Source organism: Mchenga conophoros, linkage group LG15 (assembly GCF_057382185.1).
Source record: "Mchenga conophoros isolate Kocher_MC1m ecotype Shallow Benthic linkage group LG15, M_conophoros_male_GT1.1, whole genome shotgun sequence".
Taxonomy (NCBI): Eukaryota; Metazoa; Chordata; class Actinopteri; order Cichliformes; family Cichlidae; genus Mchenga; species Mchenga conophoros.
Genome location: NC_140540.1, coordinates 79,364 through 223,542, shown reverse-complemented (window position 1 = coordinate 223,542; position 144,179 = coordinate 79,364). Strand labels below are relative to the sequence as shown.

The 144,179-nt window shown below is 42.1% G+C and overlaps 3 protein-coding genes, 1 non-coding gene and 1 pseudogene across 9 annotated transcripts; 4 read left to right on the top strand and 1 right to left on the bottom strand.

Moving 5' to 3' along the window:
- Positions 1 to 72,037: 72,037 nt before the first annotated feature.
- Positions 72,038 to 89,264, top strand: brox (BRO1 domain and CAAX motif containing). Of its 4 annotated transcripts, none has more exons than XM_085248272.1 (13): positions 72,038 to 72,171; positions 76,625 to 76,744; positions 78,034 to 78,140; positions 80,307 to 80,403; positions 81,459 to 81,554; positions 81,936 to 82,008; positions 82,621 to 82,726; positions 82,965 to 83,054; positions 83,798 to 83,883; positions 83,993 to 84,074; positions 85,260 to 85,410; positions 87,426 to 87,585; positions 87,674 to 89,264. In XM_085248272.1, exons 2-13 carry the CDS (start codon positions 76,644 to 76,646, stop codon positions 87,755 to 87,757), a joined length of 1,233 nt encoding a protein of 410 aa, XP_085104398.1. In that variant the 5' UTR covers positions 72,038 to 72,171; positions 76,625 to 76,643; the 3' UTR covers positions 87,758 to 89,264. The 4 variants fall into 4 exon arrangements, with proteins under 4 accessions (XP_085104398.1, XP_085104397.1, XP_085104399.1 ...); XM_085248271.1 differs by lacking the exon at positions 72,038 to 72,171 and adding an exon at positions 76,016 to 76,147; XM_085248273.1 differs by lacking the exon at positions 72,038 to 72,171 and adding an exon at positions 76,240 to 76,387.
- Positions 72,165 to 75,245, top strand: LOC146557404 (alpha-1,6-mannosyl-glycoprotein 2-beta-N-acetylglucosaminyltransferase). Its single transcript, XM_085248270.1, has one exon. It carries the CDS (start codon positions 72,225 to 72,227, stop codon positions 73,479 to 73,481), a length of 1,257 nt encoding a protein of 418 aa, XP_085104396.1. The 5' UTR covers positions 72,165 to 72,224; the 3' UTR covers positions 73,482 to 75,245.
- Positions 89,265 to 92,510: 3,246 nt separating the features above from the next.
- On the top strand, positions 92,511 to 94,221 carry LOC146557402 (uncharacterized). 2 transcript variants are annotated; one of them, XM_085248276.1, is made up of 6 exons: positions 92,511 to 92,646; positions 92,726 to 92,838; positions 93,030 to 93,191; positions 93,281 to 93,335; positions 93,449 to 93,543; positions 93,638 to 94,221. In XM_085248276.1, the coding sequence occupies exons 2-6, from the start codon at positions 92,824 to 92,826 to the stop codon at positions 93,845 to 93,847; spliced, it is 537 nt and encodes a 178-aa protein (XP_085104402.1). In that variant the 5' UTR covers positions 92,511 to 92,646; positions 92,726 to 92,823; the 3' UTR covers positions 93,848 to 94,221. The 2 variants fall into 2 exon arrangements, with proteins under 2 accessions (XP_085104402.1, XP_085104401.1); XM_085248275.1 differs by lacking the exon at positions 92,511 to 92,646 and having other exon boundaries at positions 92,653 to 92,838.
- A 3,542-nt stretch (positions 94,222 to 97,763) lies between these two features.
- Positions 97,764 to 97,845, bottom strand: trnas-gcu (transfer RNA serine (anticodon GCU)). Its single transcript has one exon. It is a non-coding gene; the product is annotated as a tRNA-Ser (tRNA).
- Positions 97,846 to 99,057: 1,212 nt separating this feature from the next.
- On the top strand, positions 99,058 to 114,939 carry LOC146557400 (meprin A subunit alpha-like; annotated as a pseudogene). Its single transcript, XR_014888665.1, has 11 exons — positions 99,058 to 99,111; positions 99,201 to 99,225; positions 99,295 to 99,339; positions 99,450 to 99,507; positions 99,841 to 99,916; positions 106,627 to 106,709; positions 106,987 to 107,208; positions 107,328 to 107,471; positions 107,560 to 107,775; positions 114,517 to 114,690; positions 114,770 to 114,939. The product of XR_014888665.1 is annotated as a meprin A subunit alpha-like (transcript).
- The last annotated feature ends 29,240 nt before the right edge of the window (positions 114,940 to 144,179 follow it).

Sequence of the window (144,179 nt, the reverse complement as noted above, 5' to 3'; positions counted from 1 at the left end):
GGCTTGGACTGGCGATCCAAATATGTTAGTGACATTCTGCTCACTTGAGCAAAATGTCTGTCTCCATATTCACAGCCAGATATTTATGCTAAAAGTATGAAAATGACATTTTTATTTTAAATTCTATAAACGGAAACTGGATGACACGTATGCCATTGTTCCTATTCTTCAGGGTTCAAGCTCTGTGTTATCTCCTTGTTGAGCTCTTCCTGTTCTTCCGCTGTTTTTAGATTCTTGGAGAGTGCAAACATCAATCTCTCTCCCAACCTGACCCAGCTTTCATTCTAAGAAGCATATCCAGTGAGAAAACATTGGTCTCTGGCTATGACTGCAAAATAAAACAGCAGTTGTTAATAGGTGTGGTGTGAAACTCACAAAGACACATTCACGATGATGTCTACAGCGTGTAAATACATGACATAAAGGATAAATTTTGGTTTGTGTTATGATCTGCGCTCATTTACTTGAGTACAGGTAAAGGATGAGCTGGTCTTCTTCTAGTGTGGCTTCCTGCTCGATGACTGAGCTCACCTGTTTCAGACTAATCAGCTGTATTTCTATTTTCACATTTGTGCTTTCCTAAAAAAGAAGCACACTAAACAAACCTCTTATTTACTCTCTCCTGCAACATTGGAGTTATACGATCTTACATCAGAACAAACATTACGGTGGTGTTTGGGGTTTCATGGCAGTTAAATATGTCTTATCGTCATCATCTTCAAACTGCTCATGATTATTATGTCAGTATTTGGTATGATAATGTTGTGGAATCTCCGTCACTTTGCGTCAGTGTAAATACAAGACGCCATGGATTGTGACTGTTCTGTTACAGTAATCCCCAAATATAGTCATGTAGTCAATATAGTCGAGTCTATCCAGTCTTTTAAATTGTGTCTTAAAACTTATTATTTTAGTCTGGCTTTTGATTAAAACTAGCATGTTATTTCGTGGCTAGTTATGTTCTTTTTTACCCATATTGTTCATATTGTTTACTGCCCTCCTTTTAGCTGTTTCTTATTTATTCTGTCGAGTGACTGAGATGCACTTTGGTCAACTTAGTTGTATTATTATGTGCTATAGAAATAAATTTTAATTTGATTTGATCAAGTACTTCACAGGTTTTGAAAGCATGCAGGCATTAAGATCGTTAGTATGTGGATAACTTGCGGCCCTAAAGGTTTATGTATAATATCCTGAGGCTAACCAGATATTGTCTTTGAAAAGTAAGGACAGTTTTGATCAGTCTCAAAGTACTTTCCACAGTTTCACAGTGATGCAGTTTGTAATCAGTTGGCACTGCCACGTTTTTACTTGTATGGCCTAAAAAGTTCCATGTGTGTTGTGTTCTGCTCGTGAAGTCCTGGAAAGTCATCGGTGTTTGAGTTGGCAACCACATCAGTCCCCTTTTCATAACACTAGTAGAAACGCAGAGCGCAGAAAGTGTAGTGGGTAGATACGCTGCGTCATCTGTGATTCGCTGTTTTGGTCTGACCAGAAGCTCAGTGTGCGTCACTGAACGCTGGTTTAATCTACAGGCTGACTGTGTGTCTGCGAGTGAAAAGACTAGAAATTCATTAGTAAGTGTCTCAGTCGTATGCTTTGACGTCACAATAAGCATCATCAGTTTTAGGGACACATTTCTTTTTTACTCACAGAAAGAAACTTCCTCATAAAAGGACATAATCTCAAGTCCAGTGTCTTACTTTGACAGTTAATGATTAATTTTGTTCTCAAAATATATAGAAAAAAAGCACATTTTGTCTCAGAGGATTCTGCTTACCAGAAAGTTTAGCCAAGGCATGTGGCGTCCCGTCCTTGGAAGATTTCCTGGGAAACTAGTCTACTGGCAAACAACATGATGCAGTTCAATATAGTGTCAAACTCAATAAACACAATAAATGTACGTTGGAAAAATGAACAGAAATGAGTCCAAGTGGACTTCCGGCTAATGGCGGCTTGGAGTGAGTAGTGTTTTGGTGAGCTCCTGCACAGTTGACCTTTTTTTTATAAATTACTGGGCACTTTTTTTCTGACTCGGCCCCAAACGATATCTAACTCGTTTTGAAATAGTACACTTTTTCATTTTGGTCACTAAAATGCCACCAAAGCCGACTAAAGGAGGAAGCTCGATTTGGCCTCACTTCCGGACTGCTTCTCCTTTTTTTTTTTTTTTTTTTTTTTTTTCTTTTGGCCTGTCCCGTTTGGCTCTTTTGCCATCAGAATTGTTGTCTAAAGGCAAAGAAAGATGCCCAACAGATTTACTTTACCAAACTGACCATCCCAGCCTTGCCGTAATGGTCCATTTGATTCACCTTTTATTGTTTATTTTATTTTCACTTACTGAATACGGGACAGACTTGACTGGGGGAAAGAAGGGGAGAAAGAAAGAGGGAAAGAGAAACAGCTGAGAAGAGGGACGGGGGAGAAGGGCAAAAGACAAAAACCAACAGAACGGGCAGAGAAAAAAAAATGCATATATCAATCACCTGGATCACCTGCTGAGAAAGAAAAAAGAAAGCAAGCAGAAGAGAACAAGAGTAATAGAATAAACAACATCACAATGATATATGGGAATATGACAGTAAATACTAAATGTTAAACATTATTGTGCAACACATAAGATCAACAGAACACAGTGTGCTTTGAGGTAGGAGCCAAAAAGGGTGTAGTTTGTGGGTGTGATCACCCGTGTGTACACCTGTGAGCATGGACGCGCTTGTTTTTTGTTTTTTTAAAAGGTTCCTTCATGTAATAATCTGCTAGAGGGTGTGGGGGGGCCACAGCCCCGTCCTCCAGGGCTTGAAGCAGGTGTGGAGGAGATCAAAACTCCAGACATCCAGAGGCCCCCAGAACACAAGAGACCAAGGAAGACCAACAGAGGGGCAGCTGCGCCACTGTCCCAGAAAGAGCTGAGGAGAGTCCCAGATGAGGGCTCACTCAGCAGCCGCGGAGCAGAAGCCAGGGGGAGTTGCAGTGACGCGCCCGTGAGCTCCGCCGGCAGCCAGCTGCGCCTGAGTGACCGAGCCCCAGGCCGAGAGGCCGGGGGCACCCCACCTCCGAAGTGGCCCGAGCGAGCCCCAGGCTCCAGGCCCCGATAAGCGGCCGCCAAGGAGTGAGCCGGTGTGTACCTGGACGCCCATCCCCGGACACAAAGAACCACCAACGCACCGATGTCTGAGGGGGTCCGCCACTGGCAGGGGAAGTGGTGGTAGGGGGAGATAGGCCTCCAAACCTTGGAGGGCCTGAGATGTCCCCAGAGAGGTGGCGTCTGACACCCAACCTGACATATAGACACAGAAATACAGGCACACACAGATACAAACATCCATTCCCACCCTCATGCTCTCATATGCACTCACTCCACACTCAACCAACGTGGAGACAGACATAAAGAGACGTTGTACACACGATCACACTCCCCAAGCGTACTCTACTAACCGGGTCTAGGTGCCCCCGCTCCTGGAGGGGGGAACTGCACCCAGACCCAGGTGGTGTTTCCCTTTTCCCTGCGGTGGGGGGAGGCAGACCGCCCCGACTCCGCAGCAGCAGGAAGGCTTCTCCTGATGAGCCCACCCATCCTGAGTCGGGGACTGCGGCCCAGGCTGTCATGGTCCTGGGTCTCTTGACCCAGCGTTTTAAGTTTGAGTTTATTTTGTTCATTAGGTTATCTACAGTGGGGCAAAAAAGTATTTAGTCAGCCACCGATTGTGCAAGTTCCCCCACTTAAAAAAATGACAGAGGTCAGTAATTTGCACCAGAGGTACACTTCAACTGTGAGAGACAGAATGTGAAAAAAAATCCATGAATCCACATGGTAGGATTTGTAAAGAATTTATTCCTAAATTAGGGTGGAAAATAAGTATTTGGTCACCTCAAACAAGGAAAATCTCTGGCTCACACAGACCTGTAACGTCTTCTGTAAGAAGCTTTTCTGTCCCCCACTCGTTACCTGTATGAATGGCACCTGTTTGAACTCATCATCTGTATAAAAGACACCTGTCCACAGCCTCAAACAGTCAGACTCCAAACTCCGCCATGGCCAAGACCAAAGAGCTTTCGAAGGACACCAGGAAAAGTATTGTAGACCTGCACCAGACTGGGAAGAGTGAATCTACAATAGGCAAGCAGCTTGGTGTGCAAAAATCAACTGTGGGAGCAATCATCAGAAAATGGAAGACATACAAGACCACTGATAATCTCCCTCGATCTGGGGCTCCACGCAAGATCTCATCCCGTGGGATCAAAATGATCATGAGAACGGGGAGCAAAGATCCCAGAACCACACGGGGGGACCTGGTGAATGACCTGCAGAGAGCTGGGACCAAAGTAACAAAGGTCACCATCAGTAACACACTACAACGGCAGGGAATCAAATCCCGCAGTGCCAGACGTGTTCCGCTGCTGAAGCCAGTGCATGTCCAGGCCCGTCTGAAGTTTGCCAGAGAGCACATGGATGATACAGCAGAGGATTGGGAGAATGTCATGTGGTCAGATGAAACCAAAGTAGAACTTTTTGGTATAAACTCAACTCGTCGTGTTTGGAGGAAGAAGAATACTGAGTTGCATCCCAAGAACACCATACCTACTGTGAAGCATGGGGGTGGAAACATCATGTTATGGGGCTGTTTTTCTGCCAAGGGGACAGGACGACTGATCCGTGTTAAGGACAGAATGAATGGGGCCATGTATCGTGAGATTTTGAGCCAAAACCTCCTTCCATCAGTGAGAACTTTGAAGATGAAACGAGGCTGGGTCTTCCAACATGACAATGATCCAAAACACACCGCCCGGGCAACAAAGGAGTGGCTCCGTAAGAAGCATTTGAAAGTCCTGGAGTGGCCTAGCCAGTCTCCAGACCTCAACCCCATAGAAAATCTGTGGCGGGAGTTGAAAGTCCGTGTTGCTCGGCGACAGCCCCAAAACATCACTGCTCTCGAGAAGATCTGCATGGAGGAATGGGCCAAAATACCAGCTACTGTGTGTGCAAACCTGGTAAAGACCTATAGTAAACGTTTGACCTCTGTTATTGCCAACAAAGGTTATGTTACAAAGTACTGAGTTGTATTTTTGTTATTGACCAAATACTTATTTTCCACCCTGATTTACGAATAAATTCTTTACAAATCCTACCATGTGGATTCATGGATTTTTTTTTTCACATTCTGTCTCTCACAGTTAAAGTGTACCTCTGGTGCAAATTACTGACCTCTGTCATCATTTTAGGTGGGGGAACTTGCACAATCGGTGGCTGACTAAATACTTTTTTGCCCCACTGTAAGTTCATTTGGTTATTAGACTCCTTGTGTTTTCTTCCCCTGTATTTAAGCTTCCCTTCACCCTTCGTGTTTCATGCTGCGTGTCTTATGTTATCAAGTTTGTATTATTATGCCTAAGTGTTTCTAGTTATTATTTTCCCCTCGTGTTTCCAACCATGTTAAATCTCCCCTGCTCTTCATGCGTTTCATGTCTGTGTCTTACGTTGTCAAGTTCGGGTTGTCATGTCTGTCTCATTATGTTTCCTGTTTTATTGTGAAGAGGTCTGGTGTTCTGTGTTCATCATGTTCAGTTTTACTCTCCCACTGTGACGTCATTATGTTCATGTGTGCCAGCTGTTTCCTCATGTGTCTCCACTTCCCCTAATCACCTCCTGTGTATTTAAGTCCTCTGTTTTCAGTGTGTGATTGTCAGGTCGTCTGTTGTTCACGCCATGTTCTCCATGCCATGTTTCTAGGTTTCATGTCCAGGTTTTTCCATGTTGTTTGTTTAGTTCTCCCAGTTTAGGTTAATGTTAGTTTTATTTCTGTTTGCCTTGCCCTTTATTTGTACCTTTTCTGCCAGCCTCATTAAACGGCTCGCTTTTTGTTGATACTCAAGTTTTGATCCAAGTTCCTTGGTGTCTGCATTTTGGGTCCACTCTTCACAATACATACAGTCTGCTCTCGCCAGACTGTGACACAGGCCGCCACCAGTAGCGATGTCGGCACGCTCAAAGCGGAGCTGCTTTCGGCTCTCCGCGAGGACTTTGCTGCTACACTTAAAACTGAGTTTCAAGCTATCCTTGGTGAAAGCCTTTCCTTGTCCGAGTTTGAACAAATTTTGGAGTGATTTCTTTTCTGTACTTTCGGGGGGTTTTGGAATTCAGATCCAAAAAGAGCCTCTAATTGCCATTTTTGGAGTTCCAAAGACTCCTCTTAATATAACTCCCCAGCAAAATGAGATCTTGGCCTTTTGCTCCCTTCTTGCTAGACGCTGTATTTTACTTCTTTGGAAATCTCCCACGCCTCCATCTGCATTGCAATGGCTTAATACTGTCTGGACATTCTTGAGGGTGGAGAAGATCTCACTCACAGTGAAAGGTAGTTCTGCCAAATTTATCCACAAGTGGACACCCTTTGTGAAATATCTCAAATCTTTTCCTTAGTACAATGCAATTTACCCACCCTATGACTAGATTGAAAATAATTTGAAATTTACTTTTTTCTTTTTGTTTGTTTTTTGCTTTTTAAGGTAGGCATAGAATTTAAGCACCCCCTCCCCCTTTATTCTTTTATTTTATTTTATTTTTAATGTTGTTTCCTCAATTTTCTGTTCTTCTGTTGGTACGATGTTTTTTGTATTTTAATTTCTCTTTTGTTTAACAAGAAAAAGTTAAAATGATTGGGAAAGAAATGTTTGAGAAAATATGTCATGTACGATGCATTCAATACAATGTATATAAGTTTCTAGAATCTCTTGATAAACAAATAAAAAAAAAAGAAAAAAAAAGAAATGAGCCCAAGTATGTCAAACTATATGTTATGGCCCATCTAGGCGCGGCCAGACCACAACATAAAGGGTGATCCATCCCCTTCCAACCCCAAGCAGCACGTCACACAATGAATACTTTGTGACAGTGATTTATTTACAATGAGTGAATTTAAACAAAGGAAGGGAGCGAATTATAACTTCGGGGTGAACCCAAGGCCAAAACAACAAACAAAAAGTAGCCTCAGGAATAAATACAACTTACCTAGTCAAAAGAACTAAACCAAACGACAATTACTTTCCTCCCTATCTAACAAAAACAGGAGAAAACTAATCAAACAAAAAGGCGGTCCACCCCTACATTAAACCAACATAGTGAAACACACGGTCTGCCGGTTGGGTTGGGCCGAGGATGAATGACCTGGCAGTCCCTGGCGGTGTCTTCTTATGCGCTGCCTCCCGGTCGTTAGCCAATCGGTATGATCCATCCACCCTGGGTGCACCAATCATGGAGGAGCACCTGCACACTCAAATTTACATATTAAAATTACGACAACAGTCGTAACAAATCACTCATATTTATAGTCATAGTCACCACCAAATGGCACAATACAAGGTAATAAAAGACAAAATATAAAAATTTCATTAAAAAAGGATAAAAGGAGGAAAACCATGAAGTGAAAATTACAGGTCTGCACTCTCCCAAGGTTGTGTCAAACCTCCCCATTTACCAGTAACAGTATCAAAGAGACAGAGGTCAGGTCCAACATCAGCAGACAGAGCATTCTCCTGCATCACATCCAGTGACATTCATCAGAATCTAATAAGTGCAGTTTCAGAAGGGTGAACTCTACAAAAGCCAGATTGAAAATGATCCAGAATGCTGTATTCATCTAGAACAGCTATAAGCTGCTTAGCAACAACCTTTTCTAAAATTTTAGCAATGAATGGTGGTTTTGAAATTGGTCTGTAGCTACTAAGAAGAGAAGCCTTGTTTTTTTTAAACATGTTATTATTAAATGTATTATTTACTACCTGCTATGGAACGTTCTCTGAAGATTACCTTGATGTTACACAGGGGTTCCTCACACCTACTGATGATCAGTTAATCAGGTGTATTTGAATACGGTGATAACAGTGCCGGTGCTTAAACGGTGCTCGAACTGGTGCTTAAAGAATGGAAAACACCTAAAATCTCTCATGTTTAGCTGTTTTTTTGTAAAAAGATAACAATTTTAGACTTTTCTGCAGCTATAGGGCATATATGGTTTCACTCTATCAAACAAGAAGACAGCCGCATGTAGCTATGGTGATGTTTGCTAGTTCACCTTACATGCATTAATGTAATAACGTGGTTAGCCTACTCAACGTAAATGACACACGAACAAAATTAAGCTACTCACGCAGAGAAGAACGGCTGCTGCTGCATCATCATCCATCATCATTTCTGCTACACTGGCAGGGCTATGGGCCAGGACTCTCCTCTTCGGGTTTTCGGGGGATGTTGCTAACTTTTACTGTTACTGGACTCGATGAAGGACTTCATCGAGTCCAGTAAAACTCTCTTTTCAGGGGTGTCAAACTTAAATGAGCCCAAAACCACCCAAGAAATGAGGGCAAATAATTTAAAAACAAACAAATAAATTAAACACAACATTAAACCTATATAGGTCCACTAGCACATCTTATACCACTAACTTTTCTTGAAAAATGAAAACAAATAATTATTTATCATTTCTCAATGGGGCAAGTTTCTTAAATGATTTCTCCCAGGTCCAATGATTTCTAAAACAATGGAAGCGCTCACAGTGCGACTGTTGCCCAAACCAGTTGTAACCGATGGTGATGAAATCTCAGAGTGAAGCTTCCACACAGTTTTCCAGAACTGTTCCCTCCCTGATGAATAACGAACACCTAAATTAACAGGAACATTGTTTTGTGCATAATTACACACTGTCATTCAGTTAAGATAACAAAATGTGTTAAAGTCAGTTTACCCTCAAGAGGCCAACCTTTTAACGAATGACTATAACTAATATAATGTTCATCCTGTGGTGTGCCGATAGTTCCCTGGAGTTGGAGGGAAAAACGATTGTCACCACACTCTTTGTTATTTGTGTTTCTTTGGCACTTTAAGTGGAGAATTGCAACCTCTGGAGTATTTTTTAGCGCCTGTCAACCATTGGCTCTCCTAAGTGGCCTTAATCCTTCATCGGAATACATGTGTCAGTGCTTGTTAAATAAAAAGCGACAAGTATTTTCAGTGTTTGATAAGGTACACAATTTTCACGCTCATACAAACATACAATGCTTTGATAGGACTTTAATTAGCTGCTGATTTGAAAGGAAAATGTGTCATTGCCCACTCATCCGCTTTGGCAACACTGTTGTTTGTGTCACCATGGAGGTCACCACAGCAGCAGCAATGATGGTATAATAAAATCACTTACAATGCAGGTCATAAATCTTAGTTACGATGGTAGCTTGCTGGTGTGCCAATTTTATTTTGGTCTATGTATGGAACTTGTCCTGCACTACAAAGGTCATTTAATTCTTCTCAAGGCTACAGGCCATGAGAATAAAAAACTGTTTTCCTCTCTCATTTAAACAGGGTCCTGCAGGGAGGCCATAATCGCTCCACACTGCAATAAGGCAAACTGCAGTCATAACTGCAAAGTAAAGAAGGCTCAAAGAAGGCTGATCAGTGTAATAATCTTCAGTAAGTGCTGTGTGCTGTGATGAGAAGGTTTTGGTTATTTGGCATGTTGAGTCTTATTGTGAAACCTCCCACAACACCACAGCTTTGGAAAATATTCTGCATGGACCTGCATGGATGAAAAAGTGGATCAGCATTGATTCTGTCTGCAGCTATCCATGAACACAAAACCAAGTCAGCAGCCAGTTTTAAAATGTACAACTCAAGCCAGAGGTTAGTAGCATCACACAGTCTTTAATACAAATGGAAGCCTTTGATTTGAATAACTCTTTTCAGCATCCTGTGTTAAATTTATGTTATATACATTTATATATAATCATAAATGGACAAATTAAAAGAATAGAATTCTTCCCAGTTAAAACCTTTGAATAAATATCATGCTTATTTAGTACCTCTAAATGTATGTGACACAAAACCAAAGCCAAGCATCTTTGAAAAATCCATTATTTACTCGATTTGCACAACAGGTGAAAAAAAAAATAGACCACCAATCCATAGACTGTATATGAATAGAATAGAATAGAATAGAATTCAACTTTATTCAACTTTATTGTCATTGCACATGCACAGGTACAGGGCAACGAAATGCAGTTTGCATCCATCCAGAAGTGCTTTAGTGATATAGATATATTACAATATATATTAGCAATAATATAGATATGTGAGTATATTACAGAAATGGGTCTATTATGGTATGTTATAATGTACACGGTATGAAGTATGTTGTGAATATTCTATAACTATAAGTATGTACAGGCTGTAGTGAGTACAAGCTATGTACAGGATATAAATATGAAAAACTATACAGAATATGAAATAAATAACTTTACAGAAATCTGAGATATACAGCTATACAGAAATGGGAACTATGCAAGTTGTAAACAGTTGTAGGGTTAAAAATTATCGAATGTACAGAATGATTATTTACACAGAGCTATACAGTAGTGCAGTTAAGATAAGTGAGATATGACTTCCGGTTGAGCTTTGATGGAGTAGGACGCGAGTCTGGGAGCTCCCGCCGATTTCGATTAAATTGTTATTTATTCGCGCATTTTGGCCATATTTCCAGTCCTGTTTTGGTTTGTGGATTGTCTTGTTGAGAAGTTTTACTCGGGCCGGCGTAAAATGGCAGCAAAAAATGTTAAAACCCGCAGCACTATTCAAACACAACTGAAGCCTAGTTTGCAAACCGCGACCACACCCTCGAGTGAGCCGTCGTCTCCTGCAAAGCCCCCCACATGTCAAGCTAATCCTGATATGGAAGCTCTCAAGGTCGAGTTGCTGGCTTCGCTGAGGAAAGATATCGCCGACATCTTTAAGTACTTAGGGATTAACGTGACTTGCTCTCTAGCTGGCCTTAAATCAGCAAATTTGTCTCCTCTTATATCAAGGATCACATCTGATATTCAAAGATGGGGTAATCTCCCCCTTTCTTTAACCGGTAAGATTAACGTTGTTAAAATGAACATCTTACCAAAATTTTTATTTTTATTTCAGTCAATTCCCTTATTTTTGCCGAAACATTTTTTTGTTTCACTGGACAAGATTATTGGTTCTTTCATTTGGGGAGGGAAGCCACCTAGGGTCTCTAAAACTTTGCTGCAGCGATGCAGATTTAGTGGAGGACTTGCATTACCTAATTTTTTAGCCTACTACTGGGCCGCTCACATCCATAAACTTTGCTACTGGCTAAAATCTTCTGGTTCCTCCTGGTGTAAATTGGAGTTATCATCATGTAAGGGCTCTTCTTTACCGGCTTTGCTCTATTCCTCTTTACCCGTAAGATCCTCTCTGTACACTGATAATCAGGTGGTTCTTAACACACTCAAAATCTGGTTTCAGTTTAGACGTCACTTTAATTTTGTAATGCCGTCTTCCTCGGGTCCTCTAAGCGACAACCATTTGTTTCCCCCTTCACTTTTGGACTCGACATTCTCAGTGTGGTGTGACAAGGGTATAAAACAGTTCAAACATTTATATGTGGATGGTGTTTTCGATAGTTTTCCCAACTTGTCTTCTCGTTATAATCTCCCTATTACCCATTTGTTTCGCTATTTTCAAATTCGAAATTTTGTTGCCAAGTGTTTCCCAAATTTCCCCTCTTTACCTCCAGAACAGCAGTGGGAAACTACGTTATCATTTATTCCTCATCACAGAGGAACCATTTTGAAACTCTATGATGCTATTCTGTCTTTTAGTAACCACTCTAATGTTAAGCTTAAGTGTACATGGGAAGGAGAACTGGGAATTCGAATACATGAGGAGTCTTGGGAACAGGCTATAGCGAGGGTACGATCTTCCACCTCCTGTGCTCGTCTTGGACTTATTCAATTTAAGGTCATACACAGGGTGCATTTCTCTAAGTCTAGACTTTCTGAATTGTATCCAGAAGTGGAAAATAAATGTGATAAATGCCACGGTTCTCCTTGTCACCTTAGCCACATGTTTTTTCTGTGTCCTGAGCTACAAGGTTTCTGGACAGGGTATTTTGCTATTATGTCAACTGTTCTTGGGGTAACTCTTCATCCTTGTCCTCTGATTGCTGTATTTGGGATTCCTGTTCGCTCACTTACACTTGATTCCACACAAAAGGATATTATAGCCTTCACATCCCTATTAGCGAGACGTCTAATATTGTTGCAATGGAAGTCTGTTAAGTATCCTACTGTTTCCCGGTGGCTTAAAGATGTCATGTTTTTTTTAAAACTTGAAAAAATTAAATATACGTTGAGAGGTTGCACAGCCAAATTTTTTCACAAGTGGCAACCCTTTATCTCTTATTTTGCTAGTCTAGAGGTATTGCCTGTTTAAATCTACTTTTGTTACTGCTATATTCCTCTATGTTTGATGGTTGTGTTGATCTGTGTGGGACTGGGGGGGGGGGGGGGGGGGGGCGTTGTGTTTTTTTTTCATATATATATATTTAAATATATATATATATATATATATATATATATATATATATATATATATTTGTGTTCGTTTACTTAGGAAAATGAAGAAAGGTTGATTGTATTTCGGTAACTGCAAGTACTGTTGTTTTCTTTTTTCAATAAAAATATTTTCAAAAAAAAAAAAAAAGATAAGTGAGATATAATTCCTACAGAGGCTATATAAAGTGCTAGTGGTTGTGAGTGGTGGTTCAGTCCATGTTATGTTACCCCCATATGAAAGATGGGGGTAGCAACCATAATGTCAGCTTTTGTCCACATTCTGAAAGTTTAATGTTTTGGCCACTGGCAGAGGGTGGAGAGATGTTCAGCATGTTTCACTTCATACCTTAGTTACAAGGAGTGGTTCACTCTAAAAACTAAAACTGACATTTACTTAAAAGTTTCGAGGCAACACTTTTACACTTAAAAATATTGAGTAGATTTGAAACCAGTCAAATCAAACGAGCGAGTAGCCGGACAGCCGTCGCGGCCCTGACCCTGGTGTTCCCAGCCCGTGCTTATCTTGTGTATTTGTGAGAGTGTGAAATTGTGAAAGCTGCTCCTAGTGAATTAGCTGCGTGCTTAGGCACTCTTGGGTTGAAGCGGAAGGGGTGAGCTGCCTTTTCTTTTGGAATCGTTTTCTCCTGTTTTCCGGGTAGGGAGCGAGGGATAGCTCTGTCATTTGTTTGTTCTGTTTTTCTTTCCTAGGGTTTAGTTAGTTTTCTCTGGTGGGACTTAGTTGGTTTTGTTTATTATTTTGGCCTGGGCTCACCCTGGAGCTATGCTTCTTTTCCTTAAATAAAAACACCTTTTTACTCACAACTGGTTTGGATGTTTGGCTTGGGAACCAGGGCGGGGATTTGTCTCTCTGTCCTCCAACCTTATGTGCGTCCCTACCCGCCTAGACTGGGGGCGTAACATAAATGGGGGCTCGTCCCTTTTCGTTCGTGTGATTGGTTCGTTTCCTTTTTGAGTTTGCGGTGGGGGGGAAACGTCGTGGTGGGTGTCGGACGGCGGAGAGTTTCGTTTGTCTGTGCGTTAGGCGTGAGTTTTGTGGCTCTGTTGCGCGGATGTGGTTGATTGTCTGCAGAGTTGTGTTTTCCTTTTTTGCTTTGCTCGTGATGTCGTTTGACATGGATGATTTTGCGCAACATCCCTCCATTGAAAAGTTGGAGCGGTGCACCAAAGCAGATTTGTTGGTAGTGGCTAACTTATTCAGGGTGGATGTTCCGTTGCATGCTAAGAAGGCGGAAATTAAACAATGTTTGGTGGAGAGACTGGTGGACAGGGGAGTGTTTGGGGGGCAGAAAACCTCGCCGAGTGGGTCTGGGAGTTTGGAGACGGCAGTGGGGGCGGAGGCTGCTGGGGCCGTCCTGAAACCTTCCACGGGGCGGATGACGTCGGGGGCGGAAGCTCCTGTCGCCGTTCAATCTCCTGTATTTGACCCGAGTGGCCAGGTTGGGGCGGGTTTGGTGACGGAGGATCTCAGGCTTGCCCTTCGCTTGAAGGAGGTGGAGCTGGCGACCAAGGCTAAGGAAGTCGAGCTCATGCATCTCCGCATTCGAGCTATGGAGCTTGATCGTTCTCGAGCGAGTGACGCTGCTCCCATTCCTGTAAGTACACTCTCCGACACTCCCACCATAGACCAGTTTAACGCTAGCAAACAGATTGTTTTGGTACCTCCTTTTAGGGAGGGAGAGGTTCACTCATATTTCACTGCTTTTGAGCGCATCGCAACCACTTTAAAATGGCCAAAGGATGTATGGAGTCTGTTGCTGCAATGCAAATTAATAGGAAGAGCGCAGGAGGTCTGTGCGAGTCTTTCTATTGCTGACAGCTTGGATTATGAGGTTGTCAAATCCACTATTTTGCGGGCTTATGAACTAGTCCCGGAGGCGTATCGACAGAAGTTTCGTGCCTGTCGCAAGTTTGACAGTCAAACGTTTGTGGAATTTGCACGTGAGAAAACTGTCTTATTTGACAAGTGGTTGGCTGCCAGTCACGCGGAGGACTTTACTCAGCTAAAGGAGTTGATCCTGCTGGAAGAGTTCAAGACATGTCTCCCTGAAAACATTGTGGTGTACCTGAATGAGCAGAAGGTGGGGTTACTGTCTAAAGCCGCGGTCCTTGCCGACGAGTTTGTGTTAACTCATCGTGCTGCGCTTTCGACAGAGCGCCGTGAGTACACTTCCTCAACTCGTCCTGTCAGAAGTTATAGGCTTTCCCCTAAACGCCAGATACGTTCTGCTGCTATTCCTGTGTCAGATCGCAAATGTTTTTATTGTCATGAGATTGGGCACCTCGTTGCTGCTTGTCCATCACTACAGCGCAGGGAGCAGGCCAACACGGTGAGGAAGCCGAAAAGTGTGGGTTTCGTTCGTTCTATGTCAGCTTCCACTTCACCTAGCAATGAAGTGGGAAGTGAAGGCTTTGATGAGAGCTACCGTCCTTTTGTGTCGGAGGGGTTTGTTTCGTTGAATGAAAAAGAGGAGGATCGGGTGCCGATCATGATTCTGCGTGACACTGGGGCCGCGCAGACTCTTATCTTGAAGGGTATTCTACCTTTTTCTGATGACTCTTTTTGTGGTTCGGATGCTCTTGTCTGGGGTGTAAAAATGGATGTACTGCGTGTGCCACTGCACAATGTGTTTCTTCAATCGCCGCTCGTTTCGGGTTCGGTACCGGTTGGCGTGCGCGACCAGTTGCCAGTGCCCGGAGTTGCGATGATTCTGGGGAATGATTTGGCTAACGGGAAAGTGTTTTCTATCCCGAGAGTGGTTGAGATACCGGTGCCTGATACTTTGTTATCTAACCCTGTCGCTGAGGAGCATTCCTCCTCTGTTTTTCCTGCTTGCGCGGTAACTCGTGCGCATAGGCGCAAGTACGGTGACGTGGATTTATCTGATTCTTTTCTCTGTGCTGGTGGTGGGCCGAAGTCTGAATCTGAAACCCGTGTTCCACTGACGGGCGACTCTGAGGCGATGCTGTCTGTTAGCCCATCAGTGACACCTCAACTGTCTTTGGAAATCAACAAAAAGGAATTGGTTTTGGCACAGCAGAGTGACCCGACTCTTGTGAGTTGTTTTTCCGCTGCCAACTCTAGCGACCAGTACCCTCGTGTTTATAGTGTCGAGGATGATGTGTTGATGCGTACTTGGTCTCCGCCTACAGCTGGTGATTTGGGTTGGAATGTGTTTAAACAGGTTCTGGTGCCTCAACAGTACCGACCCAAAGTTCTTAGTCTTGCCCATGACAGTTTTTCTGGACATTTAGGTATTAGGAAAACCTATCACCGCATTCTGCGTCATTTCTTTTGGCCAGGATTGAAGAATGACGTTGCCAAGTATTGTCGTTCTTGTCACACCTGTCAGATTAGTGGTAAGCCTAACCAAGTCATTCCACCCGCTCCCTTACACCCTATTCCAGTTTTAGGGGAACCTTTTGAACACATCCTCATCGACTGCGTTGGTCCACTCCCTAAAACAAAATCGGGTCACCAGTACCTCTTGACTCTGATGTGTGTTGCTACCCGTTTTCCCGAGGCAATTCCATTGCGCACCCTTAAGGTGAAACCAGTTGTTAAGGCATTGGTGAACTTCTTCTCTATTTTTGGGTTACCAAAAGCTGTTCAAACTGACCAAGGCTCTAATTTCATGTCTAAGATTTTTGCTCAAGTTGTGCAGTCACTTGGCATTAAACATCGGAAATCTAGTGCCTATCATCCGGAGTCGCAAGGTGCACTCGAGCGGTTTCATCAGACATTGAAATCGATGATGCGGAAATTTTGCCTTGAGTCTCAAAAGGAGTGGGATGAGGGGTTGCCGCTGCTTCTTTTAGCAGTGAGAGAAAGTGTGCAGGAGTCGTTAGGATTTAGCCCTGCTGAGCTGGTGTTCAGTCACACAGTGCGTGGCCCGTTGCGATTGCTTAAGGAGAACTTCCTGTCCGACACTGTTGCTCCTAAGGAAAATGTGTTGGACTATGTGAGCTCTTTCAGAGAGCGTTTGCATAAAGCATGCGCAATTGCACGTGATGCTCTCATTGCAACACAAGGTAGGATGAAGAGGAAGTTTGATGTGAAGGCTGTGCAGCGAAAATTTGAGGTTGGTGATAAAGTTTTAACACTTTTACCAGTCCCTGGATCTTCCCTTCAGGCCAAGTTTAGTGGTCCGTATACGGTGCAGGCGAAATTGAGTGACACGGATTATGTCATCGACACCCCAGAACGAAGGAAAAAGTGTCGTGTATGTCATATTAATATGATGAAGCCCTACTTTGCTGGCGGTGTGTCGACAGTTGCGACTGTGGTGCCAGTTTCTGAAACTCGGTATGACCCTGTGGATGACGATTTGGTTTTCGGTGGTGCTGTGGGCTGCGCACGACTTAGGAATTCTGAGATCCTACGTGATTTAAGGTCACATCTAACTGGGGTAGACGATGATGTCCGAAATGACGTGTGTTGGTTGATTGAAAATCATCCTAATCTTTTCTCGGACACTCCATCCTGTACCACCGTGTTGGAGCATGATATCGATGTGGGGGACCATCCTCCAATCAAACAGCATGCCTACCGGGTGAATCCCACTAAGCGTGCCCTTTTCCTGACAGAAGTCTCTTATCTGTTGGAAAATTTTCTTGCTGTCCCTAGCTCTAGTGCGTGGAGTTCCCCGTGTCTCCTAGTGCCTAAAGCGGACAAGACCCCACGGTTTTGTACAGATTTTCGGAAGGTGAACAGCGTCACCAAACCTGACTCCTATCCTCTTCCCAGGATGGAGGACTGTGTTGACAGGGTCGGTTCTGCGACGTTTGTTACTAAGCTGGATTTGTTAAAGGGCTACTGGCAGGTTCCCCTAACATTACGTGCGGCCGAAATCTCTGCTTTTGTTACTCCTGACCATTTTCTCCAGTACACTGTCATGCCTTTCGGGTTGCGCAATGCTCCCGCCACTTTCCAACGGCTCATGAATATCGTGCTGGGCGGCGTCTGCAAGTGTGAAGTGTACTTAGACGATATTGTCGTCTATTCAGACACCTGGTCAGAACACATGGAGATACTCGCTGATGTGTTCCATCGCTTGGAAAAGGCATCCCTCACCCTCAACCTTGCCAAGTGTGACTTTGGTAAAGCCATGGTGACGTATTTAGGGAAACAAGTGGGTCAGGGGCAAGTGCGCCCTATCTTGGCCAAAATCCAGGCCATACTGGACTTTCCTGCCCCTCAGACTAGGCGTGAGCTTCGCCGTTTCCTCGGCATGGTGGGCTACTACCGAGGTTTCTGTCAAAACTTCGCGGAAGTGAGTCACGTGATGGAGCGTTTGGGAATGGCCGCGCCATAGAGAGTCTCTGACCCCCGTCGACCCTACATTAGTTTTAAAACAAGGTAAACGCTCCCAAATAATATATTTCCTCACTGCGGTGACTTGCTAGATCAGTGTCCTCGAACTTATTGAGAGACATGGCCACAGGAACTAAGAAGAAGAGCGTGCAAACCCGAATCTCCACGGTGGCAGCGGGGGAAAGTAATGCTAGCAGTGCCAAGGTTAGCCCTGCTAGCCAAGAAGAAGGGCCAAAGATGGATATAAGCGGCCTGTTTGCCGAAATGACTAAGCTTGGAACTATCCTAACTAGTGTTGCGGCTGATGTATCTCACATTAAGTCAGATATGGTGGAACTTAAAAACGCTACAAGTGCAATCCAAATACGGATGACCGAAAGTGGTGGCAGCATAAATGATTATGTGATGAAGATACTCGCGGATGGCCTAGGTCTACGAGGGGAGGAATATGAGCTGGAAAGATGCCACAGAAGTACGAGACCACGCCTGGGACCTGGTCAGCCACCTCGAATCGTGCTGGTGAGATTTCTCCGTTACACTGCACGACAAAAAGTTATCATGACCGCTAAACAGAAGAAAGGAATACTGTGGGAGAACTGTCGTTTGTCATTTTATGAAGATATGACCGTGGAGCGAGCGGCGCAGAGGAAGCTTTTCTCCCCAGTAATGAAGAAGCTATGGCAGCATCAGATAAAGCACACTCTGGCACATCCAGCAAAACTTCGATTAACATGGAAAGGCCAGCAGAAGAGCTTTGACAGCGTTGAGGAGGCAGAGAAATTCGTGCGTGAGAACTTTCAGGAAGTGGTGGAGTAAGGGGTTAATAAGCTAAATTACGTGCATGGGAGCGCATCGTTAATAATTTCATAAGACGGGGGCGGGCTCCCTGGGGTGTCGACGGGACAGAAGGAGGACAGCAGTTCACTGTCCACGGGACCATCACGGACCAGAGACAGTTTTGCCCACGGGGCTTTTGCGCTGTCATGTTCCTTTTTTGGACGGCGCTATTTCTTTTTTTTATGTTCGTTGTTTTTTGTTTTTTATTTTTTTGGTAGAGATTCTATAGGTGAGGTACTGTTCTTGTTTAAACTTATGTTCTGGTTCAAGCAGGGTTATCAGCACAGGTTAAATGGTTATGGGTTGGAAGATATAAGGCTTATAGATACCTTAACATGGCATAGTCATGGGGAATGTGGACGTTAATATTGTGTCATGGAATATAAATGGCTGTGGCACACCAGTCAAAAGAAAAAAAGTGCTTAGCTACCTCAAGTCTCATAATGCTGATATTGCATACATCCAGGAGACGCATTTTGCGAATGAAAATGAAGCATTGAAATTAAAAAGGGATTGGGTTGGGAAAGTATTTCATAACTCAAGATCAAGCAAGAGTCGTGGTGTCATGATACTCATTAATAAAAGACTAAACTTTGTGTTATTGAAGGAAAGCCGGGATGAAGACGGGCGAGTGTTGGCTCTGCAGGCTCTGCAGGCTCTCATTAATGGAGTTCAGGTTGTTCTGTGCAATATTTACGCCCCAAATAGGGATGAACCTAATTTTATGGATGAGGTTAACAAGATGCTAGGGAACATGAAGGGCCAGATCTTGTTAGGTGGAGACTTTAATAATGTGATGGATGAATATATTGATAGAAGTGCCATTAATGCAACTTCAAGTACTAGAACTGGGACAGCGATAGATGCTTTAAAAGAAGATCTCAGTGTGGTAGATATTTGGAGGCTTGTTCACCCTATGGAAAGAGAATACACCTTTTACTCTCATTCGCATAAGACATATTCCCGAATAGATTATTTTTTGATTTCTAAATCATGTGTCAATTTAGTAGTAAACTGTGACATTGGTGTGATTGCTTTAACAGATCACGCACCAGTAGAATTGCACATAAATCTAAATGTCGAAAAGAACAGAACAGGTAGGTGGAGACTAAACTCAAGCATATTGCAGGACGAAAAATTTGTATCAACCCTAAAAGAGGATATAAGATATTTTTTAGAGGTGAATGTTGGATCTACGGACAGGCTGGCTATTGTATGGGATGCTTTGAAGGCATTTATTCGTGGAAAGTGCATAGGCTATAGTTCTAAGAAAAATAGAGAAGATAAGGAAAAGATAAAAACTTTGGAGGAAAATATAAGTAAATTGGAAAAACAATTAGCAGGAAAATTTGATGATAATAAATTTAAAGAGATTTGCCAGCTTAAATATGATCTTCATAAAATTTATAACAAAAAAGCAGAGTATGCCCTCTTTCGTCTTAAAACTAATTTCTATGAGAATGGTGAAAAGACAGGCAGGCTATTAGCCAGACAACTTAAGCAAATGGACAATCAGAATGTTATTACGGCAGTTAAAAAGGATGATAAATTAGTTACATCTTCTTCAGAGATTAACACAATTTTTCAAATATTTTATCAAGATTTATACACGTCCGATAACAAAGTAAGTATGGATCTGCTGAGTACATACTTTGATAAAATGAAAATACCAAAAATCTCACAAGAGGGTAGGGACAAATTGGAAACTCCACTAACTGAGGTAGAAGTAAAAGAAGCTATCTGTGCAATGAAAGCTGGGAAGTCACCAGGAATAGATGGATTCCCAGCAGAATTTTACCATAAATTTATAGATTTGATATGTCCTTTTCTAACTGAAGTATTACATGAAGCCTTTGAATTTGGACGACTCCCTGCAAGTTTTAATCAGGCAGTAATATCACTAATTCCAAAAGGCGACAAGGATTTAACTGATCCAGGTAATTACAGACCAATAAGTTTAATCAATGTGGATTGCAAAATTCTATCCAAAGTTTTAGCAACAAGGTTGGAGGTTGTGATACCACAAATTATTCATCAAGATCAAGTAGGGTTTATCAAGAATAGATCTGCTTCTGATAATATGAGGAGATTACTACACCTGCTGTGGCTGAATAGAAATAACACAAATCCTGTATTGGCTATATCTTTAGATGCACAGAAAGCTTTTGATAGGGTGGAGTGGAACTTTCTGTTCACAGCCCTGGAAAAGTTTGGAATAGGTGACAATTTTTGCAGATGGATTAGAACCATGTATTCTGGTCCAGAAGCAGCTGTATTTACAAATGGGGTACTTTCTCCTTTTTTTAGTATTTCCAGATCAACACGTCAAGGATGCAATTTAAGCCCATTGCTATTTATAATATTTTTAGAGCCATTAGCTATTCAAATCAGAGAAAATGCAGAGATTAAAGGTGTATTTGGGGGAGGCAGAGAACACAAATTATTCCTGTATGCAGATGATGTGCTGATATTAAACCAAGACCCAACTAATTCTATCACAAAACTATTAGAGGTGATTAATACATACTCAATGTTTTCGGGGTACAAAATTAATTGGCATAAATCAGAGGCGATGCCAGTTTCCCAGGCTTGCAGTCATAACTTTATATCGGGCTTTAACTTTAAGTGGGTGGACAAGGGAATGAAATATCTTGGAATTGAATTGGACCCCAATATTGAGGATATTATGGCTAACAGTATGGGAAAATTATTAAACAAGATCAATAAAAACTTGGGTAAATGGAGTAAACTAAATTTGACATTGTGGGGAAAAGTGAACACAGTTAAAATGGTTGTGGCACCGCTCATCAACTATTATACAGGAATGCTGCCTATGTGTATCCCGCGACGGATGTTGCAAAGCTACAATAATATGATAAAAGATTTTCTTTGGAAGGGTGGTAAACCCCGTATTAACATAAATCGACTGTCCCAATCTAAGAAAGAAGGGGGACTAGCCCTGCCCAATATAGAGTATTATAGTATCTCTTTTGAAATGGCTAGATTAGGCAAACATTGGGCAGGGAAAAATAATGTAGACTGGATTTTAATAGAACAAGAGCTTGCATCTCCATTCACACCAATTTATATTTTATCACAAAAAGTGAATAATCACAGTAAGACGCAAAACCCTATTTTGAAATTTTCGAAAATGGTATGGTTGGAGGTGCATAAGAAATACAAACTTGTGCCATATGTACAGAAGTATGCCCCCTTGTGGTATAATCCTAAAATTAAAATTGGTAAGCAGACTGTTTACTGGACACAATGGCTGAGAAGAGGTATCAGAACTGTTAGTGACCTATTTGAAGGGGGTGTTTTCATGTCGTATGAGGATATTAAAAAAAAGTTTTGTTTAGAGGATAACAGTCATTTCTGGAAGTATTTGCAAATAAGAAACTGTTTAAAAGGAGGAGTTACAATAACATGTGAAAGTAACTCGATAGAGAATTTCATGCTACTACCCCCATTTCTGTGCACAGCTGCGAAATGGTTTAATATTTGCCCATGGATTAAAAACAATATAAATAAGAGCCTGAAAAAAGTATGGGAAAGGGATCTAGGGCGTACAATGGATGAAGATACATGGGATTCTATATTGTCGAACAATGGATTATACATTAGGGAAGCCAGGGGAAAATTTATTCAATACAAAATTCTTAACAGATACTATTATACTCCTTCAAGGCTGTATAGAATGGGGATTGGTAGAGATGACTTGTGTTGGAAATGCCAAAAAGCCAAAGGTACTCTGATACATGCCCTCTGGGAATGCCCGCTGGTTTTTCCAGTTTGGAACACTGTACTGAATTATTTGCAGGGGTGGACACTTTGTAACCTACCCAGATCACCTAAATTATGTTTACTAGGAGACAAAGGAGAGGTGCCGCAATTAAGTAAACACCAGTTTAGAGTGTTAAGTACTGCATTGGTAACATGTGCCCGTGTCATTTTGGAACACTGGAAGGACTCTCATATTCCAACGCTTAAAATGTGGAAAGACAGAATGATTGGGAATGTTGCATGCGAAAAGATGCTGGGAAAAATACATCATGTGACAGAAGCTGCGCTGGAACAGTGGGACAATTTTTGCACCTACATGTCTACCTGACTTGGACATTTGAGTTTAATACAACATATGTTAAAACCTCACTTGTTTTGTTTTGTTTTGTTTCGTTGTGGTTTTTTTTTTGTTTTTTTTTGTTTTTTAATTTATTTATTTTGTTTGTTTGTTTTTGTTTGTTTGCTTCTTGCTTTTGGTTGTTGCATCTCTGTATTTGCTGTTATAAAATGCAAAATCTAATAAATACTTGAATTATAAAAAAAAAAAAAACTTCGCGGAAGTGGTCGCACCCCTCACTAGCCTCACTAGTGTGTTGAAATCTTTTGTGTGGACCTCTGCGTGTCAGAGTGCGTTCCTGGCTGTTAAGACTCTCCTGTGCAGTGCGCCAGTGCTGGCCGCCCCTGATTTTGCACGCCCTTTTAAGTTGGAAGTGGACGCCAGTGCAAACGGGGCAGGTGCCGTATTGCTGCAGGAAGACCATCATGGTGTGGATCACCCAATCGGCTATTTCTCAAAGAAGTTCAATGTCCATCAGCGAGGGTACAGCACGACTGAGAAAGAGGCCCTCTCTCTGCTGTTCGCATTGCAGCATTTCGAGGTGTATGTTGGTGGCAGTCCCTCGCCTGTGATTGTTTATACCGACCAGGATTCCCTTGGTATTCCTCATGCGGATGCAGAACTCGAACCAAAGGCTAATGAGGTGGTCTCTCCTGGTGCAGGACTTCAATTTGGAAATCCGTCATAAAAAGGGCACCGAGAATGTGCTAGCCGACGCCTTATCCTGTGTTTTCCTTTAAAAGTAACTGTTCAAAACATCTATCAAGGAGATGTCTTTGATTTTGGGAAGGGGGGTGTTACGGCTGTGGCCATGTGTGGCCTGTTTTCTGTCTGTGTTTTCTGTACTGTGCTTAAGACTTTTCCAGGTCTCTCCCCTAATGAGGAGTCGTGAGCGACTGATTGGACCATGGAGCGGTTGACTACCTTCAAAAGGCCGCTCTGACAGCTCCGAGAGGGGGAGAGAGAGAGTGGAACGAGCGAGTAGCCGGACAGCCGTCGCGGCCCTGACCCTGGTGTTCCCAGCCCGTGCTTATCTTGTGTATTTGTGAGAGTGTGAAATTGTGAAAGCCGCTCCTAGTGAATTAGCTGCGTGCTTAGGCACTCTTGGGTTGAAGCGGAAGGGGTGAGCTGCCTTTTCTTTTGGAATCGTTTTCTCCTGTTTTCCGGGTAGGGAGCGAGGGATAGCTCTGTCATTTGTTTGTTCTGTTTTTCTTTCCTAGGGTTTAGTTAGTTTTCTCTGGTGGGACTTAGTTGGTTTTGTTTATTATTTTGGCCTGGGCTCACCCTGGAGCTATGCTTCTTTTCCTTAAATAAAAACACCTTTTTACTCACAACTGGTTTGGATGTTTGGCTTGGGAACCAGGGCGAGGATTTGTCTCTCTCTCCTCCAACCTTATGTGCGTCCCTACCCGCCTAGACTGGGGGTGTAACAATATACTTGATCAATTGAATAACTAAAGCTTAAACATATTAATTTGAAATGAATAATTGTAGTCATTACACAAACATGAAAAAATTGAGTAAATAACACTGACATGCTTGGTCAATGTAACTGAAATATAGATGGTCAGTTAATCCAAAATTTTGTCCCATTTACTTAATATTGTAAACTGAACGTAATCAAAATTTTACTTAGTATTAAATATGGTAAATGGCCTGTATTTGTATAGCACTTTACTTAGTACCTAAGGACCTCAAAGTGCTTTACACATCCAGTCATTCACCCATTCACACACTGGTGACGGCAGCTACAGCCACCCTGGGGCGCACTGACAGAGGCAAGGCTACCAGACACTGGCGCCACCGGGCCCTCTGACCACCACCAGTAGGCAACGGGTGAAGTGTCTTGCCCAAGGACACAATGATCAAGGCTGTCAGAGCCGGGGCTTGAACCAGCAACCTTCTGATTACAAAACGAACTGCCAACTCTTGAGCCACGATCGCTCCCTAACATTCAAACATGAATGTTATTGTATTTCACTGGTAGTCTAAGTCTAAAAAAACCAAACTAACTAATATGTAGTTGTGTGTTTCATAATACATGTATGAAAAATGACCACATGTTAACATTTTTCCAAATGAAAAATGTATTTTCATAAACATGACAATAACTCGAAATAAACAGGCACTACAAAGACAAGAGCATTTTCCCTTTTAGCTCAAAGCCTTACATACTTGAAGGATAAATGGCAAACCAGGAGAGCAAACACAAAAACTCAGAGTATTTAAAAAACAAAATGAACAATACAATGAAAAAGGCTCATGGTACTCAATTACTCTACATTATCGTGTTTTACTTACACTTTTCAGTTGTAGTTGCTGACAATAAATAATATTGATTTGGATAATTAGTGATTTTAGTACAAGATGCTGATGAGTATAGGTACCTGTTTCTCGAATATTTTGATTCAATTTTAAACAAAAATACCAAGTACATGCGAAGAAGGTATTCTGTGAACCACATACTGAATGTTTTGTCTGAGATAAATGTAAATAAATACCTTAATTTAACACAAACACATAAGTTAACATTTTAGACATTTATTTCATTTATCAAACTCAAATAATTATTAAAAGGATATACATAGACTTTATCAGGCTCATCTAACTTATATTTATAGTGATATTTACTAAGCCTCTGAATTACTTTTTAGAGTGTACATTACTGTTGCTATCCTATCAGCTGGCCATTATCTCCTGACCTCTGGCATCAACAAGGCATTTTTGCCCAGAGAAATGCTACTTACGGGATATTCTCTCCCCTGGGCCATTCTCTGCAAACCCTAGAGATGGCTGTGTGGGAAAATCTCAGTAGATCAGCAGTTTCTGAAACACGAAGACCAGCCCGTCTAGGCTCAACAACCATGTTCAAATCACCTTTCGTCCCCATTATAATGCTCGGTTTGAACTTCAGCAGGTTGTCCTGACCATAGCTACATGACTAAATAAAAAAGCCACATTTACATGCGCTCAGGATGATTCAACTCAACAGGTCCTCACAAGTTCATGTAAACAACCTAACTCAAATAAGACTGGACCGAGGCCAGCACGGGTCACTGTGTGCATGTGAACGCATCCCTTATGGAAATACATTAAAAATAACTTCCAGTAGATAAATTCTAATTATCTTTCATTTTTTCCAGCCGGTACTCTTTTCCCCCAGATCCATTTGTAATGATTAATTGGTTTTTTCTAAATACTGAACATTCAGTGCTAGCGTGGCATTAACAACAGCTGTGGCTCTCACATGAGGTCCAGAGATTTTAAAAAAAAGAGAGAGGGAAAAAGCAATTACGCATTATGCTGCAGTAAACACCCTTCTGAAAAATCCAGCCTGTTGTTTCAACTTAATTCTCTCTTAATTCTTTCCAATTATCAGTAGGATATTTTGTTTTCTGTTTCCCTGGGAGACGGCGAACTGCTCAGACTGAGGGAAAGTAAAATTCTTTGTGATTCAACATTACTCAGTTTTAAACCTGTGCACATTGAAAACATATGGGCGGTCTAACATGGGATTGTAGTATTCTAGCCAGTGGAAATAATCAGAGGAGCAGATTTATAACAGCAAAACAGACACAATGCATGTGAAAAAGACCTCATTGACCTGTAATCCGGGATCATGCAACAAGCAAAGGACCATTCAGAGATTGTTTTGTTTGATTTAGAGGCCCCTGCAGCAGGGTGCCTCGTACAACAACATTAGAAGACTCTGGCTTTGCGGGGTTGTGGGCGGGTGGGTGCATGGGGGCCAGCCCTGGAGCAGGGTGCCGCCGGTGCATCGAGCCACCTGGGGGGCTCTTCAACTGGTGGGGAGGATTGTCACATCTTGCAGGAACTTTCCTCTCCTCAGGGGCTCACTCTGCAGGAGGGGGAGATACAGGAGAGGTGGAGGAAGATCTCAGCCTGGGTGTTTATTGTCTTATGTAGTCTGGAAGAAGAGTGGATGGTGGGGTGGGTGCAGTTTTCCCTGTGGTGGGGTTGGGTGGACTGTCCCAGGCTCTGTGGGGCCGGGAGGCGCTGCTGCGCTGGGCCCCGGTCTGGATGGGCCTGGGCCCCCTTTCCCTGGCGGGTCGCGGAGTATGGGGGTGCCTACTGGGGTCAGCGGGGGAGCTGGCCCCAGGGAGGGGTCACATGCCCCTCCATTCCTTCCCTCCCCATCTCCAGCTGCCTCCTTCTTCCCGCTCCACCACAACCACCCACACATGCAGGACCTTGGAGTAGGGGTATGTCACCAGGGTGCAGAGGAGGCTAAACCCCCCCCCCCCCCCCCTGTCCCCTTCTGGCTGCCTCTGCCTCAATTTTATCCCACAACTTAGACATTCACATTACTCACACTCTCATTACACATACATATAGGATCTTGGGGGTGGGCACGCTGGGGGCTTCTGGATGTCTGGAGTTTTGATCTCCTCCATACCTGCTTCATGCCCTGGAGGACGGGGCTGTGGCCCCCCCACACCCTCTAGCAGATCATTACATGAAGGAACCTTTAAAAAAAAAAAACAAGCGCGTCCATGCTCACAGGTGTACACACGGGTGATCACACCCACAAACTACACCCTTTTTGGCTCCTACCTCAAAGCACACTGTGTTCTGTTGATCTTATGTGCTGCACAATAATGTTTAATATTTAGTATTTACTGTCATATTCCCATATATCATTGTGATGTTGTTTATTCTATTACTCTTGTTCTCTTCTGCTTGTTTTCCTTTTTCTTTCTCAGCAGGTGATCCAGGTGATCGATATATGCATTTTTTTTTTCTGCTCATTCTGTTGGTTTTTGTCTTTTGCCCTTCTCCCCCGTCCCTCTTCTCAGCTGTTTCTCTTTCCCTCTTTCTTTCTCCCCTTCTTTCCCCCAGTCAAGTCTGTCCCGTATTCAGTAAGTGAAAATAAAATAAACAATAAAAGGTGAATCAAATGGACCATTACGGCAAGGCTGGGATGGTCAATTTGGTAAAGTAAATCCGTTGGGCATCTTTCTTTGCCTTTAGACAATAATTCTGATGCAAAAGAACCAAACGGGACAGGCAAAGAAAAAAAGAAAAAAAAAAAAAAAGAAGACTCTGGCTTTGAATATGCTGGATGATTCAGGGCAGGGGGGAGCATTCTTAAGGCCATCCTTAGGGTTCAAAGACAGGGTGATGATGTTTAGCTTTCAAATACCTCCCTTTGTTTAGTTTTCATTGCTGCAAAGACAGATCACACATTTAAGCAGATTCTTAAACTTGTCAGAGGGAGGCTGCTTTTTGTTATTCATTTCAGAATATCTATATCTCAATAAGACTGCTGATAAAGCATAATTACATAAATCACATCCAACCCCGGAGCCAACAATTTTCATTTCTGGCCTGGGGTCACTGCATTCACTGGAGTTATTCATGGGGCGATAATTAATCCCCGACCAAGGCCTGTAATCACACTGAGCATTCCTTCATTTTGGCATGGCCTGCATGACCAGAAATGAGTCTCCAGAGCTCATCCAGCCCACAGAGAGCCATGGTCTAGTTCATAGTTAGTAACCTCCCTATTTTCCCTGAACATCTATCATGAGTGAGGTTGTTTGTTTCAACAGTACAGAGACAGGATCAACATACTGTACGTGGTATACAGCTTCCCTGCTTCCCAGTCAGTGTTTTGGGGTTTCATTTTCATGTTTAAGAAAAAGAGTGGTTTATGTTTTGCACAGACTCAGGTGACAAAAAGAAAAAAAAATGTAAAAGATTTTAGTTTGAATTCAAATGTACTGTACATGAACACCACTTCAAAATGTATCAATTAAGCATGGCCAGTGTTTCAAATAATGAGGGTAGCTATCCTATGAACAAAAAGCACTCAGTTTGAACTGAGTATCACACAAAACTGCTGTCCAAGAATGCTGGAAGCATAATGGGTCTCCTGGACGAGAGGACAAAGCAGTTTTCAGAAATATATTTTAAAAATGTGCGTGGCACACAATGTGTGTGGGTGAATTGTGTTGCTTACATTGTTGAGATATACATTGCTGTGCTTGAGAGTCACCAACTATCAGAACCAAATTCCTTGTATGTGTCTGTGTATATACATGGCCAATAAACGCGATTCTGATTCTGATTAGGAACTTTTAGAAGGCCAGTATCCTGAGATCAGCGAGCATGGGATGGAACATAGAGGTGCAAAAGGTCAGAGAGATATGAAGGTGCCAAACCATTTAAAGACTTAGGTGAGCAACAGGACATCAAAATCAGCCTGTCCTGTCAAGGCAACCAGTGAAGACATTTCAGTACTGGGGTAATGTGCTCAAATTTCCCAGTTTTGGTTAGTATGCAAGCAGCTGCATTTTGTACCATCTGTAAATCTCTAAAATTCTTCTTTGGTAACCCAGAAAGAAGAGCATTAAAATTATCAACGTGTGAAGACACAAATGGATGAAAAAGAACCTCTGCAGTCTTTCCATGTTGGTTTCATCTAGCCAAAAATGTTTTGTGGTGTCACTGCAGCCATGTTCTTTCTGAGAAAAAGACACTTTCTCCTCTTGCAGCACTGTTCTGTCTTTCTCTAATGGTACTGTCACGAACTTTAACACATGCTGCGGCCTGTAGAGTCTGAATTTTAGCTGTTTCTTTGCTTGTCTTTTCAGTTTCTCTTATCTTCTCTCATTGCATGGTCTGATCTTAGGGTGAATTTGCTGGAACCACCACTCCACACCTGAATGCTCCATATCCGCAAATGACCAAAATTTCTGCTTTCATAGAGCTGGTCATGCTTGATTATCACTTAATGCATTTGCTTATTGCTACTAACCCTCTTAATTTGTGTGGAAGCAGGAAGCAGGAAATAAGGTTGTGTTGTAGTTTTGTTGAACTTCTACCTCTAGCGTTTAGGGTTACGGATCACGGTAAAGAACATGTTTTCCTGTGAAAAAAGCCACTTAGACACATGGCATGATTTGTCAGCTCGTTGAATGGTGTGCTTGTACAGAGTGACAGTTTAATGATTGTCTGGAGAAATTGATGTATCAGATTATGTTCTTGTCTTTCTATAGAAGATAAATTGCAATTAAAATGGGTTTAATTATGTATATGTGCTGACATCATATTTTGGATCTTGAATAACTTTTCTTCCGGGCTAAACCATTGATTTTTGTACATGAACGTGAAGCCATTATTCATTCTATGAAAATGATTTATTGAAGGTAAAGGGAGCAACACTGCACCCTGTTGGATTTTTCTAACCAGCAACATCTTGTCAGTTGTATGGTTTTGTCACCACGTTGGTCTGGATGAAAATGTCTAAATTGATGGATTGCTATGAATGTTTATACAGGAAATCATGGTCCCCTGAGGACTCTTACTCTAGACCACTATGACATATTTGTGGCTTTTAGTGCGATGTCTTGACGACTGTTGCATGGATTACCACAATAAATATTGATTCAGACAAAATGTGTTTTTTCTTTAGTTCTTATTGGATAATGTTAGCATCATGTGTTAGCTGCAAAGCTCTCTAGCATGCTTAGACCATTGTATTTTGGTTTTATAGTCAAATATTCTTCCTCCCTCTCCCTCAGACCACCCAAGTGAAAGCCTTCCGCCAGAAATTCTGTCCATAAAATTTATGAACAGAATCGGTGACAAAGGGCAGCCCTGGCGGAGCCCATTACCCACCAGGAATGAGTCCGACTTATTGCCGGCTATGCGGACCAAGCTCTTGCAACAAACTCCCATGCACCCTCAAGTATCCTTGAGAGGATAAAGAGCTGATCCAGTGTTCCACGACCAGGACGAAAACCGCATTGTTCCTCCTGTATCCAAGCTTCGACTAATGGGCAGACTCTCCTCTCTAGCACCCTGGCATAGACTTTCCCAGGGAGGCTGAGGAGTTTGACTCCCCTGTAGTTTGAACACACCCTCCGGTCCCCTTTCTTAACCTCCTAAGATCCGAACTCTCCCACGGCATGCATTTTTGATTTCTCTTTGATATTTGGGCATATTAGGGCACAATGAATGTAAAAACAAAGAATTACCAGATTTTTTTTTTACCTGATTTTTGTTTCTAAGAAAAATGAGAGCCACATATGAGAATATTAATTTAAAATTTCAGTAGAACAGTAGCAGTATAATGTCCTCGTAAGTGGATCTCAGGCCCTTGTAGAGCAAAATTGAGTATTTTGGTCTAAATAACCCAAAATGTGATGTCCACATATGTGGACGCCAGGTCCTAGGAGGTTAAAGATGGGGACGACCACCCGGTCTGCCAGTCCAGGGTTCTACCCCTGATCTCCACGCAACATTGTAGAGACGTGTCAACCAAGACAGCCCTACAACATCCAGAGCCTTCAGGAACTCGGGGCGGACCTCGTCCAACCCAGGGCTCTGCCACCAAGGAGTTGTTTAACTGCCTCAGTGACCTCGCCCCCAGAGATTGGCGGGTCATCCCCTTCATCCCCAGACTCTGCTTCCACCACGGAAGATTGGGATATTCCGCCAGTGGGATTGAGGAGGTCCTCGAAGTATTCCTTCCACCGCCCGACAGTTTTCTCAGTCGAAGTCAGCAGCACTCCACCCGCACACACACAGTGCAGGTAGAACACTGCTTTTCCCTGCTGAGTCGCCTGACGGTTTGCCAGAATCTCTTCGAGGCAATCCGAAAGTCTTTTTCCATGGCCTCTCCGAACTTCCTTCACACCCGAGTTTTTGCTTCAGCCATGGCCCGTCGGTACCTATCAGCTATCTCCGGTTTGGTCTTATTAAAAAAAACAAAAAAAAAAACATTTAAGCAATCATAAATCATAAATTGCCAAACTACATGACTAGTGCAGCCTAGCCAATTCTGTAAGTGAAACTCAAACAAGTTAAGGCCTCAGTCACACAGGTCTAAGGACTATGCTCAATCTTTATGCCAAGTAGTCAAAAAATATCCTCTTGTGCTTTGGTTTCTAGCAGATTCCCACGGTTGCTCATAGTTTGCATGAAAGTAACCAACTTGTCAGCAAAGACTCTGCACTTTACACCTTCAAAGTAAAAGTTGTTGCCAACAAAATGCCAATAGGATGCAGTGTTTTACTTTGAAGGTGAACTGTTCCCACATAAATGGTTTATAGTTTCACTGCCACCTGTGATGAAAGCAATCCAAAGGAGGTTCTTGGTGCACCAGTGTATACTTCTTTGTGACCAGTTTCACACTAGTGAGTGCCAGCAAACTCCTGCAACCAGTTTCCAGCTGGTTGAAGATTAAACAATTTTGCCTCGTGAAAGCTGTTTGCCAGCTGGTCACCAAGTGATCTCTACGTTTGTGAGTGGAGTTTAAAGTACGAAGCTAAGAGGATTAACTTCTTCAGTCTGCTTTTAATTTCAAATGACTTAATTGTTCCATTGGCCATTTAACTTTTCCAAATAAATCAATAATACTTTTTCCTTAGATAAGATGAAAAATATACCTGCTGATCAAGAAAATAACATAAAAGAATAGGCAAAGCTTTTTTAGAAAAGCAAAATGTGTTTGGCAAAACAGTGCATTTAGATCATAATTCAGACAGGTTTTGGTTTTTTTAATGAAGAAGACGTTTTGGCAGTTTGCTGGTCTGGAGCATCCAGTTGAGTGTTAACTCAACTCCAAGGAGGGAAAACAACAGCAATGATCTTAGAGAAAACAGTTGCTTCTGGGAAGTGTTATGAGCCAGTCTTCTGTAGAGTGGATGTCTGAGCAAAGTCACCCCTAGCTCAGACTCTGCAGTGCTCAGAGAACTGCAACAGTTAGTGTACAGATAACATACATACAGCAGACAGTACATTTAGAAAAAGACCAAACAAGTATGGCTGGTTTGTAAGGGTTTACAGGAAGTCTGTTCTCTCTAAAAGAACACAGCAGTATGGCTTAGGTTTGCAAGGTGCACCTAATAAAATATAAGACTTTTAGAACAATGTCCTTTGGAGAAATAAGAGTGAAGAATGTCGTTAGGCCATAAAACAGTGCAGTACATTTGGGAAAAAACAAAAACATACAGCATATCAACAATAAATACCAATTGTCAAGCACAGTGGTGGAGGGGTAAAGCTTGGCACACATGTGGTCATGCACAGGACAATGATCCCAAGAACAGCAGCAAATCTACAGAATGGTATAAAAAGAAAAGACAAAATATGCTATTGTCATGGTCCGGAGTCTGTGGACTCCGTGTTTGTGTTTTAAGTTTATTAATATTCTGTGGTTTTGTTTATTTTGGGTTGTTTGTGATTATTCCCAGTGTTTAATGTTCTTTGTGCTCTCCTGTCCCACGTTTCAGGTCTCTACGTTCTGTCTTCCCAGTCTGTGTTAAGTTTATGTGTCTAGAGTTCAGTCTGTGTGTTTCCTGTTTTACTTTGAAGGTCTATGTCTCTTGTCAGTGTTTCTAGTTTAACTTCCCTTGTCTTGTCCTGCCTAATTACTCCAGCTTTTCTCCTGCTTGTTGCTGGTTTGGCTGTGTTGTCTTCCCACATCTCCCTGCGTCTCTGTTTAAAGGTTTCAGGTCTTTTTTTGTTAGTTTTTCCAGTATGGGTTATCTGAGGTTCTGCACACGCCATCTCCACTGCGGTTTGTACCTTCACCGTTTCAATAAAGCTCACTCACTTCACAGCAGTGTCTGCATCTTGGGTCCTTTATTAAATTCACAGCAATACTGACCCAGCCAAGGTCCAGATCGGACCTTAAGAGAGCCGTGCATGAACCAGTGTCCACAAACTTCAATGAAGTGAGACAGTGCTGCAAAGAGGAGTGGGGCAAAATTCCTCAACAACAATGTGAAATAGTCATATAAAAGATGGTTACAAGATTGTAACTTCAGGTTATTGCTGATTTCATTACATTCTACTAAATCAGGGGAAGTTCTCCAGAGGCCTGGTAATGAACTAATCATGTGGTTCAGGTGTGGTGACCCAGAGTGAGATCTAAAACCTGCAGGACACCGGCTCTCGAGGACTAACGTTCCCTACCCCTGTACTAAATAGGGATGGACTTTCTGTGATATACTGTGGATTTTCCACATGCATGGCATGATGCAATATGCCATAAGGTGTTCTTCATAATTCAACTAAAAATGGTAAATGGCCTGTATTTGTATAGCGCTTTACTAGTTCCTAAGGACCCCAAAGCGCTTCACACATCCAGTCATCCACCCATTCACACACTGGTGATGGCAGCTACATTAAAAGTCTGTTTGCTTTTTTATGTCTCACCCACACAGTCTATTGACCAGTCAGTGTCACTTCTGGTAACAAACCAAGATGGCAACACCCATAAACTTAAAGTTGAAGCTTCAAAACAAGACTTCACCAACAAATGATTCATGTCACGGAACCGAGGTCAGTCTGTTTTTCTTCCTCATAGAGAAACATAATTAAGACAGATGCTTATTGAATGTCATTCAAGGCAATTTGCTGACTCAACTCGTACCGTTCTTTGCCTTTTCTAGTTAAGTGCATGTGTAGTGATAGTAATAAATGCTAAGAATCGTTGCTCAGTAAATATAAATGTGAGTATAAACATTTTTTCTCTATTTGTTTGACTCTCTAACTAATCTTGGTTGGTATTGAGTACACGAATAATAATGTCAGCCCAAACTACAACAATAAAGCCCAGTGTTATAAGAAGTAGACTTCACAGTTACATGTTAATGGAAGCTGGAAACTATGGTAACTGTGACTAAAAACAAACAGCCCCATTTCCCCCTTGTTTCCATTAATGTTGATCACCGTCACTGAAGTACTCTGAACTTCCATCACTGCTTACAAAGACTTCCCAGTTTCTCCTTCACCCCCATCAATCATACTCTCCGGTGACTTTTCGCACTGGTTTACAGCTTAACATCTATCTCCCTTACAGCTCTCTGTGTAGCACTTATTGCTTCAGCCCATGGAAATCAACAAAAGCTATCTTGACACTGAGCCCATATCCACTTGGTGTGATCCAAAAAGCCCGAAACCAGATGTCGAGCTTCCATTTCATGGCGTCCTTTCTCATGAGCTGTGCCAACAAATACAAATCTTCAAAACCCAAATGTTTAATTTGCTGCTGATGCAACAATTGAGTGATAGCTGCACATTTAAACTCCTTCATTGACACACATTCCAAAGGCTCGATTTGTTTCATGAAAATTCTGAGCGGCTTAGCAGAGTTTGGTTAGAGTCTTACTTAGTTTTGAACAAGCGTGTTTAGCAGGGTGGATCAAGAGCATGCTTTGTGAATAGATGAATAAAACCCACAAGTTTGTTTGTTACACCATGTTGTTCAGTTCTGCTGTCAAGGGAGCAGACAGGAGTCACAGAGAGTCTGTGTGTTTTAATGTAATCTTCCCTCGGACGAGTGAAGCTTCACTTTCTGGCAGTGACTGACGTTTAACTGCACATCTAATCCTGAGAGATGTTAATAGAAGATGAAGAGGTGCAATTTCAATAGCATATTTCAGTGTTTCTACATAAGTGTTTCAAATTGCAGAAAGAGTTCATGGGCCACACTGTCCCATATTTATAAAACATAATGTTTTTATTAGTTTATTTTCCAAAGCCATTCAGATTGCACTGTACAGATTACACAGATTTTTTTTCTCAGTAGCAAGAATTTGGTCATCGTGTCAGTCTTTAATCCTAGAACTTAAAGTTGTTCAGTTAAAAAAAAAAATTCAGATTAGGAGTGGTTACATTATGCGCAATTTGAAGGGAAGATATTTGGCTTTGCCTTTGACTCTTGATCCTTCATGTGCCAGCGCAGCAGTGAGTTTTGCAAAAATATTCTTGGCAACAGATGAATCAATATCACTTCCTATTGCAAAATGGGAAGCGGATTTATCAGTTAACTTAGACCTAAACTTCTGGTCTCAGATTTGCTTAAAAACCTTTCATCTAATTAGAAATCCCAGTCTTCAATTAATTCAATACAAAATATTACATAGAGTGCACTATACAGGTCATCGGATGTTCAAGATGGGCTTTACGTCTACCAACAACTGCTCACACTGCCAAACCAATTCACCGGACAATTATATCCACGCTCTTTGGTTCTGTCCACCAGTTCAGAAGTTTTGGCGCGAGATATGTGAAGACTTATCGAAGTGTCTGAAATGTAACATTCCAACTTCCCCCTTAGTGTGTTTGTTGGGCAGCTTAGATAATGTCACTTCAGAAAAGAATATCGCCCATATGGTTTTCACTGCCCTATGCATAGCCAAGAAAACAGTCCTCATGAACTGGAAAAATAAAAATTATCTTAATTCTAACCAATATAGAAATTATCTGTTAGATTACATTAGTCTTGATACAGCCTCTGCCACCACATCAGATCAATTGCTCTGGGCTCCTTTGATCAGCTCCATCACCTAGTGCGGGTGGGGGGTCATAGTTTGGTCCCGCCTTCACTGTTGTGATTGGTGTGGGGGTAGGGACAGGCTTAGGGCGTCGGGGGGTTCCCCGGAGGCATCTTTTGTGTGGGCGGGTGGGTGCATGGGGGCCCAGCCCTGGAGCAGGGTGCCGCCGGTGCATCGAGCCACCTGGGGGGCTCTTCAACTGGTGGGGGAGATTGTCACACCTTGCAGGAGCTTTCCTCTCCTCAGGAGCTCTCTCTGCAGGAGGGGGAGATACAGGAGAGGTGGAGGAAGATCTCAGCCTGGGTGTTTATTGTCTTATGTAGTCTGGAAGATGAGTGGATGGTGGGGTGGGTGCAGTTTTCTCTGTGGTGGGGTTGGGTGGACTGTCCCGGGCTCTGTGGGGCCGGGGGGCGCTGCTGCACTGGGCCCCGGTCTGGATGGGTCTGGGCCCCCTTTCCCTGGCGGGTCGCGGAGTATGGGGGTGCCTACTGGGGTCATCGGGGGAGCTGGCCCTAGGGAGGGGTCACTTGCCCCTCCCTTCCTTCCCTCCCCATCTCCAGCTGCCTCCCTCTTCCCGCTCCACCACAACCACCCACACATGCAGGGCCTTGGAGTAGGGGTATGTCACCAGGGTGCAGAGGAGGCTACCCCCCCCCCTCTGTCCTCTTCTGGCTGCCTCTGCCTCAATTTTATCCCACAACTTAGACATTCACATTACTCACACTCTCATTACACATACATATAGGATCTTGGGGATGGGCACGCTACACGGACTCCAAAAGACCATCAGGGTGTACACCTCACCCCTGGCGTCGTTGCCCACCTCTCAATTTTAAATACACGTAGATATTGAGGGCTAGCAGGAGGGACCATGCGCTTACCTGCTGCTCTCTGGCAGGTAGCTCCATGTCCTCCTGGGTTTTAATTAGAGATGGCACGATACCACTTTTTTATGTCCGATACCGATACCGATATCATAAATTTGGATATCTGCCGATACCGATATGAATCCGATATAGTGTTTTTTAACCAACAAAACTGTTTTTTAAATATCTTGCTGCATTTTGCAAGTCTGCAAGTTCATACTCAAGTTTAAAACAACAACTACACTAAAGCTATTCTGTTATACCTGTATACAAAAAAAATATTTCATAGTTCAGCAATACTGATCAATCTAATAAACTTAAACCTACACCATCCTCCCTATTCTGGTATTTTAAAGAGTACTTAGTGTAAATATTAAGCAACCTAACTAATAGGGTTCCAACTCCCAGCAACAACAAAAATAAATAAATAAAAAATAGGGAACCACCCCTCACGCTCCACCTCATGATGCTTAATCGACGTAATCAACCTTAATTTGATGCAGTGCGAAAAAAAATGCACAGAAATCAATTATTTTTCAAGAAATATTAAATAGATTCAACATCTTTCTTCAACAAAATTGCAGACTGCACAGATGGTACCTTCCCAAAGTAAAGAGTACTATAGCTTACTAGGGTATATATATTAGACTTAATAGTCACTATATACAGTAATTGACTTCTATTCATTTTACATCAAATTAAAACTTTGGGTGTCAGATAATTATTTATTAAAAGCTCGACATTTTAAATGAGAATAAGAAAGAAAAGTATGTCTTTGTGCCCCTTTTCCCTGTTAATGCCCTATCGGCCCCCCTGGCTAAACTTTGCTAGATCCGCCCCTGCACAGTTACCAGCCGTCAGCTACGTAGAAAAAGATCCTCGAGTAGAAAGTAAGATTAAATAAATTCTAACAACAGCTGATCAAGCTTAAACGTTCTGCTGTCCCCCGTCCCTCTTCTCAGCTGTTTCTCTTTCCCTCTTTCTTTCTCCCCTTCTTTCCTCCTGTCAAGTCTGTCCCGTATTCAACAAGTGAAAATAAAATAAACAATAAAAGGTGAATCAAATGGACCATTACGGCAAGGCTGGGATGGTCAATTTGGTAAAGTAAATCCGTTGGGCATCTTTCTTTGCCTTTAGACAATAATTCTGATGGCAAAAGAACCAAACGGGACAGGCAAAAAAAAAAGAGAAAAAAAAATATATTCTTGGCAGTGTCATGTTTTGGCTGTGTGCAGGCAAGAGAAGGACCCAAACGCAAAACTCACCGAGACAAAAGTGAACTCAAAACACTGCTTTATTGCAGGCTCGGAAAGGAAACAAAGAACAAAACCAAACTGGGGAAAACTACAAATAACTCATACATGAAAACACATGGCAAACCCCACAGCTATGAGGGAGACTACAACACTGACAAAGAGAAACACAGGGCTTAAATACACAGAGGGATAACGAGGGAATGAGACACAGAAGGAGAGCACAGCTGGGAGTAATCAGGCTGGACGAGACAAGGGAAGCAAAACTAGAATCACTGACATGAGACACGGACCTTCAAAGTAAAACAGGAAACACACTGACTGAACTCTAGACATGCAAACTTAACAGAACATAGGGACCTGAAACATGGGACAGAAAGGCACAGTAGACACAACGTGGACATAACAACGCCACAAGGAAAGAGTAAAACAAAACACAGAACCTCTTAGAAAATAAAATAGGAAACATAATGAAACGCAGACATGACTACATGAACTTGACAACATAACAGACATGAAACACATGAAGGGCAAGGGAGACTTAACAGGGGTTGGAAGACACAAGGGGAATCTAACAACAAAGAACTAGAAAAACTCATGAGCTTAATCATATAAACATCCAAATAAACTAAACTGAAAACACTGGGTCATAAGACCCAGGATCGTGACAGGCAGTAGTATTAGGAATCTGCAGGTTCAATAAAATTTGTGTTTTTTCTGACTTGGACTGGTTTGGAAATAACCCCCAAATACACTCAGTTAAACTGTTGGAGGAAGGTATGCAGTTACTTGTAATGCGTTACTGTAATCCGATTACTTTTTTCAAGTAACGAGTAAAGTAAGGGATTACTATTGCAAAAATGGTAATTAGATCACTGTTGCTTTCCCGTAAGCACGCTGCGTTACTGCGTTACTCAAACCATGATTTTTTTTTGCGAGAGTGTCTCATGACAGTGACGTCTGTGAGTGCGGCGTTTGTGACAACAGCTGTGTGCAGATCAACAATGGATAATATATCGAGTGCGGGAGAGTATGAGCGTGTAGCGTTTAAAGCGTGGAAGTACTGACCTTACTTTGAGTTTGATTCCATAAAAAGTGACAAAAACATTAGTGTCCATTGTAAATCATGTTTTTAAAAAGTTTTTAAAAGTAACTAAGTAATTAATTACTTTTGAAAATAAGTAATCAGTAAAGTAATGGGATTACTTTTTTGGGAAGTAATCAGTAATTAATTACTAATTACTTTTTTCAAGTAACTTGACCAACACTGAAGATATGTGAGGATGTTTTCAAAGCAGAAAATGACTGCGCTACAGAGGAATAAATATCAGTGCTGAAAGACTTAACTGGAAACATCTTACCTACAACACATAATACTATTTTTGCTAAAATATGAGATCAATTCTAAGCATGTAAGCCTACACACAAACACAAATATGAATACACATTTTCTCATTTCCTGGCATGAGAGATATGCTGGGGTGTCAGGCGAACTCATGTTTGCATGAGTAGCACACCCTCATCTGCTTTCACTTATTCTCATCAGCTGCATGTCTTGACCCTGGCACCCAACACAGCTTGCAACATGGCTAGAGGAGATATCCACACTTAGATCCAAATCTTTGCAGAATGAGTAGAACTGGATTGTGTTTAATCATCTCTTTCTTAGTCATTTTGTGCCACATTCATCCTTTGACCTGTGTCGTTTCACAGCCTTTATTTAGCTTTCAGTTTACACTAGCAATCCATGAAACATCCAATAGTGTATATCTTATGCTTCATATCATTAACAGCACAATAATTGTTTCATTCAGACTGAAAATACATATAATTGTCAGAGTTCTGGCAAGGACCTTGTTAGGGTGTTTAGTCTTACTGCTGCAGTTGCTGTGTTTGAATGGGAAGTGTTAATGTATCATATCATATCGTCTTGATGCATTCTCAATCATCCAGGTAAGTAAATCTCCAAAGGTTGATTGTCCTTTGGAGAGTTACCTTTGAATCAACCTTTGGAGATTAACGTATCATCGTTTTTCTTCCTTTGAGATGTGATGTAAATATTTGTTGCTTGAAACGGATGGAAAATTGTCAGGCCTGCTCTGCAGCTCTAGTTTTGGCTCGGCGGCAGAAGCGTGACTTATGAATGTGACAACAACAGTTGCTTTAAAGTGCTTTATATTGTAAGGTAAAGACTCTACAACCAGTGTTCCCTCTAATTTTTCATGTGTCTGAGTGAACGCACAAACTCCCTGAGCGGTCCCTTGGACCACTGTGAGCAACATCAGACGTGTGCACTGTGGTCACGCCAGTATCGAATCCATCCAAGTTACATGGTTTATTAAAATAATTAAATTACAGCATTTACATTTATGTTAGACTACTTTAAATTAACTGCTTTAGCCCACTTACAATGAAATTTTTAAAAAAAAATCTTGTTCATGACCTGTGTAGCATATTAACACTATTGGAAGGAAAAATAACTTGAACTCCAATTTTGAAAACACAAATTTTTTATTTTTTTTTAAATAAAGCTCTGACTTGTATTATGAGTCTGTGGTCTGGGAGAGAGTCTGTAACTCTGTCTGCAAAATACAGTAAATAATGACCAATGCTGGGCAATTAATTATATAGTTACTTCTTCAAAAAAGTAACTGTAACAAGTAACAAACAACAAAGTTTTTTGCAGCTGTTTACCTAAAATGCTGCCAAGTCATTTTTTAAAACAAACATTACAAAATATTTACAGAACAATCAGCTGTTCTGCATCAAATCTGATGCCACACAAATTTTTTGTGCCACTACAAAAAATAATTTCTGTCCACTATGAGATAAATGCAAGGCTCGTGATGACGCAGCATACGTGCCCTTACAATGAAACAGTGCCTCCTTGTGGTGACAACTTAAATACTCTCTCTCTCTGTTAAACCATAATACTGTTAAACACACTGTACAACATGAGTACACACAATGAATATCTTAACACCCCCTCTTGTACTCAGGTTGCTGGAATCGAAAGAAAAGTTGTACAATAAACAGTTGTACAATCTCTACCACACTTCCTTTTTTCTTTTTCTCTCTTTTTTCCTTTTAAGCACCAAACATAACGTTTGCAAACTTTGCTTAGAAACAGGTTTGGTCATGACATCTGCAACCATTGCTTCAGTAGTGCACTATAACAGACACATTTTCCCTTCATTTACAATGGACCTTGCAAAATGATATTTAATGTCCACATGTTTGCACCTCTGTTGGCTCACAGGGTTTTTAGCCAGGGCAATTGTTCCCTGGTTGTCCTCGTACACTATTGTTTGAGTGTATTTGTAGTCATCTATACCTTTCAAAAGCTGTTCTAAATATATACACTCTCGCATTGTGGAAGCCAGAGCCATATACTCTGCTTCACAGGTAGAGAGCGCCACAGTGGGCTGTTTCTTGGTCTTCCATGAAACTAAAGAACTGTTGTTACATAGATGTACACAGTAACCACTAGTGCTGCGTCTGTCGGCGGTGTCACCTGCCCAGTCAGCATCACTGTAGACTACTACTACTAGACCCAAATTTTTATCTGTGTTTCTCCTGAAACACAACTTCTTATCTTTGGACCCTTTGAGATATCTCAACGCATGTTTCACAGTTCCCCACTGTTCTTCTGTAGGCTCTTCCAGACTACATAAGACAATAAACACCCAGGCTGAGATCTTCCTCCACCTCTCCTGTATCTCCCCCTCCTGCAGAGAGAGCTCCTGAGGAGAGGAAAGCTCCTGCAAGATGTGACAATCTCCCCCACCAGTTGAAGAGCCCCCCAGGTGGCTCGATGCACCGGCGGCACCCTGCTCCAGGGCTGGGCCCCCATGCACCCACCCGCCCACAACCCTGGCAACACACCAACCAGGACCCAAAGCCCCGAGGTCCGGTCAGGGTCCCAGCCCAGAGACGGAGCGCCCCCAGAACCTCACGCCCATTCCGGACCCACCCAGGGGCAGCCAGGCTACCAGGTCAGTAACCCACGTCCGTCAGCACAGACCCTCCCCTAGCCCCGCTGCACGCAGCCGCGAGGAAACAGTCACCTGAGAGCCAACAGAGCCCCTAACCGGACATGACCGCTACCCCGGGTTGAGCCCCCTAAGGAAGATGCCTCCGGGGAACCCCCCGACGCCCTAAGCCTGTCCCTACCCCCACACCAATCACAACAGTGAAGGCGGGACCAAACTATGACCCCCCACCCCCACTAGGTGATGGAGCTGATCAAAGGGGCCCAGAGCAATTGATCTGATGTGGTGGCAGAGGCTGTATCAAGACTAATGTAATCTAATAGATAATTTCTATATTGGTTAGAATTAAGATTATTTTTATTTTTCCAGTTCATGAGGACTGTTTTCTTGGCTATGCATAGGGCAGTGAAGACCATATGGGCGATATTCTTTTCTGAAGTGACATTATCTAAGCTGCCCAACAAACACACTAAGGGGGAAGTTGGAATGTTACATTTCAGACACTTCGATAAGTCTTCACATATCTCGCGCCAAAACTTCTGAACTGGTGGACAGAACCAAAGAGCGTGGATATAATTGTCCGGTGAATTGGTTTGGCAGTGTGAGCAGTTGTTGGTAGACGTAAAGCCCATCTTGAACATCCGATGACCTGTATAGTGCACTCTATGTAATATTTTGTATTGAATTAATTGAAGACTGGGATTTCTAATTAGATGAAAGGTTTTTAAGCAAATCTGAGACCAGAAGTTTAGGTCTAAGTTAACTGATAAATCCGCTTCCCATTTTGCAATAGGAAGTGATATTGATTCATCTGTTTTAGAAAGCATTCTGTATATTTTGGATAGTAATTTGGGGGTTTTAAGAGTAAGAAATTGAACCACACTTGGTGGTGTTTGTAGTTCAACTTGACCCGGTTTAAATTTCTTTTTTACTATGGATTTAATTTGTTGATATTCTAAAAATCTTTTCTTGTTGATCCCATATTGTGCAACTAGTCTGTCAAATGAAATAAATTCTGTTCCTTCTAGTATATGTTCTAAATATTTGATTCCTTTATCACTCCAATCTGAAAAGTTTATCATATTATTGTTTTGTAATATGTCAGGGTTGTTCCAGATAGGTGTACGTTTGCATGGGATTAATGAAGACGCTGTCAATTTTAGAAACTCCCACCATGCTGTCAGAGAAGAGCTGATGTTGATGCTTTTAAAGCATTCATGTCGTTGGATGTTTGAGCTGATAAATGGTAGGTCTGAGATCTCTAGATTATTGCAGAGTGCTTGTTCTACATCTAGCCAAGGTTCATCTAAGAGGGTGTGTTTTCGCCATCCTGAGATAAACTGAAGCCTGTTGGCTAAGAAGTAGTGCTGAAAGTTAGGCAGTTCTAGTCCTCCTTTATCCTTGGTCTTTTGTAGTGTTTTTAAGCTTATACGTGGGTTTACAGTTCTATGTTTCTTGTGACATTGTTACACATCCATCAGACTGAGTGAAATCAATACCCAGAAAATGCTTAAGTCTGCCCAAGTCTTTCATCTTAAATTTGACTGAAAGCATTTCTTTCACATCCTTCATTACCTTTTCATTGCCAGCAGCAATTATCAGGTCGTCCACCCAGATGATCATAATCACCATGCCATGTTTAGTCTCTTTGGTATAAACACAGTGGTCTGCTGGGTTTTGCCTGAAACTGTTCGCTGTTAGGTATTCATGCAAGATCCTATTCCAGTTGCGACCAGATTGTTTTAACCCATACAAGGATTTTTGTAATCTACAGACCTTCTCCCTCTTCATAACCTTCTGGCTGATCAATGTAGATTTCATAATCAATGGGACCGTGTAAATACGCTGTCTTCACATCCATTTGATGGAGTAACAGGTTCTCCTGCGCTACTTTCTGTAACAAAACTCGTATGCTGGTTAAGTTGGCTGTTGGTGAGAATGTCTCTCCATAATCTATCCCCAACTGTTGGCTGTAACCCTTGGCTACGAACCTTGCCTTGTACAGGGAGTGCAGAATTATTAGGCAAGTTGTATTTTTGAGGAATAATTTTATTATTGAACAACAACCATGTTCTCAATGAACCCAAAAAACTCATTAATATCAAAGCTGAATGTTTTTGGAAGTAGTTTTTAGTTTGTTTTTAGTTTTAGCTATTTTAGGGGGATATCTGTGTGTGCAGGTGACTATTACTGTGCATAATTATTAGGCAACTTAACAAAAAACAAATATATACCCATTTCAATTATTTATTTTTACCAGTGAAACCAATATAACATCTCCACATTCACAAATATACATTTCTGACATTCAAAAACAAATCAGCGACCAATATAGCCACCTTTCTTTGCAAGGACACTCAAAAGCCTGCCATCCATGGATTCTGTCAGTGTTTTGATCTGTTCACCATCAACATTGCGTGCAGCAGCAACCACAGCCTCCCAGACACTGTTCAGAGAGGTGTACTGTTTTCCCTCCTTGTAAATCTCACATTTGATGATGGACCACAGGTTCTCAATGGGGTTCAGATCAGGTGAACAAGGAGGCCATGTCATTAGTTTTTCTTCTTTTATACCCTTTCTTGCAGCCACGCTGTGGAGTGCTTGGACGCGTGTGATGGAGCATTGTCCTGCATGAAAATCATGTTTTTCTTGAAGGATGCAGACTTCTTCCTGTACCACTGCTTGAAGAAGGTGTCTTCCAGAAACTGGCAGTAGGACTGGGAGTTGAGCTTGACTCCATCCTCAACCCGAAAAGGCCCCACAAGCTCATCTTTGATGATACCAGCCCAAACCAGTACTCCACCTCCACCTTGCTGGCGTCTGAGTGGGACTGGAGCTCTCTGCCCTTTACCAATCCAGCCACGGGCCCATCCATCTGGCCCATCAAGACTCACTCTCATTTCATCAGTCCATAAAACCTTAGAAAAACCAGTCTTGAGATATTTCTTGGCCCAGTCTTGACGTTTCAGCTTGTGTGTCTTGTTCAGTGGTGGTCGTCTTTCAGCCTTTCTTACCTTGGCCATGTCTCTGAGTATTGCACACCTTGTGCTTTTGGGCACTCCAGTGATGTTGCAGCTCTGAAATATGGCCAAACTGGTGGCAAGTGGCATCTTGGCAGCTGCACGCTTGACTTTTCTCAGTTCATGGGCAGTTATTTTGCGCCTTGGTTTTTCCACACGCTTCTTGCGACCCTGTTGACTATTTTGAATGAAACGCTTGATTGTTCGATGATCACGCTTCAGAAGCTTTGCAATTTTGAGACTGCTGCATCCCTCTGCAAGATATCTCACTATTTTTGACTTTTCTGAGCCTGTCAAGTCCTTCTTTTGACCCATTTTGCCAAAGGAAAGGAAGTTGCCTAATAATTATGCACACCTGATATAGGGTGTTGATGTCATTAGACCACACCCCTTCTCATTACAGAGATGCACATCACCTAATATGCTTAATTGGTAGTAGGCTTTCGAGCCTATACAGCTTGGAGTAAGACAACATGCATGAAGAGGATGATGTGGACAAAATACTCATTTGCCTAATAATTCTGCACCCCCTGTATTTGTTGTTTCCCCTCAATGTCACTCTTAACGGAATAACCCCCCCCCTCCACTGTTTTCTTTCCCTTTGGCAAAGTGGTTAGGGTGAAAGTGTCATTTTCCCATAACAAGTGAATTTCTTCATCCATGGCTTTGATCCAGTTCTTTGAGTTAGCTGATTCTATGGCTTCCTTAAATGTGTTTGGGACACCACACACTGCTCTGTAGCAGTAGTCTATGGTAGTGTGGATCCCATTGCTGCCACTGTTGGCAGCTACAAAGCCATTTAATTATTGGTTTTCTTCTCTCCCTAATAGGATACCTTTTGTTGACAGATCCATCACTTGCCACACTTGACCCTTTTCGTTCACGCTCATCAGGTATACCACTTTGTGGACTTTTGTCCGTCACAATGGGTTCTGAAACCTCTTCATTGTCTTTGTCACCTTTCTCTGAAGGTCTGTTAGCCATAGCCTGTCTTACTCTGCTACAGTCATCATTTAGTTCTCCCTCATCTGTCTGTGTTTGTCTTTCTACATTTACTTTGCTCACAAACTTAACAAGTCTATGTTTCTGAACTTTCTCAGTTTCAGGGTGGTAAACTAAGTAGGCGGGACTGTTCTTATCATAACCTATAAAGAAACCTTGGTCACATTTTGAATCAAGTTTCCCCTTGTCCTGTTTGTATGCATAGCACACAGACCCAAATTTCTGCATCTTTGACAAGTCTGGCTTTTTACCTGTCAGCATTTGGTAGGGTGTTTTCCCTGTTTGCTTATTAAAGCATCTGTTCCGTGTTACAGCAGCAGTTTGAATGGCATAGTTCCATAGGCATTTCGGTAGCTGATTCTCAATTAGCACGCACTTGCTCATCTCGAAAAGAGTACGCCATCCCCTCTCGGCTGTACCGTTCTGATGGGGTGAGTACGGGGCTGATGTCTCATGCTTAATGCCATTTTTTCTTAACAGGGTTTGGAAATCTCTGCATGTGAACTCTGTGCCATTGTCTGATCTAATGCATTTTACATTGCCATATGGTGCAACATCCGCTAGAAATTTCTCTGTTGCCTGCACTGTATCAATTTTCGTCTTCAGGAAATATACAAACACTGAGTTTGAATAATCATCAGTGAATGACTGTACATATTTGTACCCATCAATAGATTCAGTGGCTATCGGACCCGTTAAATCTGTGTGTACCATTTGTAAAGGAGCCTTTGCTCTTGTATCAGGATCTCTGTTTCGGGTTTGTGCAAACTTTCCCTGGATACACACTTCACATTCCTGGTCAGGTCTATCGCTTCTCCCCTTAATCTGCATACCATTAACCACACCTTGCAATCTTACTACATCTTCATAGTTGCAATGACCTAATATCTCATGCCATGCCTGTATGTTATGACAGGTGTTACACTTATCATTACCCTCAACTTCAGTCTGCAAATAGTACAACTTGCCATACACATGAATGTTAAAGTTGGGGTGGCTGTAGCTCAGGTGGCAGAGCAGGTCAGCCACTAATCAGAAGGTCAGTGGTTCGATCCCAGGCTGGATCCTCCTGGCTGCATGCCAAATATCCTTGGGCAAGATACTAACCCTGTGTTTGCCTACTGGTGGTGGTCAGAGGGCCCGGTGGCGCCAGTGTCCGGCAGCCTCCCCTCTGTCAGTGCGCCCCAGGGCAGCTGTGGCTACAATGTAGCTGCCATCACCAGTGTGTGAATGGGTGAATGACTGAATGTAGTGTGAAGCGCTTTGGGGTCCTTAGGGACTAGAAAAGCGCTATACAAATGCAGGCCATTTACCATTTACCATTTAGTACCGTCTTTGTGGGTCAACATGTCCTGCCCTTGTTTAAAGGTGACTGTTGCTCCTAATGCATTGGCTGACTTTACGGAGAATATGTTCTGGGGGTATGATGGAATAAACAGCGCATCTTTCAGCGTTGCTTTGCGTCGCTGGCCTGTATTGTTAATCAGGAACACCTCTGCGTCCCCCTCTCTGTTGGGCGATGCCTCTGCCCTGGGTACCGTCTGCCAGTTCCACGCTGTGTGACTCCGGTCTGAACGCGTTGTCGAAGCTTTTGAACTTGGCGATGTTGTTAATGATGTGTGAGGTAGCCCCATTGTCCACCAATAGGCCTTTCTCCTCAATGCTGTATGCTGACTGCTGGACTTTGATGTCTATGCCCTTAATCCTGAAGGCATAATCTGGCGTTTCTGCTTTGGATCCGTTACCAGTCTCATCTGCGACCTTCCGCGCGCCATCTTGTTTGTCTTTATGTCTACAGGTGGTATCACTGTGTGTGTTGCTTTTGCAATGACACCACGTCCTCCGTCTACATACTTTTGGCCTTTTAGTCCACACTTGAAACACATAATGTCCACATTGCTCTTGTGTCTGCATTGTGCGCTGGATCTCATGTGCTCACGCCCGGTTCTTCCTCCTGTTTTCATTACGTTGTCACTGCACTCCGAAGCGCTTGACTTCTTCAGTGTCTTCAAAACTCCGTAGCTTTGTTTTGAACTCAGCAAATGTCATATCGTCTTTATCGTGGGTAACGTGTATTGCAAATGGTTTAAATCTTTCAGGTAGTCCTTTTAAAACCATAGCAATCAATAATCTATCACCTAAAGTTTCACCTGCATTGCAGTCCTGTAATGGCGGCCTCTGCTCTGATGACATAGTCTGTGACAGTCTCTTTCCTCTTTTTCTGAGGCGATGTCAGCGTGGTGTACAGGCTTCCCCTTTCCAGCGTAGTAGTCCCTCAATATTTCTAATGCTCTTCTCCCATTATCAGGGGCATCTCTCATAATCAGTGAGAGGCTTTTATCGTCCAAAAATTGGGATTACCTCGGCGTAAGCATCAGCGTTCTTCTTACCGTCTGCCGCTACTTCAGCCTCACTGTTCGGTTCCTTCAGAACAGTGTCTTTTAACCCCAACAAGTGCAAATATCCTAGCATCTTAGTTGGGTGTCCAGGTACACACCGGCTCACTCCTTGGTGGCTGCTTATCGGGGCCTGGAGCCTGGGGCTCGCTCGGGCCACTTCGGGGGTGGGGTGATGAATGATAAGACGATGTCAGAGGAATTGGTGCGCAATTAATCGTCACTCACCAATCAGTGCTTCTGCTCTCTACACACCGTTCGCGCGATCGCAAACTGACAGTGAAAGCAAAAAAACAAGCAGAAATTCAAACGCAATTTTAATATGTCACATATTGTGTCACGGCCAGGCGGATCAGCTGCACGCTGATCAGCCCTCTCTGTTTCTCTTCTCTCTCACCGGGGCGGAACTCACTGTGGGTTCACGCCTCGGCCCACGCGTTAGTGAAGTCAAGCTACAGCAAGTTTAGTTAAGAGTGTTTTCCTCTGTGCGTCGTTCTTAACCCTGTCTCCCTGTCTACAGAGCTTCCTGGATTTTTCCCCGTGTGATTCCCGTGTGGCAGTGTCGGAGTGTGAGCCTGTGATCGTGTGAGTGGATATTCTGAAGAACGCATGCTTTCCCTTGGACTTCCCTGGAGACCCCTTCTCCCCCCACTCAGCTGTATATAACACCCCCCCGCACATTCTTGTATATACACCTGGTGACTTGTAAATAAACCCTTCTTGTGAGCATCAGAACCGGAGTCCTGCGCTTGAGTCCTCCTCCAAACCGTAACATATTGACAGTGGCTCATCGATGCCAATGGCATAATTACTCAGCTACATTTTCGAAAGAATGCAAAAGCATTGACATATATTTTTCCTTCCTATGATAGCCCGACGGGCAGGGCTGAGATAGATTTTGGTAGCCCGACTGGAAAAATCGCTAGCCCCGGGACGTCGGGCTAGCGATTTTGCGAGCCCTGTAAAGGAGAACATCAAAAGCCTGATACCGGCAGGCCTGACAACAGGCGTTCTCTAGCATATCGAGACTATCTCTCCACACCATAACATATTCCATATGTACGGGGTACGACCCCCCTTGGTTGTGGCACCCGTACATATGGAGAGATAGTCGATAGTCTCTCACTAAGAGAACCAAGGTTACACTGTAACCATACGATGTATCACTCCTGTAACACCTGTAACATTTAGCAGTCGCCTCATTGTTCTGACATACAACAAAATTATTGACTTGACTACTTTAACTCCGAAATGACAACACAGGCACGGCTTCTTCAAGACGGGCGCTTCGCTGCATTTATTGAACGCCATGAAAACTACAAACATAAAACACAAAGGCTTTAAGCGCTTCAGTCTATCAAAAGTAACACTTGTGCTTTAACAACAAAAATTACCTCGTGGCCGCCTGCCACTTCGGAGGTCTTAGAAGAATAGCTTTACAGTCTTGTGCATTCTAAATTAAAACATAAAATAATTAGAACACCATACATTACAAATTTTCACAATATTACAATACAGTTATGGCAAATGACAAATACCTTGTACCGCTGGTAGACTAACCAGGCCTTTGCAGATAGCTCGCTGAACTCCTTAGCGTGATTATTAAACGTGGGCTCACAGCCTATACTATCACGCCCAAACCTCGCGATAATAGCGGTGTAACAAAACTTGTTCTTTGTGACAAGATAAACACACCCTTACAATATTGACCGCAGAAACGTACAAGCAAGAACATTTTAACTGCTGGAACCATCTATTAAACTTCTTTATACATAAGCCATTTCTGTGACACTTACAACTACACACTAACTACACAAGATTTGCACTAAACGTTGCAAATCTCTCACATCTCAAAACACCGCCGCCACTCCTAAAACTTCCTCTCGTTTCTTAACAACTAAATGCCATGTTTTGATTGGTCGACATGGTACATTTTTCTACCAATGGGAAGGGGTGGGGGGTGTTCAGAGAGTTTAGAGTACCTTTGAGGGTTTTCCTTATAAAACGCAGTTTTTACCATTTCTTCCCGCAGTAAATATGAAGAGCAATAGTATTCAGGAGGAAAACCAAACATTGCATATTTTTTGATCATAACTCAACACAATTTAAAAACTGCTATAAAGTCCACACTTTTTCCATCAATTGTTCCGTCTGTCCTGCTCCAATGGTTGGAGATGTGAGATGTGTACGTTGTCATTAACGTGACTTCACTCCTCATCAGCCATGCCGCTTTGCTAGCTAAAACACCATTGTCGGCACATAAGGACGCTGTCATAGCCTGTCAACGATGTTGATTAGCTGCGTATACACAAATGTGAATCGCATCATTGGCTGGACTATGCGATAAGGTGGCATCGTTCTAATCCCAAATGGGAGCAGCCAGTCACTTACTGACTAACACTGCAAAACAGAATTGTTAAAGTTTTACTTTCATTTCATTTCAGGTTAGATTTTTTGTGTGTGTGCGCAACGCAGATTTTTTCTGCGCCGAGACTGTGCCAACAGTGCACAATTGTGCACGCGCACAGCTTAGAGGGAACATTGCCTACAACAATACAGAGAAAAACCTAGACAATCAGACGGCCCCCTATGAGCAAGCAAACACTTGGTGACAGTGGGAAGGAAAAACTCCCTTTAAACAAGAAGAAACCTCCAGTAGGACCAGGCTCAGGGAGGTGTAGCCATGTGCTGCAACCGGTTGCAGATGAGTAACTTTTTTATGGCCACACCCTTGCATGAAAATGTTGACAACTGTGTAACCACAGACACTTCTGCAGATGTCGTTCCTTGTTTTGGGTGCATTTGAATGAGGTTTTCAGACCTTCAGCAGTGTTGTTTCACCTTGTTTTTACCACTGAACAAGAGGCACCAGATGAACTTCACTTGTATCCAGTAATCAGGAAAAACTTTACACAAAAACAACTGTGAAAATATCTCCAAATGTTTGGCTTTGTGTTGTATTATGTCCTTAAATTATTCAAGCAAAGATGTTTTGAGAAAAACTGTTTTTCCATATTCACTCAGTGTACTGACATTACAGAAGCATTACTGTCTAAAGGAATGCCCCAGCATGGCTCCTAAGTATAAACATGTTATTTTGTTGTGGTAGAGCAGGTCATTGGTAATGTCTTTGTCAGTAAAAAGGCTGTAAAACTCACAATGATTCAGACCTCTAGCTAGGAATAATTTAAGGCAGCCGCTTTTATGATGTGATCCACACTGAAAACTAACAATGCAGTGCTTCCTGGTTCGAAACACAGTATCTCTTTTATTTTCAGTTTTTGTAAAGTCATCAAATGGCACCTTTTTTGGTTTGTTTAACATCTACACTGCGACCACAAGCCCACAAAGACACTTATTTAACTTTGTACTGAGCAGTAATACAGGATCCTTCTAAGTTTGGAAATTCATGCATGCACATATTTTCTGTGTGTTAGGAATTAGTTCATGGTTTCTCTCCGACCTAAACCAGTTGCCTTTAAGCCCAGCAGGAATGAGAGGCACTGTTGTGGTTTTGAGCACAATGAGGTCATTTATTTTATCATCAAGCCTTCGTGCAAAGAATGTTTTCATGATTGTAACAATGGGAGATTTCAATCAATGAGAATCTGAAAACATGTTACAGCCGTTTTTTATTCCCCTGGTTGTTATGTCAACTCCCAGTGTATCTGCAGAACTGTCTTCAGTCTCTACTTTTATGCAGTTTCTACGGTAACAAAATCCTCTTAAACACCAAAACCAGGTGTTTATAATTAAGTCAACCACAAAAACTTGGAAAAATGTGGAAGTGACTCATCATAAAATCCATTTTAACTTAAAAAAAAAAAAGCCAAAAATGTGATTAAGTAATTGAACTATTAAGAGTAAACCATAAACTAAGGTTTGGAAGTATTTAGTAGCAGATTTGAAGATCACAAAATGGTTTAAACCAGGGGTGCCCAATCCCAGTCCTCGAGAGCTACCGTCCTGCAGCTTTTAGATGCATCCTTGTTCCCACACACCCGAATCAAATGAATGGCTTGTTATCAGGCCTTTGCCAAACATGATGGCATGCTGAAGAGGTAATCAAACCATTTGATTCAGCTGTGTTGGAGTAGGGATGCATCTAAAAGCTGCAGGATAGTAGCTCTCGAGGACTGGGATTGGGCAGCCCTGGTTTAAACCATTAGTTTTATCAGTGGCCTGGGGTGATTTACAAAAAGTCTAACAGAGCTGCTAAAACTGTTAAGCTGACAGATCAGCAGTTTTATACCAGGCTGTCCTTATAGCAGTGTGACAAAAAGTCACCAGAAATTAATTTTCTGTGCAATTTTTTCGTGTGGATGGGCACAATGATCAACAATAAAGACAAATCAAGAATCTTGAACAAAGTTTTAAAAGAAGTGGCAAAACTGATCCATCCATCCATCCATCCACCTTCTTCCACTTATCCAGGGCCAGGCCACCTCCACCAGTTTGTCCAGGGGAGCACCAAGGCGTTCCCAGGCCAGCTGAGTGATATAATCTATCCAGCGGGCCTCCTCCCAGTGGGACATGCCCAGAACACTTCACCAGGAGGCGCCCAGGAGGCATCCTTTCAGATACCTGAACCACCTCAACTGGCTCCTTTCAATGTGGAGGAGCAGCAGCTCTACTCTGAGCCCCTACCAGATGCCTGAACTTCTCACCCTATCTCTAAGAGAGAGGTCAGCCACCCTTCAGAGGAAGCCAATTTGGGTTCTTTTTTGACCTCCTGAATGACTTGTTGATGTGTTCTTGGAGTAGTCCAGTCACTCCTGGGAAGGGTCTCCACTCTTCCAATTATTCTCCATTCTTGGATAATGGCTCTCACTATGGTTCTCTGGTGTTCCAAAGTCTTAGAAATGGCTTTGTAACACTATCCAGACTGCTAGATGTCCATGACTTAGTTTCATCTGTTCCATCATCTGATCCTGAGTTTCCTCAGATCATGGCTTTATGTGTTGCTTTTAAGTTCTTTCACTTTGACAGATTCTGTTTAAGTGATTTCTTGACTCAACAGTTCTGCCAGTATTTATGTTGTGTGGCTGGTGAATTTCAATTTTACTTATTTAGCATTAAATCACAACAACATTTGCATCAACACACTTTACATTGTAAGGTAAAGCCTGTACAATAATACAAAGAAAACACAGAAACCCCTATCAATCATATGACCACCTTTGACCAAGAGCTTTGGTGACAGTAGGAAGAAAAAACCTTTTTAACAGGAAGAAACCTCTGACAGAACCAGGCTCAGGGAGGGGCATCCATCCCCTGTGACTGGTTGGGGTGAGGAGAGAAATTGTACTTAGGTTTCCATGTAGATTTGGACAGCCCCCCCCCCCCCCCCCCTTAATAAATGATCTCATCATTTAGAAACTCCATTCTGTATTTACTTTATGTATGTTTTTGTAAACGTAATTGTTTTTTGGTCTGAAAATATGCAAACAAAACCTAAGAAATCAGGAAGGGGACAAAGAGTTGTCTCTACTTTCTCAGACATCTGAGGTCTTTTAACATCTGTTGGACAATGCTTAAGATTTTTTATGTGTCTGTTGCGGCCAGTTCCATCCTCTATGCTGTTGCATACTGCAGCAGGAGGTTGAGGGTTACAGATGCCAACACACTCAAGAAACTGAAATTGAAACAAGGCCAGTAATGTTGTGCAGATGGAGCTGTAATCTCTTAAGTTGGTGTCGGAAAGGTGGATGTTGTCCAAGATGAGGACAATACTGGACAACACTTCCCACCCACTTATGATGTGCTGGCTAGTCACATGGACACGTTCAGTGAGAGACTGAGTCTGAATGCACCACTGAATGACACCGGATAGGATGCCATTCAGCGGTGATATCAATTGGGTATCTCTACTTTGTCTTACGTTTACATTTTATCCCAACAATCCACATGTTCTACTCCTTACATTCTCAAAACAGGCTTGCTATTTTAGGTTTAATGCAACTGACGGAAATTAATATTTCACGTCGAGTGTAGCTAGTGATCATAAAGGGAGTAACGTGTCATAGCAGGTGGTTTCAAATGCAACATTTCAGCTCAGCAAACTTTTTGGTGGGCAGGTTGCCACACTGTGTTTCTGCTAGCTACAGGTAAAGAAGCTACATGTAACTCATTACAGAGTAATGAGCAGTCAGAATTAGATCGCAGTGAGAGGCGAAAACCTCCATTTTTGGTGTTACAAAACGTCGTGTAAATCAAAAAGTAGTAGTAGTAGTGGGTGGAATAGAAGCATAATTTTTGTACTGGGTGAATCAGCAGACTTTGGTGAACTTTCAAGGCGATATTCAGGGCTCTCTGAAACTCCATATGACAGAGATATGACAAGAGAAGAAACGGTTTCATTTTCAGAGTTCAAAACTGAGAGAAGGACAGATTTCCACCCCTCAAACAAATGTAATCTATGAGTCAACGGTATGATAATTGTAAAAACTGCTTCCACCATGAGTGTCAGCAGTGTCTGAAGATGAATTGGCACAAGCCTCGTGCGTCTTCATTGAATAGTTTAGGTCAGGGGTCTGCAACCTTTAACAGTGAAAGAGCCATTTGGACCCGGTTTCCACGCAAAAGAAAACACTGGGAGCCACAAATAATTTTTGACATCTAAAATGAAGATAACACTGCATATATTGTTTTTTACCTTTATGCTTTGTGTTAACAACTAAGGTGTGTTGCTTATGTAATCCTTTAAGTGCTACAGAGAAAATTACATTCTATTTATGCAATTAACACATTTTGAACTCTTAAAGAAATATAACCAAAGGAAAGACACCCAGCTGAACTAAAATTATCCATGTAGCAAACAAAAACTGTTGTGAGCCGCCACCCTTATATCGCCTGTGGGCTTTTGGAGCCTTGACCTGACTTTAAAATAATTGGGAAAAAAGCACAATGCTGCTAAAAAAAAAAGAAAAATAGATATTTGCAAATTCTGCCTAAATATGTATTTTACCTGGTTAATGTGTGTGGCGGGGCATGGTCTGCAGCGCCACTGCAGGGGAGGCGACGCACCTGAGCAGCACCCGCAATCACGCCTCGCCGCCTTAACGTCTGTGCTCTCTATGCTGTTATGTTGGTGTGTGTCGGGCTGTGAGCTGAAAAGCTACAGCCGACTGTATGCGTACAGCAACCGTGTGTGAAAAGTGGTCAATAAAGAGATGCTGAAAAGTTTGTTCATGGAAACATAGTCGGGTCTGCCGTGATATGTTTACAATAAGACTTATGATCCCGAACCTCTGTGCACAGTGTCTGCAAATCGGGGCTGTACGAAGTGACTTTCATCTTTACGCAGGACTGTAAGCTGTCATCTGTGAGGCGTGAGCGGTGTTTGTTTTTAACATAGTTCACGGTGGAGAATAGCTGCTGACATAATGTGGATCCAAAGATCCATAATTGGCCTACCTGGGGTTGAAAGTCTTGATAAATGCACGGCGTTTCAGCGGGTATACCGGCTTCCGCGAATGTGACGCTTATTTTGAGCGATGAAAAAAATAATAGAATATAATTCTATTTTTATATTTCAATATCACAATAATCCAATTTAGAACTACAAGTTTTAAAAAAAACCCTAACATAAATAAAATACACTTCAGCTAAATACTTCTAATTTATTTTCCCAAACCACGCGGAGCCGCACTATAACGACTAAAGAGCCGCATGCGGCTCCGGAGCAGCAGGTTGCCGACCCCTGGTTTAGATGATATGACGATTTGAAAATGCCTCTCATTAGAGAATTCCAGCGGTGATTTTGAACAAACTCCCCATTGAGTTTCTATGGAGAGTTTTCAGACTTCGTGTTGCTCTGAAGCGATTTGATAAAAATCTGTAACTCCCACAACAATGATAGTGACATTGTCTGAAAGCCAGCAAAAATACCTACATTTTGATGTATAATTTGTGGAGGTTGAGTGAAAATTGAGCGAGTAGCAAGAAGTTGTTCAGACATGAGGAGGAAGTTCAGAAACGTCCAGTGGCCACTGTTAGCCAGCTGCATAGCAACCATAACAACACATGTATTTTCTGAAAAAAATCACAATGATGCAACTGAAGACTGAAAGTGGCATTAAATTAAAACGGTAACAGATATGAAAAAACTGAATGATACATGAATAGCCAAATAATTTGAGAACATTTTAAAGTTTGAATGGAGTTTCTACATGAAAGTATGAGGATGTAGTTAAGTTTCAAAAACAAGCAAGTTTTAGCAGAACTGTGGAAATTTCCCATTCATTTCAATGGGACAAAAAAAGGAAAAAAGCTTAATATTTTAATGGTAATGGTAATGGTAATGGCGGATATGTAAATCTAGCTCATATACACGTAATATAATGTTTGTTTGCTTCACAATGAACGAAATACAGTCCAGTGGTTATTGGATTCCCAAGCTAAGTCAAACAGTATCAGACTACATCCGTCATTGTGTGTGACATGTCGGAGACTAAGGAGAGCAGTGGAAGGACAAAAAGTGAAAGATCTCCCCACAGAAAGAGTCGAACACTCTCCGCCTTTCACATACTGTGGTATGGATGTTTTCGGCCCGTTCCTAACCAAACACGCAAGAAAAGAAAAGTCACGCAGGTGGAGTATGGGAACGACAAATTCGGACTGTGAGAAACGTCCTCAACGCCACACTTGCTCTCGCAAAGAGACGACTCACCGATTCATCGCTCAGAACCTTTCTCTATGAAGCAGCTGCAATAGTAAACAGCCGCCCGTTGACGACAGGCAATCTCAATGATCCTAACAGTTTGAAACCAATAACTCCAAATCATCTCCTAACTATAAAAACCACAACAGCTTTGCCTCCTCCAGGACAGTTTGTTAAAGAGGATCTGTATGCTAGGAAGCAATGGCGTCAGGTAGAATAGAATAGAATAGAATAGAATTCAACTTTATTGTCATTGCACATGCACAGGTACAGGGCAACGAAATGCAGTTTGCATCCATCCAGAAGTGCTTTGGTGATATAGATATATTACAATATATATTAGCAATAATATAGATATGTGAGTATATTACAGAAATGGGTCTATTATGGTATGTTATAATGTGCACGGTATGAAGTATGTTGTGAATATTCTATAACTATAAGTATGTACAGGCTGTAGTGAGTACAAGCTATGTACAGGATATGAACAGGATATAAATATGAAAAACTATACAGAATATGAAATAAATAACTTTACAGAATCTGGGATATACAGCTATACAGAAATGGGAACTATGCAAGTTGTAAACAGTTGTAGGATTAAAGATTATCGAATGTACAGAATGATTATTTACACAGAGCTATACAGTAGTGCAGTTAAGATAAGTGAGGGTGTAGATAGTTTCTACAGAGGCTATATAAAGTGCTAGTGGTTGTGAGTGGTGGTTCAGTCCATGTTATTATTGTGTTTGAGGGTACAGTTGTCCATTGTGGGTGTGTGTATGTTCAGTCCATGAGTTTAACGTGGGTCAGATGTCAGGAGGCAGAGTTCAGGAGTCTGACAGCTGTGGGGAAGAAGCTGTTCCGGTACCTGGTGGTCTTAGTCCGGAGGCTCCTGTGGCGCCTCCCAGAGGGCAGGAGGGTGAAGAGTCCATGTGATGGGTTACTGTGGTCTTTGATGATTTTCCCAGCCCTTTTCAGACACCGCTTCCTGTAGATGTCTTTTATGGCAGGAAGTGGTGCTCCGGCGATGCGCTGGGCAGTTTTCACGACCCTCTGCAACGCCTTCCGGTCCAAGGCAGAGCAGTTCCCGTACCAGACTGTTATACAGTTGGTCAGGATGCTCTCGATGGTGCAGCGATAGAAGTTCACCAGGATGTCTGAGGACAGGTGGTTCTTCCTCAGAGTCCTCAAGAAGAAGAGGCGCTGGTGAGCCTTCTTGACCAGCTTGGAGCAGTTGGTCGTCCAGGTGAGATCCTCGGAGATGTGGACTCCCAGGAACTTGAAGCTGCTCACACGCTCCACAGCCGTCCCCTTAATGTGGATGGGTGGATGTGGGTCAGCATTCCTCCTGTAGTCCACGATGAGCTCCTTGGTCTTCTCGGTGTTAAGCAGCAGGTTGTTTCTGTCGCACCACTCAGCCAGACGATCCACCTCCTCCCTGTAGGCGGCCTCATCGTTGTCACTGATGAGGCCAATCACCGTGGTGTCATCTGCAAACTTAATGATGGTGTTGGAACCATCAGCAGGTCTGCAGTCGTGGGTGAAGAGGGAGTAGAGGAAAGGGCTCATCACACAGCCTTGTGGTACACCGGTGTTCATTGTGATGGTAGATGAGCAGCGGTTATCCAGCCGGACATGTTGGGGGCGGTTGGTCAGGAAGTCCAGTAACCATTTGCAGATGAGGGAACTGATACCCAGGTCTGTCAGTTTCCTGATGAGTTGTGAGGGGTGGATTGTATTGAATGCTGAACTGAAGTCTATAAACAGCATTCTGGCGTAGGTGTTGTTGTTGTCCAGGTGTGAGAGGACAGAGTGCATTGCGATGGAGACTGCATCCTCTGTGCTCCTGTTCCGGTGGTATGCGAATTGGTGGGGGTCCAGGGTGGGGGGGAGACAGGATTTGAAGTGTGCTAGGACCAGTCGCTCTAAGCACTTAGTGATGATGGGGGTGAGTGCTACTGGGCGGTAATCATTGAGGCAAGATGGGTTGGAGTTTTTGGGTATCGGGACGATGGAGGTGGATTTGAAGCAGGCCGGTACCACAGCGTGGGCCAAGGACAGATTGAATATGTCTGTGAGCACTCCAGGTACAATACCTAACAGAGCAATTTTGGAGCAGATGGAAGAGAGAATATCTTCACAACATCAGGGTTCGGCAGAGATGGCATGCTGCTAAAATGAATATGTAAGTAGGTGACATAGTGATGGACAAGGAAGAAATACTGCCACGATCCCAATGGAGACTTGGTAGAGTTGTGGACACCATAATAGATAAAGACGGACTTGTGAGAAAGGTCAAAGTAACCTTTGCAGACAGAAACCTTAGTAAAAAGGGTGAACGTTTGCATGTATTATATAGTTTAATAGAAAACGGTTAGACCACTGTAATGAGCGGTTAAGATGGTGTTACATAAATAACATGGTAATTGTTTTATTTGTTTGTCTAGCTCTTACGTTGGTTCGTTGTCTGATACACGGCAAGGAATAATAAAGGTCATTCAACAGCCATCAGTTCTGGCCTTCTCAGTTCGACTGGATGCTACAGTAATAGTAATAAATACCAAAAGTTCTAGCTGTAAAGAGCAGAAATAGCAGAATACTGTAAAATTTGAATGGTGAAAATAGCACAAAAAGTGGGGAAATAGTTAAAGGCCAAAAAACGTACGGAAGCAACTAGAACTAGAAAAATTTGCATTTCCTGCGAAAATGCTGTGTGGATACTGTAAAGCTGAAGCTGTCCGCTAAAAACTGCTGAAAATAGCTGAAGAAGCTAAAGTCAGTATCTGAAAAGTTGTTGAAATTGCAATATCTTCGCAGACGAATAACAACGTAGCAAAAAATATAATAACTTTGCAGAAATGGAGTTACTTAGAAGAAACATAATAAGTTTGCAAAACTACTATATTAAAGGAGAATATAGGAGAAACAATCTGCTGAAAACAGCTGAAGAAGTTAAACTGTGCTGAAAGGATGTGAAGAAACTGAAAATTCTGCTGAAAAAAGGTGAAGCAGTAGAAATTTTTGCTGAAAAGAGGTGAAAAGCCAAAAATTCTGCTGGAACGGGATGAAGAAGCTGAAATTTGTACTGAACAGAGGTGAAAAAGTTGAACTGTCTGCTGAAAAGAAAAGAAAAAGTTGAAAATTCTACTGAAAACAGGCCAAGAAGCTGAAAATCCTACTGAAAAGAGGTGAAGAAGCAGATCTTTAAACTGAAAAGGTGTAAAGAAGCAGAATGTTGGGCTGAAAAGAGGTAATGAAGCTGGAATTTTTTTTGCTGAAAAGGGGGTGAAAAAACTGAAAATTCTGCAGAAAAGGGTTGAAGAAGCTGAAATTTGTGTTAAAAACAGTTTAAAAAGTTTAAATGTTATCTGAGACAAATGTTGCCATAAGTCAGATTCGAACCCGGGCCTCCCACTCTGAGAACGGCTGCTCATCCTACTGAGCTAAAACACAGCTCACCCCGGCAAGCAAAATCAGTGACCACACTGATAATGTGGTCCGTTCATTTCAATTGCACCAAAAAATTGCATACAAAATGTAATATCTCAAAAAGTATAGAAGTTTTGAGCACAAAAAGTCATAGCAGGAAAGAGCAGAAATAGCAGAATATTGTAAAATTTGAACAGTGAAAATAGCACAAAAACTGAGGAAGTAGTTAAGCGTAAAAAAAAAAAAACGTACAGAAGCAACTAGAATATAGTGGAATAAAGAATCCGGTCATTAAGTGATGACGTGATGAATCCTACTTCCGGGACTAAAGTAGTCTGAGTTTAATATGGCTTTTGTGTTGTTAACATGTTTAATGTTTTGTATTTTCTTCTATTTAATCTCAAAAAGCTCCTAAAACAGTCAGTGATCACTGTTGACCTCCCTCGGCTTTTATTACCGCTAATCATTTATTTAAGCTCAGTTTTTAAAATAATGGATTGCATAAAACCTTAGGATGTAACTACAGCCCAGCCCACACAGCAGTATATGAATGACTAACCTCGTATTGTGGATGGATTATCTCAGTTGTTCTCCTGGCTGAAGTTTGACAGCATCCTGCCATGCAATTACATTTGTTCCTGACCACCGAGAACACTCACATTAACTTTTATCGAGTGGAAAAAAAAGTTAGCTTGTTTATATTATGCTAACATAGCTGTGTCGCTAGCGGTCACGTAGCACATCATTATATACCAGCTAGCCAAACTTCAGTAACCCTACAAACGTCACTGCTGTTTAGTTTTCTGTCTTCATTTATGCTGGAAGTGATAACAGAGCTGTACATTTTAATTTGTTTCCAAAACCCCGCAGTCAGGACATGCTATATTGTATTTAGATAGAAGCTAGCGAGCTAACTTCCTGTTAACTTCTAATTCCGTTAAATGTCATAAATTCCGTTTTCATGGATGCCTGGATGTTAAACTCAATTGTTACACCTGGTAGAGCAGAACGCTGATCATTTTATTAAAGATGAAAGACTTTCAGTAATGCCATAGTGATCGTTTGATATATGGACCTGCAGCGGAGTTTAGGCCCAGACACGGCTAGTGACGTCAGACTTAACGACCGGATAAAGAGAAACAGGAACTCAATAGTTTGAATGCCTGTGAGACATTCACACAACTAAACTGGGAAAGACTAACCTAAGCTCACGGGGAACACAGCCATGAGAGACAATGCAACACTGAAACAGCGAAACACAGGGCTTAAATACACTGGGGAATAACGAGGGGAATGAGACACAGGAGGAGGGCACAGCTGGGAGAAATCAGACATGATGAGACCAAAGGAAGCAAAACTCAATACATTCACCTAGGACACAGACCTTCAAAATAAAACAGGAAACTCACACATGCAAAGATACAGACCAAGAAACATGGACTTTACACAGAGGGAACACACAGGCAGAGAAGACTAAGCACAGAATAGAAGGGGCACAGAGAAACATGAGAGGCAAGGGATCAATACCTAGGAACCATAGAATAAATTACAAATGAACTTGACATAATACAAAAATCAAAAACTGAAAACGCTGTGTCAGGAGATCCAGGACCCTGACAGAAAGGTAAATGGCCTGCATTTGTATAGCACTTTTCTAGTCCCTAAGGACCCCAAAGCGCTTCACACTACATTCAGTCATTCACCCATTCACACACACACATTCACACACTGGCAATGGGAAGCTACATTGTAGCCACAGCTGGCCTGGGGCGCACTGACAGAGGCAAGGCTGCCAGACACTGGCGCCACCGGGCCCTCTGACCACCACCAGTAGGCAAACAGGGGGTTAGTATCTTGCCCAAGGATATTTGGCATGCAGCCAGGAGGCAGCCTGGGATCAAACCACTGACCGAGTGGCTGACCTGCTCTGCCACCTGAGCCACAGCCACCCAAGCAAAGGATCCAAAGTTTTGCATGGTGATGTATGATGTCATCCTCACTCACAGGGAATGAGAGGCGAGAGGAATCTGTGTACGTACTGTGTATATGGAGACACTTGAACACTACGCTTGAAAAAAGTTCTTGGCTGCATAAATAAAAAATGACTGCCTCAGGGCTGAAGGCTTTGGTCACATTTTTACATTTTGCTTTGCATTGCCTCTGGTGTTGTGTAAGACACTGAACATTTTCTGTTATTTCTACTGGCAAGACTGAAGAACACACAGTGTGCTGGCTTGTTGTTCCATTCAAATGGAAAACTCAGAAAATAGCTGCACATGTGTCTGCTGCTGGAGCAGCACTAATCAGTGGCAAATGATGGATGATGAGACTCACAACAGCTCGGATGAGTTTGGCATAATGTTTTGTTTGTGCAAAGGCTGCGTATAGGAACACGAAGTTCACTTTAAAAAACACTCTTCATTGGAAAATTTACCAGTGTGGAAACTTTTGTGACATGAGTAACCTAAAAGTTAATAAAGACAATGGTGATTGCATTGTGTGAACTTGTAGATATGATGAAAACAGCATTATGCCTTGGCTCAAAGTTGTTTGTACTATAAAATTATGTTGTATTATTAATTTGACTTACAGGTGTTTGTTTATCCAGACAGATACAGACAGTAATGAACCAGCAGCTGCAGAAAACACATGTTAAAAACACCGTTATAATTTGGCACTGGTGTGGAATAGTTTGGTTAGGTTTAGGCACAAGCAAGGACTTGATACGGTTAATGAAGTGTTTATGGTTTGGATTAAAAGAAGTAGTACATATTAACCCTCCAGGACTTCTGTTTTCATGGTTAAAAAAAACAAAAAACAGTGAAGGCTCAGGAATGTTATGGTTACATGGATTTCCCATGTTGACGTGGAGTAATGTGGTGACGCTTTTGTTCACTGTGACCTGGCCTACAGACTTTGGGGAAACATAAATACATCATCTTATGTTCTCCTTTGCTCCTGTCATAATTAATAAGGCCACAAGACGGTGTTATTGCTAACATGTAAATATACAGGCACTGTACTATGTTGCAACCACATACTCTATATAAAAGATGGACTGGGTCACTATTGTGAAACCCATTCTACAACCTTCTATAATAATGGATATTGGAAATCACCATAAAGCTGGGGTTTATACTACAATTCACCCTGTACAGTTATGAACCAGGGAATTATCTATAGGGATACAGTTAATATGTAGTTATTTATTGAATTGGGCTGTAAATTTAAGAATTAAAACGTGCTGAAGCTTGTAGGCGATCGTGGCTCAAGAGTTGGGGGTTCGCCTTGTAACCGGTTCGAGCCCCGGCTTGGACAGTCTCGGTCCTTGTGTCCTTGGACAAGACACTTCACCCGTTGCCTACTGGTGGTGGTCAGAGGGCCCGGTGGCGCCACTGTCCGGCAGCCTCGCCTCTGTCAGTGCGCCCCAGAGTAGCTGTGGCTACAATGTAGCTTGCCATCACCAGTGTGTGAATGTGTGTGTGAGTGGGTGGATGACTGGTTGTGTAAAGCGCTTTGGGGTCCTTAGAAGCGCTATACAAATACAGGCCATTTACCATGAAGCTGGCTTAATTTTGTAGCAGTAGATGATGACATCTGGTCAACGATATAAAATTAAACTTTTTTCCTGTCGGGGCTGTTATAATCCCACATATCTCTGATAAGATCTGTATTTGTGACTTCAAACACAGGCTGTATATAAAAAATGGATGAACCTTCTTGTTCTAAAAGTTGAAGGAAGTGTGAAAGACTTAAATCTGCATTCTTTCTAATGGCCAGCAGGGGGGGACTCCTCTCCTGGCAAACAGACATTTGGCCGAAGAAACAACTACTAGAAACTTCTTGCTTAGTGCTTCAGTAGACTCTTTCCTGATGAATTTACTGTCTCATTCACTGATGTAGATTACTGGTGAATAAAACGTGATGTTTAGATTTGAAATTGTGATCAAAATAGAGAACAAAGACAATTATGGGTTTCTGATTATGTGACAACTCACCAGCCTATGAGCTACCTGTGTGCCTGAGTTTTTCCAGCAGAAAATGCCCAGCATAAGACTTCAGAATGGAATGGGGCTTTGGAGCGTGATGTCACGGGGATGGGCATGGAAAGGATTTTGGCCTGATGCGCCATTTTCTGGGGCCAAACAAAGCGCAAGCGAAAAAGAAGCGAAAGCACACACGACAGCCATGGTTCGTACTTGCTGTGTGGTCGGCTGTAATGTTTGATCGCACGACTGGCAAAAGAATAAGCTTGAGAATGGTTTGTCTTTTTATTCTTTCCCAACCTGGAAGCAACATGAGGGAGCTCATATAGCGGACCTTACCAAACGAAGGCGTCTAGCCTGGATAGCAGCCGTGAGACGAGCTGATATGCAGTTCTCTTCCATCTCCAGATATCTGTTGGTGTGCTCCAGACATTTTCATTCCGGTAAGTTCTATATATGTTCATATCACTCTTTATAGCTTAATAATATTATTGTTTGTGGTCTCGGAGGTTATAGAAATTGCGAACAAACATCGACTGGAGACATACATGCTATGTAACGATTCGCTAATTCTTTCGCACAACTGTAGGGAAGCCTGCCTATGAAATGTATGTAATATCTTGCTCGATTACCAGTGAGGTAGTTTGCATCAATTTTACAATTATGGACACATAATATGACAACGAGATTTTAGCAGTTCATTGATAAATGTATAACATTAATTGTTGTGGGGGGTGTAATTACGAAACTGGTTCGCAGTGTAAACGCTTACTCCACAAACAAGATACGTAAAGATATCGGGGTAAGACAATGGCGTCAAGTCATCGGGGTCTTTACTCCACTGCCGTATTTCATATGGGTCCACATTTGCAATGCACTCTATTTTTTTGCAAGTACCACCACTTCGCCTCTGGATGCAATCGGTCTGTATACCGTCCATTTTCTTTTGACCTCCTTTTAAGCATGTTTCTTGTAGTCGTCGTTCCAACACAATGTTTGTTTTGATTCGTGGCCCTGGAAGATGGCACCGCGCTCCCACAATAGATTGCGGCGTGACGTCAACTCCAAAGCCCTATTTCACTAATCAACAACTGACATGATGGCTGTGTTCATCCTTTATTTACAGTCTTTGCTTTCAACACAACCTGCTAACGTTATAAGAATATCTTCATCACTAATGATCATTGTTAGCAGACACAGGATTCTCTTGGGTATTTATGAAGCTTGGCCTTGCTCCATGCTTGCTCAAATCTTTTGCACCATTTTCATGCCAGACGACTGGGAGGAGACTAGCAATGCTTCTTCTGCACCAGAAGGAAGCACACTGTCACAATCTGGCGAGGGCAGACTGTATGAATTGATGAGAAGGACCCAAAACACAGACTCCAAGGAACAGGGAACAAAACTTGAATGTTAATAAAAAGTGAGCCGTTTAATGAGGCTGGTAAAAAAAAAAAAAAGGTACAACAAAGGGCAAGGCAAACTGAAGTAAAACTAACATTAACCTAAACTGAAAGAACTAACCAAACAACAGGAAAAACTCGGACATGACCTCTAGAAACATGGCATGGAAAACATGACGTGAACAACAGACAACCTGACAAAGAATGACCAGAAACACACAGACTAAATACACACAAGGGTGATTAGGGGAAGTGGAAACACATGGGGAAACAGCTGACACTAGTCTGACATAATGAGACAAAGGAAGCAAAGCTGACTACACTGACATAGGACACAGACCTTCAAAATAAAACAGGAACATGAGATGCAGACAAGACAATATAAACCTGACAACATAAGACAGGATGAAACAAAAAGGGTGAGGGAAACTTAAATACGGGGGAAGAAAACACAAGGAGTCTAATGACCAAATGAACTTCGCTAATCTAATGAACTTAAACATAAACAACATCCAAATAAACTAAAACTTAAAACACTGGGGCAACAGACCCAGGAAACTGACACACACGCATTAGGAGAATTGAATACCATCTTGAGAGTGTCTGATTAGCAACAGCTCCATTTTTCAGCATGATATTGATCCAACACTGCAGAGCACTATCAGTTACAGATTGGCCTCCCCAGAATCTGGACCTCAACATTATTGAAGCAATGTGGGATCATCATCATCATCTTAACACAGAATAGAATATCAAATGATTTGAATAAAGAATAACTGTTACCTCAGTGCAATAGATGGTGCTTAGTGCAACCATGAATCCACACATCAACTTTTTGTAAACACATGTTCCTTTATGGCATAAATAAATATATAGGCACATATGCAGTTTTTCTTACCCTCTGATCTAAATGTGAGAAAGCCCCTCTTAACACATGTCCATAAAACAGTCTCAGTTTGTGGGAGAAAATAATAATAACAATTAATAATGAATGTTTGTTTTGGTTTTTTTAAAGAACCAACAACCCAGAGTTCACCCATGTCTAAACCCAAATGCTCTCTACATCACAAACTACATACAAACTAATGTCAGGGGACTGTGCTGCTAGGAATAAATTCACCACAGTGCAAAGATGATAATGAGATAAACACATAAATTCAATTTATAAGAAAGGAACTTAATATTTGGAGTTCACATTGAATCTCTCTGTCTCCCCGGTGGGTGTTTCCCTTAAACAGCAAGTCTAAGTGGGACAAAACCTTTAGTCTCTGACGTAAGTGCAGAGGAACGGAGCTGATGCCATCTATTGATTAGTTCCACATTCCTGTTATTTGGAGGCTCAGGACACAGTGTACTTCTCAAAGAAGTAAATGTTGAGGATGAATCTTCTATATGTTCCTCATCTGTGCACATGTGCAATGCCTGTTGTGGGTGGGGGGTGAAAATAGAGTGGTTCTTACAGCTCACAAAAGTGAAATCTGTTCAGGGACTGCTTTATGAGAGTTTGATCCAAAGATCGACTGGAAAAAGCTGCAGTGTGGATACTTATTAGAAGCACATGTCCTGTTTAAAAGTCAGTACATTGCCTGCTACAACTCAAAGTTTTACTTGGTATTTCCTTAGTAATCTCAGATACCCTGACTCAGGGTCCCTGAGACCTCAGTTGTTTCAGAATTACAACAATGCAGAACTGGTATGTTGGGTGTACAGCTAAGCTTCAACACATTTCACATTTTTTTTCTTTACCTGTGATCAAAGTTGGGGAGAAAAGCTCATAGTGCTATGTTGCTCACTGGCACCATCCAGTGGCTACAATTAAAAAAATGGCACAGGTCATGTGAGTCATACGTTTCTGGGTGACTGACTCACGCTTGGATTACGAGTTCATGGCATTCATCTGGCTGGGCTTTCTATAGTTTCCCTTTGTTAGATCATTAAGAGCATGAATTTCTTATAAATGGCTGTGACGTCTGCTTTGTGGATGAACTGGTAGAAAACATCTTGTTTTAAACCTCCCGTCTGGAGGCTGGCCACACATGACGCGAATGATCACTTACCTGCAGCTGATCAAGCCTCATCGGGGAGCTCTTTAACAGTGTGGCTGAGCGCTCCTCGGGGTGTTTAGGATTTCCAAATCTTCTGTGAAGAGGGGGAAGAAGCGTGGGGCTTTTTCCTGGCTGAGGTTCAGATAACTGTTGATGCTACACAAGGGGCTTCAAGGCATGAGAACCCCTGGCTGCACTGGGACGGGACTCACTGAAGTCTGGGAAATAAACATCCAGAAACAGCACATCCACACCCTGACTTAAATTTACATTCCTTATAGTAATATGGTTATTTCCTGCGTTTGGTCAAATAAAATACAGGTGTCATGTATTTTTACTCTTCCATTTTCCACACCTGGGAAGTAATATATCAAGCCTTGAGGAGCCTTAAAGTTGCTTCTCTCAACAGAGCCACACAGTGGCCAAACCCTTACACTGTTACAATACAACTATGCCAATACTTTAAAATATTATGTTATAATAATCATTTACAAACTTCTATACTGTTCAAACAATAATATGAAATGGGTTTTTTTTTTTATTTTATGGACAGTGATGTTTGTGGATTATTTTCTGTTTCTTTTATCATTATTATATTTCTTTATAATATTCATTTTTGTTCTCTATCTTGTATTTGCTTTGATTTTTTTCTGTGCTAATTTCTTTTCTTTCTTTCTTTCTTTTTTTTCTTTTCTTTTTTTTAAAACAAACAAACAACAAAAAAAACACAAAACTATGTTTATTGTAAATAATGCCTGAAGGACTGTGTGTTCCAGAAGTGGAGCAGACGGTCTGTTCCACTTCTGGTGGCATCTGAAATCACTAAAGAAAATAGAATAGTTATTACATGGAAACAGAATTGATTCCTATTAAAATACAGCAGACATTGGTGTATACGAACTGTTTTAATATTAAAATAGTAAAAACAACAACTCTACTTAGATTAGTAAGTCTACAGATCAGAAATAAGGCTTTTCAGTTTAATGCACTGCCAGACTATAATGTATTAAACTGCGACCCCTAATGGCCTGAAAATGTAACGACCTCTCTGCGCGTTGTCCTGTTCTGCCGTAAAAATGACCACATTCTGACTCCTTCACTGGCTTTCAGTTAGCAAAAACGAAAAACACACAAAGTCTTAAAAACGGAAGGCTATGTTTTTGTCGTGTTTCTGAAAGCATCAGTGCTAACAGTTAAATAAAGTGAACTGTGATGAAAGTACACATCCACTATAATCACACTGGAAAAACACCTGTCAGACTGCTTTAAATCAGGCTGTACTATAGTTTATTAGAAATAAAGTTTTTAGTTAAAAACAGGCTTTATCATGCGCGTGTCTGCTGGTAAACCACAGCACAGTTTCAATTGACTAAAGCCTCTGACAGGCGTTCCTCAACATTTGCAATTCAAATAAAGCTTTTGTCAAGATATGCTTCTGCTGTATTGGGCAGCTAAACGTAGTCATCTTTAGATATGTTTTTTTGACAGTCTGGCATAAACTATCAGTCCTAAAAAAAGACAACCTCCTGATTACAGACTGATAACTGTCACTCAACAGATACTAGAGATGCTCGCTGAAATGGATTTCAAGTTAAGTGATTTCCATGAAAATGATCTCAGTGGAGCACACTGGCCTGCTCATTTGTATGATGTGGAGAAAGTGGCACTGCCTACAGAAGATCTTCCTTTGAGAATAGTGGGCTTTAAAGACAAAATGTTCATTCTACTAAAAACAAAAAGAAAGGAAAAGGAAACAGTAGATGCAAATGTGTGTCACATGTTTCCTATTAGCAACCTGTGCCACTGACAGTAAACAAGTATGCTGCATTTCCATGATGGTGATATGTGTTTTGCATTTGCACATTTAACTATCTCTATTGTGTTTAACTCTCTCTATTCTTTTCTTTTGTAAAGTCATGTAATCTCAGTAGCACCTTGAGAAACAAAGGAAACATCCAAAATCAAGGAATAAAACAATGCTGACCTCTCTCATCATTTGACCACAAACCATGAAACTGAAAATCTGGTATTTGTGTTTATTCTACTTATTTATTTATATTATATAGCAGAGATAATACAAAACACACATATACTGTACCAGACATAGCTAAAAGGTCATTTCCAACCGTCGCTCCTGGATGGAAAGAATTTATTGTTAATACTAAGCCATAACATCTTTAGTTCCATCTCCTTTTGTTAGGTTTCTTCCTATCAGGAGGATCAAGCTTCCCAGCCTTAGAGTTTCAGGAGTTACACCTCATGCTTTTGTTATGTGTTGAACCAGTCAGACCTGAACAGATCGGGGGGGTCCATTGTGTTTCCTTTCATGAACGATGTAGAACTAGCCCAAAGTCAGTAAGGCCACAGAAACATTTACGTGTAGAAGGAGGCATGAACAGTGACTGGGTCACAACAGTATGGAACAGTATAACTATACAACATTTACAGCATTCATTTTTTCCCTGGTGTTTTTTTTCCGCAATCCCTATCTGCAAAGAAAATCAGAATTGCATGTGCTGGTGTGACATGACATCGTTGATTGGGGCAAGAATCCAGCAGGGTGTAAAGCATAGGTTGAGGAAACTGAAATAACCTAAAACAATTTTTTTTATTGTAAGGTCAATAGATTAAGAGTATACCAGATAGGCAGTTGACTGAAACACAAATATAATTCACTACTGCAACACAACCGGTATAAAGTGTTGTAATGTGGTCCTCGATTTGTTACCAGGCTGTTTTTAGTTTGTTACATTTATCAATGGAAACAATGCTAACCAGGCTTAGCTGATAACAAAAAAAGCTATAAATAATGCAAAAAAGAAACAGTTTGTATATTATATACAGAACTGATCACCTTTATGTTTTCAGACTTACAGTCAGCCAAAAAATAAATAATAACAAATATTTGTGACCGAGATCAATCTAATCTCAACTTTCTTTCGTTAGTATTGACCAGTGACCCACATGTTTGGTGTTTCTACAGGTCAGACTGCAGAACTTCCCAGGTGGTTGTAGCTAATATGGTAAACATGGAGGGTTGTGACATGCCGAAGGTAACACACTTAACAAATACTCCTACTTTGAAATCCCAGGCCTCGCCCAGGGAGGGTGTGCCATCACAGTTCCCAGCTACTTCCACTGGGAGATGATGTGACAGCAACAAAAGGCAGCTTTATAGCGTGGGTGGATTCTTAAAGGTTCAGTTTAGAATGGGACATTTCAAATGATGTACAGTCCTTATTCTAGCTTATATCACAGATTAATAGGGTGCTCTCCAAACCACCCAAAATAACTTCCCTCATCACCTGAATGTAACCAGAGTGCCATGCCTCCTTTAGCATCCCTAACCTTGATTCCACCCCAAATAGATTTGTTTTTTCAATTTAGGGGCAGAACGCTTACTCGAATGAGAAGTAAAAAGGGAGAAAAAAGGAGAGCAAAAAACAAACAGTCCCAGTCACTCTTATTTCACTCAATGGCTTTAGTACCTACATACAACAGTCTAATTTCATACACCACGTAATAAGCAAATATCTAATTCCAAAGTCTTTGCAGTGAAAGCAGTACCCTTCTATAAAACATTCGCTATCATTTACCAATCAAATGGGCTCTGATCTACATTTCCTTCTCATGTTACGGAGCTATACGCAGGATCATGTTTCGCTGAGCAGGACGTCGCGCTCTCCCCCAGTTGGTTGGATTGTACACGTCAGCAGTCAACAAGTTGAACCCAACATGTATCACAGTCCTATCATCCTCTTCCTGGTAGTATCGTGTTGACACAGTACAACTACTTCGGGTAAGTAAAACAAGCTAACAACGGACAGTTAACTTCCCTTTTTCTTAACCGCTAAATGTACACGTAAGTTTTATGAAGTTGGTCAAACCGCTTGCTTCTACTTTTCCACACACAGGTGTTAAAAACAAGCGGCAGGAGCGACTGTGTAACAAATGACACGGCTCTCCTCTGGAAAGCCCTCGACATCTTTTTTAGAGCAACCGTCAGGAAGCGTTTGACACACGGTTCAAGAACTGTCACGCGACAATGGAGCGTTCATGAGGAGGAGCGCGAGGACGCAATGTTGCACGGAAGTTTGTGGCGAAGAGGCGCGCGACAAGGTGAATGAACGCCACTGCTATTTAACTCCGGAGTGTGTTTTTACTTAAAGAAAATGAGGTTTCGGCTGCTCAAGAGGAATCTGCTCGCGCTTCTCGGCATTTCATTCGTAGTTGTTACTCTTTTGTTTTCAACACGCGTGTTATTAGTTTCTGATGACACAAGCGGACCCGGTAACACCGTAAAAAAGAACCCGGGCGTGAGCTCTAGTGACCCGGTAAAGTTGAACTTCAGGTCGCTGTCAGAGCTAACTCAGTCCGTTTACAGTGCCAACTTAAAGCAGTCTGTTTGCAATGCAGACAGATTTCCAGGGGACCCTCGGCTGGTGCTGGTTGTGCAAGTCCACAACAGACCAGAATACCTCAGCCTGCTTATCAAATCTTTGGCCAAAGCTGCTGAGGTCCACAGCTTCCTCCTCATCTTTAGCCATGACTATTTTTCAGAGGAAATCAACACAATTGTTCAAGGGATAACTTTCTGCAAGGTACTGCAGATTTATTTCCCCTTCAGCACTCAGCTGTATCCCAGAGAGTTTCCTGGGCAGGATCCACGAGACTGCCCCCGAGACATATCCAAGGACAGGGCTCTGGAAACAGAATGCCTCAATGCAGAACACCCCGACTCCTACGGTCATTACAGAGAAGCCTTCATCACTCAAACCAAACACCACTGGTGGTGGAAGCTGCACTTCGTGTGGGAGCGAGTGCAGGCGATGCAGGGCTACAGTGGCTATGCAGTATTTCTAGAGGAAGACAACTACATCTTACCAGACTTTTTCCATTTTTATAAATCAATGATCGAGTTCAGAAAAAACAACTGCCCAGACTGTGACTTGCTGGCTTTGGGTAACCATAATGGCCTGGATGGTTTCACCGCACTATCCAACAAGGTGTTGACCACAGGCTGGATGTCCACCAAACACAACATAGGCATGGCCATCTCCAGGGAGGTGTACTACAAGCTGATGGGGTGCAACAATGAATTCTGCACGTACGACGACTACAACTGGGACTGGACTTTGCAGCACATCTCTGGAACCTGCATATCGAAGCCCCTCAAAGTGGCGGCAGCACTGGGCTCCAGGGTTCTTCACACAGGAGACTGTGGACTTCACCAGAAGGAGAACTGCAGACCAGAGTGGGCCGCGCAGAAGGTTGACGAAGGACTTCAGAAAGCTAAGGCCGGCCTCTTTCCTCCATCACTTGTCCTCGATGGTGCAGAACCGGTGGCGCACAAAGCGCACATGAAGAACGGAGGATGGGGAGACATTCGCGATCACATCCTATGTAATAACTACGCCAAACGACTCTGAACTGCGGCTTTTTAACATTCTACAGGTGTGCCATCTGAAAAAGACTTTTTCAGGCTTTTTAGGGGCTGCATTGGGTTGTCTTTGCTTTCAGTGTATTGTTTTTGTTTGTTTTCTTTTTAAATGATCACCCCCCAAAATTGGACCAAATCACATCTAAACATACTGCATTGTTCAGCACAGTAAAGACAATATTTTTTTTCTTAAATTACCAAAGATGTATGGGTGCCAACACCTTTTGTTGAAATTTGTTCTGTATGCTGCCTGCAAGCTCAGTTCAACTGAATGTCAGCAGCTCTCTGGGTTTCCTACAAGCCACAAAATTAGACTATATATATATTGCACTTTGTTGTAAACTGAGAGTAAACCATATCCAGAGTGTGCACATACGCACTGTCATTTCTGAATTTATTTGCGAATTCTGTAACTTGGAGCACTGCACTCATTTATTTACATTTACATTTCAGTTTGTTGCAACATGATTTTTACACTGTTATTATCAAACGTTTGAAATTAAATGTTTTTACTCATGTGCGTCTTTGGTACGTTTTAAAGTAAAGACGCGTATAATTCAGACTTACAGCTTTAATCAAAGTGTGAAAGACAGTACATGAGGAACGTTGCAGCATCATCTTACAGCAGATGTTTGTAAGCTAGCTGTTGGAATGAATGACTTTGTAAATGGAATTTTCTTTGTAACATTCAGTGTCTGTCTGATATAAATGGGGATCTCTCTTTTGGGGTGAAAATGACAATTTAATCAGTTTCCAACTCCCTGACTTATTGATTCCCAGTTGTAAAAGCAGGAGGTGGCTTATTCTCTTTCTGATATGCAAAAGTGAACTATTTGGAAGCAGGATCAGGGTCTTGTAATGCTGCATTTCTACATTAGCACCTTTTTATTGTTGACAAAATGGACTAAATGATAATGTAATTATCTGTTATGGTTCTATAGAAAAAATCTTTTTCAAGTGCAAATGTTGGGTGAATAAAACTAGGTGTAATGATACATTTAGTGCCTTTAAGCTGACCTAATATGCCTTTTCTGCCTGGCCTTCTTTTAGAATAGATTTTAAAGCTGTATTGTTAACATTGTTTTTGACCAGAAATTCCAGTAATGCAGAATAACATTTGTTTTGATAGTTTATGGTCTTTGTCCATTCGATATTTAGGGAAAGTGAAATGTGAATGTTGCTTTTTACCAAAATGTTCAGTCTGTAGTTTGTAAAGAATATTTTTACACTGGCATTGTGTATACTATAGGTGTAATACCTGGTGTGATCTGGTTTTGGTGCACCTCTGTGTGCTCTCTAACAACTGAAATGAATGTGATAATGAAATGATTCCTACAGTACACACAAGTACTTTATACACAACACTTTATCTGGTGTATGTGTGTGTACCTGTTGTTTTGCTGATTCCTGACTTGCTGAGAATGAGACAAACTATTTTTTTTGTCATTGTTTTTATTATGTTGATATTAATGATCTAGCTCATTGCTCACTTTTGAAGGATGATGGGAAAATAAAATAAATGTTATCCCTTGTGACACTTTTCTTTTACACTTCTAAACATACTGCCATTAATGTATTCACTAAATAATGCTTCAGTTACAACCAGTTATTGTAATTGGTTCTTCCGGGAAACATTCCTAAGAATTTAGCGCTACATAGAAGTATGTCCTACTGGTCAGTGGGCATTTATACATATTGAATGTGTTTTTGTACTGGTCATCAAATAAAAATGGCAGCGTTTCAGACAATCAAAGATCAGTGTGTATGCCATGGGTGTCTGTTTTTGTTTTTTTTTTTTTAAAGGTTATTCTTGGGAAAGTGATGCTTTGCATATACTGGAAAGGTATTTCCAGGAAATTGTTGGAATATAATGTAACACCTTGAAACCATTAACAAGGCACCTCGGCAGATGAAATAACCCCAGGTGGAAGGTCACATCTTAAAAAGAAGCTTATTGTTGCATCTTTATAGCCTTTGTAGTGTCATGCTAAAAAGTGATTTTGGGGATTTGCCAAACAACGGATTGCTGTTATTTAAACTATTGTAATTCACAGATTCCTCTATAATTTGCATTATATACATCGTTTTGAGCCAGAAAGTATATTCTTGTCACAAGGTTATTTGTGGCTAGTCTGCTATTGCCAAATAACTTCATTTTGGCAATAAATTAAAAGCGGCATTGATATAAAATAGATTTTTCAAGAGAGATCTGGTCAAAAGGACATCAGAAATTCGACAAATATAACAGATATGTTAAGTGGCCAAAAAAAGACTTGATTAATTACGGTGTACAGCACAGGGGTCCAAACTGCAGAGTCATTCGGATACTTGCAAAGCAGGTTTTCTTAGTTTTAAATATAACCCACTTGTAAATCCAGGTGCCTGCAGCTTATTTACCAGCATTACACATTAAATCCGCACAGAAACATCGGCAGTCACTATTTTGGCTTATGATGGCTTTTTTGGGACGACACCGGCCACTCGGAACCCTCGACAAAACAGAAGCTCGTTGTCTGGGATGCATGTCAGGTGACTGAATCGGGCTTTGTCATTGGCTATTTACTATGCCGTATTTATTTCCGGAAGTAAGTTTTGTAGTCTGAGAGACTTTCCAATAAGGCTATTAAACGTCAGCTCTATAACAAGCTCCGACAGGTAACAGAACAGTTTCTATTGTATTTGAATATGTTCAGTTCACTTGTCTGTTTAGAAAGCAGCCGTAATGTCTTTTTAACGAATCCCGTACGTTTGGAACTGTACATAGTGTTAGCCGTTAGCGGCTGTTGTTAGAAGCTTACGTAATGCACTTTAGTCAAGAACAGACAAGAAAAATACTAAACGAAACGGTGTACACGGCATCTTAAAGTAATGTTAACGATTTATTGGTTTCTCACAGTAAGTTTGGTTAGTACTTAAAAGCGCTTTTTTTGGAGTGCTGACACGGATACTTGTAGCCACCGTGATGGTGAAATAACGCTAGCCAACGTCACAGATTTGTTAGCTAGCGCTGCTTGATATTTAAACAACTAAGGTTGTCATCCACGTAACTTGTGGCATTTTAGCGTGTCAGTCATCTAAATCGCCTTTATCTCAACTGTTAACTGTTTGTCACACTGTTCCTCTGTCTTGTAGGTGTGTATTCATTCACAGGATGGCACACTGGTTTCACAGAAACCCACTGAAGGCGACAGCTCCTGTGTCCTTTAACTTCTATGGGGTGGCAGGGAGCCCAGCAGCCAATAAGATATGCAAGTATGTCTTATCTCCACCTGATACACCGTGAGCAGGGATATCACAATGGACTGTGTTCGTCACCATGACCACAGTTGGTTAATAAACTGCTATGTATAGTTTCTTACCCTCTATCAATCCGGTTGTTCAGTCTGACTTCACTAGCCGTGTCTGGGTCTAAAGTCCGCTGCAGGTCCATATATCAAACGATCACTATGGCATTACTGAGAGTTGAAAACTGTCTAAAGTCTTTCATCTTTAATAAAATGATCAGCGTTCTGCTCTACCAGGTGTAACAATTGAGTTTAACATCCAGGCATCCATGAAAACGGAATTTATGACATTTAACGGAGTTAGAAGTTAGCAGGGAGTTAGCTCGCTAGCTTCTATCTAAATACAATATAGCATGTCCTGACTGCAGGGTTTTGGAAACAAATTAAAACGTACAGCTCTGTTATCACTTCCAGCATAAATGAAGACAGAAAACTAAACAGCAGTGACGTTTGTAGGGTTACTGAAGTTGGGCTAGCTGGTATATAATGATGTGCTACGTGACCGCTAGCGACACAGCTATGTTAGCATAATATAAACAAGCTAACTTTTTTTCCACTCGATAAAAGTTAACGTGAGTGTTCTCGGTGGTCAGGAACAAATGTAATCGCATGGCAGGATGCTGTAAAAGGACCAAACTTCAGCCAGGAGAACAACTGAGATAATCCATCCACAATACGAGGTTAGTCATTCATATACTGCAGCATGGGCTGGGCTGCAGTTACATCCTAAGGTTTTAAAAACTGAGCTTAAATAAATGATTAGCGGTAATAAAAGCCGAGGGAGGTCAACAGGGATCACTGACTGTTTTAGGAGCTTTTTGAGATTAAATAGAAGAAAATACAAAACATTAAACATGTTAACAACACACAAGCCATATTAAACTCAGACTACTTTAGGCCCGGAAGTAGGATTCGTCGCGTCATCACTGAACAATCGGATAGCATTTGACCATTACTATGCTACTGGTACCATTATTTGATCACCTAATCTCAGTCGCCTCACTGCTAAACAACAATGGCAATGATTTGTTCAAATGTCAATCAATTTTCCTGTAGACTCCTGGTGGAGCATAGGGCCGTTTCTGTAGCATGATTGTTTTATTTATTTTTTTAGAGGGTGGGGTTGCTAGCCCATGCTCAACCCTCCTCCTTTCTCATCCTGGACTTGGGACCAGGCAATGGTGGAGTTTTGTTCAAATTTAGTCTCACTGAATATGGCTGTCCACAAAGCAACAGTACTATTTGTGATATGTTCAGTGACCTGAGGACAACCAGAGCGAGGCTGCTGGAGATGTTCACTGATATCACCTGCAATCCTGAGATCATGAAGAATGCCACAGATGCATACTTCTCCCTTCTTCAAGGTTTGTTCACCAGCATTTCAGGGTATCTTTTTATCTTTTTCCAGGATAACTTTAGATACAGATAGGATATCAAAGTTATGGCCTAGGGGCCACAGCTCTGGCTATAAACAGATTTTAATTTGGTCTCCATAACAGTTTAGGTTCTCTATACATTCTTGCCTGCTTAGCTTCATCTGTAGTCTGTACAGAAATGCATACCCAGATCGCACCTGCAACTTTTTGGTGTAGACAGCAAAGTCGATAAAGGAAGACAGATTCAAGAGAGAAATAACTCCTTCCTTCCCATCTTAATGTTTGCCATGAAACAGTCTTGATTTTCAAAGACTTCAAAAACAACATTGTATTTGCATCTAACTGAGTGTGGCCCTTTGAAACTGGTGTCATCTCTGAATTTGGACATCCCTGTTTGTCAGTAGTGTGGACAAACTGAGACAGAACTCACTTTTTATATCCAGAGAAGATGGCTAATGTAAGGAGCTTGAACAGAAGGCGACTGGACTTCTATAAGATTTTTCAAGATATTCTTACCTCTCATTCAAGAGGCTTCTTCAGCTCCCTGATATTTAAAACCTAGTGGGGGATTTTCCTTTGGAGAGTCATTGACGCACTGTTAATATCGTGTGTTGTCATCATGAGCCAAGGTGTGAAAAAAGGTGTGCATCATTACCAGCAGAGGTTTCAGGTGAAACCATTGCCTCACCATGTGACTTATTGGGATGTAGGGGGGGGGGGGGCTCGGAAGGGATCTGAAAACTACATTCTAGGTGGCTGACAGTTGGTGTCATAAGCCTCCTGTTCTGGACGTAGATGACCTCCTTTCACTCCTCTTTCAAATAATCTGTCTTCTCTGTCCAAAATGTGAACGCTGGCATCCTCAAGAGTGACTGCTATCCTTTAGGAGCAGATGTACAGCTGAGTCTTGTCCTGTTGAAGCGACTCTTCTGTGTTTATGGAGTGGCTCTTTGGTTTCTACCAACTGAGGAATGAATAGGAGAATGCACAAAATGTATAAATACTGTTGTATGTTGATGGACTAGTGTGGCCATAACAACAGGTTTTCAGCATTTTACTCCCTGTAAAAACGACACTGATCTTCCACAAACGTGCAGAACCCTATTGATAAAATTTGGGTCTGACCGCGTAGTGGTTAACATCCTGTATTAATCTACTAATCCTATATCTGCTTAATGTTTCACATGATCTAATACTAACATAAAAATGTAAGACTGGGTTTCCACCGCATCAATACTACAATGCAGTGTTTAAAATACATTAAAGTCTGAGAACCACTATGTTTAAAACTATACCAACATTACAGTGACTTTAATAGAATATCATATTTTTTATATTTGTATTTTATGTTGTTCTGTTACGTTACTGTAATGTTTTAGAAAAGTCTCCGTGTGTGGTTATTTTGACACCATAGCACAAACCTGTCACGCTGTCACCAACTGGTAATGTAGCAAATGTAACAAGTGCAACATGGAGATGATGGACCAGATTTATGAACTGCATCAGCGTAAACTGGTGTTAATAAAAAAAAAAAAAAAAAAAAAAGGACCCAGTGACAAGATTGTGTGTAAGACTTGGGAATTTATGCAATCGAGGCTGCTGCTTCAGTCGCAACTGTGTATTTCTAAGAGTTCCCTTCTCATCATCACTTGCATATACACAGATCCTGCTCTTGTCTAGTAATTGCCTGTATTTAACCTCCTAAGATCCAAACTCTTTCATGGCATGCATTTTTAATTTCTCTTTGACATTTAAGCTGATTGGGACCTGATGAATGTAAAAACAAAGAATTACCTGATTTTTATTATTATTATTATTTTTTTAACCTGATTTTTGTTTCTGAGAAAAATGAGATCGACATATGAGGACATTGGTTTTGAATTTCGATAGAACAGTGGCAGTATAACGTCCTCGTAAGTGGATATCAGACCCTTGTAGAGCAAAATTTGGTATTTTAGTCAACCCAAAATGTGCTGTCCACATGTGGACGTCAGGTCCTAGGAGGTTAAATAATGTAATAAATAAATTGTAAATGAGAATGTTTTGTTTTATATTACCCAGTTCAATGGTTGTGAATTGTGTCTCACTTATTTTGCTCTGCATCTAACCAGCAGTCTCTTTGCCCGTCTTTAAAAAATCTTTATGATGCATTAGGCTTTATCATGCCCTTGGATGGAACTACACAGGAGAACAAGATGAGGTTCATCCAGAACTTTAAGTGGACCGATACCTTACAAGGAAACACGCCATGGTAAGGACACAGAGGGAGTACTTCTAGTCTAAGTGTAAGTGGAAGAAATCTCGTTCATGTTTAATGATACAGTGATGAATTATCTAAGAGCTAGCAGCTTTAAACATTTTTTTTAACATATGGGGCGATCGTGGCTCAAGAGTTGGGAGTTTGCCTTGTAATCGGAAGGTTGCCAGTTCGAGCCCCGGCTTGGACAGTCTCGGTCGTCGTGTCCTTGGGCAAGACACTTCACCCGTTGCCTACTGGTGGTGGTCAGAGGGCCCGGTGGCGCCACTGTCCGGCAGCCTCGCCTCTGTCAGTGCGCCCCAGGGTGGCTGTGGCTACAATGTAGCTGCCATCACCAGTGTGTGAATGTGTGTGTGAATGGGTGGATGACTGGATATGTAAAGCGCTTTGGGGTCCTTGGGGACTAGTAAAGCTATACAAATACAGGCCATTTACCATAAATGAAACATTACAGAAAGACTTCTGATATGAAGACCTCTGGGCAGAGCTGATGACTTCTTAAATTGGGAAAAATACATTATAATACCCAATTGAGTTATTTTCAGTATTTGTTGTCATGAGTGGAAGAATTTATTTATTTATTGATTAGCATTCAAATATCTCAATGAATACAGAATAAAGATCTGCAAGAAAGCACGAGACAAGGCTAATCAAAAGGTACTGGCTGAAGCACATGCTTATTATGCCAACCCTTTTAACAAAAGATCATTTAGCATGCAGCTCATGTACATGGGGCTCAAAGCAAAAGAGTAAAACAAAACAAAAAAAACCCTTCCTCCTTAGCTAAGTAAATACAAATAAATTAAATTTCATAACAATAATCAAACTGAATGAACTGAATGTACCCATCTAATCTAGGCGGTGTCTTGCTGAGTCTAATCCTGTGTTATGGTCTGTCCAGCAACATAAAATATTATCTCAAATGACCACGTAAAGGTTGCTTGCATAGAAAAGTGGATTAGCAGCTCGCTGGCTTTTTTTTTTTTTTTTTTTTTTTTTTTTTTTCTTCTTCTCTCTTAACTCACCGTCTCTCCCTACTCTCCTTCCAGTGCCCAGCAGGATGCAGTCTTTGAACTGATCTCCATGGCCTTTAATGTTGCCATCTGGTACACAAAGTTTGCCTCAAGAATGGCAGGAAAGGAAAAGTAAGAGCCTTTTTGGCTTCTTCTGTGAAACTATTCTGCATAAATGCATTTTACAAATTACTTTAGTTTCATACTTTAATACCTCATCAAAAACAAAGGACGCTGTGACTAATGTGAATATGCACAGAATATCATGACTTTTGAACATAAAGTATTACAAAAACAATGTTAGATTTTTAAGGTGCAATATCTGACACTATTTAATTGGTCCATCTATACATGCATACATTCTCTATCACAGGTCTAACACATAGAGAATCACCACTTAACCTAATGCCACTAGTTTCATTGAAAGGTTTTAATTGGTTTAAATGACCTTGAAATCATTGCTATTATTTGTTGTTGTTACTTTATTTCTGCTCATGTTTACCTGTTACACAGTGTATCAGAGACAGAAGCGAAAGACGTTCACCGAAGCTTAAAGGTTGCTGCTGGAATCTTCAAAAATCTTAAGGTGAGGGAGATGTCAATTCTTTCCTCAGTGGAAACTGGAAAGGTTTTATTATACAAACTGACGCTTAGGACAAAAAGTGGATGCCGATCAGTGCAGTTCCCCTGCAGAAAACATTAATGACACACTTTACCTCCTTTTATTACAGATGAAATAATTTAGACCGTTTTTAACTCTCATTGATGCCGCAGTGTTCGTTTGACTTTGGGACCTGAAACGGACGGAGTTTAGGACCCGGATTACTCCCCGAGGCTCCTGACTACCGTAGCCGTATTGCTCTGACAATCCATCTGGCGGTGTGGCTTCGTAGCTTACCAAAGTCATACTAAAACATTTTTGACAGATTTTTGAGCGCCGTGCACCACATAAAATCGGTTTGAGGTCATTAAGCACAACCAGAATTCATACATAAGGCGCATTGTCGATTTTTGAGGAAATTAAAGGATTTACCCGCGCCTTATAGTGCGGAAAATACGGTACTACAGTTTTTCTTTCTTTTTTTTTCTTCTTCTTATTTTTAGCTACAAGCAAATAGATTGAGGGATTTAAGACATATAAGCTATAGGTTTTATTTATTTATTTATTTATTTATTTATTCTGATATCTTCTTTACAGGATGTCCACATCCCTCGCCTCATCACTCCAGCTGAAAAGGGCAGAGACCTGGAGCCCCGAGTCATTGATGCATACATCATCCAGTGTCAGGCAGAAGCACAGGAAGGTAACGACAGTGATCACTGTGCAGTGATCGTGCAGATCGCTGATGATATTGTTCCTCTCATCTCTGATGTTTAAGATGGTCATTAAAATCTGTTATATTATAAAATATATGTTATATATTATAAAAATAAAAAGGCTTACTCTGCAAATAATCTGACAGTTAATGGCCTGAGTCAGAATCCATGTTCACTGACACAGTGTGCCAACGTTTGGTTCTTTCCTCTCGTTTGTTTTTACAGTGACCATTGCCAGAGCAATTGAACTGAAACACAATGCGACAATCATCGCAGCTTTGGCATTTGAGACTGCAAACTTCTATCAAAAAGCTGGTCTGTACTTTTGACACAAGTAAAATAAAGCTTTTTATCAACCTTATTGGTATGGCACCTTTAGAAACAGTTTATTAAGTATTTTGACAGACAGGGAGAAGCAGGATCGACGATTTAAACAGAGCACCAGTCTTTACATTTAGGTGGGAAACATTAAAAAGAAAAGGAAAAACAACTATGAATAAAATTAGACAAGGTGTAATGCCAGCATGTAAAAGCAAGTCGGACTTGCTTTTACATGCTGGCAACGAATGAAACCAACAGGAAGCTGAGCTGCTGCTTTCTGAACCGGCTGGAAATGAGAAAGTGACTTTTTGTTTGAGCCATAGAGGAGGAAGATGTAGCAGTCGAGGCTTGAGAAAATAAATGAAATGTAGTGGTTTTATTTTCAAGATGGTTGAAAGAAGCAAGACTGGACATCTTGTCGGGGGGTCTTCGCTTTATAAATACAGCACCTTGAGGCAACTGTTTTGGTGATTTGGGACTATGTAAATAAAATTGAATTGAATGAAATGAACTGTTCAAAGCTAAGAGCTGAAACTCAGGAGAACTCTCAGTCAGCATTTCTGACTTTGAGGTATCAAGTTATAATGTATGCCTTCCAACAAATGAAGTCACTGAGGCAACTGTGCTTTCTGGATGACCAGGCACAATGGGAAGCTTTCTGGTTTGTTGACCAAGAGCCTAGAAAATAAAATGATGGTTACTGAAAAGATATGAAGGTCAGTTTTCTGTCTCTGCAGACCACACACTGAACACCTTGGAGCCAGAGTGCAGCAGCAAGTGGAGGAAGTATCTCCAACTGAAGCAGCTCTTCTACATGGCTTATGTAAGCTAAAGTTTGCAGCACAGCTATAGGTTAATAAAACAACTATTCTGTTTACAGAATTCAAACAAACAAAGTGTTAAGATTGTTGTCATTGAGTTTGTGTTTGCAGGCGTACTGCTATCATGGACAGACACTGCTGGCAAGTGACAAATGTGGAGAAGCTATCAGATCTCTCCAGGAAGCAGAGAAATGTATGTATGCATGTTGTAATGTGTAAAGCAATTACAGAGACGTAAACAAGCACGTCGAGAGCGCAAACTTTCACCCAGGCAGCTCACTCTCTGTGCAGTATTTACTTTAAAGGGAATACTATTGTATTTAATATATACAAGCAACGTCATACTAAGAATCCCCATATATCATTCCCTACGTGCCTTAAACCTGTTAAAACAGTCTTAAATAGCTCTGTATGTTTCTATGTTGAAAATACACAAATCACAGTTTATAAGGTATAAGACTTTTGCACTAATAAATCATTGATTTGACCTTGAAGACTGTAAGGCAAGCTTGAATGAATTGCTAACCAACTCTGCACTCCTAAGTTTGATTAGAATTCAGACAAAACAACACACACGCACACATTCCCTCCTCTGCAGAGGTAAATGTGACTTTGCTCATTACAGCACAAGTCTTATGTTAGGCTGTGGTCTGATAAATTTGTAAAGCTCCTATTTCTTCCGTCTTTGCTTCTAAAAGAACCGTCCGTCGTTTAGTGTTGTGTGCGTCTTAAAACCTTTTTTTTTTTGCGTTGTTATTCTTTTGTAAATTTAGTAATTTTGTAATTACTAAATTTTGTAATAAAGTACTTCATTAATTGTGTTAATCAGAAAACGGAAGTCCATGCCTTACAGAAGACTGTTACTTCTGTTCTTTGCAGACTGCAGTGCTTACTCAGTGTTACCTGCTCACTTGGCTTCAGTCATGTAGGTCAGCGGTCCCCAACCCCCGGGCCTCGGACCAGTACCGGTCCGTGAGCCGTTTGGTACCGGGCCGCGAGAGTTGAGGCTCAGGTCTGAAATGTATGTTTTTCAGGGGTTTTATCGGTTTTCAGCGTTATTTTGTCATCGTTTTTATCGTTAACTCGGTTTTCCTGGGTCTTTTCACGTGTGTTATGAATAAATCTTCTTTTTTTCGGTACCGGTACTAGTTTTATTTTGTTGTATTTATCCGCGACACCTTAAAGGCCGGTCCGTGAAAATATTGTCGGGCATAAACCGGTCCGTGGCGCACAAACGGTTGGGGACCGCTGATGTAGGTTACCAAACAGGAGCTTCCTGTGTGATTGCTGCAGCAGATCTTAGAGTTGTGTTTGAATTGTTTCCCCTTCTTTGTTCCCTGGATATATTTTGTGTTAACACAACAACATCTGCGTGTAGGTTACTCCCGCGCTGAGTCACTATGTAAAGAGTACCGTCAGACCAAAGGCCCGGGTACAACGGCCAAACCATCGGAGCAGCTGTTCTTCCTCAAGCTGGGTGGCCTCATTAAAATGACGCTGGAGAAGTGCCAGAGAGAAAATGGCTTCATGTGAGTCAGCCAGACCCCAAACAAACACACACACACACACACACACACACACACACACACACACACACAGAGTTGTGGCTCAGATTCTACACTTTCCCCGTCACACATGTGACGAGATGATGCAATGTTTACGTCGTGGTTCCCGTGGCGCTCAGGAGTCAAACTCTGAGGACATGTTTTCAATCATTAACAACACATTTTCCACTCACACAAAGGCACATTTGTGTGTCGTCAGATTAAACAGTCAGCTGGCTGCCCTGAGCTTCACCTGCACAAACGCTCAGCTTCGGGTTTATGTTCCTGTGAATTTGCATGTGTTCATCATAGAGATAGCTCTGTTGGGCGTCATTGTCAAAATATTATTTTCTCTCATTTTTTTTCACCTGAAACTAACGCGTGACCTCACTATAGTGCCCAGCTGTCGCCTGAAAAGTTAAATATATTTGCATGTTGGAGGTGAGCGGAGTATTGTTCATTTTTCCACAGCACTGGCCCTGCCTGCTGTATCGCCACAAAACCCGCCTGCTTCTAACTGCAAATGAATCGAATAAACCAAAGAGCATTTTTACACTACAAGCTACATTTGTCCCATTCACACACATTCATGCTTTTACTCTTATCACATAGAAACACCTCAACATGAGGATTAATGTAGGGTCTTTTACAGTTTAAAGCGTTGGTGTGATTTCGAGCTATGTAAATAAAACTGGACAGCCCACTCTACTTCCTAGTTTATAGCCATCCTTATGTAAACAGTTGTTGATGCCTGTTCCTGTTTGTACAGTAGCATCTAATTTCAGTATAGCACACATTTCATTGGTCAGCAGTTTGGTGATTGTTGTTTTCTTCTTCTACTTTGCGCTTTAATGCCAGTCACTCTGTAGATGCATAAATGCCACCTGCTGGTGGCTAGAGGTACCTTTCCTGTGTCAGGCACAGGTAAAAGCAGGGAAAACATTGAATTTAAGACAAGAGATACTAGAACCAAGTCTATGTGTAAATTACTATGACCCTTAGTCAAAGGAGCTTGCAAAGAAAGGCGTCTGGACTTCTTTAAGTTGCTTGAAGACGTTTCACCTCTCATCTGAGAAGCTTCTTCAGTTCTAAGGTCAAATGGTGGAGAGTCCCAGATATAAACCTAGTGGGAGTGACCCCCCCACAGAGGGACAAAAGGACCCCCTGATGATCCTCTAATCGCCTGAGCCAAGGTGTGAAACTGGGTGTGGGTCCCAAACAGCCAGAGTTTCGGGTGTGTTCATTGTGAAACCTGGCCCCACCTTATCATGCGAATTCCTGAGGTCAGATGGCCCAGGATGTGAGTGGGCGTTAAGGCGTCTGGGAAGGATCTCAAAACTGGATTATAGATGGCAGAGAGTTGGTGTCGTAAGCCCCGCCTCTGTTCAAAGATGGTCGCTCACAGTGGACATAGATGGCTTCTTTCACTCCTCTTGCCATCTATGTTCACAATGAACACACCCGAAACTCTGGCTGTTTGGGACCCACACCCAGTTTCACACCTTGGCTCAGGCGATTAGAGGATCATCAGGGGGTCCTTTTGTCCCTCTGTGGGGGGTCACTCCCACTAGGTTTATATCTGGGACTCTCCACCATTTGACCTTAGAACTGAAGAAGCTTCTCGGATGAGAGGTGAAACGTCTTCAAGCAACTTAAAGAAGTCCAGATGTTTTTCTTTGCAAGCTCCTTTGACTACGATGACCTGGATGACTGAGAACCTTCACAGACTATTACCCTTAACTGACACAGGCTGATAACAGTGTGACAATAACATCTGGCAGTTTTGCAAAAAACTTTTGAGTTGTGAGTTAAGTTGATCACAAACCATTTAAAGACCCAGCTGACAATGATTAAGTGAGAACCACAACAGAGGATTCCCATTTGCACGGTTAAGTCTTGTACATATTTAAGTTACCCTTAGAAAGGGTCTTTGTAAAAACAGGGAAAGCATTCAAACATGAAAACCTGAAATTCTTCCTTCTACTTGTTTCTTTGGACAGATACTTCCATAAAGTCCCGGCTGAGCCGCCGCAGCTGGACATGAAGGCGAGCTACGGCCTGGCTGAGCCCGTCCCATTTGAGCTGCCACCTCTCAGTGAGCAGTGCACTCCTGAGGTCTACGCCACCTTCGATCTGACAAAGGGAGCCAAAAACGACAAGGTACACACCAAATCAGTTATTTATTCTAGATTATTTCATAACAATGTTATAGTTGTTGGTGGTATTATAAATATTACTTGATGTGCAGGCCAAACCCAAGGAGGAGGAGGTGAAGCCAGTGAAGGAACCTGACTTGAAGCCTCAGAAGGACACAGGCTGCATCCTCTCCTAAACTTTCCATTCAGTACATTTTCAGCCTGTTTCACGACATCCATTTACTTTCCTCACATAACTCCAGAGATGCTTTCTTTTCTTGCAATATTTAGTCCTCATGTTGTACATTCATCCTAGACATGTATATTACATTTAGCAGTTATAACTGTCTAAGTCAGAGCCAGTTATGTGACCAGATACTCAAAATGTCTCACTCTGTGAGAATCACTTTTAATTAGGACATGAAAATAAATAAGCCTTATGGGTCCCATGGTTGTGTCAGTGGTGCCTTCAGCTGCATTGTAAACTGGTCGCACTGATTATAGATAACTCAGATAATGGAAACTGACTTATTAAAGAGGCTTAAAGTGGCCTAAAACATAAAAATGCAGTAGATATTTAAATTTTGATATTGAATAGTTAGCACTACATATAAATGCAATGTAATTAATCCAAAAGAGTAAATGTGGGAAACTGCACTCCGTCACTCTGCCTGTATATCTGGGAATAAGATAATTGAAACTGTAAGTTTTTAAATTGCATTTTACGTGTCCAGAACATCGTCATTTAAATATTTACACTGATCAATAGGAATCCCAATCAATACTGGACAGACAGAAAGGACGGCACATGATTTTGCCGTTGAGTTTGGTTTTCTTTTAGCTGTAGTAGCAGTTTACAATCAATATTTACATCACGACTTATGTATTATAGTTTTTGTACATGACATAGCTGTTTTCTACTTTGACTGTTCATTTAAAGGAACTATATTATTATTATTATTACCTGTGGCTGAATCATTCTTTATCAGGTTGTGAATTTGTGTCTGTTATCCCTTAAAACTAAAATTTTAATTTATTTGTGTTTGTGGTAATTTATCAGACAATCCAAAACACTTCAGAGGGTATAAAGTCCAATCACGTTTTTGCTGGTGTTGGAGTCAATCGTACTGTTTCAGTGTGTGAACTGATGCACGAACAGCTTACTTTCGTTAGATGTTCACGTGCTGTTGTCAATAGTTGACAGTGTGCAGAAAGCAGGCCCTATCATCGACATTTGTACCTTTGTGTGTGACTTGCTTTTGAAGAGCTGCTTCAAGGAAGTTTCTTATGTCCATCAGACTCTAACAACTTCAAAATAAAAGGTCTAATAAAAAACAAAAGTTAAGTTACTAATTACTGGAGAAACAAAACTGTAATATTCTCCAACTCATTTAACCTTGGTGTATATTTGCTTCCCTGATCTCACCATTGGACTTTTTATTGAGTTGTGCACCTGTTTTCATCCTTGTGCTTTTCTTTGCTTTGATTAGACTGGATGTCATTACACTTAAAGCAGTGAATTTATCCAGGAGGTGTGGCAGGACTCTGATATGTTCCACATCCTTTTTTAAGACAGCTGTTTGTCATTAGGGTGTGCCACATCACCGGTTTTACATTGTGCACTCTTGCAGCTCTCCCCTCCTCTGATGGTGTCTTTCATGTAAAAGGTATTTCAAATGGTATTAAATATTCCCTTAAAACTCACTTTTTTCTTCTTGGCTTTTTGTAGATGTAAAAACAAGACTGTCACATCATGTCCGCAAGAGGTCAAACTGACACAACTGGTCTAAAGACTATGATAAAAAAAATTTCAACACAGAAATGTTTTGTGAAAGAAGAGTCATTATTTTCATACCCAAATAATTTGGTTACGATGTACAGAACAAGTTGTTTTATCTGCATAGCAAATGGGACAAGAACCATCAGGTACATGCAAAACACAAAGCTTTTCCTCTTAGGTCCATGTGTGTTTGAACAACATACGACTTGTAATTTTATCTCTACAACAAATCTACACACCAATCTGCCAGAGGTTCCTTCCTATTGAAAGGGAGTTTTTCCTTCCCACTGTTGCCAAGTGCTAGCTCATCGGCGTTGTCTGATTGAGGTTTCCTCTCTGTCATTGTAAGGTCCTTACAATACAAAGCTCATTGTAGTGACTATTATTTTGAAGTTTTTTGCCATATAAATAAAACTGAACTGAATGGATTTGAAAAACTGTGGCAGGCAAACTGTGAGAATTTTTCTATTTCTCCTTCCTCACCCTAGCACACGAAATCAACAAAGTAAAAATTTATACTTGGTGGCCGATATAGTCAGATTGATAAACATAAATGGCGAGGCTGGTGTTGCATGCAAGTCTGGCGAGAGCCATTATCTAGGTGGCGGACAGCAAAGACAAGGTTTGTCATCGGCCATGCCTGTGTAGCCAAGAAGACTCGGTTTATAAACGCAACAGCTAAAGCTAAACAGTTAGCATAGCTTACCTGCACAGCATCTGCCTCCAATGTGTAAACCAGACTAAGCTACCTCAGTGGTAAACAGATTGTTACTACAGTTCAGTTCTATTCCCTCAAAGTTGGTAAGTAAAATTTATTTATGTAAGATAGGAACATTATAATATTGTAAAGATAAAAGTACAGAATGAAGAAAAAAATCTTAATTACACAAAAGCAACATAATAAACAAAAGATTATCCAAATGACTGGCTGAATAGATGTAAGCTGTCCAGTTTTCAACTGTTTTTTAAAAAAAAGACGCCATAGACCTACGGGTGCGGAGCGAGAGAGAGAAACTGTTTTGGTGCTAAGGTTTGGAAGGCATAATTTTTATAATGTAAGGTAAAGACCCTACAATAATACAAACCTATAATACCCTGTACCATAGGTGTCAAACTCTGGCCCCCGGGCCAAATTTAGCCTGCAGCCTAATTACATTTGGACCGCAAAGCCATACCAAATTACTATTAGAGCTGGCCTGCTGGTATTATACAGTGCATTTCCTGCTAATACTACAAATCCCAGAATACTCTGTTGGTGTTCTGGCGCATCAGTCACGACAGGACCCATTAACACCCTGGTCGTGTCCAAATTCATGGGCTGCATCCTCCTGAGGATGCATTTGTAGGCCGATTACGTCACAGCGACGCGCCGAAGGCTGTCGTAGACTCCTCCGAATGCAGCCGACAAATGTGTCCTCCTTTTCCCCGAATTTGAAGGATGGGTCGGGTGTGTCCTTTCTTTTTTTTTTTTTTTGCCTGTCCCGTTTGGATCTTTAAAAAAGGTGTATGATGAAAGTTTGCGACGTTGTGTGCCCAGAGAAAAAGCAAGCATTTTCAAATGTCAGCCTGAGCAGAAACACAGTAGCTGATCACACACCTGAAGTTGCCACCAATCTATATAACCAGCTGATGGAGAAGGAAAACAATTGTGTTGCATTCTCCATCTCTGTTGATAAGAGCAGTGATGCCTCTGATACTGCCCAGCTTTCAGTCTTCATCCGTGGTGTGGACTCAAATCTCTGTGTTACGGAGGAACTTTTAGGATTAAAATCAATGCATGGCACAACCACAGGGAAGGAAATATTTGATGAGGTTTCCAAATGTCCAACTGACTGCATCATACATCAAGAATCACTTTGTGGCAATGCCTTTATGTGTGAGATCATGAGCGATCTCGAAGCTTCAGGGGCGGGGGCGTATCATCACAGACATGTATGCTGCAGTGAGGGCTTTTAAAACTAAATTGTGCCTGTGGCAGAATCAGATGCTACAAGGAAACCTGGGCCATTTTCCCTGCTGCCAACCAATGAACAGATCTCTACTGCTGTGTTCCCATGTGCACAGTTTGCTGAAAAACTCTGTGTACTCAGTGCTGAGTTTACCCGGCGATTTGCCAACTTTGATGCCCAGAAATGTCGATTTGAACTGCTCAGTAATCCTTTTGCAGTTGACGTTGCAAACGCACCAACAAACCTCCAAATGGAGCTGATTGAACTCCAGTGTAGTGACACGCTGAAGTCAAAGTATGATGCTGTGGGCACTTCACAATTTCCACATTTCATCCCTGACACAATGCCTGGGCTCCGCACCCACGCTGCTCAGATGCTCTCCATTTTCGACAGCACTTACCTATGTGACCAACTATTCTCCTCAATGAAGATGGCCAAAACATCTCACGGGAGACGTCTAACCGATGAACACCTTCACTCAATCCTGAGGATTTCCTCAGCTCAGAGCCTGAGCCTAGACATTGAGGAACTAGCATCCAAGAAGAGATGCCAGGTATCTGGCTTGGACACATCAGATCAGTGTGTAGCAAACTGAGCTATAATTAGCATTTTCTTTGTGCACTTTTTCTTGCTACTCCCAGACATGGGCTTGAATGGTTTCACGTTCAATAATATTTTTATTAGATAAGTGGTTTATTATTGTTATTTTTCTATTTATTATTAGCCTGGGGAAAAGGTTTACTGTTAAAATTTAATTCAGAAGGCTGAAAATAAAATTTTTATTTAAGAAATAAATTCCACTGATATGTTATTTAATTGGAATTTCAATTTTGCATGTGTGCAATATTAAGTTATATATACTTTTATATAAGTTATATATCGTTTAAGCAAAGCTTGTCCCATATTCAGTTTTTCAGCAAAACTTGTTTGAGTCTATAAGAAAAGGTTCCTTATTATATATCTGGAGGAAGATTTTTTTCAATAAATATTAATGTTAGCCCACGACTTTGTTCCAGTTTGGAATTTTGGCCCACTGTGTATTTGAGTTTGACACCACTGCCCTATACTCTAATAACCCTACAGTCTGGTGCTACCAGATAATCTGGTATAGAATTTGTGCTCTGTCATTTCTCTGCTGCTTGTCTGAGCTAGTAAGGCTAACCTGGTTATCTAAGAATGGCGTGATTGCCAGTATGTGCAGTCAGACTTTACTGAAAGAAAATCTAACTTTAACAGCAGAGTGGCTTAGCATGGCTAAGCTGTGATATTCAACACGCCACCAAACCTGCCTCCCAAGCCCAGCCCCTTGAATTCAAGAGTGAAACTGATTGTGTTGGAGCGACTTGCCTCTGATAAGGTTTGTGCACTTCTGTATTTGGCGTCTCAGGTTTCAAGTCAGATCCTGTATCCTGTAGTTGTTTTTCTCCACAACGCAGAGTCAGCATGGATGGATGTCTGGGACAGCAGTGACACAGAACAATGACTGGATACTTGTCCTTTGGAGCAATACAGAAACACTAATGTAACCCGAAGAATGAACAACCAGGAAGTAAGTGCTGTGATAATGAAGCAAACATAGCTGTTAGCTTAGTTTGTATTCACAAAATGAACTTTATCCAGTTGTCTGCCATGACTCTGTCGCTCCGGTGCAATTTGTAATAGTATTGTAAATGCAGTGAGTATAACACACAGTACTTAGATGATATGCTGTGAATAAATAAAAGTTTTCTGATGCGTCAGACATCAGCAAACACCACTGAAACAAACTTTGAGGGTCCTGCTTCGGCCAAAGAGAGGAAGGTGATCCACTTCTCCAGCGGTGAAACTCTTGTAGTTGAAGACAGAGAGGAGGAAGAGGTGGAGACGTCAAACAAAACTCCCTTTGAAGAACCTAAACAGAAGGTGGGTATCTGTTTGGGGGGGGGGAGACTTGTGGTGAATATTTAGCAACAGTCAGTTCATGTGATTGCTTCTGTCTTTTTTCTTCTCAGACTCGGCTATCGTTCAAGAATGTGGCCATTCTAGTTGGGAGGTTTTCACTGCTGGGTATGCCATGTTACATAATCAATACAGAAGCCAAGTGACTGTAGAGAAGGCCCTGACTTTAGCTTTTTGTGCAGGCTTCACTGAGTCTCCACATTTTCTGTTTCCAAATTCAGCCTGTGACTTCCTTGGGGAAAGATTGGCTGGTGCTCTTGGACTCAGTGCAGCCAAATACCAGTACGCGATAGATCGTTATCAACATGATCACAAGGTAATGTGTTCACAAACATTCAAGCAAAAAATAGAACTTACTCTATCGTCTATCTTATAAAAGGAAAATAAGTTCACTGTTTAACCCTCTTCAGACAACAAACAGTCGAGCTTCAGATGACCTCAAGAAGGGACAGGCAGAGACCGTGACACTCTCTCCCAGGTCTGATTGGAGTCATTATGGGGCCACAGGAGATGTAAGCTGTCCTCCCAATCCCCAGGAGAGCTCTGATGAGAAACAAATGGCTGGAAAAGAAGGATGTCACAACAAGGGCTATCAAGCGGACGAGGAGCACTTGAAATGAATCTCAGAGAAGAAAAGCAAAAGAATGTGAAGTCCCCAGGATGGAATGTTACAACAACGTGAAGAATAAAAAGCTAACAAAACAAACTAAAACATTTTCTGTGTCTAACTACCAGTGCAAGCTTTTTTCACCGTTTATTCTTCCCAATCCTGGCAAAACTGAGATTCTTACTTCAGCCCCTTTGCCAACAATATCACTGTCTTATTTCTGACCAAAAATTAAGATGAGATTGAGCTCATCCAGTCTTATTACCTTTACTTAAGAAATAATGCAAAAATCAGACCTTCTTTGATTCCCAGTAAGGTGGAATCTCTAGTAAACACTTTCATTTTCTCCTGTCTTGATTATTGTAACTCTCTACATCTTATTCCTCCTTAATCCATCTTCAGTTGGTCAACAAAGCAACAGCTAGACTGCTATCAAGAACTAGCCTGCATGTGATTTGATTTAATTAAAAAAAAAATGTTATTAACAGCATATAACTCCAAAAACATTAATAACCTCCGGCCTCTTCAAAAATGTCAACATCCATTGAACTCTACTGTCAAATATCCACCAGTCTTGATCAGTATGGCACTTCTAAATGTTCGCTCTCTGCTGAACAAGTCTTTTATTATTAATGATTTAATTTTAGATAATAAACTTGATTGTTTATTTTTAACTGAAACATGGCTGGGTTCGGATGCACCAGTTGTTCTCACTGAGGCCTCCCCACCAAATTTTAATTTCTCTTTTTCTATTAGAAGTGGTGAGAGAGGTGGTGAGACTGCATCTTTAACCAACAACACAGTCACCACCAAACACATTTTATTTAATCATTTTACCACTTTTGAATTCCATGCTATTGTTTTCAGCAGCCCTCCAGTTTTATCTGTCACAGTTTATAGACCACCTAAAGACAGCGCTGCTTTTATCAAGGAATTCTCTGAATTTTTAACAAACATACATTCAAAATATAACATGATAATTTTAACCGGTGATTTTAACTTGCACACAGATAATCCTTCTGACTCTACATCAAAAGAATTCTTAAACATTCTTCACTGTTTGGATTTTACCCAGCACGTCACACAGCCGACTCACAACAGAGGACACACTCTGGACCTGGTCATCACCCATGGGCTGTCCACCAGCGTGTCCTCTGTTGTTGACTTGGCTGTCTCTGACCACTACTGTGTGTTTTTTAACATCACCGGTTTTATTCAGCGGGAGACCTCGGTGCGACCTGTGAGGAGGCGCTCTCTAACCTCTGAAGTGGCTGCAAATTTTACCAGGGTTTTAGACGAATGCCCCCTGTGATTTTATTTTTAATCATTTTTACAGCAAACTGAAGAAAAGCCTTGACTCCGTTGCTCCACTCACCACCAAAAAGATTAACGTAAAACATGCATCACCCTGGAGAAACGAAGAAGTCAAAAAACTCAAAAGAAATTGCAGGGCAGCAGAAAGGAGATGGAGGAAAAATAAAAATACTATCAACCATCAAATACTTTGCGAGCAACTTAAAATGTACAATAATACATTAAGGAAGTCAAGAAATTCATACTTTGCCAAAATAATCAGTATTAACAAAAATATTCCCAAGGTCCTCTTTTCCACCATAGATCATTTATTTAACCCTGATTTTAACAGCTCCCAAAGAACCCCCACAGACTCGCTCTGTGAGCAGTTTGCAGACCACTTCAGGGGAAAGATCAGCGCCATCAGATCTGATATTTTATCTAATCGCGATATGTTTGTAAACACATCTGAGGGCTCGATTGTACCTGAGGAGACACTGGACAGCTTTGTCCTGGTTAATGCTGAGAACCTTCAGAAAGTTTTCTCCACAGTGAGACCCACCACATGTCCTTTAGATCCAATCCCTTCTTCACTTTTTAAAACACTTTATGGATTTTTTGAGGCTGAGCTTTTATACATGATGAATTGCTCTCTTCAGTTGGGTGTCTTCCCTGCTGCCTTTAAAACGGCGGTGGTGAGACCCCTTCTGAAGAAGAGCAATTTGGACTGTAATGATTTTAATAACTACAGACCTGTATCCAACTCACCATTTTTAAGTAAAATCTTAGAAAAACTTGTTTTTACTCAGATTAATGATTTTCTCAATGATAGACAGATCCTGGAGATATTCCAGTCTGGATTTAGGGTGAACCACAGCACAGAGACGGCTCTCCTAAAGGTTTTAAATGATCTTAGATATAACTGGGACGCCCAAAAGCTCTCAGTCCTGGTGCTGCTGGATCTAAGCGCAGCCTTTGATACAGTAGACCACGCTATTCTTTTAAACAGACTGAAACACATGGTGGGCCTCTCTGGTGCTGTACACAACTGGTTCACTTCCTGTCTCTCAGACAGAACTTTTATGGTGAGTATGGATACATGCTTCTCTAAGATCCATAAAATGACATGTGGTGTGCCTCAAGGGTCGGTTCTAGGCCCTGTACTTTTTAATTTGTATATGCTCCCTCTCGGTGGTGTCATCAGGAGGCATGGAGTGAACTTCCACAGTTACGCTGATGACACTCAGCTGTACATCTCCATGTCTCCTGATGACACCAGACCAATGGATGCCCTTTTTAACTGTATTTTAGATATAAGATCTTGGATGGCAGAAAACTTTTTACAGCTTAACCAGGACAAAACTGAAGTTTTAATCGTCGGTCCTGAGGCTCAGAGAGAGAAACTCTTGTCTAAATTAGAGGCATTTTCACTATGTCCTTCGCTACAAGTGAAAAACCTGGGTGTTATTTTTGACTCTGAGCTTGGTTTTATCCCACATATTAAACATGTGACCAAAATTGGATTTTATCATCTAAAAAATATAGCCAGAGTCCGCCCTATTCTCTCTCGGGCCAACATGGAGATGCTGATGCATGCTTTTATTACCAGTCGCATTGATTACTGCCCTGCTCTCTGGTCTCCCCAAAAAGAATATTTCACCTTTACAACTTTTACAAAACTCTGCAGCCCGTGTGCTGACAAAGACCAGAGGGCGGGCCCACATTACACCGGTTTTAGAATCGCTGCACTGGCTCCCCGTGTGTTTCAGGATCGATTTTAAAGTTCTTTTATTGGTCTTTAAATGTCTTAATGGTCTCGGGCCTTCTTATCTTTCAAATCTGCTTCTACCATATGAACCCTCGTGGACTCTGAGGTCCTCTGGTACTGGCCTTTTGATTGTTCCTAAAGTCAGGTCACATACTCACGGAGAGGCAGCTTTTCAGTGGTATGGTCCTCGTCTGTGGAACAGCCTGCCGGAGGAGGCTGGCATATCTCGGAGGGGGCTCTCTGCACCGGGGTTGTGATCGACCATGGCTGCTGTGGCTCTGTGGGTCTTCTCAGGCTGGCTGGGGGGCTTCTTTGCATCCCTCTAGCTGTGTGCCCGGCCTGGAGGCTGCGGTCTGTGACCAACTCCCGGTACAGACGGCTCCGTGTGATAGTGTTCCCTCACCTGGCTCATGTGTGCCCAGCTCAATTTTACTTCTCAAGTGTGTGTGTGTTGCACACTTGGGCAAATGACACTTCCAGCCTATCAGGTCAGCTGGTTTTCGGATTTGTTCTTATGGGGTGCTCTCTCTATAGGTTGGCTTTACCTTATCTTTTGCCCCATTATTTGTGGCCCTTTGGATAAAAAAAGACACTAGAAATACGTGGACCTATTTATAAATGCAAACAGAGTCAACCACACACATATTAGAAGAACAAACTGTGAAGCAATTTGTAACTGTTTTTAAAAAGTGCTTAGCAACTAAATAATATTACTGTTTATATAATTGTCAGAATAAAGTGAATTTTAAATTATAAATTATAGATGCTAAAGCATGGTTGAATCCTCATAAACTAAGCGTTGTTGCTTTTTAAACATTATGAAAAGTGATATCAAAATTTAATACGCGCATTAAATATAAGAAGTTTCCGACGAGGATGGGATTCGAACCCACGCGTGCAGAGCACAATGGATTAGCAGTCCATCGCCTTAACCACTCGGCCACCTCGTCTGAATACACAATCGAGACATGCGCATAGTAATATCAATATTCAATGGCTGCCAGTTAAAATACCGACAGTGGGCAAGACTATTTTTCTAAGGTTTCACACCATCGTGTTTTAGCATGTTAGGCTAAATGTGGCACTGCCGTTAGCCACCTTGCTGACATTAGCAATATGACAACACAAAAGACAGTGGCTACAACTACCTAAACACGGAAAATGCGTAGTGTGGACACATGTCGGTATCGTCTCCGTCTCCTCGTTGTATTTCAACCAAGTCCAAGACTGTTTTTGGCATCTGAGCGGATTAGGCGAGAATAGCAAAAGCCCACCCTTTAGATAAACCTTGATATATGCCACTTTTTTAAAAGCTGCGTTTAAATCAGTGACGTACCGAGTGTTGATACATGCCGTTGTCTGTGCTGCGTTTGGGGGCGTTTCTGTAATACGACACAGATAACATCGTAAAAGTTGCAGCACTGCTGCTTTTATCTGTCCATCTGTGCAAACGTAGGGAAATGAGGACCATATGATCAATGGAAAATTCTGTGTAACATCGCCAACAGCAAAGATAAGAGCGTGACTGTTTTCAGGGTTGGATTGAACTGTAGGTTTTAACTAGCTCCTTCACCTCTTTGTGTGGATTTAGCGTAAAAAGTGTCCACTCTACCACCGGGGTTACGTATAGCTTTACGTAGCATGTGCCGTAGTGTCGAGCGCCGTACTGGTTAAAAAGTGGGTATCTGTCCCCATCTAGCGATTAGATTTGGTCATAAAAAATAAACGTCTGACTTTAAATACCCACAGGAAAATATAGACAATCGAGACTTTAACTTAAAACCCACAACTTTATCAAATTGCCTACACGTTTGAAAACACCTGAAGAAAAAAGCATAGGGAGAGTGGGTCTTATGCTTTGAATATATCACATAAAAAAAAAAAAAATCAGCATTTGTGCTCCTGAACGATTGCTGCGCTGAATTCTGGGTTGCCATCAGAGAATCTAATAATACCCAGGAAATAGCCTAAGACAGGAAGTGTGGAGATATTCACGCCACCTCAGGCTGATGCACATGTGAAAACACCCACAAATCAGTAACAATTTGAGTCAAAGTCCCTCAGTTACTGTTTACAGCTGGCATAAAACTACTCCACTTCCAAAGGTCGTATTATATGTAAACCAAAGAAGCAGCATTTACTTGGAGACATGCTGCATCATGATGGAGAGAGTGCTGTTATTGTTGGGATTAGTGGTTCTTCACACTTCATACACTGTAAGTATCCATTCAGCATTTCTAGGGAGACTTAAAAGAAGAGACTGAATGTTTACCCGCACGTCTTGGTGTGTGTGTGTGTTTTGCAGATACCAGTTTCCCCTGAAGTACACGGTATGTGCAAAGATGATACTTGAAAGGCTCTTAATCTTTAGAGATGTGGAAAGTCTGTTTGCGTTACAGAGGTGTATGAGAATGGAGAAGATGAGAATCCTATCTTAAATTTAGGTGAGATATGTTTCAACACGTAATGGTTCCAAAATCAAAACTGTTGCATACTTGGTGCTGCTGATGATACAGTTAAACACAATTTCTTTTTTTTTTTTACCGTGCTGTAGGATCAGATGCCGACCTGTTTGAAGGGGACGGCACTCATATTTACTACAGTCATAAACTGTGACACCAATGGTTTTGGTGGACTCAGCGGTGCATTCAGGTTCAGGCTTGATGGCGAAGTTTCCCAGAGGAACACTAATGTCCAAAGAGCTTAGAGGCACTATATACCTTTAGTTATTAACATTTTATATACTTATCCTTGTACTGTCTAATGTTTATCAAGAATGTGTGGGTAACCTTTTTTTGCTTAGACAAAAATCACAGATAGTACTTGAAAACAGTTGGTAATTTCCTTAGTTACTTTGGAGGGGTTATGTCATAACTGGTGACTTGATTTTCAAGCTTTGTACGTTTGCAGTTATAATTTGTTATCAAAAACTTCCTCTCCCATAGGTGCTTCTCTAGTGTTGGTGACCAGCAGACAGGTTGTCTTGTCACTGGGACCAGGCTGTGACCACAGTGGTTGAGCATGAGCTGCTCCCAGTGGCGTGTCTAGAAAATTTTTGTTAGGGGGGCCAGGTAGGGGCACAGATTTGGAGAAGGGTGGCAGATGTAATTGGCAGATAATGTTAAAAACAATTCTACCAACCGTTAACCATAATTCAATAACCCTGTAAACCTAACAACCGAATGCGCTTTTAACTCTTATTAGAATGAGATTTTAACCACTACGGTGCAAAGTTTTTAGATACTGCGTTGATAAAGTACAAGAGATACAATCAGTCAGTGTTTATTCAGCAGTCAAGGACATCAATATTTGCATAGTATTTTTACTGACATGTAGTGTCACGGTCTGGCTGGCAGACCGTGGGGATGTGGGGAAGGAGGAGGACCCAGGCGCGGAGCTCAAAGTTCAAGCAGTGTGTTTATTTACAGAGTGGAACAAAAACAACAATAAATCCCCGTGTTCTCCCAGACTCCCGTGTCGTGTCTCTGCGTGAATAGTTCGTGTCTCTGTGCTCTCCGCTCCCGTGTCAGCACCCCCCGGTGCTCGCTGCTCTTCGTGCCTTCCACGCTCCTCCTGCGGGAAACAATAGACGCAGCCGTCAGGACACAAATAACCGCGGGCATACACTTACACACATTAACTCAATTCAATGGGACGACTAACGTGGAGTCTCAAGGAATGATCCCGCGTCGGTGGGAGCTCCAAGACTCTCCTGAGTAGCTCCCCCGACGAGCCCTGATCAGCGGCAGGTGTGTGGCTTCGGGTGTGGCCAGTCCTTCCGCAGGGCCACACCCCTCAGGCCTGCAGGTGGCTGAGCTCCATCCTCCAAGCATCCCCGCAGACATAAACACACACACTCACATCTACAATCATGGAGGAGAGCAGCAGCAATACCAAAATACATATAATAATAATAATAATAATATAATACATAACTGCTCAGGGATCCTGGGTCGCCCAGTCCCAGGACCCTGACATGTAGTGCATATGTTTTGGGCAAAAACATTTTTGAATATTAAAATACGAACATTTTTAACATACAATTGGCAAATTAGCCAATGCCAATGCAAAACCAATGCCTGTTAAAAAAAAGAAGATAATCTTCTCACAAACTGGTGTTTGATTTTGAAACAGGAAAAAAGTGGGGAAACAAATGAAAAGACTAACATTTGAATAAAACCTGAAAGCAAGTAAATACTTTCTATGCTGCCTTATGGTAAACTTTGGTAATATTCATGTATAAAGAACAACACTGGCTGATGATGAAATACAGTCAGCTGGCATGGTGACACTGCCAGTATTAACCTGCAGGGCTGGACTGGGACAAAAAAATTGGGCATTTTGACTACAGACCGGCCCCCCAGGTATTAAAGCCATAAAGACTTTGAATGAAAACAAATGCTGTTGTGACAGTGATGTACAGTCTTGTTGGTATATGTATGATTTCTATACATTTTACGTCAGATAAAAACTTTGTTCGCAAGATTCAGATAATTATTTAATAAAAGCTAAATATTTTAAATGAGAATAAAAAAGAAAAGTATTTCTTTGTGCCCCCCTCTCCCTGTTAATGCCCTACCTGGCCCCCTGGCAACACTTTGCTAGACCCGCCCCTGCACAGTTACCAGCTGTCAGCTGCTTAGAAAAGGATCCTGGTGTTATTTGTCTCTCAGAAACAGTTCATAACTTCAACTCATTCATGTCACCTAAAAGGTAAACCTTTTTCTCCATCACAGCTCTGATGATTCAGTAAGGACATCTCCTGGTTTCATCTTCATGTTTCCCTCTCACCACATATCCAAACCGACATCATGACCAGCAGCTTTACAGCTGTGGCTCCAGCAAACATCAGCTGATACTAGAAATTAATATTAAATAAATTCTAACAACAGCTGATCAAGCTTAAAAGTGCTGCTGTTGTTTAGCGCGACATCCGCTGGTTTCCTCTTTCTGGCGCAAAGTGGGCGATAAACAAGAGAGACGATCAGCTGATCATTGATCAGTTTCATGATTGAAGTAGCAATAGAAGAGGGAGGGGAGATAAGAGAAGAGGCAGCTGTAAAGACAGAATAACTCCAGCTTTGTGTCTTTTCCATTCTAGCTAAAGTCCGGGACAAACTGCGTCTCTTCTCAGCTCAATACGAAACGCGTAATATTTTCTCTGAATGGGGGGATGATTCCATTTTTTAAGGAGCTGTTGGCAACTCTACTAACTAACCTTATGAATAAAATAAAGTTCACTATCAGTAACATCATAGCAACAGAACAGCTGTATAGAAACTCGTCATGCTAGCTCACGCAGTATGATGTATTGTAACTGACTGTAAAAAGTCAGCACAACGAAAATAAACTCCACCTAAACTTGGTTTATATCTGACCCAGATAGACTGCAGGTCATAACTTCTTACCTGAAGTTGAGTTCACCTGACACTTCACCGAGTTCACCGGCGGCCACCTCTGGTCTCTCCTCCTGCCTCACCTTCCCTCATCCACCTGTTGCCTCTGTGGAAGCTCCGCCATAGCCACCACCGTACAACACTTGTGTCAAGCCAGCCTCCAATTCGAGACTTGCAGTCAAGCCAGCCTCCAGTTTGTTTTACGTTCCCTGTGTATTCAAAGTATTACGGGAATGGATGTGGAAACCGGATTTCAAAATAAAAGCCAACTTCGAGTGAATTAACAGATATGTTAAGAACATAATAACATATAATTTAGGCTTTTTTTTTTTTTACAAACTCTAATGTTAGATCTATATGACACAGCCTTGTACCCTAATTGTGCCCTGTCACTATCAAGGCCATCTTATTTTGGATTTCAAAGTAAAAGCCCTGTGAATCTTCATTTTTGAACTACTCTTTCAATGACTTAATAATGCTCTTAAAAGCAAAAGTCGTATTTCCAAATACCATTTGGACTTTATATCAACACTTTCCAACCACAGTCTTTTTCACAGTGATACCATATCAATATCAAGTCAGTCTGATTTTGCCTTTCATAGTAATGGCCCTTTGAAATTGCCAATATTTGACTTAATCCTCTAGATCAACAGTATACAGACCCACAGTGATACCATATCAATATCAAATTCTGATTTTGCTCTCAAAAATAAAAGCCTTTTAAAATTGTCCATAATTGACCTACCTTTCAGTGATTTCAAAATGCTCTAAAAAGGAAAATTCCTGTTTCCACAGGGTAATTCCACTTTAGATCAACAGTATACAGCCCCACAGTGATACCATCTCAATATCAAGTCATTCTGATTATGCCTTCCAAAATAAAAGCCCTTTCAAATTGAGCATATACGACCTACTTTTTTAACGATTTCAAAATGTTCTTAAACAGAATTTTGCTATTTCCACAGGATGAATCCATATTAGATCAACAGTATACAGACCCACAGTGATACCATATCAATATCAAGTCATTCTGATTATGCCTTCCAAAATAAAAGCCTTTTTAAATTGTCCATAATTGACCTAACTTTCAGTGATTTCAAAATGCTCTAAAATGGAAATTTCCTGTTTCCACAGGGTAATTCCACCCCAGACCAACAGTATACAGCCCAACAGTGATACCATATCAATATCAAGTCATTCTGATTATGCCTTCCAAAATAAAAGCCTTTTTAAATTGAGCATATACGACCTAACTTTCAGTGATTTCAAAATGCTCTAAAATGGAAAATTCCTGTTTCCACAGGGTAATTCCACTTTAGATCAACAGTATACAGCCCCACAGTGATACCATATCAATATCAAGTCATTCTGATTATGCCTTCCAAAATAAAAGCCCTTTCAAATTGAGCATATACGACCTACTGTTTTAACGATTTCAAAATGTTCTTAAACAGAATTTTGCTATTTCCACAGGATGAATCCATATTAGATCAACAGTATACAGACCCACAGTGATACCATATCAATATCAAGTCATTCTGATTATGCCTTCCAAACTAAAAGCCTTTTCAAATTGTCCACAATTGACCTACCTTTCAGTGATTTCAAAATGCTCTAAAATGGCAAATTCCTGTTTCCACAGCATAATTCCACTTTAGATCAACAGTATACAGACCCACAGTGATACCATATCAATATCAAATCAGTCTGATGTTGCCTTCCAAAATAAAAGACTTTTCAAATTGCCGATATACGACCTACTCTTTTAAAGAATTCAGAACACTCTAAAAATGAAAATTGCTCTTTCCACAGGATGAATCCATGTTAGATCAAAAGTGTACAACCACACCATGGTACTATGTCAATTTCAAGTCATTCTGATTTTGCCTTCCAAAATAATGGCCTGTTGAAAATGCCCATAACTTACCTAACTTTCAGTGATTTCAGAATGCTCTAAAAAGGAAGATTTCAGTTTCCACAGGGTAATTCCACTTTAGATCAACAGTATACAACCTCACGATGTTACCATGTCAATTTCAAGTCAGTCTGATTTTGCTTTCCCGTAGACGACCTACTCTTTTAACGATTTCAAAATGCTCTTAAATTGAAAGATGCTGTTTCCACAGGATAATTCCACTTTAGATCAACAGTATTCAACCCGACAGTAAAACCATGTAAATTCATGTTGGTCTGATTTTGCCTTTCAAATTAATGGCCCGTCGAATTTGTCCATATGTGATATACTCTTTCAATTATTTCAGAATGTTTTAAAAATGAAAATTGCTGTTTCAAAACATATTGGGTTTTCATTTTGAAAAGCAAAATCAGACTCAATTGATTATGACAGAATTGAAATTGCCAGTAAGTTGTAATTGATAGTACGTTCATATTTCAAGTCTGTGGAAAGATGTCATTCTAAATAAAGAAATTACAAAACAGCTTGCAAACCATTTCCAGGGCGATTATTTTTAAATCCAAAACAAGAAAGACTTGATTTTCACAGCGTACAACTTTGAGGGAGTATATTATTGATTTAGAGGAAAAATTATTGCATGGGAACAGGGATTTTCCTATTTAACAGCATTCTAATGTCACCGAAAAGTATGGTCACCAACTCCACTGTTAGATTATATGCAATGATATGTGTTGGCACAAACTGGTATTAATTCATAGAAGCTGGAACTTTCCATTTAATGCCATTCTGAAGTTGTGGAAAGAGAAGCTCCTATAAACAAAGTCAAAAGGCTTGTACTCTGAAATGCAAAACGAGATTGATTTGAGATTGAGATGTTACCACTGTAGAGGTTGTGTATGGTTTGCATGAACTCCAATTACTTAGTGGAAACAATAATTGTCCTGTTAACAGCATCCGCGTTTAATTATTATAAGTACCAAATGAACAATTATAATTCCGATACTGACGTGATAAAACTGTGGGGTTGTATACTGTCAATGTAGAGTGAAATGATCTTGTGGAAACAGCAACTTTGCTTTTAATGGGATTCTGAAGTCAGTGAAAGAGTGGGTCATACATGGACAATTTCAATGGACCATTACTTTGAAAGGCAAATTGACTTGATATTGATATGGTATCACTGTGGGGCTGTATACTGTTGATCTAAAGTGGAATTACCCTGTGGAAACAGGAATTTTCCTTTTTAGAGCAATTTGAAATCACTGAAAGGTAGGTCAATTATGGACAATTTAAAAAGGCTTTTATTTTTGAGAGCAAAATCAGAATGATTTGATATTGATATGGTATCACTGTGGGTCTGTATACTGTTGATCTAAAGTGGACTTACCCTGTGGAAACAAGAATTTTTCATTTTAGAGCATTTTGAATCGTTAGAAGATTAAGTCAAATATTGGCAATGTCAAAGGGCCATTACTATGAAAGGCAAAATCAGACTGACTTGATATTGATATGGTATCACTGTGAAAAAGACTGTGGTTGGAAAGTGTTGATATAAAGTTCAAATGGTATTTGGAAATACGACTTTTGCTTTTAAGAGCATTATTAAGTCATTGAAAGAGTAGTTCAAAAATGAAGATTCACAGGGCTTTTACTTTGAAATCCAAAATAAGATGGCCTTGATAGTGACAGGGCACAATTAGGGTACAAGGCTGTGTCATATAGATCTAACATTAGAGTTTGTAAAAAAAAAAAAGCCTAAATTATATGTTATTATGTTCTTAACATATCTGTTAATTCACTCGAAGTTGGCTTTTATTTTGAAATCCGGTTTCCACATCCATTCCCGTAATACTTTGAATACACAGGGAACGTAAAACAAACTGGAGGCTGGCTTGACTGCAAGTCTCGAATTGGAGGCTGGCTTGACACAAGTGTTGTACGGTGGTGGCTATGGCGGAGCTTCCACAGAGGCAACAGGTGGATGAGGGAAGGTGAGGCAGGGATACACAGGGAACGTAAAACAAACTGGAGGCTGGCTGGACTGAGTTATTTTTACACATCGGCCAGCATCTGGCCAATCCACCACCTCTCATTGTTCATGCAAAAAATAAATAAATAAGTCATCAGCCCACCGTTCAAATGTCCGACGGCTAGTCCAGCTATGTTAACTTGTTAACCTTTCGCCGAAAAAATGTTTTCTGCGGTGCCGTCTTTCGTGCTTGGCTCTCCTACCTTTGCTAACATGATGCAGAAGCCGGTGCTGCATTCACTTACCCTCGGATATCTGAGCTTCACTGTGAAACCATAATCGTACATTTGATATTTCATTAAATTTTATTGTTTTAGCTTCGGGGTGGCACCTGGGGTGGTCAGTCTGGTTGGGGGGGTGGCCTGTGCCCCCCCAGGCCACCCCGCTGGACACGCCACTGGCTGCTCCATGCTCTGGGATTTTACCATGAACAGTCCCGCATGGACAACATCTGGCTGGACCAGGTTACGTCAGGTATATGTAGTTCTTTCATTCTTTTCAGCCATTTTCTATGTAGAAATTGACTCAAAAAAATATTAGGATAAAGTGTACTGCTGCATAGATAGTTACACTAGCAAACCCTGTGCTGTGCACAAGAGGCAGGGAACACGCAAACATACATGCTACGATCATTAAAGTGTAATGCTATGATGCATTGTATTGTGACACATAATTGAAGTGTCAAATGTACAGTTATTTATGATTGCTTTTTTATGATAACATTTATTAGATAAGAGAACATTTCCTGCAGGACTTCCACATAACTTCAACAAATACAATGACGACTTCATCACTGATCAAAACACTGCATACGACTATGAGTCCGTCATGCACTACAGGCACTTCTCCTCCAACAAGAATGAATCCATCCCCACTATCACCACCAAAATCCCAGAGTTCTACAATTTTATTGGCCAGTACCTTGATTTCAGCAAGATGGACACCCTCAGGCTCACCAGGATGTGCAACTGCTGTATGTATATGTTGTCACACTGGGCTTCAATGAATCGACTTTTTTTTTTTAATCTGACAGCTATAGGACTGTGTAAAACACATTCCTATGTGCATACCCCTCCTCTCATTCTCATACAGCCGGGCCGCTCACCCTGCTGGATCAGTGTACCTTTGAGTATGCAAGCATTTGTGGGATGATCCAGGCCTCTGATGATGTGAAGTGTGTCTACACTCAGAGCTCTGCAGGCACACTGGATCACACACTCCTGGGGCAATGCAGAGGTCTGAATAATGTCTCTTCATGTTTACTGTAATTTCAGAGGGAATTAAACATTATTATAGATTGTCTTATATTTATTTGTTTTTTTAGATGCTGGATACTTCATGCACTTCAACACTATGACTGGGGAGCCTCAGGAGTCTGCTATGCTGGAACCTCGAATCCTCTACCCCAAGAGGAAGCTTCAGTGTCTGCAGTTCTTCTACAAGATGACAGGGGGCCCCGCGGACAGGCTGGTTGTATGGGTCAAGACAAATGATGGCACAGACACTGTTTGCAGGATGAAGAAAATACGCACGTTTTATGGTATTTGTTAAATAAGCAGATTAGCAAGGATGAGCATTTCATAGAAAATGCCTTAAGCTTCCTCATGAAGTTGAAGCAAATGTCTGAACAAACAGCTTTGCATCGAGGCAAATGTTCATTGGAACATTTGCTTAACTTCTCAGCAGAATAAAAATGACATTCAAATGATGTTATTTCAAGTCATACTCCCAACATAAACCATCCCAACAGTTAACGCGTTCTCTCAGGTACAGCACAGATGAAATGTTTCTGTTGTGTCTTTATTTTCTGTGTCTGCTAGTCTGGTTGGTTTAACCAATAGATTGAGCAAGACAAGTGGTTTCTTTTTCTTCTTTTAGTCTCTACTGACTATGGTGTACCAGGTCAACTGCTGGTTCTTACGTCACAATTTGCATGCACAAACAAAAATTAAAAAATGGAAAGTTGCGGTTCTTCGAACTGTGGAGGGTTGTTGAAAAACTATTTTCCACTTCCTGATTTCTTGGAGGGTTTTTTTTGCATATTTGTCACACAGAGATAACCTGAGTAAATACACAAATGTGTTTTTAAAAGGATTATTTACTTTATTAAGGGGAAAAACTCCTATAGAACTCCGCCACAATGAAAACTGTGCTGCTGTTATAGGAAGACAAAGGAAGGGAATAGCGGGAAGTTCTGGTAGGATGCAGTGTTAGAGAAGAAAAAGCAGGAGTGTGGAGGTGAGAGTGATGGAACGAATGTAGGTAGATGTAGTGTGTGAGTTTGAAGCTGGTGACATTGAATGTCTGTGCATACACTCCTCAGGTTGGATGTCAGTTAGAAAAGAAATAGAGGAATTGAGTGTACCCAGGAGGGGGGATGTGGACTTGAGAAGAGATGTAAGTGAAGCTAACAGAGGAGATGAGGAGGTGTTGGGTAGGTATGGTTTTAAGGAGAGAACAGCAGAAGGACACATAGTAGTGGATTTAGCAAAAAGGATGAAAATGGCTGCAGGAACAACACATTTAAGGAAGAGGGAGGAACATAGGGTGATGTACAAGAGTGGAGGAACTGCACACAGGTGGAATACATCTCTGCAGAAGGTGCAGTGTGCCGGCGAGTTAGCTGGAAAGCCGACGGACATCAGCGCTGAACCCACACTTCCAAACACATCGCAGCTCCGACAGCAAAGCTATAGCATACTTCGTAGCTCCACCCACCCGCCAGCGCCAGGTAGCAGGCGGAAGCTCAGCTCTGTGCTCCTTCCTACTAACAGAATTTAATGCAAGCTGGAAATGTGTCGCTAGCTCCATACTGTCACAGCCTGGGCCTCTGAAACATTATTTATTGTTTCCTTGGCTTCAATGTTTGGATTCTTGTCTAATTTATCATGTGTTTTAGGTCTGTCAGCTTAGTGTTGTCATGTCTAGTTTCTTGTTTTATTTTGAAGTAGATTGTGTGTTCTGGGTTCATGTGGTTAATTTTTCTCTCCCCTGTGTTGTTATTATGTTTGATTCTAGTCAGCTGTGTCCTCATGTGTCTCCACTTCCCTTGATCACCTCATGTGTGTATTTAAGTGCTCAGTCTTGCTGTGTTCAGCGTCGCGTTGACTGTTATCCCTCAGTCATAGAGTGTCATAGGTTTTTGTCTTCACTGTGTTTCATAGTTACTCAGTGTTCATGGTTTCTTCATAGTTTTTTCACTGAGTTTCATAGTAGTTCACATACAGAGCTAACAGATCAACTGAAGATGCCATTGCTACAATGCTCCACACCACCATCTCTCACCTGGAAGTGCAGGGCCGTTACACCAGGCTGCTCTTTGTTGACTTTAGCTCTGCTTTCAATACGATACTCCCGGACAGACTAATAGTTAAACTGCTGGAAATCGGACTTCCTTCTACCACCTGCCGCTGGATCAGAGACTTCCTCTCAGACCGTGTACAGAGAGTTAGAATGGGGCCTCATCTTTCCTCAGCCCTCAGCCTTAACACCGGCTCTCCACAAGGCTGTGTACTGAGCCCCCTACTGTACACTCTGTACACACATGTGTTAGTTCCCACCCAGACAACGGAGTCATCAAGTTTGCAGATGATACCACCGTGGTGGGGCTCATCTCTGGGGGAGATGAGATGGCGTACAGAGCTGACGTTCAGAGGCTGTCAGATTGGTGTGTAGATAACAACCTGGACCTCAATACCACCAAGACAAAAGAACTGGTAGTTGACTTCAGAAGGAGGAAGTCTGAGTTGCAGCCTGTCAGTATCAACGGGGAGTGCGTGGAAAGGGTCTCCAGTTTCAAGTTTCTGGGTGTGCACATAGACACAGACCTCCAATGGAGCTCTAACATCTATGCGGTTTTAAAGAAGGCCCAACAGCGTCTCCACTTTCTGAGAATCCTCAGAAAAATGGACCTGAAGAAGGAGCTGCTGACTGTCTTCTACCGCTGCTCCATTGAAAGTGTGCTGACATATTGCATCGGTGTGGTTCTCCAGCTGCACCACAGCACACAGAAAGGCACTCCAGAGGGTCATCAATATGGCCCAAAAAAATAATTGGACATCCTCTTTCCTCCCTGAAGGACCTGTACAACACTCGCTGTCTCAAGAGGGCACACAGCATCCTACAGGATTGTACACACCCACGACACCGGGTGTTTAAGCTGCTGCTGTCTGGCAGGAGGTTCAGGCTGCTGAGGTCCCGAACAAATAGACTCAAGGACAGCTTTTACAACAGGGCAATAGCCCTGATCAATGCAAATAGCTGACCTGACTGGATACCTCCCTGGACTTTTTTGGGGGGGAGGTAACAACGGTAAAAACAGTAACAATAATAATATTTATATTTATAACAAGGTGCAATAACAATTAATGTGCAATAATAACAGTGTGCAATACAAATACACTTCTTCTTCTTTTTTATTACTAAGTTATTATACTGTGTTGTGTAGTTTGTGTTGCGTTGTGATGTGTTGTATCGGGTCGTGTTGTGTTATATGTAGTGCTGACGTAGGACAGTTTTCCAATTTCATTGTACTATTGTACTATATATGACTGTGCAATGACAATAAAGAGTTATCTTATCTTATTCCTCTTTGTTTTCTTAGTTTCATGTTTTGTCTGCAACCAGCTAAATAAAGCTTGCTTTTGGTTAAAGTCACATCCCGTCTCCTGCAACGCCGCTCTCTCTGCATCTGCATCTGAGTCCTGAAGTCAAAACACTTCGGCACACCCCACCGTGACACCATACTGTTTACTGTTCTCCATTGTCGTGATTTTTTTCATCCCTGCCCAGTTCTTCCCTATCCGGCATTCGCAAATGCAGCAGCAAGCTTCCTACCACCGAACTGCCAGTTTCTCAGCAAAGACGACACACACACAAAAAAGGCACCATGTCTCCAGTTCTCCATCCCTCGGTGGCAAAATGCAGTATGCTTTGGCACCGAGTTGCCAGGTTCCCAATCTCTCATCTGCTAAACTCTGCAGCAAACGTCAGCACAGAGTTGCCAGGTTCTCGGCTACTCATCCCTCCTCTGCTAAACTCCGCAGCAAACGTCGGCACCAGGTTGCCAGGTTCTCAGCCACCCATCCCTCCTTTGAACAATTCGGCAGCAAACCTTGGCACCGAGTTGCCAGGTTCCCAGCCTCTTACACCTCCGCGGCTAAACTCTGCAGCAAACGTTGGCACTGGGTTGCCAGGTTCCTTTCTCCCTCATTCGCAAAAGCAACAGCAAGCTTTTTGACTATTGAGTTGCCAGTTTATCAGCATAGTTAGGGGAAAAAAGGCCACAGAGTTGCCAGTACTCCATCCCTCGGTAGCAAATGCAGTATGCTTCGGCACCAAGTTGCAAGGTTCTCGGCCACTTATCCCTCCTTTGCTAAACTCCGCAGCAAACGTCGGTACCAGGTTGCCAGGTTCTCAGCCACCCACACCTCCTTCGAAAAATTCTGCAGCAAACGTCGGCATCGAGTTGCCAGGTTCCCAGCCTCTCATCCCTCCTTGGCTAAACTCTGCAGGAAATGTCGGCACCGGGTTGCCAGATTCCTTTATCCCTCATCCACAAAAGCAGCAGCAGCTTTTCTACCATCAGGTTGGCAGTTCTCTAGATAGAAAAAATAAATAAATAAATAAAAAGGCACCGGGTTACTGAACTGCCAGTTTCTCCACATCTATCATTGCAAGCAGCTGCAAACCCCTCTAGCACCGTGGTGTTAGGTTCTTGCTATATCTGCCATGTGCAAACCGCAGGGATAAGCTTCTTACCCCTGAGTTGCCAGTTATCCATCCATCATGGCAAAAGCAGCAGAGAATCCTTCCAGCCAGTTCCTTCTATATCCATCATTCGTGATCACAGCAGCAAACTTCCACCACGTTGCCAGTTTCTCTGCATCCGTTATTGCAAAGCAGTAGTAAACTCCTCTGGCACCAAGATGCCAGGGTTTCTCTTTATCCCTTATTCACAAATGCAGCAGCATGCTTTCGGCACCACAATGCCACGTTCTCTTCCTCTATGCCCCTACGCAAATGCAGTAGCAAGCGTTGGCAACAGGATGCCAGCTTCTCTTCCTCTGTCCCTCCTTTACGAATGCAGTAGGAAGCTTGGCACCAAGATGCCTGGTTCTTCTGTATCCCTCATTCGCAAATGCAGCAGCATGCTTTCTAATATAAAGTTGCCAGTTTCTCTGCATTTATCACAGCAACGCAGCAGTGAATCCTTCTACCGCTGGGATGCCAGCTTCAGAAATAATTTCCCCCAGGGATCAATAAAGTATTCTGATTCTCATTCTCTGCATCTAGCCCTCACATGCTAAGCAGCAGACGTTCCTTTCAGCACCAAGATGGCAGGTTCCGTGTCTCTATTCCCCATTTGCAGTGCAGAAAAAGCTCTTTGCCCCGGGATGCCAGGTTCCATTCCCATGCGCTAAGCAGCTCAACCTTCTGGCACTGGATTGGCAGCTTCTGCCATCAATCACTTGCGCAAAAAAAAAAAAAAAATCCTCTCTCCAGGAAGCCAGTTTTTCAGTTTCGTCCAGTCTTCCACAATATGTAGCTGCAAACCGTTCCGGCACTGAGATGCCAGTTTCGCTGCCATCTTTCCTGCCCTCACAAAGCACTGGTAAACCTTCGTGGCACCGGGATGCCAGGTTCTGTCCTCTATCGCTCCTTTCAAGACATCCAAACTATGCTAGGCGTATAATTATTCATGGCATCCCTTCACTTCTCATGTGCTTTTTGTGACACGTGCTTTCACTGGCATCATCAGGCATCCACCCTCGACACAATCATTCAAGACCGCTTTCTAAGTCGACTCACGGTTCTGACTACGTTTAAATGGCTTATCATCTCTCTGCTCTTGGATGATTTTGGAGGTTATTATTATAGAAGATTATTTTCCTCTAATCAGTCTTTCAATTCCTTAACTCTTCCCAAGCTGCTGCTGTCGCTTCTGTTCATTCAGAAATAAGCTCAGTTGTTATCGCTACCTTATCTGAAGCAATTAACCAGCTAAGCACCACCTCTCCATCTTCTACTCAAAGACAAGCTCACACAAGCTTTTTGAGCCGTCAAGCCTTACCTCAAATCTCAAATCCAGCATTCTTCTCTGTCAGAGCTTCAGCTCAAAGTCGAGCCACATCGCTACCTGATCGAGGATTCCCCTCATTCATCTATTAAGATTTCCATTGTTTCCTTTAATCTCTTCTCCTGCCATTCCTTCCTAATTGTCCGAGCTCATCCACTTCACACCATGGAGCGACGTTCGGTTTCCCTGAGCTTGTCTTTGCCCCGATCTCCTTCTCTCTCTCCCACCTGTCGCGGCAGATGGCTCCCCCTCCCTGAGCCTGGTTCTGCTGGAGGTTTCTTCCTGCTAAAAGGGAGTTTTTCCTTCCCACCATCGCCAAAGTGCTCGCTCATGGGAGGTCATACGATTGTTGGGCTTTTCCTCTAGACATCATTGTAGGGTCTTGAGGTGTCCGTCACTGTGGCTCGGTGCTGTATAAATAAGTTGAATTGAAAATCAAATTATTAACACTGACGTCTTCAACCTTCATATTGCACATTTATTACTGCTTCTGGATGCCTTCTTTGGGGATCTGCCAGGCCCAGGAGCCATCGTCAGTCCCCTTCAAGGCCTTCCCCAAACCTCAAGCTCAATTCATGTCCAAGTGTTTACCTTTACCTACTAAACGCTGTCAAATCTAAAATGAGGAGGTGGGCCCAGCTAGTGAATTGGAGATTATGTATTGGAATTTCAGGAGCAGGACCACACCTCCAAACATGCCCCAGCTAGTGAAATTAAACTTATTAAAAAACAAACACATCACCTGACTTTGCAGTTAATTATGGCCATACAAAGGTTAATTTCCAGTCACGAAAACCTTGAAAGGATATGAAAATTGTGGATAATCTGCCTCACAATCAAGAAACTATAGACAGCTTTGACTAATTCCTGGAGAACAGTGCACAGTGGATCACTTTAGGCAAACGTTTGCCTAAATATTGTATTTGCTGTAGGCTGAAAAAATAACTTCAAATGAATGCTAACTTTGGTCTATGGCTGCTGCAAGCGCATGCAGGACATTAGCTAAAGAATTAAGTCTTTTAACCATTTCTGACAATTCTGTTAGTTTTGACCAACTCTGTACATTTTCGGCAATGTACAGACTCCTCCTGGAAATGAGATTTTTAATCTCAATGAGATTTTTTACCTGGACAAATAAAGGATTAATAATGTGTCCCCAACATCCAGGTTTCAAACATGAATATTCTTATTTTGTCCACTCAGACACTCATGCTCATTGGAACAAACCAACAGCCACATCCTGACCAGTGTGGGATGACAGCTGTAAATGCTTCCGCAGTCAAGACTTTGGCTGGAGCACATTCATTTCCCACTCACATCTGCAAAGGAGGAGCTTCCTCAAGAACAATAATCTCATTGTTACTGCCGACTTCAGTGGTAAGGATCTGAAATGTGATGCCCCATTTAATTTTTCTATCTAACATTTTAAATTAGCATCTTCTCAATGGTTTTCTAGATTTGACCCACCTAATCAAGACTGAGGTGCCTGTTCAACTGGCCCCACCAAGCAATGACATCACAGATGAGAAGTACCAGAGTAAGATGGAAATGAGACCAGAGGCTCCAAAACACAGGCTGTATCCCAATTCAGGGTCTGCAGCCTTAAAGGCCACATTTTATGGCTGATTACGTCACAGCGACGCGACGAAGGCTGTCATAATTAAGGCTGCTCAAATGCGTCCTTCATTTCCCCTGAATTTTAAGGATGTGGGGGTGTAGACTTCATGCCCCAACATATCCCAGACTTCATAGCGCCGCAGTGGGTGTGGATAATTTTGCCGAAGAAAACATCGGAAGAGGGGCGGCCGAAGAGTAAACTTTTAAAAGTGGGTAATGAATATTATGTCACTTATTTATGTGCAAATGTTTAATAATGAAGAACATTAAAACATTACTGTTGACCACATGTCGGCAAAGTTAATTGCCATTAGCGATGTTTGTACTTTCTGCGTTTACTTTGTTTTAAAGCCTTTACTTTAAAATATACGCCGTTTAGAATCAGAATCAGAATACTTTATTGATCGCTAGGGGAAATTATTTTTCGTCACAGTGCTCCATTATAAACAAACATTACAAAGACAGACAATACACTAACTAAGAATAGCACGATATATGCAGGCATATGTATACATAAAAGTCACTTATTAATAAATAGCTGAAAATAACATGTGCAAGAAGGGTGTAGCTGTTGTAGTAAACAGTGTGTTAAGTGGATGAGTTGTACAGGGAGCCACAGGCAGGAATGATTTCCTGTGTCGTTCAGTGGTGCTTTTCGGTAATCTCAGTCTTTCACTGAACGTGCTTCTGTGACTGACCAACATGTCATGGAGTGGGTGGGAGATGTTATCCAACATTGTCTTTATCTTGCACAACATCCGCCTCTCCGACACCACCTTGACGGAGTCCAGCTCCATCCCCACAACATTACTGGCCTTACGGATCAGTTTATCAAGTCTGTTGGCATCTGCGACCCTCAGCCTGCTCCCCCAGCATGCAACAGCATAGAGGATCGCACTGGCCACAACAGACTCAAAGAAAATCCTGAGCATTTTCTGGCAGATGTTGAAGGACCTCAGTCGCCTCAAAAAATAGAGACAACTCTGGCATTTTCTGTAAAGTGCTGTGGTATTTGTAGCCCAGTCTAGTTTATTGTCGATGTGAACTCCAAGGTATTTATAGTCCTCCACAATGTCAACACTGACCCCCTGGATTGAAACAGGGGTCAAGTGTTTCCTGGTCTTCCTGAAGTCCACGATCAGTTCCTTGGTCTTTGCCACGTTGAGCTGCAGATGATTCTGCTCACGCCACGTGACAAAGGAGTCGACCACAGCCCGGTACTCTGTCTCATCATCCCTCCTGATGCATCCAACCACCGCGGAGTAATCAGAAAACTTCTGAAGATGGCATGTCTCTGTGCAGTGGCTGAAGTCTGTGGTGTAGAGGGTGAAGAGGAAGGGGGAGAGGACAGTCCCCTGTGGTGCCCCTATGTTGCTGCTTACCTTGTCAGACACACACTGTGGGAGACGCTGCTACTGCTACTACTGCACATTCACCCAGTGTATATACTATATATATATATATATATATATATATAATGTTCTTCCTCTACACCCCCCCCCAATTTTTGCACATGTCGAGGAGCGTGTCAGGCTACATTTCACTGTGTGTTATACTTGTATAACTATGCATGTGACAAATAAAGAACCTTGAACCTTGAACCTTGAACGTACATATTGTGGTCTTCCTGTCAGGTAATCAACAATCCAGGACACCATAGAAGCATCCACCTGCATCGCTGTTAACTTATCACCCAGGAGGGTCGGCCTGATGGTGTTGAAAGCACTAGAAAAGTCAAAAAACATGACCCTCACAGTGCTCGCCGGCTGGTCCAGATGGGTGTAGACACGATTGAGCAGGTAGATGATGGCGTTCTCAGGTCCGAGATGAGGCTGATAGGCAAATTGAAGGGGATCCAGATGTGGTCTGACAATGGATCGCAGCTGGTCCAGGATGAGCCTTTCCAGGGTCTTCATGATGTTTAATAGTCGACCTTAATCCTACAGAGAATGTGATGATTTTATGGATAATTAAAGTCAGTCATATATCCACAAACACAACAAGCTGAAATTCAATGAATGGTGCTCGGTTTGCAGACCTGAATATCACGGCACAAGCAGGATTCACTGCACTGTTAATGTTAGCTATGTTATATTGCTGCCTCTGTTCGGTGGTGTCGAGCCAAACGGACTTTAACGTGTGTTTGAACGAGCTGACGTTTCACTCGTTAAGCTGAAAGAAAGATGCTTTAATCACAGCAGTCACACACGTGTCCACTGCACCATCTGGGAACTCTTCTTGTTGAGCACTCGTAATAACGCAAACACTAAATCCTCCTTCTCTGGTGCTGTTGTGTAGCAGTGTGTACACCTGAGACTGTCACCTGTCTGTCCTGCACTCTCTCTCTGTTTCTTTCTCTCTGATTGTGGAATAAAAGTATGAACATGTGTTTATAAGTTACACTTGTGTTTGAATCCTGCAGCTTATCACACATTTGATTTCCATGTGTGACACCTGCAAGTGTCCAGAGTGAGGAGAGACTGAGGGACCCACTGCTGCACATCATCTGTGAGGCTTTGCACCCCTGATGATCCACCAGGACAAACTCAGCAGTGTGTGAGGAAGAGGAGGAAGAGCCAGCAGCAGCTGACAGATGGAGAGAATAGACAGACTGTTCCCTGTTTGTGAAGGACTGCTAGGAAACTTTAACATAACTGTCTGTGCTGAATCAGTCTTATTAGGTAATGTTCAAATAATGTTATCATCCCAGTGTTTTCAGTGTGGGAGAAAGTACTCGGGGCCTTCAAGTTACACACTATGAAAGGCAGCAACAAGTTTAATGTTCAGAAACCTAAAGTATGTATCAGCAGCAGAATGGAGCTAAAAATAAATGTTTGTTTCAGTTCTATGAAGCTTTGAGTATTTTGGATTAGTACAGTGGTTCCCAAACTTTTTTTTGCTAGGCCCCCCTTTGTTTTACAAGAAAAATGTTTGCCCCCTCTCCGCGCACATGCACGCACAAACACATCCTCCAACCACGCACCCCCATATTTTGCTCCATTGTGGTTTATTTCACACCTCAACCATTTAGTAAACAATTAAGCAAATACAAGTAATCTGCAATAAATTACAGTTAGTAATAAAATAAACTACTAACTCTTTTATGCTACAGCCACACCTACACGGGTATTTACAAAGGCAGAGGTGTCACGGTGTGATTATTTTACGTGTAGTTGTTTCCTGTGTAATAATATTCAACATTGCTATCAGTAGTAATATACCTGTACTTTTTTTGCCCCACAGAAACCATTATGTGTTTTAATTAAACTCTTTTTAAAGGATTGTATAGGTCTCAGAGCACTGTTATTTAGACATAGATGATTTAATTTAACTAGTTTAGGGGTATTTTAACTAGTTAGGAGCATTTTGCTTTTTCTTTAGTGCTATTTAGGAGCAAATAGTTTCAAACAGAGTGCTGCAAATAACAGGTATCCCTTTAGAAATAAACAGTGATACTTCTAAAAGCACATATTCACACCTAGTCACACTAGCACTGTATCAACCCCAATGTTTCTTTAATGCAACTAGCCCTATGATTATCTACTAGTCACAAACACACTGCAACAGTAAGACTCGATGATTACACATAGATGATTTAACTACTTTAGGGGCATTTTACTTTTTTCTTTAGCGCTCCGAAAAGACACAGAGGCTAATAGTTTTAAATAGAGTACCACAAACAAGAATAGGTATTCCTTTAGAAATAAACTTTTCTTGTGATACTTCTAAAACCACATATTCACACCTAGTCACACTCTGCAACAGTTAGACAGAGAGGGTTACAGTTAGGCCCCCAACAGTCAGCAAAAGAAGTCATGAAACAATAAAAGAGGCTCCCTTATCAAGAGCATCCCAGCACACAACCCAACTATAGTTCCATAGTTTCCACATTTTTTAATTACAAACAGTTCCATTATCTTATCTTATCATGTCAGAGGTCAACTGAAACCATGTCCAACTGAGCCTCCAAATGTTTTTCACATTTTCTTACACCCCACACCTTTATCTCTACAGGCAGACAATTACACATCCTACTGACTAACCGAACCACCATAGTTTTTCCACCTTTCTCTTTACAACCTGCTCTTTATATCTGCATCTCAGAGCCCAACTGAAACCAAGTCCACCTATATAAAAACACCCCATCAGACACATAGTATTTCCTCAGCACTTCACAAATGCCGCAAGGTATATCGTTTTAACTTTTTATTTTTTCACCTGAATGTGCGTTGGAGCCGACTTTGCTACCCGCACAGAGCGTTTCTGACAGTCGGGCGCTGCTTATACAATAGAGAAAAGCAACAATACAGCATGTTTCTCTGCTCCAAGAAATCCGAGGGCCTTTCACAAGGTAAGTATGTCTGTTATACCCAGGGCATAAATGTCTGTCTGTATGTCAGTGCTGATTATTCAAACCCTGTTTAAAATGTGACACATATGTTGTCCGAAAACAATTCCTCTAAATTTGCAAAGTTACTGATTTAAAAAAAATATATTTTCGAATTTTTAGTTGCATGTCAAACATATGATAGCTAAATTCACAAAGGTATAACCATGCTAAATAAAAGAGGCCCAAGCACCAAAGCCCTCTAATGCAAGCCTCTAAACTGCATATTGATAAGTACATGAAGTGTACCTCTACCTCTACAGTTGAAAACAGATTGTATCCACACTCTGAGGGTCTGCTGAATTGTTTTTAATACGGCCCTTTTTTGATGAACTGCAGATGATGAAATCCTCTTTATTGTGGAAACTGTCCCTAAGCTATTGTTGCTCATACTTACTGAGTTCCATAGCTACTTCCTTATTATGTCAGTAAACTTTTTGAAAAGGAAGCTGTTGTAGATTTAAAGAAGCATCTTAATTGAAGCAAAGGCTAAAAATGTCACGGCGGGGCGCGCCGGCGTGAGGAATGAGGTAGACCCAAGAGCAGACACGGTGGAGACAGAACTAGGTTTCCAAAACAAGGCAAGCCTTTATTGTGGCTGCAGGCATAACAAAAACACTAGGGGACACTGAGACTGGGAAAACTAAGAAGACAGAGAACACTGTGTATGTAATGTATGTTTGCACTGATTGCCGATCACGCTTCAACTGAGTCGTCCTTGGTCAGAAGGAATGGTACTCCACAGTGATGTAGTTCAAATAACTTTACTAAGGAGGTGGCAGATGACATCAACAGGAGGTACAGCGTTGGTAGGGAGGCATTATAGGATTCACATGCAGGTAAATGGGGTGTGAGTGTGTCTATGGGTGTTTGTGGTCATATGGTAAGCACGCACACAGTATTAACTCACACAGGAATGCAAGTAAATACGTTATCCTCCGACACACCTCTCATCTGTGCAGAACTGCGCTGAACACGTTCCCAACCGGAAGTACAGATACCGAGGTGCATCATGGGTAACGTAGTATAAACAGTTACAATGAACAAGCGGACTTTTAACAGTGTAAACTAAAAAGGCTAAGGCACTCTGTGAAGGAACTATAGAAAAAACTATAAACACAGAGTAACTAAGCAGGCTATGAAACACAGTGTCACAATAAGGGAAACTACGAAAATACGAGGTGAGGATAACAGACGATCTGACACTGACACAAAGACACACTGGGCTTAAATACACTGAGGCAGTCATCAAGAAATTAGAGACAGAAGGGGAACACAGCTGGGAGGAATAAGACCTGATAAGACAGGAGGAACAAAGCTAGAAACACTGACATAAGACGGGAACATGAGCCTTCAGAGTAAAACAGGAAACAAGACACCACTAAACAAACACGCAGACACGACACAGAGAGATAGACTAGACACTGAACTAAACCTGCAATAAACATGAGAACACAAAAACCTACGAACTAATCCCTAAACAAGAATAACCGAAACATAGAGTCATAATCATCATTATCATCATAATAAGAAAAGAATCCAAAATGCAAAACACACCAAAAGCATAACTCAAAATACTGGGTCAAACTGACCCAGAACCGTGACAAAAAATTGGAATGAATTTTATGTGACTGTTCATATTAAAGCCAACAAGTGAAAATCCAAAAACGGCTCCAATCCTTTGTATTAATGATCTCCTCCTCTCGCTCTCGCTCTGTGTGTGTGTGTGTGTGTGTGTGTGTGTGTGTGTGTGTGTGCCCTCACAGAAGGAAGGTCACAGCAGAGCCTCCATCAAAAGCATACTAACGCACTGCATAGGCATATGGTACGCTAGCTGCACAGTGGCTCAGAGGAAAGCACTCCAGGGAGTAATCAACGCTGCCCAAAGGACAATCGGCTGCCCTCCCCTCAAACTGAAAGACCTACACAGTTCCCGCTGCCTCAAAAGAGCCCATAACATCATAAAGGACACCTCACACCCTGGACACTCCATGTTCGAACTGCTGCCTTCAGGTAAACGGTATAGAACAACATACACAAGGACTAACAGACTCAAACACAGTTTCTACCCAATTGCAATATCATGTCTCAATGCTACTAAAAGTAGATGACTTTCATTGCCCCTGTTGTCATTTGTGCCCTTGATGTTGGAATGCTTTCAGACATGTTTTGTTGGATGCGCTAACAAATTGACTGAGTGATTGATTGTTTGAGTGATATATCAACTAGGTCGTATGTTGAGTGTCTGTATGGGGCCTTAGGCCTGGATTGCTTGGGTGTATTTACTGTATGAGAATACTGTATATTATATGTATTTCTATCTTTTATATCCTATCTATTATAGTTTTTAAGTATTTATCTTTCGTGATGTTGCACTGACCGGAGACATCTTTCAATTTCATTGTACTTGTGACAATGACAATAAAGAATATTCATTCATATTCATTCATTCATTCATTCATTCATATTCATTCATTTTCTCAGACGCATTACCAATCAGTTTATTTTTTTACAAGAAGCGTAGCTCATACACAGCAAATTCAAAAGTGTTAAATGTTTTGGTGTTAATAGTCTTCTTGCAAAAGTAGAGTTAATTTTACTCTAAGTAGAGTCACATTCTTTTAATGTAACTCTGAGGTGTAAAATGATAGTAGTTAAAATCGAGTGTTAAAAATGAGTGTTTCTATGTCAAATCTGGAGGTGTTACAATGGAAACATTAAATGGTAAATGGTAAATGGCCTGTATTTATATAGCGCTTTACTAGTCCCTAAGGACCCCAAAGCGCTTTACATATCCAGTCATCCACCCATTCACACACACATTCACACACTGGTGATGGCAAGCTACATTGTAGCCACAGCCACCCTGGGGCGCACTGACAGAGGCGAGGCTGCCAGACACTGGCGCCACCGGGCCCTCTGACCACCACCAGTAGGCAACGGGTGAAGTGTCTTGCCCAAGGACACAACGACCGAGACTGTCCAAGCCGGGGCTCGAGCTCTTGACCTCTTAACTCTGAACTCCTAGAGGGGCTATGACACCAACAGAGTAAATTCACAGACTCCGCCCCCAGCACGGCTCCAATCGAAGCTGAAGTGAAGCCGTTTCAGAACATTTTGCTCTACATATTTGAGTTGTTTGCCATGCTTGGTAAGTCATTTTTTCAAAGATTGTTTCAATTATTTCTATTAGCTTTTACTTCTGTGGCTCTTTGGAGTTGAGACAAATCTGTGTGAAAGGCATTAGCCATGTTGCTGATAGCATAATATTCTGTCTTAGCTAGCTGAAAGGTATTGTTTGCGGGCAAATACCACAGCCTTGAGAAAAGCTTGCATGTGAATTTTCAGTCAAACTTTTGGTCAAATACACCTAAAACAATGTCTAGAATGTGAAATGTTGGTATAATGGTGCTACTTGAAGCCTGAAAATGATCGCCCATAAAAAAACGAGCAAACAGCAGTAGCAGACGTCCTGACTCGATTCTACGTTAGCATAGATCCCTCCAGAGTTTTGTGCACACGGTTTAGGTAAAAATGAAAAAGGTTGAGGTTTTACATTTAGTTCAGTATTACCTGTTGCCTGTGTCCTTGTCTTTTGGGGAAATACTTTACACAAGTAATGGCTCATGAGCCTCGCCTGCCTCAGGGACTCCAGCACCTCGGCCACACGCCGCACATGCTCCGCCCATGTGTCACTGTAAATGATGACGTCGTCTAGAAAGGCGGCAGCATAGGCAGCGTGGGGCCGCAGCACCCGGTCCATGAGGCGCTGAAAAGTGGCAGGGGCCCCGAACAAGCCGAACGGAAGCGTAACGAATTTGTACAACCCATACGGAGTCGAGAAGGCCGTCTTTTCCCGGGACTCTGCAGACAAGGGAATCTGCCAGTAGCCCTTGGTTAAATCCAGTGTCGTGAAAAAGCGAGCGGTGCCCAACCGTTCCAGGAGCTCGTCGACCCGGGGCATGGGATAAGCATCAAAACGTGACACCTCATTCACTCTGCGATAATCGACACAGAACCGTATAGACCCATCCTTCTTCACCACAAGAACGATGGGGCTGAACCAAGCACTGTGTGATTCTTCTATTACTCCCAACCTCAGCATTTCCTTCAATTCCCGGAAAACAACTTGCCTCATATGTTCCGGCAGCCTGTAGGGCCGTGAAAGCACCGTCACGCCAGGCTGCGTCTCAACATGGTGCTCTATGAGAGAAGTACGGCCGGGCAAGGGGGAGAACACGTCAGCAAAGTGCTGTTGCAATGCAGCAACATCCGCCCTCTGGGCCTGTGTGAGATGGTCACTACAATGGAGGGAGGCGGGGATGCTAGATTTTGGCGCCTCCGGCCCCAACTCATCTCTCCCTCTTACCAAGCTCACCAGAGAAGCGATCTCCGCCTCCCTCCAGGCTTTGAGGAGGTTGAGGTGATAAATCTGCGTGGCTCCACCCCTGTCCGACCGTACCACTTTATAATCAACGTCCCCCACTCGCCGTGTGACCACGAAGGGTCCTTGCCACTTGGCGAGTAATTTAGGGCTGGAAGAAGGAAGTAACACAAGCACTTTATCTCCCGGTGAAAATTGCCTAAGTTCCGCCCCTCTGTTGTACAGGCGTTGCTGCCGCTGCTGGGCCTGGAGCAAATTCTCCCGTGAGAGCCTCCCCAGTGTGTGCAGCTTTGCTCGCAGGTCCAGCACGTACTGAATTTCACTTTTCGCAGGGCTCGGACCTTCCTCCCAGTTTTCCTTAATCAGGTCGAGCACCCCCCGCGGCTTCCTGCCGTATAACAGCTCGAAGGGAGAAAATCCCGTGGAGGCCTGGGGCACCTCCCGCACTGCAAACAACAGAGGGTCTAACCAGCGATCCCAATTGGGTTCATCCTCGCGAATGAACTTACGAATCAGAAGTATTCTGATTCTGATTCTGAATCATGGATTTTAAAGTCTTATTCAGCCTCTCCACCAGCCCATCAGTCTGAGGGTGGTAGACGCTGGTCCGAATAGATTTAATACCCAGTAATTCGTACAGTTCCCGCAATGTGCGCGACATGAACGACGTGCCCTGGTCAGTCAGTATTTCTTTCGGAATACCGCCTCGGGAGATGACCTGAAACAGTGCCTGCGCCATGCTCTTCGCTGAAATGGTGCGCAGCGGCACTGCTTCTGGGTACCGCGTTGCGTAGTCCACCAGGACCAGCACAAAGCGATAGCCGCGTGCACTCCGGTGCAATTGCCCGATGAGATCCATGCCAATACGCTCAAACGGGATCTCCATCAGTGATAATGGGCGCAACGGCGCCTTTGGCACGGCCGGCTGGTTAACCAGCTGGCATTCTGGGCACGACGCACACCAGCGGCGCACGTCGGCCCAAATGCCCGGCCAATAGAATTGGGCCATTATGCGCTCCAGAGTTTTCTCACCACCCAAATGCCCTGCCATGGGGTTCGAATGAGCCACCTGGAAAATCGTTTCCCGGCGGCTTTGCGGCACCAACAACTGTGCGCGGATCTCATTAGTGTGAGTGTCGTGGCTCACTCGATAAAGCCGATTGTTCCGCAATTGGAAATGAGGGTAAGTTTGCGCAGCGTCAGGGCGCACCAAGCGACCATCAATATCCATCACTTGGTCATAGGCTGAGCGTAGGGTGTCGTCCCGAGACTGCTCTAGTGGAAAATCTTCCGTGGGGTGCACAATGGAAGGCAGCGGGGCTTCCGTGGAAGGCCCCGCCACCTCCTCCCCCCCAGAGTCAGTGTCGGTCGACCCCGCGTCACCGCTGAGCGCCGCGCAAACGTTACACAAATTCACAGACCGAGATCGCATCCCCGCGTACTGCCCCAGTAAGTTGTGGAACCCCGGCCAATTCGTACCCAAAATAAGGGGATGCGACAGGCGCGGGCTAACCGCCGCCTTCACTCTATGCGTTTTGCCCCTGAATTTCAGCAACAGTGACACTACCGGGTACTTGTGAATATCCCCGTGCACACATTTAACCTCCACCCAGTCAGCCTCCAACAATGCCCCGGGGCGAACCAAACTTTGGTGGACCAGAGTCTGCGTGCAGCCCGTGTCCATCAAAGCATGGCGAATACCCCCTTGACACCTTACCGGCACGCGGTACGTCCCTCCTGGACCGGGGGCGGGCGCTGGAGCGCCGGCAACACGGAACACCTGCCCCACCTCCATGAGCAGACATTCTTGGCGCAGGTGCCCCGGCCGCCCACACTTCCAACAGTCCGGCCCCGGTGTCTGTGCGGCTCCCTGTGGCTCCGGGGCAACCTCGGCGGCCACTGGGGTTCCGGCGGGAAGCAGTGGCCGGAACGGGTTCCTGGGGCTCCACCCCGCTGCCTGCTCCGTTCCTGCAGGGCTGCTGTCCCTCCGCTGTGACGCCGCCGCCGCCGGTGGCCTGGGCGGCGGAACACAGGCGCTCCGCCGCGGCTCCTCACGGCTGGGTGCCGGGTTGGCCACCAGATGGTCCTCCGGCAGCGTCACCGCCGCCGTCAAATCCGCCGGGCGGTGGCAGCGGACCCAACGAGCCGTTGCCTCGGGCAGGCCCCCCACGAACTGCTCGAGGACGACCAGGTTCAGCATCCGGGCCTCCTCAGCCGAGGGGCCCGGTCGCAGCCACCTCGCTGCCGCATCCTCCAGCTGCCGAGCCCATGCAAACGGCCGCTCCCCTCCCGTCATCCTGCTAGCCCGGAATTGACGGCGGTAATCCTCCGGGGAGAGACGATCCAGCACCGCCCGGCACACCCTCAAACACCCCCTGCGAGCTGGGGGGCAGGCCCAGTGCCGCCGTCTGGGCCTCGCCCGACAGAAGCGGCAGCAGCCGGGCGGCCCACTCCTCCTCCGGCCAACGACAGGCCACCGCCGTGGCCTGGAAAGCCTCGATGAAGACCAGCGGGTCCTCCCCATCCCTCATCCGGTGCAACGTCACCGACAGTGGAGGGGCGGGCGCCGGAGCGGCCGCATTCCCCAGCAGCTGCCCCAGAGCCGCGGTCTGCTGCTCCGATTGAAGGCAAAGCAACGCCAACTGTTGGTCCTGCGTGGCCGCCTGACGAGCCGCCATCGCCGCCATCGCCGCCATCGCCGCCATCGCCGCCATCGCCGCCATCGCCGCCATCGCCGCCATCGCCGCCATCGCCGCCATGTCCATCAGCATTTGGCCCAAGATCTGCAGCGGTTGGGCGGGCGGTTGGGCGGGCGGCTGGAGGAAGAGCCGGCAGGGGACCGGACATCGCGCCAGGGTTTCGGCACCAGTGTAACGTGGGACCCAAGAAACACGAGCCGGAGCGACTTTGACAATAGCAGAACTTTTATTAAACACTGTGGGTTTGTACAGGGACACAGACACTCCCGCTCTCTCTCTCTGCTGTCACGTCCGCCCTCCTCCTCCGACTGTCACTGCCAACATATAAAGAGACACAATCACTGTCAGATCCCAGCACACCTGTTCACCCGCCCCTGCGCCGCCCCGGGACCTCACTGCATCACCCCTCCTCTGCAGCTGGCCAGAGACCACACCCACGCCACAAACATACTTTCTTTCATTTTTCGAGCCGCAAAAACAACAACTTTTAATTTTCTTCTGCTTGAGTATCGGCCTCGGATAGCTCTACTTTATCATTGCTGAGTCAGTTGTCTGTTTGTGCTACTTTTTCAAGGAGCAGTGGATTATTGGTAAGGGTGACTTTATGTGTTCCACTTAAGTGGAAGTACTGTGGAAAGTTTAACCTTACATACATAGATCTGACAGTACAGCTTCTGAGATAACTGTTTACAAAATGTTATATTCTATCCACAAGTTCTTTGCAATTTTACATTGATAAACATTATCCTTAACATATTTGACCCACATAAAGTACCATGGCCATCACACTGCCATTTATAATTGTTTAAATAACTCGTGTCTTAAGTCATCCCATCACACAGAAAATAAAAAAGCCACATGGTTCACTTTTATATCACAAAATGTTAGAAATATAACTCGTTCATAACAAACTGAAAGGTTGGGAGTTTAAAATGCAAACCGGTGGAAGCAGAAGTAGAAGACTATAATGTCACAGAGCACATGGTGTCTATTATTGTGTAGACATGTATAAATATGTCACGGCGAGTGCGATGAGCCGTGTGGGAAATAAAGGAGGATCCAAAAGCAGGCACTTGTAAAGGGGTGAGGGTGGTTTATTAAATACAAAATAAATATAGACAAACAGCAAATGGAGCACGAACTAAACTAGACTGGAAACAACTAAACTACAGAGCACAAACCTGGACAAGAATGAGAACGAGCAGAGGAGAATGACGATGGACAGCAGGGAGAACACACGGGTGAGACATGGTGGATACACAGACGGACCAGCAACTACAATGACAGAGGATACGACTTAAATACACAGAGAAACACAGGGGAATTACACACAGGTGGTGGACACAGCTGGGAGAAATCAACAAGACGAGACAGAGGTAAAACTGAACACACTCACATGAGACGCAGACCTTCACAATAAAACAGGAACAAGAAACCATCACACTAAGACACAGACTCGACATAGAGAGAATGACAAATGGAACTAAACTAAACCTGCAAAACTCAAAATACTGGGTCAAACTGACCCAGAACCGTGACAGTACCCCCCCCTCCAAGGGCTGGCTCCCGACAGCCCAAAACAAAAAAACAGAGCACCAGACCAGGGCGGGCGGAGGGGGTCCAGGAAGGAGGGTCCGAAACAAAAAACAAGGAGCACAAGAGTCCAAACACACAAGAAAACAGTCCAAGAACACAGGAAAGCAGATCAAAAACAAAACCAAATCAGAGCTCAAGAGTCCGAGAAAAGTTCAGGGGGTCGACCCGGGGGTCGACAACACAAAGACCAAGACAGTTCTGGAGGCCGACCGTGCACACGGCAACGGCGGCGACGGGCAAACAGTTCTGGAGGCCGACCGTGCACACGGCAACGGCGGCGAAGGGCAAACAGTTCGGGAGGCCGACCACTTGGAAGGCAGTGGCGGCCACTGAGCAGGTCCGGAGGTCGGCCGCGATGCCAGCGGCGGCGACGAACTCTTTCCGGAGGCCGTCCCCGAAGGCCATGATGCTGACTTAGAGGCCCGGAAAACGGACGGGCTCCTCGGGCCCTCCAGCGGAGGAACTAAACTAAACCTGCAAAAACATGACAACTCAAAATACTGGGTCAAACTGACCCAGAACCGTGACAAAATAAAAGCTTAATAAAGACGCTTAATTTCTTAAGAAATAAACAGGTGGAGTGATCTTTATCAAAAGTGGATGTTTCATCTGTGGCTAAACCACTGTACCCAAAAAACTTTAAAAATCTACTATGTGTGAGGCTGTGTAAGTAAAGCTTACCCTTCACACCCGCGTGTAACAAACCATCTGTTGGGGGTTGTGGATTTGACACCTCAGCATTGTGAAAGTGGGGAAACATGTTTCTGACTGTGCATAAGATTTCTGCTTACAACTTAGAATCTCAGTTCTAAATGAAATTGAGATGTTTTTTTAAGCATGGCTAATGTACTATTTGACTTCTAAGGCATACACACACACACAGAGAGAGAGAGAGAGCGAGAGAGAGAGGGGGGAGCAACAACAACAACACAGAGGAGAAGAAGAGGGGTAGTTTTACTATGCATCATAAAAATGCAATCATTCATCTTCCAACTGTATCTTTCTGTTCTGGCTTTAGAATCATTGGTTGTTTACTGATCTGTACTTTGGGAGTCATACTGTTGTGATACTGGGGAGAAAAGGGTAAGGTTTGATAGACTAAACCCTTACACACAAAACTTGAAAAACCTAAAGAGTGTGTGAGACTGCTAGCTGTGTTGTTCAGCAATATACTCATCTACAAATATGTTACTAAAGAAACTGCAAACTATGAAAGGAATCTAGATTTAAATAGAACATAGTAGTGCTGTAAACACTAGTATTAGGTGTCTATGGAACAAATCTCCTTCAGCGTTCAAAATGACCAAAGTGAGGACTACAGGCGTTTCTCTCAGTTGGTTGTGTTCAGGGAAAAAGCAGCTAAATACACTGAGACTGCTCCACATTTGTTAGTGAGTTAACTCTGGATATTTGTAGGTTTTGTCAAATTTGGAGTGAACAAAAGCAGAAAAACTGTAAAAGATGCAGACAGTGAAAGCCTAGTTTATTTTATGAACACAATGAAACATTTTACAGTCCACAGAGCAAAGTAGCATACACGATAAATAGATACACATAACACAGACTGTGAGAAGTAAAACTCATCGTCTTACCACATGTTATATTCTGTAAACTTAAAATAAACCACTGAAATTAGTGTTTAGTGTTTTAAAGTCATTATTAAAAAACATGAGTCAACATTACTGAAGTGACACTTTAACGATGCTTCATATCACAGTCTTTATGATGATAAAACATGTTCTCTCATAGTAGATGTCTGTGCTGACACTTGTCATGAAAATGTCCTGAGCCAGGGTTCCTCTTGGATTACCATTGATCATTAATAGGACGCACAAAAGATTTGTTGCGTTATCCCCATAAACAACATGCTTTTATAGAAATCATTGTGACACAAATATTTAGATTCTTGTTTCACAATGTGCCTGAACTCAAAATCTTTAGAGTTTCATATTTATAAAGTATCGCAAAGAATACATTTATACCATTGTATGAGCTACGCTTCTTGTAAAAAAATAAACTGATTGGTAATGCGTCTGAGAAAAGCTCCTGCTGTGACCTTCCTTCTGTGAGGGCACACACACACACACACACACACACACACACACACACACACACACACAGAGAGAGAGAGAGAGAGAGAGAGAGAGAGAGAGAGAGAGAGGAGGAGATCATTAATACAAAGGATTGGAGCCGTTTTTGGATTTTCACTTGTTGGCTTTAATATGAACAGTCACATAAAATTCATTCCAATTTTTAGCCTTTGCTTCAATTAAGATGCTTCTTTAAATCTACAACGGCTTCCTTTTCAAAAAGTTTACTGACATAATAAGGAAGTAGCTATGGAACTCAGTAAGTATGAGCAACAATAGCTTAGGGACAGTTTCCACAATAAAGAGGATTTCATCATCTGCAGTTCATCAAAAAAGGGCCGTATTAAAAACAATTCAGCAGACCCTCAGAGTGTGGATACAATCTGTTTTCAACTGTAGAGGTAGAGGTACACTTCATGTACTTATCAATATGCAGTTTAGAGGCTTGCATTAGAGGGCTTTGGTGCTTGGGCCTCTTTTATTTAGCATGGTTATACCTTTGTGAATTTAGCTATCATATGTTTGACATGCAACTAAAAATTCGAAAATATATTTTTTTAAATCAGTAACTTTGCAAATTTAGAGGAATTGTTTTCGGACAACATATGTGTCACATTTTAAACAGGGTTTGAATAATCAGCACTGACATACAGACAGACATTTATGCCCTGGGTATAACAGACATGCTTACCTTGTGAAAGGCCCTCGGATTTCTTGGAGCAGAGAAACATGCTGTATTGTTGCTTTTCTCTATTGTATAAGCAGCGCCCGACTGTTAATAAAAAGTTAAAACGATATACCTTGCGGCATTTGTGAAGTGCTGAGGAAATACTATGTGTCTGATGGGGTGTTTTTATATAGGTGGACTTGGTTTCAGTTGGGCTCTGAGATGCAGATATAAAGAGCAGGTTGTAAAGAGAAAGGTGGAAAAACTATGGTGGTTCGGTTAGTCAGTAGGATGTGTAATTGTCTGCCTGTAGAGATAAAGGTGTGGGGTGTAAGAAAATGTGAAAAACATTTGGAGGCTCAGTTGGACATGGTTTCAGTTGACCTCTGACATGATAAGATAAGATAATGGAACTGTTTGTAATTAAAAAATGTGGAAACTATGGAACTATAGTTGGGTTGTGTGCTGGGATGCTCTTGATAAGGGAGCCTCTTTTATTGTTTCATGACTTCTTTTGCTGACTGTTGGGGGCCTAACTGTAACCCTCTCTGTCTAACTGTTGCAGAGTGTGACTAGGTGTGAATATGTGGTTTTAGAAGTATCACAAGAAAAGTTTATTTCTAAAGGAATACCTATTCTTGTTTGTGGTACTCTATTTAAAACTATTAGCCTCTGTGTCTTTTCGGAGCGCTAAGGAAAAAAGTAAAATGCCCCTAAAGTAGTTAAATCATCTATGTGTAATCATCGAGTCTTACTGTTGCAGTGTGTTTGTGACTAGTAGATAATCATAGGGCTAGTTGCATTAAAGAAACATTGGGGTTGATACAGTGCTAGTGTGACTAGGTGTGAATATGTGCTTTTAGAAGTATCACTGTTTATTTCTAAAGGGATACATGTTGTTTGTGGTATTCTGTTTAAAAACCACTAGCCTGTGAAACTATTAGCAAAGTGAAATCTTCCTAAACTAGCTAAATGCCGTGTGGGAATACACGGTTTTTAGAAGTATCACTGTTTATTTCTAAAGGGATACCTGTTATTTGCGGCACTCTGTTTGAAACTATTTGCTCCTAAATAACACTAAAGAAAAAGCAAAATGCTCCTAACTAGTTAAAATACCCCTAAACTAGTTAAATTAAATCATCTATGTCTAAATAACAGTGCTCTGAGACCTATACAATCCTTTAAAAAGAGTTTAATTAAAACACATAATGGTTTCTGTGAGGAGAAAACTCTTAGGAGGCAAGAAACTCAGACTCAACGATTTTGCATGTACATGGGCGATGCCCCGCACAGAGGAATCGCGCGGGGCTGTCAGTACATTCTTTATTTATACTCAAACAGCTTTCACACCAATAGGTGTGGCATGTACAGAACTCAATAACAACTCCTTAAAAGGAGAGACCGTTAGCTTATCTGTTGAAACAGGAAAAAGGCGTTTAGCTGTCACAGCACATTTTTTCTGCACACAATGTCTCACTTCCCTTTCCTGCAGTTGTACAACTCATAAGCTCTTCTTCCTTTAAATGAAGCTACAAATAAACATAACACAAAACTCAAAATCTTCCAACATTCCCTCCTGTTGTAGCTGAATTTAAAATATACAGCAGATACATCAATGTGTTTCAGACACAGACCCTACATTGTGAGTGCTTTCGGTCTAGTCGTCATAAAATGTGTATCATTCAAACATAATCATTCATCACATTAGTTTCATACTCATCGTCTTCTCCTTCTTCCTCGTCTGGCACAGTGACATATGCAACAAGAGATTGGGATATCATTCTTGATACCATTCCTCTCACACAGGGAATAATGCATGTCATAAAGATACAAAACATGATAAGTATTACGCCAATAAACATCAAAACCTTAAACATCAGCATTTTCCATGAGCCGCTCATAAGCCAATCCCACCAATTACTTTGTGAATTTGCCCAATCGGTTACCTGTGCCTGTTGAATTTCTCTAAGTAATTGTAGAGCATTTGTCATATTGTCAGAATGCACACAGTCCGCCCTTTTCTGCCAAGATCATGTCCAGGGCAACTCAGTGTTGCATAACAGTTATTCTTATGGCATCAATTTCCTGATTTTGCTCTTTGTTGATGCTGTTCGATGCATTTAAAAACAGCCCAAAACGATAGTCCAATAGTCAGGGGGTCGCTGTGGTTTAGGACAATTCCTGAATATTGATAACCTAGACTGGCAAAACTTGCTGCGCATTTCACTTGGGTCATGTTCATAGGTCTGCCATATAATGTAGCATGCTGTGTTGTAGCAGGCATGTGTGAGCATATATAACAATCTTTGCCTTCTGTGCGATTATATATGTATCTGTACCAGGCGTTGTTCATCCAGGGATGGATGTGGTCCTGTGTCACTTCAGCCAGGTGTGAGTTGTCATGTGTCCATGCCCTTCTATGCAAGTTGACTTCTTGATCCATTAAGTACATCAGGGTCCATGCTATAAGCAGCAGGGCCAAGGTGGTAAGCAGAATAATCTTCATGGTGACCAGACACACCGATTTACTCTGGTGAGTAGACTACAGGCGAGAAGTAGAAGGCGGGATGTACCCAATCAGCCCTCCCTTCACCTTATAGATCACCAAAGAGTCGGGGTGGTGGTGTCTTTAGGTTGGGCTATCACTCACTTCCACCTTTTTGCAATGGCTCTGGTGGATCCAAGAGGGCCTCTCAGCGATTTTGCAAGCTGTTGGTGTCGTTAGGAGTACTTGGTATGGACCTTCCCATACCATCGAGACAAGTAGGAGGTCAATCTGTAAAATTTTAAGCCAAACTCTGGCCTGTTTTCTCCCAATTATTATTATTATTATTATTAACCTTTATTTTACCAGGAAAAGTCCCATTGAGATTAAAAACCTCTTTTTCAAGGGAGTCCTGGCCAAGAGGCGACAACATGTTAAAATTACAAAGTTACATACATGTTATAAGTAACAATTACATTTTAAAAAACATTTTTCTCTGGCTCTCTCAATTTGGACTTAAAAGCATTTAATGAAATAAGATCTGCTATCTTCCAGTCTTTTTGCATCATGTTCCATGTAAAAGGGGCAGCATAAGAAAAAGCCCTCTTTCCCAGTTCAGTTCTGGCAAATGGAACATTGAGCAGAAGAAGATCGCTTGAACGCAGGCTATAAGAAACAGTACTCCTCCATGTGAGCAGATCGCAAATATAGGTGGGCATTTGTCCAAGCAGGGCCTTGTAAATAAAGATGCACCAGTGATCAAACCTCCTGGAGGACAACGAAGGCCATCCCACTCGAGCATACAGATCACAACAATGGGTCAAAGCCCTACAGTTTGTAATAAACCGTAAAGAGGCATGATATACTGAGTCAATCTTATGAAGACACTGGGCGGAAGCATTCATGTACAGCAGATCACCATAATCTAAAACAGATAAAAATGTGGCATTTACAAGACGCTTTTTTGTCTCAAAAGAAAAGCAAAATTTGTTTCGAAAGAAAAATCCTAATTTTAGTTTGAGTTTTTTCACAAGATTGTCTATGTGAGATTTAAAGGTCAGAGAATCATCAATTAAAAAGCCAAGATATTTATACGTGTGCACCACTTCTATGAGGTTTCCCTCAAGAATGGACACCAAAGGGACAGTTTGAGGAAGTCTCTTCATGTTTGAAAACAACATTAGCTTTGTCTTTTCAGCATTAAGAACCAATTTCAGCTCCAGAAGTGTGTGCTGAACCACATCAAAAGCTTTCTGCAAAGATTCTATTGCCTTTTCAAGGTTTGAGCCAAAGGAATAAATAACTGTGTCATCAGCATAAAAATGCATACTAGCATTTGACACATTTTGTCCCAAATCATTTATATACATGATGAACAACAGAGGTCCTAAAATTGAACCCTGTGGCACCCCAGTATGAATATTCAAAAATTCTGAGTACAGATTTTTACATTTAATGCATTGAGTCCTGTCACTCAAATAGTTAGTGAACCAGGAGACAGCATGTCTAGACAGCCCCAAAGAAAGAAGCCTATGCTTCAAAATAGCGTGATCCACACTGTCGAAAGCTTTTGACAGGTCGATAAAGAGAGAAGCGCAGTGCTGTTTTTTATCCAGAGCAACAAGTATGTCATTTATCACTTTTGTGGCAGCCGTAACAGCACTATGCTGTTTTCTAAACCCAGACTGCATTTTTGAGAGAACTTCATTAGAGTACAAGAACTCTTTTAATTGCTCACTGACGAGAGACTCAAGGACTTTTGCCAAGACACACAAGTTTGATATTGGCCTGTAATTAGTCAGAATGGCCGGGTCGCCTCCTTTTAATATTGGCGTAACAAAAGCAGACTTCCAAACAAGTGGAATTTCTTTAGTTTGGATTGAAAGATTAAAAAGGATCATAAGAGGTTGTGCAATGTAATCAGCTGCTATTTTCAGAAAATAGGGCTCTATTAAGTCTGGCCCTGGGGGTTTCCTGTGATCTAAGGCTTTAAGAGCTTTATGCACTTCCTGGACAGAAAAAGGAGAAAAATCAAAAAGCTCCCCAAAATATGTTTGGGGTTCTGTACAGGGAGTCATGGGGGCTGCTCCAACAGAGTTAAATAAAAAACCAGTAGCTACGAAGTGCTTGTTAAAGCTATTTAAGACCTCAGTTCTGTCATAAACTGGGACAGAATCTTTTAAAATGAATTTTGGAAGAGCCTGTGATATTTTATTTATAGATAAGGACTTAATTACTTTCCAAAATTTCTGAGGGTTATTGAGGTTTTCTGTAGTAACAGATAAATAGTATTCTGACTTAGCCTTCTTGATAAGTGTCGTGCATTTGTTTCTTAATTTCCTAAAGTCTAACCAGTCAGTCAGGGAATCATTTTTCCTAGCTTTTGCCCATGCCACATTGCGCTGATGGATGGACTCTGATAATTCCGATGAAAACCAAGGGTTCTCCCGTCCCTTGACCCTAAATTTTCTGGCAGGTGCATGCTTATTTAAAATCTTCATAAAAATTCCTTTAAAATAAGCCCAAGCCAGATGGATGTCTGGTATCAGACTCAAATTTTCCCAGTTTACCATGGACAAGTCATAATGAAACGCTTGCTCATTAAATGTTTTAAAATTTCTTTTACAAATGATACGCGGTTTACATTTAGGGATTTTAGTGTTCCTACAAGTAGCAACTACACAATGATCGCTTAAATCATTACAGAACACGCCTAGAGACAGGAACTTCTTCCGGCGCCCCCCGTGTGCGGCAGCCTGTTACAGCAGCTCTGCTCAATCTGAGTTTCTTTCTTTCTTATCTTTTCTTCTCGTAATTTTTTATAACTAACGTATCAGTAATTAGACTCTGCAACCATGTTCTACCGTTTTGTGCTAGTTCTGGTCGTTTTTCTTAGTTTATTTCTACTTTTTTCACGCGTGTCTGGGGACCCAGAGCAGGGATCCTTTGTTTACAGTAAGGATCAGCTGTTAGCGCTGCGTCCCGCAGCGGTACTGCCGGCGGACAGACCCGACATTCCCAGCGAGCTGAGGAGGAAAAGACGGGGGTGTCGTGCTGGGAAGGAGCGCCGTCGCCCGAGAAGGAGACGTTATCGACCATCTCTTCCTTCTGTAATCATTGGAAACGTAAGATCTTTGCCCAATAAGATGGATGAGCTCACGTCGCTAACCTGGTCACAGAGGGAGTACCGGCAATGTAGCATCATGATGCTAACGGAGTCGTGGCTAACACCACTAACTCCGCACACAAGCGTGACACTACCGGGATTTCAGATGCTGCGAGCGGACAGGACGAGAGACAGCGGTAAGAGGAAAGGAGGGGGACTGGCAGTTTTTGTGAACGACAGATGGTGTAACCCTGGGCACATCACTGTGAAAGAACAACTCTGCAGCAGAGACATTGAGCTGTTAGCCGTTAGCATGCGTCCGTACTATCTGCCCCGGGAATTCTCGCATGTTATCGCAATAACAGCGTATGTCCCCCCCTCGGCCAACGCGGATGCAGCCTGTGACACTCTCCACTCTGTGGTCAGCAGACTGCAAACACAATCTCCGAGAGCCCTTCTCATAATATCAGGGGACTTCAATCATGCCTCTTTGGACTCCACACTGCCCACCTTCACCCAGTATGTGACCTGCTCAACCAGAGACAATAAAACACTGGACTTACTGTATGCCAATGCTGAAGAGGCATACAGTTCATCACCTCTCCCTCCACTGGGCAAATCTGACCACAACCTGGTGCACCTTGTCCCTGTGTATGAGCCCTTAGTGCGCAGGGTGCCACCAGCCACCCGCACAGTGCAGAGATGGTCAGAGGAGAGCGAGGAGGCTCTTAAGGACTGTTTTGAGTCGACTGTGTGGGAGGTGATCTGTGACGACCATGGAGAGGACATCGACAGCCTTACTACATGCATTACTGACTATATTAATTTCTGTGTGGATAACACCGTACCTACCAGGACTGTACGGTGTTTCTCCAACAACAAACCTTGGATTACCCCAGAAATTAAAGCTGTCCTCAAGCAGAAGAGGAGGGCCTTCAAATCCAGAGACAAAGAGGAGTTGAAAAGGGTGCAGAGAGAGTTGAGGGGACTGATAAGGAATGGGAAGGACAGCTACAGGCAGAAGATGGAGAACCAGCTTCAGCAAAACAACGTTGGTGAAGTCTGGAGAGGCCTCAGAACCATCTCAGGCCACAAACAGCAGAACTCTCTGCCTGGGAGGGATGTGAGGTGGGCAAATGAACTGAATCATTTCTTCAACAGATTTGATTCAACCATGAGACAGTCTGCAACATCGGCTGTAGACTCACCCACCCCCACTGCTGCTGTTCCACCTCTGACACCTCAGACACTTCACACCTCCTCTATTCACCCTGCTCACTCCTCCCCACCCCCAACAACAGCATCCAATACACACTCAACACAAAGCTCCAGCCTGTCTCTCTCAACCACCCAGGTTAGGAGGGAACTGAGGAGGATTAATGGCAAGAAGGCAGCGGGCCCAGATGGCATCAGCTCGAGGGTCGTCAGGTCCTGCGCGGACCAACTGTGTGGGGTGATGGAGCACCTCTTCAACCTGAGCCTGAGGTTGGGAAGAGTCCCACAGCTCTGGAAAACCTCCTGTGTTGTACCAGTGCCAAAGACTTCACGCCCCAAGGACCTCAACAGCTACAGGCCGGTGGCTCTGACATCCCACCTGATGAAGACCCTGGAGCGGTTGGTCCTGGCTCAGCTTCGGCGCCTAACAAGCTCATCACTGGACCCACTTCAGTTTGCCTACCAGCCTGGCATTGGAGCGGATGATGCCGTCATTCACCTCCTACATCGTTCCCTCGCTCACCTGGAGACCGCTGGAAGCACTGTGAGAATCATGTTCTTTGATTTCTCCAGTGCCTTCAACACTATTCTTCCCTCGGTTCTGAAGGACAAGCTGGAGAACTCTGGAGTGGACCATCACCTCACTACCTGGATTTTGGACTACCTCACCGACCGACCACAGTATGTGAGGACTCAGGGCTGTGTGTCGGACAGGGTCGTCTGCAGTACGGGGGCCCCACAGGGAACGGTTCTGGCTCCGTTCCTCTTCACCATCTACACTGCAGACTTCTCCCACAATTCCACCCAGTGCTTCCTGCAGAAGTTCTCTGATTACTCTGCAATAGTCGGCCTCATCACTGATGGGGACGACAAGGAGTACAGAGGACTGACTCAAGACTTTGTGGACTGGTGCCAGCTGAACTACCTCCAGATCAACGCCAGTAAAACCAAGGAGCTGGTGGTAGACTTCCGCAGGCACAAGCATTCTCCACTGCAACCACTGAACATCCAGGGTATGGACATTGAGGCTGTGGACAGCTACAGGTACCTTGGTGTTCATCTGAACAACAGACTGGACTGGACTCATAACTCAGACGCCCTCTACAGGAAAGGGCAGAGCAGGCTGTACCTGCTGCGGAGACTCAGGTCGTTTGGGGTGGAGGGCCCACTCCTGAAGACCTTCTATGACTCTGTGGTGGCTTCTGCTATCTTTTATGGTGTGGTCTGCTGGGGCGGCAGCATCTCTGCTGGGGACAGGAAGAGACTGAACAGGGTGATCCGAAGGGCCAGCTCTGTTCTAGGATGCCCTCTGGACCCAGTGGAGGTGGTGAGTGACAGGAGAATGGCGGCTAAGCTGTCATCCCTGTTGGACAACGTCTCCCACCCCATGCAGCAGACTGTGACAGCACTGAGCAGCTCCTTCAGTGGGAGACTGCGGCACCCACGGTGTGGGACGGAGAGATTTCGCAGGTCTTTCCTCCCCACTGCTGTCAGACTCCACAACAAAGACTTTAACTGAACAAACACACACATCCACACATGTGCAATAACACTAAGTGCAATAATCTTTTCTGGCATCGTTGTATTTTTACTCAGTTGTATATAGCATTCGTATTCTATTTTTATCTTATTGTATATTTTTATTCTATTTTATTCTACTGTATATAGTATATTATTTTATTCTATTCTGTACAGCTGTGTACTGTATTTATTCTTATTGTATTCTAATTTTTGCATCATAACTTTTGCACTGTCCACTTCCTGCTGTGACAAAACAAATTTCCCACGTGTGGGACTAATAAAGGTTATCTTATCTTATCTTATCTTATGAGGGACATTTGTTAGAATTAGGTCAATCAAAGTAGATTTGTCAGGACTCTTTATATTTGGCCTTGTAGGTAGGTTGACCAACTGGCTAAGATTTACAGAGTCACAGAAGGATTTAAATTCATCAGAAGCTATATTCAGCCAGTCCCAGTTCAAGTCTCCAGCCAATAGAAGTTCATTATAATTTAATTTGGACAGAAGATGCTTTAAAGATAATAAAGTTTCCCTTACAGCAGACGGAGGCCTATAGCATCCAACAACTGTTATAGAGAGAGACTTTACTATTTTAATATTCAAAGCCAAGAATTCCATTTGTTTAGGAATAGATTCAGATAAAGCAATAGATACTTCATATCTTGATTTAACATAAATTGCTACGCCTCCACCTTTCCTAGGCCTATCTGTACGATAAAGATTGTATCCCGTTATGTTGATGTCCTCGTCTGTAATAGATTTGGACAACCAAGTTTCGGAGATAATCACAATATCCGCGTTTGTCGATTTCGCCCAAATTCTGACCAAGTCCATCTTATGTAATAAACTGCGTACGTTTAGATGAATACATTTTAACCCTGGCTGAGATTTAAAGTCGGCAGTCTGAACACTTTTTAACTCAGGTCCAGGATTTGGTTTCACATCTCCGGATATAAGTAAAAGTAAAACAATCATCATTAACCTTCGTTTCATATTACATTTAAAAGCATTTTCGTACTTTGCAGATGTTAACGACAAATACTGCTTTTTCTTAAGTGAAAGTGAAAGATTATACAGAACAAGAGAACCTTGTAGTTTGGGTAATACTTCATATTGGTTTAAGCTTACAACCAAAGCCAAATGAATCGTTGGTGACTCCAGGTGCTCTGCTACAGTTGACCTAGTGCCACTAAAATAAGTCTCACCCATACTCAGCTCATATTTTGCAGTTCTCACCCAGGGAGCACTGCAATGTCCCAAGTCCCAAACCACGAATGCACACAATAAAGCTTCGATAAGTTATGTTAATCTATGGTTTTGCCACTGTACTCAAAATTCTAGGTTGAGAAAAGTCCACCTTTATTTATTTGTGACCTGTATTGACACACTAAACCATACCATTAATATCATTTTCATTTCTTTTCTTAAAACCTCCATTTGCTTCATCTGGCTAGAGTCTGTTTCTTCTGTTTTTCTCTCTGGGTGCTCAGTTGTCACAGTGAGTCTCCTTTTATGGGCATGCAAAGTTCCTGTCACACACACACACTTCCTGTTACTCTCTTTTGTGTTTCTACAGGCTAATCAAACTCATTTTGTATTTACAATCTACAAACCCTCTGTAATTCTACTAACTTTTGATCTAAAATGTAGCATTATTCACACAATAATTTCATAATCCTCTCACACACACTGCCTTTTGAATAAACTAAACTCTTTGCATTTTTATCTATTTCAGGCATTTTCTGAGTCTCTGTTTTATGGTGCCATTAGTCCTCTCTACTAACCCTGCACTCCGTGGGTGATAAGCACAATGGTTCTTATGCTGAATCCTAGTGCTTCAGAGACCTTACTGATCACATCATTGACAAAATGTGTCCCATTGTCTGATCTTCTCAGAGAAGGGATACCATATGATGGAATAAAATGATTACATAGACATTTTGCAACTGAGATTGCATCTGCTTTTTTCACTGGATAAATCTCTGGCCAGTTTAAAAACACGTCTATGATCACTAAGGTATATTTTGATCCTTGACATTCATTCAACTCAATAAAATCCATGTGGATGGTATGGAATGGATGAGGTGGTGTGGGGAACTGGCCTCTCTTAGGTCTTAGGTTTCCTTGTGAGTTGTGTTTCTGACAGATTAGGCATGTTCTTACAAATTCTTTTGCTGAAATTTCAAAATTTATAGTGCAAAAGTGTGTATTGATTATCTATACCATCCCTCCTGTTGACACATGTGTTACTCTATGTGTCACTAAGGCTGCTGTCCTGTGTAACGACTCTGGTAATATTGGTTTTCCATCACAGACCATTAAATCATCTTTCAGTTGTGCTCCACATTTCAGCCACCTGTTCTGTTCAGTGGTTGTTGCAGATTTTTTGTTCGGTTTTTAGTACGTCAAGTGGTATTTGTGGACAGTAGTCGGATACTAGTAGCTCTGCTGATTGTTGTGCAGCCTGTTTTGCTGCTTGATCTGCAAAATTATTTCCTTTTGTGACAATAGAGTTGTCTTTTTGATGTGCTGCACATTTGCAAAGTGCCAATTGTTTTGGCAAGGTGATCACTTCCAATAAGGTTTTTAATAAGCTTCCGTGTTGCATTGGGTTACCCGTAGAGGTGACCATACCTCTGTTATGCCAAATTTTTGCAAAGTGGTGCACTGCTGAAAAAACATACTGGCTGTCAGTGTATATATTTATATTTTGGCCTGCGTGCAATTCATATGCACGTATGGCTGCACACGTGCAGCTGACTTTTTTACTTCCTCTGCTGCGGCTACACAGGCTTGCACATGCAGGCAGGCCTGACGCAACAGAGTCTAATTTACACGAGTCTAAGTTTCACTAGGGAGGCTAACGGGCGTTGTTTTTCTCCAAATGCTTGTGTTAACACAGCTTTCACATAACCTGCTTCTCCATCTACACGTAAGTAGAAAGGCTTATCATAGTCAGGCAATGCTAAAACTGTATTTGTCTGTAATGCCTATTTTTAAATAACTGAATGCTTCTTCTTTTTTCTTCTCTATAGATGCAACATTACATTTTCACTTAAGGCATTTTTAGATAATTTCTAGTTTTTCAAAGAATTCACACATCTCACACATCTTACATATTTCAAACTTTGAAGTTAGGGTTTTATATATATATATATATATATATATATATATATATATATATATATATATATATATATATTTTAATTAATTAATTTATTTTTTAAACTTTGCATTACTCACAGCTCATAGCTCACAGCTCTAAAACTAGGCATTTGTAAATCATATGCCTAATCACTATGTGTCACTGTGATCCACAAGTATGGTCACAAATTTGTTTCCAAACCAACAAAATAAAATAATCAAACAAAAACAAAAAACATACATGAGTCAGGACACAAAAAGAAAAAGAAAAAATGCTGCCACTGAAACAAAGCAGAAGTGTGAGGGAAAAAACTGAACTCACAGACAGCTGCATGTGTTGGCTTTTAATAGTATGCAGCTTCTGCTCTAAAAAACAAATAAATAAAAAATAAAAGAAAATGTGTAACATGCTTATCAGCTTAGCAGTGTCCACATATTTAATTCAGCTTCTCAATCCTGTAGCTTTAACTGTTGTCTACAGGGTTTGGCTTATTAGTTGTTATTATAGGTGTGCTCTATATCTCGGTAATGTTTCATCTAGGATGAATGACAGGTTTTCAAGCAGGTCAAGTGCCTCTATGCACTTAATTAGTTTAGATATTTTCTTTATTTTCTTCATCTCATATGTCATTATACTGAGTTTGAGCAAACCTTAAGCTTGATGCAGACTACTTCATAACAATCGTCCACCTCACATCATAACGGACTAAGGTGCCTCTTCATATTAATATTATGTCATTATTAATATTATCATCTTTTTTCTTTCTCTATAATAACAATAGTATATTACAATATTTTATTAGTGTATACCACTATACTACTACTGAGCCAATTTAATAGTTAGGATCATCTTACTCAGCAAAAAGATAATTTAGAATTCATCCAATCTGCACAGATTTGCTTTTTCTCTGAACAGGTTTGTGCCTACTTTTTTAGACTGGTCTTCTGTTTGCCTCATCTCAGATCCAACCTTCGGTCACATTCGTTATCTCTGTTGCATGGCGAACCAGGCAGTTTATTATAATATATTATTTATATTTAATTTTGTATCCATCAAGGGCTTCGGGTGATCTGCAGTTTCACCATTTCCCAAGCTGGAGACATTTACCTTTTCACACACTTTCCTTGGCTGAACAATGACACAGCCTTAATGTACCTTATGCATCTCTCTGTTTTATTTAATAGGTTTTCCTGTGAATTATTTCCTTTTATTCATTCTATACATTCTGGGCATGGTCGTCATGCCAACTATGTTTCATTGTTTTTTTGTTTTTTTTTTTGGCCTGTCCCGTTTGGCTCTTTTGCCCTCAGAATTGTTGTCTAAAGGCAAAGAAAGATGCCCAACGGATTTACTTTACCAAACTGACCATCCCAGCCTTGCCGTAATGGTCCGTTTGATTCACCTTTTATTGTTTATGTTATTTTCACTTACTGAATACGGGACAGACTTGACTGGGGGAAAGAAGGGGAGAAAGAAAGAGGGAAAGAGAAACAGCTGAGAAGAGGGACGGGGGAGAAGGGCAAAAGACAAAAACCAACAGAACGGGCAGAGAAAAAAAAATGCATATATCAATCACCTGGATCACCTGCTGAGAAAGAAAAAAGAAAGCAAGCAGAAGAGAACAAGAGTAATAGAATAAACAACATCACAATGATATATGGGAATATGACAGTAAATACTAAATGTTAAACATTATTGTGCAGCACATAAGATCAACAGAACACAGTGTGCTTTGAGGTAGGAGCCAAAAAGGGTGTAGTTTGTGGGTGTGATCACCCGTGTGTACACCTGTGAGCATGGACGCGCTTGTTTTTTGTTTTTTAAAAGGTTCCTTCATGTAATAATCTGCTAGAGGGTGTGGGGGGGGGGGGGGCACAGCCCCGTCCTCCAGGGCGTGAAGCAGGTGTGGAGGAGATCAAAACTCCAGACATCCAGAGGCCCCCAGAACACAAGA

Excerpts from the sequence above, each read along its gene's own strand:
- LOC146557402 (XM_085248276.1), top strand. Across the intron at positions 93,192-93,280 it reads TTGAAGAACCTAAACAGAAG|ACTCGGCTATCGTTCAAGAA; the intron begins GTGGGTATCTGT and ends TTTTCTTCTCAG. Across the intron at positions 93,544-93,637 it reads GTTATCAACATGATCACAAG|ACAACAAACAGTCGAGCTTC; the intron begins GTAATGTGTTCA and ends AACCCTCTTCAG.
- brox (XM_085248272.1), top strand. The coding sequence starts at position 76,644 with ATGGCACACTGGTTTCACAGAAACCCACTGAAGGCGACAGCTCCTGTG. Across the intron at positions 78,141-80,306 it reads ATACTTCTCCCTTCTTCAAG|GCTTTATCATGCCCTTGGAT; the intron begins GTTTGTTCACCA and ends ATGATGCATTAG. Across the intron at positions 81,555-81,935 it reads AGAATGGCAGGAAAGGAAAA|TGTATCAGAGACAGAAGCGA; the intron begins GTAAGAGCCTTT and ends CCTGTTACACAG.
- LOC146557404 (XM_085248270.1), top strand. The coding sequence starts at position 72,225 with ATGAGGTTTCGGCTGCTCAAGAGGAATCTGCTCGCGCTTCTCGGCATT.